Source organism: Diplotaxodon limnothrissa, linkage group LG15 (genome assembly GCF_057381915.1).
Source record: "Diplotaxodon limnothrissa isolate DT_005_m linkage group LG15, D_limnothrissa_male_GT1.1, whole genome shotgun sequence".
NCBI classification, from domain to species: domain Eukaryota; kingdom Metazoa; phylum Chordata; class Actinopteri; order Cichliformes; family Cichlidae; genus Diplotaxodon; species Diplotaxodon limnothrissa.
This window is the reverse complement of record NC_140610.1, coordinates 3891345-4011201: the sequence shown is the minus strand read 5'-3', so window position 1 is coordinate 4011201 and position 119857 is coordinate 3891345. Positions and strand designations below refer to the sequence as shown.

General features: G+C 41.9%; 6 protein-coding genes across 7 annotated transcripts; 3 read left to right on the top strand and 3 right to left on the bottom strand.

Annotated features, from left to right (window-relative positions):
* Positions 1-8867: 8867 nt before the first annotated feature.
* Positions 8868-22760, bottom strand: clic5b (CLIC family member 5b). Of its 2 annotated transcripts, none has more exons than XM_085371812.1 (6): positions 22091-22760; positions 14886-14995; positions 14663-14788; positions 13923-14029; positions 13523-13704; positions 8868-10406 (listed from the first exon to the last, which is right to left on the bottom strand). In XM_085371812.1, exons 1-6 carry the CDS (start codon positions 22661-22663, stop codon positions 10242-10244), a joined length of 1263 nt encoding a protein of 420 aa, XP_085227938.1. In that variant the 5' UTR covers positions 22664-22760; the 3' UTR covers positions 8868-10241. The 2 variants fall into 2 exon arrangements, with proteins under 2 accessions (XP_085227938.1, XP_085227939.1); XM_085371813.1 differs by lacking the exon at positions 22091-22760 and adding an exon at positions 18986-20085.
* A 1806-nt stretch (positions 22761-24566) lies between these two features.
* Positions 24567-31936, bottom strand: enpp5 (ectonucleotide pyrophosphatase/phosphodiesterase 5). The gene is made up of 4 exons (XM_085372553.1): positions 31880-31936; positions 28936-29838; positions 28211-28387; positions 24567-26672 (listed from the first exon to the last, which is right to left on the bottom strand). The coding sequence occupies exons 2-4, from the start codon at positions 29813-29815 to the stop codon at positions 26254-26256; spliced, it is 1476 nt and encodes a 491-aa protein (XP_085228679.1). The 5' UTR covers positions 29816-29838; positions 31880-31936; the 3' UTR covers positions 24567-26253.
* Positions 31937-38526: 6590 nt separating this feature from the next.
* hmgn3 (high mobility group nucleosomal binding domain 3) lies at positions 38527-49284 on the top strand. Its single transcript, XM_085373364.1, has 6 exons — positions 38527-38599; positions 40149-40196; positions 40444-40473; positions 42378-42428; positions 44492-44590; positions 48520-49284. The coding sequence occupies exons 1-6, from the start codon at positions 38585-38587 to the stop codon at positions 48559-48561; spliced, it is 285 nt and encodes a 94-aa protein (XP_085229490.1). The 5' UTR covers positions 38527-38584; the 3' UTR covers positions 48562-49284.
* Positions 49285-54231: 4947 nt separating this feature from the next.
* Positions 54232-96062, top strand: phip (PHIP subunit of CUL4-Ring ligase complex). The gene is made up of 40 exons (XM_085371862.1): positions 54232-54362; positions 54476-54534; positions 54620-54649; positions 54801-54860; positions 57858-58008; positions 58245-58343; positions 59947-60107; positions 62551-62772; positions 63620-63720; positions 64603-64673; positions 65008-65108; positions 65925-65965; positions 66432-66530; positions 67687-67843; positions 70412-70546; positions 72697-72825; positions 72919-73144; positions 73535-73678; positions 75167-75350; positions 75450-75552; positions 75693-75830; positions 75988-76085; positions 76230-76437; positions 76585-76695; positions 76956-77063; positions 78719-78843; positions 79928-80010; positions 80119-80230; positions 81322-81383; positions 81488-81643; positions 89937-90057; positions 90133-90258; positions 90493-90568; positions 90764-90823; positions 90926-91078; positions 91519-91671; positions 91779-91990; positions 92081-92325; positions 92662-92805; positions 92898-96062. Exons 1-40 carry the CDS (start codon positions 54323-54325, stop codon positions 93599-93601), a joined length of 5508 nt encoding a protein of 1835 aa, XP_085227988.1. The 5' UTR covers positions 54232-54322; the 3' UTR covers positions 93602-96062.
* A 1955-nt stretch (positions 96063-98017) lies between these two features.
* Positions 98018-101768, top strand: LOC146616826 (uncharacterized). The gene is made up of 7 exons (XM_085373144.1): positions 98018-98173; positions 98439-98580; positions 98786-98875; positions 99079-99173; positions 100891-101051; positions 101136-101252; positions 101329-101768. Exons 2-7 carry the CDS (start codon positions 98456-98458, stop codon positions 101449-101451), a joined length of 711 nt encoding a protein of 236 aa, XP_085229270.1. The 5' UTR covers positions 98018-98173; positions 98439-98455; the 3' UTR covers positions 101452-101768.
* Positions 101769-101847: 79 nt separating this feature from the next.
* On the bottom strand, positions 101848-103409 carry irak1bp1 (interleukin-1 receptor-associated kinase 1 binding protein 1). The gene is made up of 4 exons (XM_085373110.1): positions 103138-103409; positions 102441-102522; positions 102227-102357; positions 101848-102140 (listed from the first exon to the last, which is right to left on the bottom strand). Exons 1-4 carry the CDS (start codon positions 103407-103409, stop codon positions 101882-101884), a joined length of 744 nt encoding a protein of 247 aa, XP_085229236.1. The 3' UTR covers positions 101848-101881.
* Between the last annotated feature and the right edge of the window lie 16448 nt (positions 103410-119857).

The window sequence follows — 119857 nt, the reverse complement described above, 5'->3', positions numbered from 1 at the left end:
AAGGGATGCTTCGACGATATTTGTTAAAGACTGCCTCTTTTGTACAGTGTTTGTATTTCTTTAAGGCTTTTTTTGCAGAGCATGTTTTTTTGTGTTGTTTTTTTTTTTTGTACTACGACAATATCAAGATGCAAGTTAAGCACTGAGTAGCAAGTAATAAGAGTAACGCATATGTTACTTTAAGTGGTGTGGACAGTAAATTTTGCTTTAAACCGATTAATTTAACTTGTATATTGTGGGTGAAACGATGTAGATTGAGGCGTTTTCTTCGTTTTAACTTATAAAGCCATAAATTATGTATTGTATTTGAAACTTGAGTCAAAGAAAGGTAATCTGAATATTTTTGATGCATCTATATGACTAAGTTAAAATGATTTTTTTTTTTTTTTTTTTGATAGGTAATTTAAGAAAGTACGTTTTGTTTTTGTTTTTCTGGTAGCACCCAAAGATTTAAAATCGTGTTGAATATGAAATGTAATTTCCAAAGAGTATTGCAACTTTTTTTTTTTCTGGTGTAACTTTCAGTTTAACTGCTCTACACATCCAGAGCCCCACATCCTTGCGAGGCGTTGACACACATTTGGCTCGGAATTAAACCTTTGGTATTTATTGAGCAATAACTCGTATTGTGCCTCTTGGCAACATACCATTAAAGAGAGTTTCAATGGGGGAAAATAATTATCCGTTTGGGGAAATTCTGCTTGATTTCTTTGCTCTGTCTAGTCTGACATGCACACAGATACTTATGCATTTTCTCTTCCAAATAAGAAATGGTGCATTTAGACACGAATTGACGTCCAGCCCAAAGATGATTGCAGTGGGTACTGTGCCTAATGGCCCACTTTAAAAGAGGCAGGTCAGACTTTAAGGATCACTTATTTTGTGATACATGAACTCCTCAGGACTGGAAGAATCCTTGGTTGATCCCACAGATTTGCTATATCTGCATTTCTTTTTTTTCATACCCAGCCTGGCTGAAAGCACGGTCAAGATTATAGCTCTGACATGCCAAGTCTATTATAGCTTTCATATCCTATGTAAAAGATAGCTTTGAAAAAGTCTGTCTTAGTGTGTGACACACACACACACACAGGTTTGTATTTTTTTTTTCTTGCTTTCTGTCTTTTGGGTTAAAAAGGAAATCGCAGAGAAACAAAAGAGACTCTGGTGATCCTTTCGGCTTTTATTTATTTTCCAATTTTTACTCTGGGTTTACCGAATTGATTTTTACCCTCTTTATTGGCTAATGTCAACAATAAGGGTCTAAATCTAAAATCTCTCTGTGGGCTCGATATGAGGGGAGGTCTGGGTTTAAAAATTACCGTGCGAGATTTTAAAATGTGTTAAAGTTTAAGGGGAAAAAGTGCAAAACAACAACCAAAAAACACAAAACAACAAAGTGGTGATTGGATTCAGCTGCTGGCAGCAAACTGGTAACCAAAAAATATGGGAGACTTGTGTATGTTTGTTTCATAAAGCACTTATTTCTTGTTTTATTTCTAGCAGCACTTGCGGCGGGCTGCCAGCAGGGCTCGTGGTTTTGGTCCTCAGTCGAGATGTAACGCCACTGGAGTCTCACACACACACACAGAATGGATAACACTTGGCCAAACAAGCCATTTATATTGGAGTTTAATCTGATTTCACAAGGCAGTTGGCATTTGTTTAAAAAAAAAAAAAGCATTTCTTTTCTTGCTTTCATACAGTATGATACTGAGTGCATGAAGGTAATATAATAACCCAATTTTTAAAAGCTGAGAAAAACATGGCCCTGTCCAAGGATCAGACTTCAAGCTTTTCATTTAAGATTTGCACGCACACTCTGCAGAGGATCTTCTCAACTCACACACACACACACACACACACACACATTTCTCCAGCAGCTTCAGCCCAGCACGAAAAGTACTTTTGCTGTTAGAGCATAACATAAATAAACAAATTCAAAAACCTTTTAGATTGCTGTGATTTTATAGCATTTTCCCAAATACTATGCACATCTGTTGGAATTTATTTAATCTGCTTCACAAATCTTTTAAAAACTGTTTACACCTAAACGCAGCACTGACACCCTAACCTGTCCTCATCTGCTTCTGTTTGGGTTTTTTTGCTGTTCCTCAAAATACAAAGGTTCATTTTTTTTTTAAATTTTTTTTAATGTTGCGTACAAACTGTCATTAAAAAAAAAACTTGTATTATTCATTGATCAACATGTATGATATCCAGGAATTGTACCTGCTCTTATGTAAAGTTTACTCGTTATTTCTATTGTTATGCTCCTTCTCATGAACACTTGTCAGGAAACTCAATCTAATGGAGACTGTTAGACTTTGCTGGTACGTTTCATAAAGATCATAATTTTTTTTCGATTGTTTGTTTTGTTTTGTTTTTTAAGGGAAACACAGACCTGACAACAGTGAGTGAAATTGGCATTGTGATTGTACATTTTTGTTTATTTTAAGAATAAAATAGGAATTTTGTAACTTACTTCCCCCCCCCACCCATCAGAATCTTGTTTCTCCACCAAAATCAGTTTTTCTTTCACCTTAATAGTAATAATAATAATGCAGTTTATGTGCAATGGGGACCCCAGAAGACTTCCCTGTGCTTATCTGATTCTGAGATACACACATTTACTTTAGAAACCACTGCTGTTACAAAATTACAGCCGTGTGATGAGGAAACTTGGAGTGAGAAAACATAGCCAGGTAATTGCATTTCCTTATACAGGATCTTTAAGTTAAGATTCAGTTTCCTCTACCTATTTCAAAATAAAAGCCATCACTCTGTCTACTCTTAATCGCCTGTGCACACTTAGCAGTCATTGCTGGTTCGATCTCTCCCTGAAACACGCTGATCTCTGCAGCGTGTTGGTCGTGTCATCTCTTGTCTGCCGCTCCGTCTGCACCAACATTGTCTTTGGACGCGGGCCTGAGGCGGTGTCGAACCTCCGTCCCTAACTGCACGCTCAGCCGGCGCACAACTGACATGGCTGCATTTCAAAGGTGAAGCGAAAACCCCAAGAGATGGAGACAGGGAGAACCAGGGGAAGCTGTTTTATATTATTCCAAGACATAATAGAGCCAATCCAAGCGTGCACGTACACAAGAAACAGAGACGGAGATCTACAGCATCCCCATGTGTTTTTTTTATGATCCAGATTGGGGAACATTCTCGGGATTTCCCTGAATATAGATTGCGTGGAAAAAGCTCCTGCTGGTTTCAGGTTCACATTCTCAGCATTCTCATCCATGTCTAGCAATTATCATAATGAACTCTGGAGGAGCAGCGGGACCCAGACACCCAGGGAAATTAGCATAATGTCCTCCATGCACGGGAGAGACAGCAGCGCCGAGGCAGACTCGTTTAAAGAGGGGTTGGAATAGAGCTTTTTGTCCCTGTTAAATTTTGGTGGTTGAACATGATGCCAGCGATGATGTGCGCTTGATTTTTATACCAGGTTGTAAGTAGTTTTGCAGTAGCACAGCTCAGACTGTATTTTCTTCCTTATATTATGCAATCAACTGACAGGAATACAAACAAGAGTTTATGAGGAGACAAAACCACTCCACTCAAAGGACTGTGCACACACAGATATACACACACACACACACAACTGACAGCCCAATACAAACTGTTTACGTGACCTCTACAAACGTTTCAGAGGAGCAGCTCAGGCGGGAAGTGATCCTCAAGGGCCTCATACCACTCAGAGCTGTATATATCTTCCTATGTTTCCGTCTCCACTAACAGAGCTGTGGGTTGAGTGTGTTTGTATGTGTGTGCGTGTGTGTGTGTGTGTGTGTGTGTGTGTGTGTGTGTGTGTGTGTGTGTGTGTGTGTGTGTGTGCGTGCATCTTGATTTCTCATTTAGTCCCAAGATAAACTGAGGCTGACGGGCTCTCCAGTGTGGGCTGTAGAACCAGCGTGAAGCCTTTGACCTCCCTGAACCGCTGTTACCTGATGTCATCTGGGCTTCAGTGTTTTGGAGCGACCACCGTCACGTCTCAGAGGATGACCACCTTCTCCGACTTCAGCCCACTCCCACCATAAAATATATAAAAACTGTCAGTAATTTGATGTGATGGTAACTGACACCTCTCCACCGACACCCACCCACTGCTTGATCCTTGAGATTTTCAAACTGTGACAACCATAACTGTGTACTTTGGCGCACTCTAGTGGCTCCTTAATTTAACCATGGGGACCGCAGGGAGGGGGCCCACCTATACAGCGTTCCATATAGCCAAACTAGCACTTATTATGTTAGTGGAACTATTGCACAGCCTCCAAACACCCCACATCTTGCCTCTGTGGAGTCGAGCCTGCACAAGAGCTTTTCCTCCATAAATGAATGCCAGATCTGAAAAGCTGTTCACCCTCACAGAGAGGGGACCGTAAAAGACAACTTGTCTTCTGACCTGTAATAAAAGAAATGATCAGCTGGCAGGCGAGCCGCATCCAGGCAGCAGCCCAGAACCTCACAGACATGGTAGGGTTGTAAGGCAGCCTTGACATCCTGCACCAGAATCCATTCATCACTAGATTAAAGCATGCCTGTGTCTTTAGCTTGCTTTGGAAACATTTGATTCCATGAAACCATTTGCTGCTAAGTGAAGCTCAAAGAGAGTGCACTTATGAAACCTAAAATGCCTACATTTAATGAGCACTGCTAGTTCAGATTATGCAATTTGATACTGGCCACACTGCCTGAAAAAAAAGAAAGAAGAAGAAGCGGGAATTACTGTGAAAATGTGAGTGTCAGTACCATGGAGAGCGACCAAACATGCAAACAAAAGCCCTCTTTGTCCCATGCCTTTGCTTCATGTCAGTGTTTCAAATTATACACCATCTCGACTGTCAGAAAAATGGCAAACTGGTGCAGCACAACCGAATGCACAGAACATAAGACAGGATAAACTCTGTGCCAAATATTCATGTAAAACAGGCGTTTTTCCATAGGTTTCAGCCAGGCAATAAAATTTTAAAAATTTGGGCCCGGGCCCCATCTATTGCCTGAAACGAAGCATGAAGGAGCCCTGTGCGTTCTTTGTGTCAGATGAAGGGTTGTTAAAACTTTATCAGGCAAGTGTTAATTGAGAGCTAATGGACTGGTAATTCGGAGCAGTCACGGTAATCCAGCTCGCTGCTGAATGACATACAGCCCTGGTGACATTTAGATCAGGCGGAGGCCTTTTTTTTTTTTTTTTTAAAGGAAAATCTTCCGTACGACCATGGCCGCGTGAGGCGTGCCAGGGGAAAAGTGGGGGACGAAGGATGCCCGCCATCGTGTCTGGTTCTGCTTTAGACATTCATCCTCTCTGTCTCCAAGGATCATAACTCGTGTTAGAGGCGGGTTTTATGGTTTATGACTGGAAAATAAAATGCCCCGCGCTTCCTGCAGGCGAAGTGATGATTTATAAGTATGAATGATAAAGTGAGCGCCCGTCTGACAGTGTGTGGATGTGTGAGGGCTGCTGAGGATCCAGACATGTCCGACATGTGGATGCGAGTGTGGTCGTATTGCGAGTGTGGTCACCGCAGTGTGGTTATATACGTTGGAACACAGCGCAGAGGGAAAAGTTGTGTCTCAGTAGTAGGTATCACTACCTGACATCATCATCTCACATAATTAGCACAGTGTCCACATCCTTCTCCAGTGACCAAGGATTATTTCATGTGGTTCGCAACTGGAACAGAAACCCTAACCAGAGAATTTAACCAAGATCATAAATACCCCCAGGCTCTGCTGTCTGCAGACATGGTTACTCACTTCGACGGCTCCTCTCCAAAAAGCCAATCAGATATGTTTATTGTTATCTTCTGCCTAAATTTGGGTCTGATTATTTAAATACATAGAAAAATGTCTTGATCACCTGGCTCCAAGCTCAAACAGTCCACAGTGGAAGCCATGGCAGCCTTGTCCCAGCAACTGATGTAAGACAGGGGCCCGTGAACGCCAAAAAATCCCTCTGGTGAGGTCGTCAGTCTTGTGCCGTAACCACAGGCGCGCGCCAGGCAGATCAATAATCCCCATCAACCTTCACCACAAGTCAGTCAAAGCTCTGAGGGCAGGCCAGGAGAGGAGGTTTGGGGGACCTGCTGAGAATTTGATACTCTCTAAGATGCTCCCTGTCTCAGAGTGGATGGAAGAGATGAGTCGTTTTCAGCAGCCATGTTGCTCTTTTTTTTTTTCTTTCTTTTTTAAAACAGGATCTCCTGTTATGACTTGTTCCTGCGCTCTGATTAGAAACTTCCTTCTCAGCCCTCACCTTCTAAACGGGCTGATGCAGACGTCATACTTCAGACCTTTACGATTCGACTTAATGTAAGAAAACAAAGGTGGAAAAAACGAACAAAAAAACATTGATTCTGCTCCTCGCAAAATTAGCTATGAAAAAACAGACTGTCTAATTCATGCCTTTCTGTGTCATCACTCCAATCACAGAGCTCAGCATCTGTATCCCTCAAAAATAAATATCCGAAAGTCATTTAACAAAACTTACTACTCTGGTCTGAAGGCACAACCACAAGTCAAGGGTTCAATTTTAAAACAGTTCATATATATATATATATATATATATATATATATATATATATATATATATATATATATATATGTGTGTGTGTGTGTGTGTGTGTGTGTGTGTGTGTGTGTGTATATATTAAAACTGTTCATATAATTTATATATATATATATATATATATATATATATATATATATATATACACATACATATATATATATATACATACATATATACATGTTGGACAAACTTTGGTTTGTGGCTTTATTTCAAGTTTTACATATTTACTTTTCAGAAACATGGACGCTTAGCCCTGTGGCTTGAAGTTAATAACAAACCATAGTGCCATGAGCCAAATATAAAATAATTTTTTTTAAAAACAGCAGTTCCTCAAACAGTTACTTACAGCAGGCTCCAAATATGAGTCAATCCTCACAGGCTCCCAGGTTAAAATCCCCAACTTAACAAAAATAAAAACGTTTAGGCTTAAAAATAGACTCAGCTGTTACAGGTTTGGTTGCTTTAATCACTGACCTGTCTAAATACCTTCCTTCTTAATTTATGGACTCAGTTACTCGTTTTGGGTTAAACTGAATTTTAAAAACTAAGTCTATTTTGTAAATCTTGGTCATGCCACGTTTCAAAGTCGTATATTGTCTCCGGTAAGAAATTAGCTATCGAGCTGCCTATTACTATTAGCATGTTCATTATCATGTTTTGGTTTTTTGGAGAGGGGGGTAGCCAAGATGACTGCAACACTCATCTTGAGGCTTAAAAACTGAATTTCAGAAACAAATGGGCGACGTCTATCTTTTGTAATGCCTGTGGCGGATACAGCCTGTGGTTGCTAGCTAGCGTTTCCTCTTCACTTGTGCTAATATCCAGTCTCTGAACTGGACCTCTGCTGGAGCATTTTCCCTTTTGTAGCATTTTTAAAACATTTATCTGACAGTGAATATTACTCGGTGCACTGTGATTGTTCTAACAGACCATTCCAGAAGCCTGCGTGCCAGTTTTGGTGAGTGAAATTCTGGTATTTTATTTTCATGTCACTTAGCATTAATTAGCAAACTTGCTAATGAAACCAGCTAATGTTACTTAAGATATTGCGCACTCTTGCCGAAATATGCCACTTTTGTCTCAAAAAACAAACAATAACATGGCAGTTGACCAATTCCACCAAATTTGGAAATATAAAACTTTAAAAAAAATAAGAAGAAGCAAAATTGTTGAAGATAACACAGCAGCAACAAATGTATTATAACAAAAACAGGACAGGAGAAGGAAAAACTAAACTTAACCTCAGCCTGAAACATATATGTCTGTCTCCCAGGTGCAATGTCTTTAGCAGCAGCTAAATTTGACGTGTTCTTGCACAGGGGCCTATATGGCAGTATTTCTTAAACTATGGGTCTGGCCCTTAATTGGATCACAGGTCTGTTTCTGGTAGGTCCTCACACGTCAAGCACACCCGTTTGTTTTAATCAGCTCAGGTCTCAAAGCAAGACTCAATTTACAAAATTTATGCCTGAGCTGAAAAGGTTTACTAAACCTGGCTATAAAAGTGCACTGTGTGAGTCCCCTGTCAGCCTATATGGACTCCCTGCGCTATGGTGGCCAAGCCAAGGCCAGCGACTGGTAGATCCACTGGGAATGTAATAACAGATTAATGTGGCGTGCCAGGCCCCATGACCAGACGTGTTTGACGCTAATGCTCCACTGTATATTATCCAGCTTGCAGAAATGTTGGATGTGAGCGATGGGATCCAAGGACAGGGATGTTTAGGTACTAATTACCAAACAGCAAGGCACAAGTCTCGCTCCATATTTCCTTACTCCTGTGGAAACACTAGGCAGGCTCCATTTATTTTCTTTGACTGTTGTTTCTGGCAAGGCCGCGTCTCAGTAAACACCACTCGCCCACCATTGTAAATCCGACAGGCGCAGATCTTTCAAGTTAGACTCCTTTGAGGAAAAATGGAGACAGATCGGATGGCGGCGCTCGGGTTTTCCGTCTTAATGAGAGAGTGGAGAAGAGGGATGGCGTTTGATCCCTGGCATGGAAGCCTCTATTTAAGCCTGTCAACGGTCATCACTCTCTCTCCCCCCTTCTTTCTTTCTCTGTTATGGATAGAGAAACAGACCTGCACTACTGGATTTGATCAACTCAGTACTGCACACTTTAACCCTTTTTCAGAACCGGGATCCAGTCTCCCCTCCAGCACCTTCACTATCACCCAGAGAGACTTGCTCAGCCTTCCCCTTCCTGACAACCTGCGAGCGTGGATGTTGATTGATTACCTTAGCTGGAAAAGAAAAGAAAAGGCAGAAGCAGATCTGTGAAAATATTATTTTATTTGTAGAGCTTTGCAATGAGAAAGCCTTTCAGTCATCATGCTCCAGTTTCATATCATGTGTTTGTCCAAACCACACAAGAGCCTTATGGTTCTTCAAGGAAGTCGCGCTATAGTTGCAAGCCCGACAGCAAGCCAAAGACGATAAGCCCCGAGACAAATTTCTCTGTTCTCTGCTAGACAATGAAACTTTTGAACTTTAACTTTTAGGCTGCGGATGTTGATGAAGTCCTCAGAGAGGAGGAAATGTCTTTCTGATGAAGGGCTGGAGGGCAGGGCTCCTGACCATCGCGGACCTGGCCTGGAAGACGCTTTTCATCGCAGCACTAATGGCTCTGGCTAATCAGGCCTGATTGGGGCTGCTAAATAAATACTCTCTCCATTTATAATATCATGCGTAACTTAAGACAAAATCAATACTCGAGACTGAACACTAATAGCTTGAGGCAAAACAAACGTCCCAGCTCTGGCTGCAATACATTTTTCAGAATGAATCCATCAGTGACATTGGCATGGATTTCTCATACTTCCAAATAAAGCCACGTATCTGTGGAGTTTTCATATTTCCGAAGGCTCCGAATTGGTTTGAAAGACATTCACGCATGCAAGCAATTCAGAAACAAGCCTCGTTCTAAACTTTTAATGCCCATATTAGGTACATTTGTTCTTTTTGTCGAGCATATATTTGAATAATATATATTTTTTTTGCCTTTACATCAAATTTTCAGAAGCATTAGAAAAGAAAAAGAAACTACAGCAACACCCACAGTAATGAACTGAAAATGAAACTGCAGAGTGGAACAGTCATATTCAGCAAACAATTAGCATCAATCATCAATCATAGATGAATCAAGGTGTCTCCCCAGGAGCCAGAGCCCGATAATAAACACTGGAGTCAGACTAGACTTATGTGGGCTCGGGAATAAATAAAGTGAACGACCTCGACATCAGCAGCTAGTAAAATGTTTGGCCGTGCGGTAGAGTAGGTATGAAAGGGAGCTTTGTGTTATGAGGAATAAATACAGACAGACACAATCACATTTGAGCGAAAAGAGTTATGTCAGAAGTCTCACAGCAGCAACGTTGGAACCTGGCTTTGAAATGCGAATCACGTTAAATGTGTTTGATTTATCTTCTGCTCCACTTCTGCTTTGCCGTGTCTCTGCCGAGGTGATTGAAATACCATACACACTGTGCACCGAGTAGCTAAAGTCCATCCACATCTGGAGCTGAAACAAAGACATCGGACTTGTTTATTATGACAGACGAGGATCTCACAAAGGACAGTCGCGTGTTACGTTCATGGGGGATGTTTTCTTTATGATGTGTGTTGCCGGTTTATTTTTCCTTGCGCTCAGGTCAGGCTACTTGGCCAGTCTCCTCGCCACGTCTTTGTAGGCGGTCTCGATCTCAGTGTCAGCAGCACAGGTGTTGGTGAACTCGTCACGCGTGGAGGCGTTGTTCAGGTAGCGCCACACCCCCGACATTTCCGCTGGGATGTCGTAGTTGCGGTATTTCTTAGCAACAACCTAGGAGAGAATGCAAGGCGATAACTAAACTACCCCGTTCATTCAGACTCGAGCTGATATCTTCAGCACCTTCCAGGAGGTATGTTTTTTGGATGAGGTGTTCCAGTTTGCCATTTTGAAACAAAACTAATAACATTTATGCTTTTTTTTTAGCTCGTGAATGTAAGAATTAATGCCTTTCAGCAATACTCTGTATTAGAGCAGGGCGATATGGCCAAAAATATTTATCACGATATATATTTGAAAATTTGCGATAACGATATAACTGACGATATAATTGATGCGAGACAAAATACAACTCCACAACATTACTAGCGCAAAAAGACAACCTATCATTTATTTTCACTTAAACAAGAAGCTGGTTTTTATGTACATTAAAGCTTTATAAAAATGTAACAGTGCAAATGCAAATTCCTTGCTGAAAGTTTAACCAAAAGGCATTTCCAGTAGAAATGGGCTGACATATCCTGAGCATAACCATGTATAATATCCACTGAAGTTAAAAAGAGGTGCTTTGCAACATTAAACTGCAGTGTGCAGTACGTATTTTTCGGACCATAAGGTGCACGGGATTATAAGGCACATTAAGCGAAACAAAGCAGTCAGATAAATCAAACTTTATTAAACTCATTCTTCTTGCTTCCTCCACTTCTGTACCATTGATTCATTAATGTTGAATTCTCTGGCAGCTGCTCTATTCCCATGTTGTTGCAGTATATTAATGACTAACCTCGTATTGTGGATGGATTATCTCAGTTGTTCTCCTGACTGAAGATTGGTCCTTTTACAGCATCCTGCCATGCGATTGCATTTGTCTCTAACCATGAGGAACCTTAACGTTAACTTTTATAAGTGGAAAAGTGTTAGTGTTCGTCCTCCAGCTTCACTGTTTATGTTATGCTAACATAGCTGTGTCGCTAGCGATCACGTAGCACATAATTATATACCAGCTAGCCCAACTTCAGTAACCCTACAAACGTCACTGCTGTTTAGTTTCCTGTCTTCATTTATGTTGGAAGTGATAGCAGAGCTGTACGTTTGATTTTTTTTTCAGAAATCTCTCAGTCAGAACATGCAATATCATGCTTAGGTAACTAGCGAAACTAGCGAGCTAACTTCCGCTAGCTTCCTGCTAGCTTCTAACTCCGTTAAATGTAATACATTTTGTTTTCATGGATGCCTGGAAGTTAAACTTTATAGTTACACCTGGTAAAGCAGCAATGCTGATCGTTTTATTAAAGATGAAAGAATTTAGACAGTTTTTAACTCTTAGTGATGCTGCAGTGTTCGTTTGACCTGAAGTATAAGGAGTTTAGGACCCAGATTACTCCCAGATTTAAGGGCATCTTAGTCCGACGGCCGCTTGCATGTTCTGCAAAAAAATGTGCTTTGTCGTGTATCTGACGGACAAACACCAAACCAGTTCCACATCACTGAAGTTGCACCATTTTTACAAACCAATTCTGGTTCATCTGTTTCACTCAACAATCGGCCATGTGCGTATGAAAACAAAGGCACTGCGCATGCGCGTTTTACTCATATTCTATCGCGATATTTCATTTTCCTATCGTAGCCTAACATTATACCGGTATTACCGTGAACGGTATAATATGGCCCAGCCCTACTCTGTATATCGTCTGTGCTCTGCATCCAAAAGGTAAGTCAGAACCACTTCCACTGCAAAACCAATGAAGCATTAAGTAAGTCAGCTCTGCAGGAGCAGGACATGCCGGTTAGATTCATTAGATACTTTCCTCCAGTGGTGAATGCTTATCTGCCTGATATATTAACCCACCGTAGAAAGGACCTGCTCTTGTTAAAAATTGTAGTTTTAGTTTAAAACAAAAAACTTTTAAAGGGAATTTGTGTTCTTACATTTTGTTGTGTCCTCCTGGACTAAAAATGGGATTTAGCAGTATAACCTTTAGCTACTAATAATTTGACATATGGATACTAAATGCCCCAAATAACAAATTCAAGATAGGTTTTTTCCCCTTAATTAAGAAAAGAGAAAACTATTTTTTTAAGTCTAAAAATCTAATTTTTAAAAATTGTGGCTGTGGAAGACAAAGTCAAGAGCAAACCTAACTTAAACACACCTTGGGGGCAGAGTTGCTTGACATTTTCAGTCTTTTCCTTTTTTCCTTTTTACTTTCTTTTCAGATCCTGCTGGTTTCCAGAATAGATTTACTTGTTTTAGTTTAGTTTTTATTAGTTCCAGTGTTAGTTTTAGTCTTTTTTTTTAAATCATTCATGTATTCCTGTGGCACAAAATTGAATACAAATGCAACATTTGTGGAGGGAGTTGGCTCGCAGTCATGTAGACACCCCGAGTCTCATTTGGACTGCAGGCTCCTCAGGCAGGCTGTTGACAGATTTGACCATATTGTTGACAATTTTTGACTGCATAGTTTTATTTGACTTCAATTCTTTCTTTCTTTTTAAATACACATTGTTTCAGTTAATTTTCATTTATTTATAGTCTCTAGTTTCTGTTATAACTTAAACTATAATGTACGTTGACATTTCGTTTTAGTTAACTGTAATACTGCTTGGGACCTCCCCGGGTGTTACCAGACACCAATTTAAGGCAAACACATCATCATCATCATCATCATCAAGCACATATTAGGTTTATTACCACAGCCTTTATTACTCAAATGCAGCAAAACACTGAATTCATTATCAAAATGGAGTTCAAAATCCATGTACTAAATCTGGTTTTGATATATCAAAGTGTTTATTTATCACCGGCTTTAATAGAGGAACAGCTTGATATGACAACTTCTGTGAACCTTACTGTAGACTGGAAAACTTGTTTAGCCCGTGAAAATGTATGAAACTTTTTAACAAAGTCCAATATTGCAGAAACCGACCTCATAAGGTGGTTTGAACTTGGATAAACTGGTGTGTGCTTTAAAGGTTACTTGGAAAAACACACGTCTAACTTTAACAGATAATAGGATCTGGATTGCTCAAAGTACCGATATGAAAATCTCATCTGAGAATAATAAGGGGCCGGTAGAGAATGATTGTTGAAGGGCAACGCAGCTGTAGAATCACCACCACTAATTACTGCCCCTCAATAATTTTCCTCTCATGCCATATTTCTTTACCTTCACTATGTAGAGTTTGGGCAGGAGGTTGCAGTCTGCCAGAGTGAACTCGTTCCCATCCAGGAAGCATCGGTTGGAGCCCTTCTCCTCCTCCATGCTGTTTGCATCGATCTCATCTGGCAATGGGTTGTTAAGGTAGTCATCCAGCTTCTTCAGGGCTTTGGTTAAACCTTTCTCTAGAGCTAAAACGCACAGATACAACACCTTTAAAAGGTGACGGAACACGTGTGGCGCTAACCTCACTAGGTGGCAGCAAAGCAAACGGCATGAGCTCATGCCTAAAAAGTGGACTCTGCTACCACCTAGTGGAGGATTTGATGAATCACTCCCGCATGATTTCATCTTGTTCCGTTGCACATGTACATGTGTGAATGTAAATGGCATGAAATAAGCAGCCCACCAGCGTTGGCTTCTGGTTTGGTGTTCTTGATGTAGGCTGAGAACTTGGCAAAGATGTCGTTTCCAGCTGTATTGGACTCTCTGTGCTTGGCAGCCAGTCTGGGATACCTGAGTGGATGGGGGGACAGGGGCAGGAGAGGCAGTCAGAGACCCAGTCAGACCAAACCATCTGGATAGCATTAACACCTGGGCTGAAACTCAGCTCACACTCCAAACATGTTACACACTCTCACCAAGCTGGCTACTCGCCCCTTGAGCTTCTCACACTGAGGTCGGTTTATAATGTAAAAAACTTTACAGGCAATAAAATAAAGATTTAGTTAATCTGACATTTTTCTCTGCAAACGCTCACACGCTGACTCTGGTCATTTTTACTGGAATAACAACAACAAGAACCCTCTTAGGCTCTTTTACTAAAATTACCCCAATCAGATTTTGTCAATAAAGCTTTGGATGTAGAGTGTTAAAGATTTTGCATTTAGGAATTAAAAGTGCAAAAACACATACCTGGGACACTTACATTATACTGTATATCAACTCAAAATAGATTTGCAGCAGCTATAAACAGTAATCTCTGTTAACGTCAGCCTTCATCAGATCCAGCACTCTTTTACTGGACTAAAGAGTTTCCTGTTCTTTCAGCAATGCTGCTGAAGTGAAATAAATCCAGCCAAACCAGGATGTGTGTAGTTGGTGGTATAATCTGATACTCTGTTATGAAAAACCCTCTAGTTGAATTACTTTGGAGGACAGAGTGTCTCCTCAAGAAACTCTTCAATCTTGTTGACGTCTGTCTTGACCTCTCCTTCGAAGGTCAGGAAAGGAGGGTGCGTCCCTGGAGCCAGGTTGTGCAGATCTGCCGGCTTCCTGCAGAAGACACACGCGGAGAAAGCAGAATGTCGTGAGGGGCGACGTTAGCACGTTTTGTTTTCATGTTTGCAAACTTGGCTTTTTGTAACCTCACCTCTTGAGGTCGACGGTCGTGACGTTGAACATGACTCCTTTGAGCCAGAGGATCATGAAGAGGCGCTGAGAGAAGGGACAGTTGCCGATGCTTTCTCCATCGCTGCCCGCCTGGAAGCAGACAAAGGATGAAAAGACTTACATCTTGTTTCTCTAATTCAGCTGTGGGAAGCAAGTACATGACCCTTTGGTAACAATGTAACAACCTTGCTACTAACAGGGATAAGTCTCCTGTTATCTTAAGCGATAAGTGTTAACTCACTCTTTACCTGATATAGTTGTTCCAATAAGTAACATATAACATTACATAAGCACACATAAATAGGTCATTGTGACAGATTCGTGATAAGGACAGAGTCAAACTAAACCTACCGTCTGTGCACGTGTTATTATCTGATGTGAACTGCATACTTGTAGCAATCAGAATTATTGTCTGAAGGCCAAAAAAATGCCCAACATATTTACTTTCCCAAGTGGACGAGCACGGTGAAGGAAACATCCTGTTTCTTTTTTATTATATTAATACATAACAGCTATCAGATATAACCACTTTGAACACTTAGAAGAAAAATAACCAGTGATAATTTCAATAATTATGTAAGACATGACTGGCTAATTATTACCAGTGCACTTAAGTTTAAGTAACAATACTTAAACTTTTACAGTAGGTTCGATAACGTCAGTATTTACACAGTCAGTGCAGTATACACTTACTGGATCTCCTTTCCTCTCTTCCTGTATATGCATTTATTACAGGCCATTAACACCGTGTCTTCTCTGTGCTGTCGTCTATGTTTTTGTCTCCCTGTACCTTTCTGCACACGTCTCTGTTTTCTGAAGCTGCACTTTGCACTTAGTATTTCTCTCTGGATTGTCTGTTGTGTTGTTCCCAACCGTAACCCACCCACTCGTGCCGCGTGGCTCCAGGCACCTCCTTCAGTCTGGTTAAGTCAGAGGTTTCTTCCTCCCCACTGTCAGTGGGTGTTTGCTCACAGGGGATTGCTGTTTCACACCCTAATATTTTTAATGATAGGGTCTTGAGATGGCCACTATTCATGACAAATTAATTGAATGAACTGGATGAATTTAAAGTAGCTGTTATTTTGCAGATGCTGACCATACGAGTGCCTGTGAGCAGTGTATCAACAGTGCCCAAGGTTGTTGATTTTTGACAGTACGCTTGTGCTTTGATCAAAAAGCTCTGAGAGAAGGTCCTTAAAAGTTAAAAACCTGGCCTGATTTACTCTTGGCCATTCTCACGTTCAAGGTCATGTTCTCAGCCACGTGTGCTATTTTTAGTTTGCTCCCTGGAAGTCCCCTTCTGACCACTTAAACTGTGTGCTCTGCAGTTTCACCACAGACCTCAAATCAACTTCTGTCTCAAACTGGCGCAAAACATGTTTGGAGGATGAACTGCGGTGCTTGTCAGCAAGTTGTCTCATGCCTGCTCAGAGTGCACAGACAGCACAGGAAATTTTCTGTCTGCTCCAACACAATTTTCTTCACTACCTGGACGACACACTAGACTGAGATACCTACCGCTTTGCTCACTTCCTGTAAATAAAGATCAAGCTGAATAATCACTGTTTCGACACACTAGAGGAGATTCAATGTGCACTGCTGAGGCACAAGTGCAAGTGGAGCCTGACGAAAACTTCTGCATAGTAATCTAGAAATAGCAGCCATGCAGATTGCAGCAGCACAGATGTGTATGAGAAGATGATACTGAATGAACGAGTTAAAATGGGCATAATGTGCCAGGGTTCCATCATCTACCCGTACAGAGAAATGCAGGAGGTTTATGTGGTCCTAACGCACCACCACAACGTGCATAGTAGAGACACGAATGCAAGAGGACATCCACCGAAAGATCTAAAAAGTAGCAGGGCACATTGTCCTGATATGGGAGAGAATGTGCTGTCGAACATGAGCTAGGCCACATTTAAATCAGGTAACGGGTTTGATTTGATTCACCTGTTCACTGCTTTTCTCTTTAAACGTTGTATTTTTATTTATTTATTTTCTGATGAAGACAAAGCTACACAGAATCACTTCCTTCCTATCATATGCTTGTGTACATGCACTGATATTATGTGTCGGCATGCACGGATACTCAGAGGAGCACAAACGGTGACATCTGATCCAGTGAACCTTCTGAATTATACATGGTGATTCTGATAAGCAGGTTCATTGGCCCCTGGGGCACAGAGAGCAGCGTTCGACCTGCAGACCTGCAGACGCACACAAGCCCACAACACATAACAAATATGTGAGTGCAATGACGTCCCGGTCATTACATGACAAGTGTGACCATTGACCACATTAAAGTTATTAGAACGGCAGATGAACTTCATTGCATGTTATTTCACTATTTATGTCACTAAAACCTTTGAATGGCCAGTATAACAAATAATTGGACACACAAACAATCCCTTCAAAAAAAGAAGTTACTGCAACGACGTTAAAAAATATTTTGACATTCACCACAGACGTCCATCATCAGTAAACAGCTCCTAGCAAAGACCAGAAATAAAAGGGCCGTCAGGCTCAAAGTAGCTGAGCCAACTGTATGGACGCCAGCCATTGATGCTCTCAGTGCTGTCTGTGTATTGTTATGGCCAGGCTCAGTCGCATGGTGGTAACACAATACACTGGCCTCAAATAATCGCCAATCAACATCTAGAACACAGAGCACAAAAGCTGCCACACACAGCTAGACCACTAGGCCCGAGGAACGTGAGAGCATGGAGCTGCTGAGTGATCAGATGATGACTGTTGGGGGCTCTCACGTCATACGATCCATCACATGCTGTGTTATGCTATAACTATAACTGGGTTTTGGCGTCCTTAGTTTGCCTAAGCCTGCTTTTTAACAAAGAATTCATAAATGGGGTTCTGACATATTAACTGAAAACATTGATACTACAGTCATTCACAGAATAATACTGTAATTTCTAAAAGGCATACGAAGATTAAAACTGCTAAGATTGATCCCTCTGGTGCACGTAAGACTCCTATAACCCCCGATAGTCACCGTTTATAGGCTAATTCCTGTATGTGGGGTGGAGCATGATAGTTCTCCAGCCATCAGATCCATGTAGATCGTAGCACGATGAATAAATTATTATATTAGGATTGTAGTCACTCTCTATATATATTAATACAGTTTGTGTTTAATTAGGATTTATTGAAAGAAAATGACAGTTTAGAAACTAAATCAAAGATAAAGGCCTAAAAGTTAATTAGTTGACCTCCGAAGTGCCTGCAGAAAGTCAGACTTCTCACCAGCTAATTAGAACTGTGCATCCAGGCAGCACGTTAGCTTTTCCACCTGCCTCAGGTGTATCCATCTGCCTGTGTGATTCCTCAGCGGACCTGAAGTAAAGCTTTTTATAGAGAACAAAACACCACTGCTGTGTCCACTGATGGTACCACCTTCAAACTGTTGTCATTTTTTTTCCACTTTATTATTACCTGTTTCAAAGTTTCCACCCTACATGCTATCTTATATAAAACATCTTTTTGAAAGGTCCTTGAACAAGCAAGCCTCACCACTTGAAATTCTTCCAGAGATGTATTTGGGTAGTTGTCTGCGTTAACGTTCATTTTCATTTGTTACTGGAACATAGAAACTTCAGGTATAGCATTATAAGGTACTTTAAAAGTTTGCCCCCAAAAAACAAAGATCATAAAAGTTGTTCATCCCCTGGAAGTCATGTTTCTACCAACATCTTTGCTGCTGCTGAATACTGCAGATTTCAACTCAGGAATGCAATGTCTGTTTTACATCTGAGACATTAGACAGATTCTCGAGACTGATTGCATAGCACAGTCCTCCCTGAAAAAGTGTGGACTGAAGTAACAGTACCACTGCATGGCCTGATGTGAGCTTCTCACCATCAACAAGCAGCTTCGGTATCACTGTCACAACCATCCTGGGTCGGGGTGCTTGCTGGTGCTGCTGTAACTCTACCTCCGCTATTGGGTTACGCAACTGCTCCATAACACGCAGCGATGCTCATTTGAGAAATTCAGGCAATACTTGGTCCCTCAAATGTTATCAAAACCTTCACTGCAGCCATAGTTTTGTGTCTATCTTACCTTTACAAAAAGTTCAATATCAGGGTCTCTGTCTTCATCAGACATGATTCCTTTTTCTTTTACTTTTTTTAAACTGTCCTTTTTTATCCTTGGAGCTCTACATCTTCTGGAAAGACAAAAAAAAAAGGAGGAGAAACTTTTATCTTCTCTGAGGTTATCCTCTCTCACACCTAAGGAAGTTCTGTTCCCTTCACCTTCACCACCGTTTGCAGCTGTAAAGGCAGTTTTCTGCTCCGTTTGTGTCTCCTGGGTGAGGCTGAAAGTCGGTCCAGGTGATAGTCACAGCCCTGTGCTCTGATTTAGACACAGATGGAGGGCAGCATTAGATGTCACTGACACAAAGTGGAAAACAGGTGTCAGTCTATAGCAGAGGGGGTGGAGCCCCGTGTCTCTCTTCCCACCACTGCAACCAAACCTGACATCAAAATCGCATCACAGGCAGCACTTACTCCCTTATCTCTCTGCCCCACAGCTGACACATTCTTATTTTTCAATATTTTCCACTATTAAATGTTTTATTGTATTATTTTTTGCCAAACTGATGAAACACTTCCTGAACACCCAAACCATCAATAATATATTCTCCCCATCTGACAACATTGCCAAAAATGGGACACTATTTGCGTCACTTTGAGTTTCTGAGGCTGTCAGTCCATCACTTACCGAGTAGTTGTGCAGCAGCATTTATATTTAATTCATGTTCACATGTGTTTGACTCTGGCAGGTTATATTTGATCACCAGCAGCAGACTAGAGAAGATTCCTCTCTAAATTATTGATGCACGGCTGCGGTTTTAAGGCAAAAATTTGCATTTGTTTGCAGAAAGAGGCCACAAAAATAATTTTAAAAAAAGCAGGTACATTTGACACATGGAAACTGAGTAGTGTGTGTGTTTGTGTGGCTTATGAGAGATAGATCCGAGAAAGAAAGTTTGATGAAAACAGCAAAGAGGAGACAGATGGCTCAGCTGGAGAGAAACGTTTTAACTGTTTCTATTTATAGAGCAGCTCCCTCTCCTGGCTGGTGTACCAACTTGCAGCACAAACCAATTAAAAGGGAGCTGCAGAGGAAGAAGGTGCTCATTATCAGAGTTCAGGATGGAAAATCTTGAACAGTGTCTGAATGTGTTATTTTAGGTCTTAGTTTATTTGCAAAGTTACTGAGTGAACAGCACCAAAATGAGGGAGGACTATCCATAATAACGAGCTGAGGATACCAAAAATATGTCCCAACTGGATTTATATTCATTTTAAAAAAGAATAATAATAATAAAGTCTAGATGAGAAGATTTTTTCAAATTTCCACCACCAAGACTCTTATCACCTGTAGCTTGTAATTCTTTCAACAAATGGACTTAAACATGGACAAAGGAGGTTAGTGCTGAATCACACTAACGGTTTCCCCTTTTTTCCAGCCTTACATTTAGTGTGCAGTCACAGAAACTGTACAGTTTTTAATCTAACTCGAGTAAAAGTATCGACCAGAATGTCTTCTTTTCTTGTCATGGATTTCTAAATCAGTAATTTAAATCAATAATAATGGGACCATTAGTGGTTTCTAAGATATGGCCTTGGCGTTTCGATCCCTTTGAAACAAAGGGAAGTTCAAATCAGTGACTCGCTGGGCTAATCATTCACCATAAACATCAAACGGCTACAGAGAATTGTCTCTTTCTGGAACTGAGGTGACAGGGAGTGTGTGAACAGCGTATACGCACGAGCCAGAACTGCTGAAGAGTCTTGGACAGTTGCAGTTATGTGAAAAGGTCTTATCGCACAAAAACAGTGACAGAGCCAGTAAAAGTGCATGTTAGCGATACTGTTGATAGCCTAGGGCAGCCCACTTTATCTGACTGTGGAGGTTTCATTTTAAATTTTCCCCTCAGAGACGTGACCTCATAACTCACCTTCCTACTTTTATGATGGAGCTCGTGTTAAGTTTATGGCCATTGTTGATGATTAAACTGTTGGGAAACGCACCCACGGAAAGACACATAAAGGATAGAGGGTGGGGTGTTTTTCTTGAAGGGGCTGAGGATGTTATCACGTCTGTCGTCTCCTACGGTCTTCGGGGGTGAACTATCCTGCATATTTATCATAATTGTGATATAATGTAGTTTTGTACACTGAGTGTGTTAAGTGTGTAGACTGCGATGAGCTTTCAGATCCTGCCAATGTCGTTCCAGCTCACCGAGGAAGAAGGAGCAGCTCAGACAAAAACTGTGCACTCTGAACTAGATGCAATTTTTTTTGTAGGGTTCTTGAAATGTGTTTTTTTTTTTAAAGACAAAACATTATTATTCTTGAAAAGCTGTCTGGTGTTTTCTATTCTCCTTGTCATAATCACCTTTTTGGTTTTATGGTGGAGTAAACAGGGAAACAGGAAACGTGTGGGCGAGGAAGATTATGACATGTAACACAGCTGGAATCAAACTCATTCACCGTCTCACCCAACAATGCTTCACGCTACAGGGAGACAAGGCAATTTTAAAATAAAATAAAAAAACAAAACAGCCTGTTGCCATTACCCATTTCATGACTTTCACTGACTTGATGCCAGCAGCCTAATCAGCAAAGTGACCCCTGCATTAACTGATAGTACACTCACCAGAGCAGGTATCACCAAAAAGCAACAAAACACACAGACGGATTTGCTCAAGCGTAGAGTTCACCCCTGGTTCCTGTGACCTTAACGCGAACAAGTTAATTATTACAGCAGAGTGATTAAAGTCACACACAAAGATTTGGATACAAAGAAATCACTGCTTATGCACTATTCTTTTAAACATGCATTGTTCTAAATATACACAGCTTAGTAACACTTATATTTAAATATAACTATTTAGACTTAACTAGTAACCACATGGACGTCTAATGAGGTGAATTATCATTTCTATAATTTAATATAATATAATATAATATGCACAGGAGCAAATGATGAGAGTCTCTTCAAAAGGATGCTCTACTTGGCCTCAGAGCCTTCTTTTGTGCAAGGAAGTGAAATTCCACGCGCCTGAAGGCTCATGCTGAACCCTGAGGCTGTGTATTGTTGATGCCTGGATCAACCCTGCAGAGCTCTTTTTATATAGTATAACATATGTCTCACCTTAATGTACAGGGCGATGTTAGGCTGGTTGGGATCAGCTGGCGCAGAGCTGCTTTCATCCAAAGAGACACTTTCCAGAGTTTTAAGCGTGTAGTCGACAGACTCCTGCGGCTCGGGGTCAGTTTTAGGGCGGCTGTAGGCCATCATCATCCCATCCTCGGCGTTATCCTCTTCCTGGATCTTCCTCTGAAACGGCGGGTCGTCGCAAGGATCTCCGGGTGAGGCGGATGAATCTGAGGAGGAGGATGAGCGCCTGGATCCGTTGTGCGCCTCACCGCTCACCTCCTGCACCTGTGCCTCCACTTCCACCGCAGGCTGGGGCTCCACTTTTTCCTTTCTCGCTTTAGCGTCCTCGTCGTCGCTGGATGAAGAAGAGGAGTCGCTGTGTTTGCCCCCTTCCCTGATCTCCATGTAATCCGGGGAGCTGCGGTCTTCTTCCTGAGACGGCCTGTGGACCAGCACCTCGCTGTACAGCTGCTCCCTCGCCTCACCCGAGTTCTCATATTTGGGCTCGACGCGATCGCGTCCTGCGGGCACATCTTCGTGATCTAGTGTTTCGTAGATGTTGTCCATGTCTGGCAGCAGACCTTGAAGTTGAAAGTGGAGGAGTAGTGCTGGAGTGGTCAGTGTTTTCACACCGTGTGCCTGCCTCTGACTCACTGACTGAGCGCACTGAGCAAATTCCAGTGATAACTTATAAAAGACCTTTGATCCTGCAAGTTAACGAGTGGATAGCGTAAAAGCTGAGCACTGTGCCCCTTCACGGATATTCCGGTTTTAAATGTGATGGCTTGCAAGGACAGAGAGCAGCACATAAACACCGAAAACCTTTCAGAACTTTAAATCAGAACACGATGACTTAATCTTCTGGGACCTTTGCAAGGTTGATAAGCTGTAGAGCCCTTGTGCATTTTCTAGACTTGCTTACGTAAAATCTGTGTAAATGCACCTTGCCAGGTTTCCTCCACCCTGCGGCTGACAGTAAGATAGAAAAGAGGGGGATAGTGGGTACTGTAATGATTATAAGATGACAGAGGTGCAAGCTTTGTTTGTGGCCAGTAACTTAGAAACACACATCCACTGGATGGGTGCAGAAAAGAGGGCTTAAAATTTCAGACAGTCAAATGTATTTTAATGAGTTTTCCAGTTTTTCTGTATTTATTTCTTGCAGTTTCAGCTCAAACGGTGATGCTGACACGTGTCTTTCATTTACTGCACCAGCATTTCTTTGTCATGTGGAATGACTGAGACATACTGTCGTCTTTTTATTACATTCAGGGATTAAATGTGTAATTAAACCTCTTTATACTGACAGAAAGGGGAGTTCCACCGGTTACCCACTTAGGATTAAAGTGTGCTGTATGTGCCCCTTGATATAAAATGAGTTTGACATCTATTAGATGTTATCTTCACCCATTGGAAAATACAGGAAGGAAGTTTTGTTAAGGCAAAGAGTCTGTGTTACTTACTGAGGTGAATCTGTGTTATTGATGAACAATAAAACCCAACTTTAAAAGGTTAAAAGATGGTATCACGATACTGCTGAGCTTCCTTTGGTGGATGTTCTTTGCAGGGTGAGAATATTTTTTTAATTCCAAATTATTAAAATTACAAAACCGTCCTCATCACTATTTTTTTCAAAGAAATGGAAAAGGTAGGCATGATTGCATGCACAGTTATACTCCAGTCTGAAAAAGGGGAATCTTATGGTTCAACTAAGTGACTGATTTTTTTTTTTTTCCATTTATTTTCCAATCCATTCGCTTCCTCTTATCCTTTTCAGGGTTGCAGGGGGCGCTGGAGCCGATCCCAGCTGTCATAGGGTGAGAGGCGGGGTACACCCTGGACAGGTCGCCAGTCTGTCGCAGGGACAGACAACCATTCACGCTCACATTCACACCTATGGGCAATTTGGATTAATCAATTAACCTGTCCCCACAAGCTGCATGTCTTTGGACGGTGGGAGGAAGCCAGAATACCCGGAAGGAACCCACGCAAACACGGGGAGAACATGCAAACTCCACACAGAAAGACCCCGGCCTGATGGTGGAATTGAACTCTTGCTGTGCGGCAACAGTGCTAACCACCGTGCTGCTCTTATTTATTTTTTTGTTCCTTAAATGCATCACACTTTACAATATTTAGCTGCATTTCTGAAGAATGACAGATTACTACAAAATTTTAATTTTTGTGGACTAAGAGAAAAAAATGTAAAGATCTGGGCCTCGAACACAAGGGTTAAAAATAATAATAATAATAATAATAATAATAAACAAACACAGTTATTTTCACATTAGTCCCTTTATTTCCAGAAGACTCATTATTTGCTTCAATATGGCAAAGATAGTTAATTTGTAAATGATATTAAATATCCACGATTTTAATCCAAGGTAGTAACAAACTGAGATCAGCTTCATCTAATATTCTTTCTTTTCTTAAAAACTTCAAATAAATCGTTTTTGGAATATAGCAAGGATACATTTCACTTCTCTGTCAACAAGTTAGGGGAAAATTATCAGACAACACTTTTCCGTCATAAAACAACACAATTCTCAGAAAATTAACAATTTCATATAAATGCTCTCAATTTATGAATTTAAATTTTGTAAAAAGTATATATCACAGTGATGTCTGTCATTTTCGGGCACGGGTAAAGTCAGTGCGTCGAAAAGCAAAAAGGAGAAAATTGAAATTGAACCAATTCTTTCTTAAAAGACGCTGGAAAAAAATGATAGTATTTAATCTGCAGATTATAATTCTAGTCTTCTACCTCTCTCTCCGATTATGCTACTTAAAAAGCTTTTAAGCAAGAGGCACCTATCTTTTTTCGTCATTTCAAACAGCAACTACAAACTAGAAGTGCAAATTATACATGACCTAGAAGCTTCCAGCTACTGCCCCTTCATTCAGTTTCATTTCAATCCTGTAGTGCAAATTATGGGAACAGCTCTCGCAAGTCATGCTCGAAATAGTCTTCTCAACCAAACAGAACCCTTAAAACTCCTAACACAAATACTGACCAATAGCAATTGCACTTCACATTTCACCAACAAATGACCATGGTAATGACAGCAGACATATGAATGGAAGGGCACTACACAATCATCTTACACTGGAAGAAAAAAAAAGCCCTCCTGACACACACAAAAAAAGGACAGACGCACAAACAACTGCACACGTTCGAGAGATGTTCTCGGTTAAGTTCAAAGGCAAATGGTAACTGACTACTGAAGTGATTAGCTCATGGAATGACCTACACGTATGAGCAGTAGCTTGGCACGAAGAGTGAGACTTTAGTGGTTCCAGTTAACATTCAGAAGTAACACTGACCACAGTCAAGTGCTTAAAACGAACAGTTTGGAATACTTTAGATTAATCACAGCATTTGTAGTTCAAAGTAACATCTTATTCAGTGCTCAGACCACAAGAAGAACAGGTGGTGACGGAAAAAAAACAAAAATCTCACCAGATCCCTTTTTCACTTTATGACATACAAATCTGTTTTGCATAGATTTGAAAATGTCAAAGCAAACGGACTGAAGACGACTCTCACTGTCAGGATGAGAAAGGTGTCAGTAGGCTTTCCAAAAAGTTACTCGTTTGACCTTCTGTGCTCATGGCACAGCTTCCCAACAAGCTAATGAGTGTTACATTATAAATTCCAACAAGGTAAGATTGTCTGAAGGTACGCACCATTACAAGATTTTTACACCCCACCTTGGAAAAGAACAGCTTTAGTGGGATTTGAGCATACTGATACCTCGATATCATCCGTGTCACAGGCTTGGCCACCAAAAGCTCACCCTTTTACAATCACAGGCTCAAACTTCACGTATACTTTTGTATCTTTACTCATAAAGTGACAATGAAAATGTTAGACGCTATTAGGTAGAATTCACAATCAAAGCAAAGCCACTAAGAAACCAATTATTCTGAATAAACCCAAACCAGAAGCACGCCCGGGACGTTTCCCTTACACCAGACGTACCCCTACGCACGAGTGGGAGGGTACATTTCCTTGATCTTCAGTGAATAACAAGAGCAGCACAACGGCATTTAGTGATGTAAGGGAGGCATTCAGGGGATGCTTCTGGATGTGGGAGTACCTTGGGAGGAGGAATACCTCCTCTTCTTTTACGTCTGCCTCTCTTTCCACTCTCAAGCTACAGGTGCAAATCCTCTTGCAGTAAAGGCTGCGACATCTCCCAGCTCCTGTGTTTTCTCGAGGGCCGCTGTTTGAGTGTCACTAGTATGACGTAGACCACTAGGAAGCCCAGCACCAAAACCACACCGAGGAACGAGCCCACGATGGGGGCGCAGGAGTACCCGTTGCCCGGAGGGGGAACGGGAGGGTGAGGCGGGACCGGCGTGGTCACAGTGGGCTCTATGGACAGGAGGTCCTGAACATTCGAGAGGGAGCCGTTGTTCGGCATAGGGCGGATGGACAGGATGTGGCACATGAGAGGGTAAAGGTCAACGGAGCGCATGGAGGATTTGACGTAATTCTCACGAAAGGCCGGCCCACGAGCCACGAACACAGGCTGCATGCTACGTAAGCTGTTGTTATAGCCATGGTTTCCCACTGGAGATGAAAAAAAAGACAAAAACATTTGCATAAGAAGGTGGAAATCTTTGATGTAAATTATTATTCTGTTGCTAATAGACCTTTTATACATCTATATCTGGTTTTCACATCCCATAAATCACAGACCGCTCGTTTTGTTTCCAGATTTATGGGACCTGGCGCCGCAGCTCTACCTGATGATTTACTGCCAAAACGACTTGCCTCAGCAGACGGGATAAGGCTAAATCAATCACAGCGCAGCCCAAACAAAAACTGAAAATGAAATCACAAAACACAAAGACCTTACATGAAAGCTTAGACAGGCTAACAGCCGCTCCTCAAATTTATCAGTGCTATTACATCCAGAAGATCTGACGTGATTCTCTCAGCGCGCTGTGAGTAAAAATCAATACACTCTATCAGCGCTGCTGCGACGGCAGCTTCAGAGGGTTTAACGGCCATTCGAGCAGGTCCAGGGTCTGCCATAAATCTTACCTTAAAGATACCCCGCGGAGATTTCCGATCCCCAACGTTGCCTGGTCGACATTTCTTTCCTCTATATTTTTGTTTTGTAAACATGCACAACTACACACACGTGCGCGCGCATGCAAGAACATTAGCAATTCTACCAGTGCTGTAATCCCATTCCACTGATCGATGTCGCAAGGAATGAGCACAGAAGTGCAGCAATCAGCCGGCGGAATGCTGCTAGCAACTAAATATGGATGTATAAAATGTCTCCCGCTGCAGTATCTAATAAAGGCAAATGCCAAATAAATAGAGACAGACATATAATGGAATACCAAGAAACGCAGAGCACATTTTCTTTCAATTGATGTAAACAAAGAAGAATGACTGGGTTTGTGGAGCTGCAGTGTTATTTGTATTGCATTACTCCGCAGCGCTCTGTGATGCACTGAGAAACAGAAGGGGCCACTGCTGCACGGGAAGAGACATGTTTTAGTCATGAATGCATATCGCTCCCTCTCAAAAACTTTGTTATAGCAGGAAAGCATCATAATACACACATGTGTATCTAAGCAGTCTCACATCGCTTTGTCCCTGAAGACTGAAAGTCTGCTAGTTTTCTTTCCAGCCGCAGGCTCCACCTGGTCATTTCACTCATTAACAAGCCTTCAAGCAGCGAGGAGGAATTAAGCAGTGACATTAGCTGGTGAAAAGACACTCTGCCTCCATGACACATGGGTCTGAACGCTCTAATCTGAGAAGGTGATGCTCAGTAGGTTTTGTATTAGGAAAAAATGATTGCACTTAGAGTTAATGCAATAAAAGCCTCCAAACCCATCCATACACACACACACACACACACAATTTTTAACTCAAACACACTCTTGCTGGTCCTAAGGGAAAGCATATCCAGCTTTCTTTGTTAATTACAGCTGCTCTAAACCAAGCGCTGGTTCAGTGACTGAAATAAACCTTCTGTGAAGCTATTATTAGAGCAGAAAAAAGGCTGCTGCTAAAACAAACTGACAAAACCTGTTTAATGTGCACAGTAACGACTCAGCAGAGCTTTGTGATGTGCGAAAACGTACGCATGAAGGGTCCGGTCCTGTTCTGCATGATGGTCCAGCCTTCTTTGGCCTCTATGACGATGGGCATGATCCTTGTGTTGTGCTGATAATGGTAGTGCTGGGGAATCTCCTCCTTCTTGTACACCACCATGTTCGGGTTTGCATCCACCAGCAGATTATACACCTCGTCGAGTTTCCCTGAAGGACACATAACGAGCGGTAGCAGAAAATCTTTATAGAGGCTGCAAATTCTGATTTATGAACGGCGGCTCATGAGGAACAAAAGTTCAATACTTTAGAGATTAACTGAAAAGCAGCAACTGTATATAAAAGATGGACATACCCTACAGTTACAGACAGGATGAATATAAGATGACTATAGTTTCTAGGTCAGAAAAATTGAGCAAGTGCAGAAATGCCTTAAGCCTCCATTCTATATGAAGGCCACCAGATGGCGATCACTTCCAGTCCTGTAGAAGTCTATGGGGGAAAATGGCTCAGTCACTGGTTTTGGATCAAATTTAATAAAAATTAAGTTTGTGATGTAAACCTTGGTCATCATGGAGGATTGTCTGTGGTATGAACTGTTAACTAAACTGATAATGTTTAGGTCAGTCCTGCACATCCACTTTCCCTTTTTTGGCCAGATAAAGTTCATTTACAGCTGCAGCTTCATATTTAATATACAAGCATGATGGTGGTGAAGAGGAAAGTGAATGAATTTCCAAAAACATTACGGTTTATACCTTCGTTGGGCAGGATTCCCACCACTGGACTCTTATCCACCCAGGTGTACAGGTCTCTGCTCACGTACTCATCCAGTTCTATGATCTTCTCAGGAGAAAGCTGAGCCATCCCATGGTCACTGGTCACTATGAGGTTCACTCTGTCATACAACCCTGCCTCCTTTAGCTTGTTTATAAGGAAGCCGAGCTTCTCATCAATCCACGCGATGACTACGTCCATTAAGGAACTCTGAGGTCCAAGGTTGTGCCCGCTCTCGTCAGGCTCCTCCCAGTACAGAACTCCAAAGTCCACCGCCTCAGCTTCTGGTGCAGAGAACCACTCAATAATCCGTTCCACTCTGGTTTCAAAGGAGACTGAGGCATTGTAGGGGAGGTACTGAGTAGGGTACATGTTGTGGATTTTGACATCAGACCCGGGCCACATCGCTGCCCCGCTCCGTCCTCCAGCTTTCTGGATGGTCACCCAGATGGGCACAGCCTCCTCCCACCACCGTGAATCATAAACACTGTCCGTCTCCATGGAGAAGGACCGGTTCAGAACAGGGTCGTACATCTCATTAGCCACAATGCCATGCGTCTCGGCATAAAGCCCCGTCACTAAGCTGTAATGATTAGTGAAGGTTTTGGTGATGTAAGCATTCTCCACAAACTCCACTTTCACCCCTGTGTCCATGATGCTGCGGAAGTTAGGCGTTGGAACACGGTCAATGTAGTCCCAACGGAAGCCGTCAAAGGACACGAGCAGCAGCTTGGGCCGCTCCGTTACAAGGTAGTCCCTACTTCCACGGTGGCTTGGGCGATCGAGGGATGCCAGAGGCAGAAGCAGGGCCCAGAGGCAGAGCAGAGGACTGTGGCCTCTTCGCAACAAGTAGCAGAGCATAGTGTGCAGTCTGACGAAACAGCCTACGAAAAAACAACACATTAATGACTACAGCCAGCATTTAACCCCTCTAAGTCTATAACCTGTTATTAATCTATGATTATCTATGGTTTTTACTGAAATCATAGATAAATTATTTAATCCATACAAAGTTAGAAAATCGTATGATAATGCAGACCCAACTTCCAACATTATCTGATCAGCTGCACTTACTGTTTTATTCATCTAGTGCACTTCCTCATCAATATAAAAGTACCGTCTGCTAATCTAGTTTTGGAGGAACTACGTGTGGTTTCAACTAAAGCCTGACAGATTAGATTGGATACTAACCAATCACAGACACATCCATATTCCATTATAGGTTTTCTGATACAAGCCTACACAGACATTTGTTTTTTTACAAGAAGCTGTGAGCTAGTTTGTGAAAATGTTCAAAAACATTGAGGGCATCATTTTACCTTCCTTAATGACTGTATGCATTTTATTTTTTCCTCTCAACTTGTCTATTGGAGACAGTACAGGTGACCATTAAAAACAGTTTAAATGCCCAGTGTTCGCACACAGAGGTGCTGCAGCGTCGCTTTTTGTTAACAATTAAGATTTTGCGTTGCTGCAGCTGAAAGAAGGCAAAGATGTAATTTCATATGCAAATGAAACATTAACAAGGGAAAGTTCAAATTGTTCCAGTAATGAAGGGTCACTGCTGTGATGTGAAAATTGTTTGCCTATGCATATTTCTTCTCTAAACAGCATCAAAAACATTAGCTACTGGAGGCTAGACCACCTGATTTATTAACTAATTTCAGCTTTCTAAGCAATAAGCCGCTATTTGCCAACCACGTAGCTGATCTGCTTTATTAGTTTCCTGTTCTGGTTGAATTGAGTCTCATTGTTTGTTTACAGTACAGCAGAGCTCCAGAGAGCTCGTCAGAAGAGTGTTGACTGTCAACAGCCAGTGGCAGCAAGTATTTAATTAGAATATTGTTGTAACGTGACGTAAATCAGCTTTTTATTGGATGATAAATTCAGCTTCACTGTTCCATTTACTTTTTGGTGACAACACAAAGACTGAGAGGTGGATGGGGAAGGTGAGAAGGAGAAAGCGTTGGATGAAGACAGCAGAGAGCAAAATAAAACAGGTTAGAGTGGACATGAAGGCAAGTCAAGAAAAGTTACAAAGCTGAGGTAACTTCTGCTTTGTCCACAATTTCACATTCTAAATAGAACATATTAATTGATATAAATATCAGCATTTAACAGGATTCATGTCAATGAACATGGGTTGAACGGTGACATTAATATTAACTGCAACGCACTCTATGCATGACATTATGATAATTACCCTAACCCTTAAGGGGCTGAGCCCCGTAAAGTTTACGAATGCAAAGGCAACATTTACTGATTACCCAGATTTATATATTAAAATATTAGTAGAGTAAAGTTAGGAAATCAATCACGCAAAAGAAACACACATTTGCACATGTGAGGGCTGTTCTACATAATAACAGATCTCTGGGTTTTGAACTTTTGGCCGAATCAAACAAACAGCTGAAAATGCCTCCTTGGAACTTGCATCACTAATTAATAATAATAAAACTAATGGCTTAATTAAACAAATTATAAAAAATATATGTATACATTACACTAAGCTGGTTATGAAAACAATGCAGAAATTAATTGAGAAAATTGATTTAAATAACAACGTAAATGATAAAATAATAATAAAAACGACATTTAGATATTTCAGTTCATGACAGCAAAGATGTCATTGGAAATGTGGCGAGCTGAGGATATCACAACGGCGACACATCAGAGAGACACTCACATCCAGACGAATTAAAGTGAACCTCCCGACAGTCCGCTACATTATAACAGATCCCGTGTTTTAGCCTTTGTGCTGCATTGCTAACAGCTAAAAAAAAAACGCGCAGTTCTGATTGCAACAATAACCACGCACAGCAACGAGTGCAATTTACACGAGTGCAGCGGATGGAGCGACAACGAGGCAGACTACATGCACAAACTGAGAAACACGCCAAACCCCGCTGCTGTCAACGGGCTTACCTTGTTATCAGATCCTGCACTGGCTCGATCCCTGCGCTGCACGACGAGATAAACAGCCCGACTAGCTGAGTTATGCCAGGAGGAAGTCCCGCCTATCAGCCTGCTGTGTGTTTTTGCCCCTCTGCTGCTTTTATGTGTTTAGAGGCTATAAACCAAAAGCGGATCATATGCAGACAAAAGGCAGTCTGACCGGTGTTTCCTGCAGACGCATGATTCGCCTCAAATTTCCCAGTGTGCACACAAACTGTGTGTCCCAATGACGTAATGCCGGACCGGTAAGAGTGATGGGTGGGAGGGTGATCCAGCTTTATAAATAGACATCTGGGTGTCAGAGGGGTTAAGTTTGTCTCGTTTTAAGAGCAAAAAAGAGAACGTTTAAATGTGTCACATAAATAATAAAACGCTGCGTTGGAAATAGTTATATTAAAATGTATTGCTGCTTTAAACCCCTCAGCAGTTTCCTTGAATAATATACTAATGCTGAAACGTGAAATAGGGCAGAGATGTTAAACATAAGGCCAGGGAGCCAGACCTGGCTGAACAAAGGATCCAATTCGACCCACTGGAGGGCTTTGCAAAATGTGAAACATGAACAGAGATGAAGCATCTGTGAGCAGTGAGGAGCAGTGAGTTTTACTTTCATCTGAGAGTCTGAGATCTGAATCTTCATCGATCTTAGAGCCTCTCTACCTGACAGGCACCCTGGCATGCCATACTGCCATATAACACCTTTTTATTTTATTTTGTTTTATTTTTTATTTACTGCAAATTTTGTATGAATTAATGAAAGTGCTTCATGTTCAGCTTTCATTGCGTTTTCTGTTTTCTTTATGGCTTCATGTGTTACAGTTTAAGCGTAAGGAGTCTGTGTTGCTGTCCTTGGACTTACACTAGAGTCCGTGACACATATCAGATATGAGATCTTAGGTTCCTGATCATCATTTTAAAAAGCAGATAGCTTATTAATTGTGAATTTTTTCAGAATGTGCTTATTAAATTTCCTTGCAGAAGAAGAAAGTGGGAAAAAGAAATATGAAGAGTTTTATTTGCTATTATTACAGAGATTATTAGAAAAAGGTTTCAGTGGATGGAATTGGGCTTGTATGCGGTGCACATATTAAAATGACTTTCAATCCTCTGTAATTCAGTATTCATCTATAATAATCATGCAAAAGATTGTCCACAAGGTGTCAGTCACGTCCTGCCTACATGCGGGTGTATTTGGGCCTGGGTCTGGCTTTCTTCACATTCTCTACAACGAAATATGGCATCTCAATAATGTCACTGCGTGGTGAGAGCGAGACTATTTCTGACTTGCTGACGAGCACTTCCGTGTCTGCAGAGGCAGCCTCGGCTCTTTTACTGATGTGTACTGCTTCAGCGAGTCATTCGATTTCCCTTCTCATTTGGAGTAGTACAATGAATATGGAAACCCAAATTTTAATCAGACACAGACACGGTGTGTTTAATCTGTCAGAGGAGTGTGGGGGATAACGTTAACCCATATTGTATTAATTTGATAAACTGTGCTTTATTTGTATAAAAGGAACACACTGACCTTCTTAACTGACCAAGCATAATTTGATATTTAGCCCTGAGCACAGCCCAAAGAAACTGGAATTTAAGAAAAAGTGGAAGACTTCCTTTTTTTCTTTTATCATCATGTGGGATGATTAAAAGCTTCATGGGTACATAAAGTTCAGCTTTTGTTGTCTAATGTTCCCAGGGGTGGTATAGTGGGGAAGTTGTTTACACGGCTGCTCACAGCAAGACAGCTCTTGGAAAAGCCGAGGCCTTTCTGTGGGGAGTTTGCATGTTTTCCCTGTGCAGGCGTGGATTCTCCTTCTTTTCTAGTTCTCATTCAAAGTGGGCTGAAGCAGGAGGAAACGAAGGGGACAAATTGCAGGAAAAGAAAGGACAATGGTTCCATATGAGGTTAAATATTTGTGCTGATTTATACTTTAACTTGTCATCCAGCTGTAGATCTTAGATATTTTATCAGCGAGCGCAGACAAAGATGTTACGGTCACAATGACAAACAGTCTTAATATCTAGACCCCTGGAGCCATCACAGGGCTAATGGAGAAACATACAATCTTTTCTGCCCACATTCACACCTATGGCCAGTTTGGACTGTGTGAGGAAGCTACAGTACCTGGAGGGAGCCCACGCAGGCACAGGAAGAACACGCAAACTTCACACAGAAAGGCCCCAGCAGGGAACTAAGCCTTTCAAGCCATTCAAGCCTTCTTGCTATGAGAAAACAATGTTAACCACTGTTCCACCCCCATCAAACAAACTAAAGATCAGGCTGAACATGTCCTCTATTATGACTTAATATAGCTTAAAAGGAATGAGCTTGGTTCTGCTTGATTTAAATTTATCAGAGCAATACTAATATCACTTGTGTTTAATGTCTATACCAACTTTTGAGTGTTCATTATGTCACCCAGAGGCGCTGTACTTATGGCAAATGACCCTGTGCTGCCATAAACCATGACCTCGGTTAAACATTTTGCAATAAGTTTATGTTCCCAGTTTCAAGCTTAAAGTCTTATGAAATAAAACAATCATGTTGGTTTTGTACATTATCTCTCCATCATTACAAGAAGGGCTGACAAACTGGGGCTGTTAGGCTTTTATTGCATGTCGCTAACTTATAAACGTGAGCTGTCCTCAGTTTGTCAGTTAGATCAACGCCTCACTCACAATGTCTGTTTTCAAAAAAGGTGGGATGGCGATATCAAAATGCTCAGCTTCAGATTTACAAAGCAAGACTTTCAGACCAACGGGTGACGCCATGTTTTCAATTTCCATCTTTTAGATACAGACTATGAATAAACATTATATTTGTTAAACATGTGAGCATTATTTTATCAGACTATAGGCACTTAGCCTGATTCATTAATAAGTTGTTCATCTCTTTGAACAGCCTTATAGAGATGTTAGCATGCTCTAAAGGCCTAATCTTTCCTTTTAATACAGCCTATCTATCCATTTTGTTCCATTTACCCAATTCAGGGGCACAGGGGTCTGGAGCCTATCACAGCTGTCATAGTGTCAAAGGGAGGATACAACATGGACAGGTCTCTAGGCTGTCTTTGCGAGGAAGCTGGAGTACCTGGAGAAAACATCCATGATATGCATGATTTAGTGTATATAGGGCATTTTCAAAAGTTCGGTGTGGAACATAGATTCATTTTGACCAGCAGAGGTGAAAGAATTCACCAGGAAGTAAGGCGATAAGAAATCAGTGATTCAATGAATAAAAAAGAGAAACAAAGTAACCATGTTTGCCCCACTGACTGGATATTTAAGCAGAAGTGAAACTCATTAAACACGGTAAACTTTAAAACCTAAACTATTTTGTATTGGCTGAAGTCAACCAAACACAAAATTTGCAAAATCTCACTGGCCTGCTGTGAACACAACTCTCTCTCTTTACGTTAACTTACACAAATATGGTTCCATTCTATTAATTTAACCTTTTAGGCAATGTATTTGCTTTGCATCTTTTGTGTTCACATCAGTGGCAGATTATTGGAAACAGTTCAAATGGTGCCCGTACAAGCTTGTGCAGCATATTGATGATTCAGACAGTTTTCACACTTGTGTCATCTTTCACCCCGTGGCCTTGTGGGTTCAGGTTTTTCCTTGATTTTTTTTAAAACTCTCTGTCTGTATATATAAGCTTGTAGATGCGCCCCATTGTGATTTTCTTTTCTTCCATTGAGCTGACTGTGTCAATCTATGTGGGAACACTGCAGCTCCCATCAAGCTGGTTCTGGGTTAGTTGGCTTCTACAGCGGTTGTGCGTTCATACCTGTGTGGAAATCAGGGGTTTTGTTTGTTGGCTTGTTTAGGGCAGGAAAGCTCTGCCTATTGTAAAACTGGTTTCTCTGTGCGTTTCTCTGTCTGTTGTTATGTTGAACAAGAATGTGCCTTTTGTTGATTTCTGTGCAGTTTTTTTTATGGCTATTGTGTGTCAAAACAGTGCAATATGTGCATTTGTATATTGTAGAATATGCTGAAAACAGTTGCTTTGTAAGTTCTGGATGTTTATTGTTAGTTCAAGTTAAGTTCAAAATTGACTATACCTACTCATGGGAGCACTAAACAGTTAAACACCTGTTTTAAAGCTTTAATAGAAAATTAAACTCCTTGTAGCGGTGTAATTTAGAACATCACGAGATTTAGCTCAGATTTGGAGTAGAAACAGAAAGTTAGCGAAAAGAAATGAATTGACACCTTCTATCCTGAGTATTTGGTTGACTTCTTTGACTGGATGGCTGAACGAAATGTTTTTTCTTCTTTATTTGAGCTGCTTGAAGGTAGCACCTTGGCCTCTTAGAAAATGTGAATGGCATTTTTTTCCAGTACTTGCTGATGTACTAAGAGGATGTGATGCATGCAATCAAAAAGACGTTCATTCCAGGCGATAGGTGTTTGTCATTCTGGTTTATTTTGTCCATAAGAAGAAAGCAGGCAAAAGAACAAAGTGTCATGGCTCCTAGAATAAATAAATATATTATAAGCCACCGCTAGTAAAAAAGTCTAATGACAATTAATAAATAATTTCTACAGAATTTTTAAAATGTTTTTCTCTCTGTTCAAATCATCTGCATGTAGTTGCACAAAATGTGTAGTTTTTATAAAGGCCATTCATCCATCAAGCAAAGGAGATTCTTCCTGTTAAAAAGGGGTTTTTCCTTCCCACTGTCACCAAGGCGCTTGGTCGTCTTATTATGGGGATTTATCTGTATTATTGTAGAGTCTTTATCTTACAATATAAAGCATTTTAAGGAAACTGTCATTGTGATTTGGTGCTATAGAAATGTATAAATATATAAATGAAATTGAAATTCTGAACACAGTTGTATTCTTGATGGTGCCTCCACTGTCAGTAACACTGTTATACCTAAGCACAGATATCTACCTTGGGTTCATTTTGTCCTTCGGGTCATGATGAGTGCGCAATTTGGCTTATCAGGAGGGCAGTTTTGGGTCATCTGAGTTCACTTGGGGCAACTAAGGCTGACCAGATTGAAAGCTGGGATTACAAGTGAATCCTTGCCTGACTACAGGGGTCCTAAAACTTCCCAAGAGGTAATTAAATTCAAAGGTGTGTTATGTTAAAAATTGTACTGTGCACATGAATGACAGATTTGGTTTCGTTTGGTTTCCCATCACCTCTGTGGACTCATTCCGCTTCCTGGGTACCACCATCACCCAGGACCTGAAGTGGGAGCCCACCATCACCTCCGTCATCAAGAAAGCCCAGCAGAGGATGTACTTCCTGAGGCAGCTGAAGAAATTCAACCTGCCAACACGGACGATGATGCAATTCTACACTGCAATCATCGAGTCCATCCTCACCTCCTCCATCACCGTGTGGTACGCTGGAGCCACTATCAGGGACAAACAGAGACTGCAGCGTGTTGTGCGCTCTGCTGAGAAGGTGATTGGCTGCAGACTCCCATCTCTGCAGGACCTGTACACCTCCAGGACACTGCGGCGTGCAGCCCGGATCTCAGCTGACCCTTCTCACCCTGGACACAGTCTGTTTGACCTGCTCCCCTCAGGCAGGAGGCTCCGGTCCATTCGCACCAGAACCTCTCGCCACAAGAACAGTTTCTTCCCCTCTGCTGTTGGACACATGAACAATAACCACATAACTGTCCCCGCCACTAACACATGACCCTACGCTGTGTCACTGCATCATTTCATGTCTGGCACTGATCACCACCTGCACTCATGTATATATCTTTCTACGTAGCACTCATAATTCTTATTCTCATGTATATATGTTTGGCACTGATCACCACCTGCACTCATGTATATATCTTTCTACGTAGCACTCATAATTCTTATTCTCATGTATATATCTCATGTATATCTCATGCACATATCTTTCTTTCTACATAGCACTTTAATTCTTATTGTCTGCACTGAAGCACCGCAGCAATTTCCTAATGTTGTAAACCTCAACATCTGGCAATAAACCCATTCTGATTCTGATTCTGATCTACAACTTGATTTAATTCTGACTTTATTTCTAGGATGCAAATACAAATGCAAAAAAAGCACTTGTGCACAATATTCGTAACCCTGTCTGACACGCTGAAATCTAACACAGTACACCCCCCCCCCCCCCCATTGCATCGTTTTACAGACCATCACGTTCCTGAAGGGAATGTGACAACCTTTTTGCAGAAACGTTGTGTATGATTTCTCTAGTTCTCTGTAGCAGGGAAACCCCTACAAGACACAGTACCTTCCAGCTTTTCTGGATCTCGCCTGTGGCTGACATTGTGCCATTGTGCCCATTTTTTCTGGTCCTTTGTATTTTATTTACAACATTCTCTCTATCCCATCCTACATTACCCAGATTCACCGGGAGGGATCTGCGCACAAAGAGCGCGTAGCCAATCGTTGGGAGACTCTGGTAAATTTCGGCCAATGCCCGCGACCCTCTTATTTACATAGAGACGAGACGATCCAATCGGGAGTCAGCACAGGAGTGGATTTTGACTTCTCTGCCCAATGGCTGCGGACGGTGTAAGTTTTGGGGGAGTGCATATAATCAACATATTATCGAAGGTGCTTAGATATTGATCCCGTATTTCGAGGTAGTTCAAATTCACCTATCTTGGCCCTTTGGCTTTGACCTTTATTTTGCTCGGTGGAGAATTATTGACGCATAAAATGCCGAAGAGAAAGGTGAGTGTCGTCCCTGCGTGCAGCACACTTCACTGTAGTTTTTTCGAGCTCATGCAATCGAGGAAAAATGGGAATAATATTTTGTGGCGACGTCGAGGCAGGTGAGGTGATGCCAAAGTTTGAGGAAACGTCTTTTCGACTGCAGCCTTTCACGCGTAGGCGTTAAACACCCACTTATTAATAACGGATATTTTATATGCGACATTTTGGGGCTTTTTTCATTATAAATCCCCGTGTTCATCCCAATGGCCGTTCTTGTGGTCGTTTTTCCCCCCCCCTGCCACTTCCCTGTCCACAGTGCGCACCGGTGAATGTTAGAGCCGCTGGATGGATGGACGCGTAAATCCTGTTGGAGACGTGCGCTGTGATCATTCTTCTGGGCGCATTTCACTCATATAGATTCTCTCATCTACTCATGTAGATTCCTAATAATGCGTGATATATGTAATATTTAATAAACAAATAAAATAAAAGCCCTCCACCTCCCTGTCTAATTTTGGTTCTCCGGGTGGTGATGAATATGGCAGGCGCCACGCAGAATGAACGAGCCCTTAGCCCCATGAAGAGAAAGGAATAAAGGGGGGGAAGGATCAGGGACAATCGCCGCTGTGTGAAAAGAGGCCGTGGCTCTTATCTGAACAGGACTGCACGACAAGCTCCTGTGCATTGTATCAGCGCATACATGGAAATTGGCTTTTCTGTCACCTAAAAAAACGGCTATTGTCCTCGCAGATTCGCCTTTGAGGACAGAGAATGGGGGGCCTCTAGGGGCGGAGGTCGGCCACATGCAAATGATGCAAATAATGTGAATGTCAACCTGCGAGCTAAACCAATATTTTTTTTCGGGTTTTTTTTCATGGTGGGAGTGGGCGCACTTCTCTCGTGCGCCGTCTCTGCCTACCTGGAGCCGGGAAATACGGTGTCCATTAGGAGCAACAAATGACGCCCGTGTTGTTAGTTAATAAGCGCCCTCCCCCGAGTGAATCGATGTCATGGTCCATTATTCTTTTTTTTTCTTTTTTTTTTGCACGTAAGCAAGATGCCTCCATTAAAAAAATGGAATTAACCAGAGAGATTGTGGCATCATCATATATCATCATCACATAATGTGATTTGCATCTGTGGAGAATTTTGGTCACGTGTGATGGAAATTGTGCTTTGATTATGTGAAACATTAAACAGTGGTTTTATTATTTTTTTAAGACCATTGATTTCTGGGGGAAATTATTTTAATCCTTTTTTTAAGAAGGATTAAATTTAATTGTGATTACATTCTTTTTGTGATTCGGCCAGAATGAGAAAAACCTTCCTCCATCATAAAATCCTCAAATATTATGATGTAAATAATATCTGAGGATTATTTTTTTGTAAGTAATCAAAAACATGCTAATTGTTTCAGCTATTGTTACAGATGTGTTATACCATGAGTAGTAAGTGATATTTCCATTAAGACATCCTGGAATCTGTTTTGGTTCACAGAGATAATTCACTTGTGCATGAGAAAAATTAAATTTGAACTTTTTTTATATGTTCATTTTATTTCCTGTAGTCCCCAGAGGCTCCTGAGGGCAAGGAGGCCCCCAAAGTCACAAAACAGGTAGACGCTTTGTGAGTGTGTGTGCTGTGTGTGTGTGCGTGGCAGTGTTTCCGCGTGCTGTGTGGAGTGTGTATGAGTGAAAGAATACTCACATGAGGAGTTAATGATTAGGACACGTGTAACAGTCACCAAGTAGATCGTCTCGAGAGCAGTTGGCAAAGGTACAACTGATATCTCTTTCTCTCTCTCTCTGTCACTGTCTCTCCCTCGCTATCTCTCTCTTGTTGATCATTTGTTGCTCCGGTAGCCCACCAGAAGGTCAGAGAGATTGTCAGCGGTAAGTTTCACTCTCCCCTCTCTCTGTCTTCACCTCTGTCACTGTCCACTCTTTCCTCTCAGTGTCAACCCCTCATCCCGCCGGGCTAAAACATGTCACATTACCAAGGCTCTGAGTAAAGTCCTCTCGACCTTTATGGATTTCATCAAGGCAATCGCCAATTAAAAGAGCTCCATAAATGTGCTCCCAGAGGACTGGCTCCTGGCTTGGTATGCATGTCTACTCTCTGTTGTCTTTGCCCATTCTCAGTGTTGTATGTTGCACAACATGTTGATGTTCAGGGCTGCATGACTGCCACCAGTGGTGTTATAAATTCTGTAATCATGTGGATGAAAATAAGTATTTTCCTTGATGACGTTATGCCTAATTTGTATTAAGCTATTGATTGTGAATGGCATTTTAAAACAATGTTATCTGAAATATAGTGTTATTTTTATGTGGTCTAGCAGCCCTGCTGTGCAGTCATTGTGTTTGTGTGTGCGTACTTTGCATGTTAAATCCACCGGTGCTGGGTCTTTTTACCCCGTCTATTTGCATGTGCTATTGAAATCATGGGTATCAAACTGGCGAAGAACAGCCTGAATTCTCTTTAATTCTTTCATTTGAACAAAATCTCTTTTTGGCATATGTAGTCAGTCTCCTCTAATTACATGTGCAACACAATTTGTAGATAGCAGTTGATCGTTAAAGGCCACAATTTAATTCTTTCTGATTCAAGCAACCTGTCAACATCTAGACATACTTTTTGGCTTTGAAAAGTTTCTCAGCACCAAGAAAAAAGAGAAAAAAACCTGAGTTATTAATGCATTCTCTGCCTCTTTCACACTTTACGCAGTCATTTAATAGCTTTTGAGGGGCTGGTTCTTCTCTGTAAGTTTGACACCCTTGATTTAAACATTAGTTTGACATTTTGAGCCTATGTAATTCTTGCTAAGGGTTTCATGGGAAATCTTTATCACTTTCATCTCTCATTTCTGTATGCTAGATATGCTAGCAGTTAGCTTGGCTTAGCTTAGCATAAAGACTGGTAGCCAGTCTTTATGCTACCTAGGCTTGTCCAAAGGTACAAATTAACTACTTGCACCAAAAAAATGTATGGTGTAAGTTCTTTTTTTTTTCTTTTTTTTTTTTTAAAGGGCATGCGATACCATGTCTGTGTAGCCACAAGGTTGGTTTGTCTACACTACAAGCTGTGCGTGCCTCATTCAAGCTAACGCCAAGTAGACTGAGGTTTAGCTACAGTTAAAGTGCCTCTTATCCTTTTATTTTCAACTCTAAGTCACCCTAGCAAGCAATTTCTTAGCTGTAGGTTTACTTTTTAAATTGTATCTTTAGGCAATTTGTTACTAGCAGGATTGACCCTCTTCAGCACAGTTTGTCTTAATTCAAGCCTTTTTATTTTAGATCACATGTGCTGTGTCAGACATTTCTTGAGCAAAACAGAGATATTGTGAGAATAAATCACATGATTTCATTTCATCACAGCAGCGTTACTGTAGCTTGTGGCTTCAGGGTAACATGGTCCACACGCAGCAGCCTAAAAAAATGGCCAGAATCTTTGCTCCCATCTGATAAAATCATTGCACAGTGGTCTTAGGTCAGCCCACATCTGATATTTAAAACCCATGGGAATATGATGAAAGCCCATGGGTTATGAAATATGGTGCAAGTACTTAATCATTATCAATATTTGGGCTACAGGAAGATCAAGTGCAGACATTTCAGTCAGCAGGCTTTGGGTTAATCTCAGTGAATAACTCTGTACAGCAAAGTAGCTGAAACTGCTTTCAAAGAGTAAAGAGAAAAGATAACTCTAGATAATATAGATAAGAGCAACATGTCTTCATAAACTCTGAACCATGAATTAGTTCTGACAGGATTTATTTATTTATTGTAATTTTCAGAGACCTGCTCCACCCAAGCCTGAGGCCAAGCCCAAGAAAACTGTCGTCAAGGTGAAACAGATTGCACACACACAAACACACACTAAATTATTTGTAATAATTTGCAAAAATCTGAGGAAATTGGCTGCCTTTTAGTATTAGTTTATATTAGAGATGGACCGATCCGATATTACGTATCGGTATCGGTCCGATACTGACCTAAATTACTGGATCGGATATCGGAGAAAAATAAAAAATGTAATCCGATCCATTAAATATCACGAAAGCACCTCACAAAACTTGCAACACACCGTAACTCACCTCAGAACGTTAGCATGTCGGAGCAGTATGCATCACGTGATAGAGCGGCTGTGGCATGCGGGACCTGTGGTCTGGATAGCATTTGGAGCTTCGCTAGCAACCTGGCATTTCATCTCCGACAAAGTTATCCCCGAGAGAAGTAAAGCAAGTGTGTAAGTCCATCTCTGAATGTTTGTAAAGCATTCCTGCGTTAAGCTTAACGAGCGACTGCCTCTCGCTCTCCGGCTGCTACTTCAATCGTGAAACTGCTTAAATGATCAGCTGATCGGCTTTTCTGTCGCGAGTCCATGTCTCTCCTTTGTTTTTGGCCCACTTTGCACCAGAAAGAGGAAACCAGCGGCTGAACAACAGCAGCACGTTTAAGCTTGATAAGCTGTTGTTAGAATTTATTTAATATTACTTTCTACACCAGGATCGTTTTCTACGTAGCTGACCTGGTAACTGTGCAGGGGCGGATCTAGCAAAGTTTAGCCAGGGGGGCCGATAGGGCATTAACTGGGAAAAGGGGGCACAAAGACATACTTTTCTTTCTTATTCTCATTTAAAATGTCTAGCTTTTAATAAATAATTATCTGACACACAAAGTTTTAATTTGATGTAAAATGAATAGAAGTCAATTACTGTATATAGTGACTATTAAGTCTAATATATATACCCTAGTAAGCTATAGTACTTTTTCCTTTGGGAAGGTACCATCTGTGCAGTCTGCAATTTTGTTGAAGAAAGATGTTGAATCTATTTAATATTTCTTGAAAAATAATTGATTTCTGTGCATTTTTTTTCACACTGCATCAAATTAAGGTTGATTACGTCGATTAAGCATCATGAGGTGGAGCGTGAGGGGTGGTTCCCTATTTTTTATTTATTTATTTTTGTTGTTGCTGGGAGTTGGAACCCTATTAGTTAGGTTGCTTAATATTTACGCTAAGTACTCTTTAAAATACCAGAATAGGGAGGATGGTGTAGGTTTAAGTTTATTAGATTGATCAGTATTGCTGAACTATGAAATATTTTTTTTGTATATAGGTATAACAGAATAGCTTTAGTGTAGTTGTTGTTTTAAACTTGAGTATGAACTTGCAGACTTGCAAAATGCAGCAAGATATTTTAAAAAACAGTTTTGTTGATTAAAAAACACTATATCGGATTCATATCGGTATCGGCAGATATCCAAATTTATGATATCGGTATCGGTATCGGACATAAAAAAGTGGTATCGTGCCATCTCTAGTTTATATGACTGTCCAAAGCTGCTGGATTGGAAAAACAAAACACAAATTGAAAGCAGGCTTAACTGTGATGAGTATGTATGCAATAACTCAGGCTATTTTTACTTGAAAACAAAGAAATGGGGGGTAGCTCAAGACTTGTGTACATTACTGTACTGTTACTGAGTTTTTACAGAATCACATCACTCTAGCTTTAGCCTTATTTATATTAACTCCCAGTATATTCTGGAAGATTATATTGGTTACTTCACGGCCTTGCTCTGAGCTGACATCTTAGTACTTGCCTTGAGATCCTTGGGCAGATCCTTTGTGTCCTCCAGGGGCCTGGCTGTAGCCGGAAGGGGATAGAGCATTAACACCCCAAAGCTCTGGAAAGGTCATTTTCTGAACCACTTATTTCCTTTAAGATACAATATAAAATAGAGAAGTCCTTTCCTGGTTTTAGTCAAGTTTGATTTTTTTAACTGTAACCACTGTGTATTGACTCTTTGCTGCCCTTGTGAAGCTTTTGCAATGCTGATTTAGAAAATGTTACTATAATTATCATTATATGCACATTATGTTATTCTCACTTGTTCTGTGCAGAAGGTGGTAGATGATAAGGGGGCAAAGGCAAAGAAAGGTGGCGCTAAGGGGAAGAAGGAAGACGGTCCTGCCCAGAATGGAGACACCAAGGCCAATGAGGTATGAGGAGGGGAAAATAAAAACATGATGTAATTTTTAAATAAAATGTAGGAAAATTATATTCAGTTCTAAAAATAATAATCTTTATTTCCTTATCCTGTCAATTTGTGTACAAACGAACATTAATTACAACAAATACGCCACACGTCTGTTTTTGCTCACATGGATATACCCTCACACATAAACACACACACACAGATCTATGTGTCTCGTCCGTCTGTCAGTGTGTCTTCCATCAGAAGCACGGCTCCCTCCATGATGTCAGTGAGAGGACAGAGTGAGACAGTCAGAGTTAAGGGTATGGTTGAGTGTCTCTAACTGGTCTTTGGTATGTGTGCTTGGACACTAACGTGCTGCTAATAGTCACGTCTGCGTTAACAGGGAAAACATTTACTCGCTGTGCTTTGCAGTGCTGTGTTTATTAGAGTGTTTGGGTAACACAATGAAGAAGTAAGGCTGTCCCACTTGCTCTCTGTGTACAGTGAAGTGGGTCTGACACAACTTTTTCCATTAGCAGGAAGGTTAGCTGCTGCTCACAGAGCTGCAATGTGAAATGTGCTCTGGTTCATGAACAGCTGACTCCACTATTGACCAGAGGGGTGTAGTGGGAGGTGAGATTAACGGGTTACCGAGCTATGTTTAGCTTTTAGGCAGAGTTTTCTGTGTCACTAGTGACTTTCTTTTTACTCGGCAACATTACCGTGTTTGCTTTTTCTAAACTCATAAGCTTTACGTTCAGATTTTCGGTACACTTCTAAGTACAAATATCTGCTTGACGAATATATTTTGTATGCAACCTGTTGAGCAATATCTTACTAACACCACCATGAAGCTCAGCTTCAGCAGCCCAAACTGGGCGTCACGGTGTCACTGGAGTTTGCATGCATTCAGCTGGTGATGCATAAAATGTATGAATGTTTTTATGCTTGGCTCTAACCTGCTGCTAATTCTTCTTTGTGCTGCAACTAGAACCCAGGTGAGAAAACCGATCAACTGCATTTCCAAAATGATTATAACTAATTAAAACTAATGTAGACGTTAAAAAACATTTTAGTTGACCAAAAAAATTCAAAAATTAAAACTAATGAAAACTAAATTTTGTAAAGTTGGAAAACTAACAAAAAAATATAGAGAAAATATTCTTAAATGTAGTATTTGTTTCTTTAGCAAAAATATTATTACAACTCACCTGACGAGGCTTTGATGAACATGTTTACTGGATGTCCACAAGACTGTGAGTCAAAACATAAAATAATAATAATAGAAATTTAAGACACTCCAACTTAATTAACAAAAATTAAACTAAAACAAAGCATTAAAAACTCAACTGAAACAAAAAAAAAAAGAATGCACTCTGGAAACTTCAGCTAAATTACAAATCATAATGAAATAAAAATAAAAAGTAATATACAAAATACAAAACTATAACAAATCAGTACATTTGCAGGTTGTTTATTGACAGTTTTAGATGAATACAGTAAATTTGATTTTGATATAAAGTGATTTTCATATCTTCTTCATTAGGTTATGGCACAGACTGAACAGACTGTACCCTGACCTTTGTTTAAAAGTATTCATTTAAAAACATCAGAGCTGTGATGCGCAGTTGTTACGTTTCTAACCAACAACAGCACAGCGAGAGTGCCAGGTATGATTATGTTTCTGCTCTGTGCGCTTGTGATGATCACAGATTCCCAAAATTATCCTTTTTCTCAGCACCACTGTCGTCTTGTTTGGTACAGTGTTGCATTGCACTGTTTTATAATTGGTGCTCAGTCAACTGACTTGTCTGATGTGCCTGGGTTAACAACAAAAGTTCTTAACCACTATTGTGGTACCTGTTGCCTCTGAGGGTGTTAGGTTTGGTCAAACCAACTAACACAAAGAAAACCTGGCTGTGCTGAACTTAGCTCTCAGAGGAGATCGCAACAAAATTATTGCTAAGTCAGGAGAGAATGTAAAAAGTAAGTAAGATAAAATAATTGTGCCGCTGCAAAATTTTAGCTTGAAAAAAACGAGTGATGAGTTGAGCTAACAGCTTGAAGCTCCTCATTGGCAAATGAGGTCATATGTTACCTTGAAACTCATGAACACCGACCTGCCTGACTTTGTAAATTTCTTATTGAAGGTTGACTTCGGTCGAATCGCAGTACTGATAGTTCTGCTTTTATTTACTGGAGGTTTGAGAGGTCCATAAATAGAAATCAGCCACTGCTGGCAGTAAGTGAGTAAATGTGGTGTTTTGTTGGGGAAATGAATTGAGCCATTAAAGAAAGAGCCTGACATTTGGATAAATAGGTTGCTTTTACCTTATGAAAAAAAAAAATATAGCACTTTCTCTGTGTGTCTGTACAGTACAAATGAAGCCAGGCTTAGCTTAGCATAAGCCATTTTTACACATGAACAATGGGAAGAATCAGGCTGGGATATTTCTGACAGTTCTTCTTTCTGACATGTAAACCACAGCAGGAAACAGTCAGCTTCAGATGCATCTACCCTACCAGAAATACTCCATGTGGTTTAAGGTGATGTTCTGCCTGGATAGAGCAGTTTGTGAGTTTGTGTACTCATATGCACCTTTGTTGGGAGATGTCATGAAAAGTTCAAAGCTGCAAAGTGGATGTGTTTAAACCCCTTTAAAGTCTGAATGCCCATAGAAATATCTTGTTGGTGTGTTCAGGTGAATCTTGACAACTTTGGATGGAGCTAGGCAATAGAGAAAATATTTTACATTTTTATTATGTAATTTATTTTTAGTTATTGTTAAAGTAAAGCGTTACGCAATTATTTTATACTTAAAATGTCCGGTGAGGAAACTACTTAGGCACCTTGTTTAAATACTTCAAACTAGGAAGTGTGCCATCAGTGCCAACTTCTCATTGGATACAAAGGATGGAAAATGTAGAAACGCAGCTGTCTGCAAGCATCAATAAAATGTAGTTCAGTATTGTTTTTTCTCTATCGTCAGAAGTATCATAATTATAGATTTTCTTGAAATTTTGAGGAAATATCACCCACCCCTTATCTGTAGTTATTTATTTACTCATTTACACTCTGCTCAACTCTGCCGTTTGTTGTGTTTGTGGGGTTCCAAACATTTGTTGCCAACTTGGCAGTTGCAGAGTGCTAATAGCTGGGCAAACCGTGTTCCTGCCGTCTGTTCTTTACTTTTTAAATTTTCATTTATTGGTTGTCATAAATGTCTATGCTGATAGACTGGTAAAGACCTAAAAAAGACATGCGCTAGACTGAATGTAAAGAATCAAACAAGACTTCTAGGTAAGAGTTTAAAAATATGACATTAATATAGCTTTTATTTTACAGACTTAGCGCAGTCTCACACCCAAGATGTGACCTGATGTTTATCCTTTGTTACACTCAATGTTTACAGACAGTATGACAAAATGCAAGAAGACTAAAATAGAAACTAGTTATTGGCATCCCCAGCAGAAAACGAGGAAACAATACGACAAAAGTGAAATAAATCAGGTGCTAATTTAGCTCAGTGGTTGGGGTGGCTGCCAGGCCAAAGCGGCATCGAAATAGGTTTGCTTTTGACCCGAGCCGCTTTGGTGCATGTCCTACCTGCTTCAGTGAAAACTATCTAATAAAGATGTGAAAAAACACATTAGCTCAACTTTTAAAATATTTATAAGCCTAGAATTTCTACACAGACAAGCATCCCTATAACTCCCTGTAGTTGTTAGCAAAACCATCCAGATAACTCATTTGGAAAGCCTTTTACTCTACAGACAATAAACCAAAACATTAAGTGATCTTTATGCAAAATAAGTTTGGATCTACACTGTTTGAAGGGTTGGTTACCACAACTTACTGGTTGGGTTTTCCCCTCCGTGTACCTCATTGGCCCTCTTACGTCTCCTGGGGTAAATAATGGCTACACCTGCATGTGTGTTTTTCACCTCCAGGTAACTGAAGCAGCAGAAGAGGCGACCGAGGAGAAGGCGTAAAGGCACGGGCGCGTCCATCGACTCGCCCCCTCTGACTCCATGGCAGCAAAGCATCTTTTTTTACTGACGATTTTGTACCATGCTGAATTTTTTTTAGACTTGTGATAGTAGAGATGGACAACCAGCAGCCCCACCTCCCGTATCTTCACACTCCTTCCCCCACCTCCTGTTTTTGCTCCATTCTCCTCCTCCCCCCAGCATTCTGTATTGCTATACTGTATGCCTCTTAGAAGCAGAAAGGCAGAATGAAGTGGTTTTATCAGACAGCTGCAGATGTTCTTTGTTTTGCCCAAGAGGAGCTGTAAACAAGACTTTTTTTAAATCTATAAACCGGCTCTACCTTCATTCGTAGTTATGCTTCTCTATAATACATCACTTACTGGCACTTTGCCTGCAATCGGATGATGGTCACACCATGATGTAACCCCCTTACGGCTAAGGTGAGCATATCAACAGTTTGGTTGCAGAGCCACAAGAAACCAGTTCCAGTCACCATGGAGAACATCTGCAGCTTTTTAAAAATCTTACTTTTTAGTCACCACCACTGTGTTTCACATAGCTCCTTTTGTATGTGTATACTGGAGTGAATGTGTTTGTGAGTCTCTGTGCTTGACTTTGTTTCCTCCCCCTTTCCTTTCCTTTCTTTCTTTCTTTCTCTCTCTCCCCTGAACACCTTGTCCTGCAGCAGAGTGACATAGCAATAATGAGTGGTGCTTCTGTTCTAGACGGCTCTATTGGCTTTGGACCCTCTGGGCTTCTCTGAGTTTCATCCTGTTGGGAGAATATTTTGAAATAAAAGAAAAAGTTGATGTCTCGTGGGACTCTTTTTTTAGTGTCTCTTCACTCGTTGGTAAATAAAAACGTTGTGAAATAGGTTCTGCATTTGGACAGCAATGCCATGTTTTGTTCTTCCCCAGACACTAGTAGGCTGTATTTTAACTGTATGCCTGCACACAGGCTGCTTTCCCTCTCTGTGTTCAGGTTTTACAAGTACTTTTTAACCAACACAAAGCTGCCACTCTGTGTCTGTGTACACTTTTGTGTGCATGTGTGTGAGGTTGCCAGGGGCACGTGGCTGTGTTAAATACAACTGCTGCGTCAGGAAGTGAAAGGTCAGCATTTGCCAGAGTGGTGGGACCAGTGAAAGTGTTGGGTCTCTCCATTGCAGGACAACCTGTCACTCACACTTGTGGGCCTATAGCCTGTTCCTCCCTCTAGCATGTAGAGGTGAAATGATGGCTGTGCAGGTACTGCCACATACTGAGACAAAACTGTACTGAGATGAGCCTCGGTCAACAACATGATGCCTTTTTATCACCATTCAGCTGTTGGATGCTGTAAAACACAAATATTGCTATAATGTGTTTAAGTGGGAAACACCTTTTAACCCAGTGTTACCCCTATAGGTACTTTGGTGTGCTGCAGTGGGACCTCCAGGTTTTTCAAAAGGTTCATTTAACCCTGGAGAACCCATGGGGTCAGATCCGACCCCATTGGTTTACTAGGGAAACCATGGGGTCATATTTGACCCCACGGGTTTTCCAGGGTTAAAAATATACATAAAATTACTTAAGACACAGAAAGGAGTTTGATCAGCGCACTTGCCCACAAAGAATCAATGGGTGCAATGTATCAGAAAGTTCCAACTCTGTGCAAATATGTCCTTCTAGTGTCCTTTTTTGGTCACATTTAATTTACAAGTTCATTTAATACATTGTTAAACAACAATGTATCTATTTTCTTAACCACTTAACCAGTTTAGGGTTGCGCTGCCAACTCCCAAAAAATGATTTTTCACCTTCAGTAAACATGAAACAATCATTTTGAATAAAATGAAACTGAAATATATACAATAAAAGGTTTGATTTATTCAAATGCTTACCTAACCATACCACTTTATTTATAAAGTGCTTTAAAAAACAGCAGGGCTGACCAAAGTGCTCTAAAATAATCGCAAACATAAAAGACAAACACAGGACAGAGAACCCGAAACACTAAAGAGCTGTAGAAGCTGAATGTATACCAATCAAGTAAATCTCTTTTGAGCAGATTTGATTAATTTATCATTTTACATTATATAAAATTATGTGGATAATTTACATGTGATTAAATTAGTTAAAGCATTTTGACCAGAATTTTATTTTCAATGTATCCCAGCTGTCATGGGGCCAAAAGCAGGGCACATCAGCCCAGGAGCTCCTAGATGCAAGGTTATGGTGCAAACCACTCAACCACCCTTAGTGATCTAGTTTTATATTTTGTTATTACTTTTAAATTTTTTATTTACCTTTTTTTTTACTCATGTTTCAGGTGGTTTTATTCGTTTCATTGTCAGCTGTAGCATCTTTATTTACTCAAATATGCAGGGAATTTGAAAGTGAGACAATTTCAGAAATTCAGAAAAAGTGTAGCAATGCAAACACAACCCTCTGTGAACGTAGCAGAGTCACAGTATTGTAAACATGACAAGTCTCAACAAAAGTAGTGAAAGATTTGACCACTATAATATTTATTTTCACGTTTTTTTTTAAATTATTTTTTATTATTTTCATTGGGGTTAACTAAAATGTTTTATCACACCTACTTTTACTTAACCTTGATCATGACACTTAAAAAAGAGCCATTGTATTAACCCACAGAGCAGACCATTGAATCCAGACTAAAGATATGAGAAAGGTTACGTGGCTGCAAAAGTACTTAGCTGAAACTTCTATTTTCTAACTAGTGAAGACATCAGAGTCCTGATTGTCTGATGATTGTCTCTAGCAGGGAAAGAGTGTTGAAGCCAAGTAATTTTCCACACCTCACAGGATTTTTAAGCTATCTGGCAAAGTTTAGTAAAGGGTGTGGATTTGCAAGGGTGTGGATAAACAAGTATCTCTGTGTGGACTGTTGTCAAGATAACCTCAAACCATTTCAGATCTCTTTTTTAATGTGATTAGTATTTATCAGTGAGCTATTTATAGTAAAAGAAAACCTGTAACTGATTGCATCTTTTCATAACCTTTGACTCCTCTTAGGCCCGTAAAGTGACACATGGTGAGGTTGCCTCCTTGTGGTGGTGTCAGCCCACACAATAAACTTAGTCATAAGAGTTCAGGTCAACCGGTAAAATACAAGTTAATGATTAGGCTGAAAAACCCATAACTGATCATCTAAATATTTTAAGTATTATTTTAACTTTTTTTCTGTGCTTTAAAAAATATATACAGAATTTGTTGGTCAAATTACACCCAATCAGTGAAGTCCACGGATGGACAGTTTAATCTGGCCTGATACGATGCGCACATTTGGAAGAGAAGATCGAAAACTCTGTCAGGGGAGGGTCAGAATACTAAAGTGGATTTTTGAAAAGCTCAAATATTGCTTGTTCCTCTCAGAGTAATCGTCCACCCACCTATCTGCCAGAACGCTTTTGACATGGAATAATGGTAGGTGGTGTAGCCACTGGTGATGAGAACACTCTCTGTTGAGTTCCTGTCCATCTGGCAGCCTATAAATGTTGTATTATTTGTGTTTAACGTTGACAAAATGAACCCATAATTGCCTAACGATGCAACATAAATGACAAAGTTGTGGAAAGTGTCGATACAGACCTAATTTGTGTGCGTTACACTTGATTTTATTTGAGTTACACCTTGTTAGTTTTACAAATAGAATGGCATTACTCTGTTTAAAATAGACAAAAAAATTAAGTTGACTCTTAGAAGCACGAAGCCTTATAGCATCTTCCCAGATGCACTGTTGATGTGTTAGATTTGAAATAGTTTATAAAGAAGAAATTAAAATGTAGAGGTGATATGTTTCTGTACTAGTGTTAATCATTTGTGCAGGTAGACTGAATTATATGCAACTGTAAGTGGGTGTGAATATTTCAATTTAGCTCAATTGTACCACATAGGCAACTTCACACATGTAAGCTATAGATATGAGTGATTTAAATTTCTCTACAAACAGTTGGTCTGGTCACAGTATACTCAATGATGGATTTTAGTGTGCTCTGTAATGTCTGTCCTCTTACCATTGCTGGTATGGATTCCAAAATAAAAAATAAAAAATAAAGTGTGCGTATGTATGTACATATATGTACTTGTGTGTGTAGATATATATGTATGTATATGTATGTGTGTCTGTTACTTGTAGTTATTACTGCCTGTTACCTGTGGTAATGCAATTTATAATTTATATATTCTGTATTCAGTTATGAAGGCTCTAATTGTTGGTTGCGAGCTGCCACTTAGATGCTTGTATCTGCCCGGGGCTGTTGATGGGTCTGTATGCAATGATGGGCGTAGCTGCGGGAAGTTTATTGTTTTTTTTTGTTGATGAGTGAGTATAGGGGTGGGATTTAATAAGTTTTCTTCGTCCCACTCCTTTTTCAGGCAAGTTTTGTTTTTTGTTTTGTGTATTTTATGTTCAATATAGGTATTTGTTGTGCCTGAAAATGAATAAATAAATGAAATGAATGAAATGAAAAGAGAAAAAAACCAGAAGATATGTGGCAAAATATTTCGAAAAAGAAAACTCCAAACTGTTGTAAAATGATCTGAAACACGTGTGGTGTGTATTTACCTTCACTTTCATTTGTGTCTTACTTGCAGCAGTAAACATTAAATGTGGGAAATAAGATTAGACCAGGAGGGGTTGTTTGTCATTGGTGACGTGGCTTTTAATAAAACTATAATGTACGTCCCTTGCACACATATTATTGTGAGTTTACTTTAAAAAGTAAAAATTAACACCAAAGAGTTGCTGTTCCTTTTTTTTTCATTCACAGCTGTCACCGAGGCATCCTGTCATGCATTTCCTTGATAACCCCCCTTGATGTGTGTGCCTTGTCTCAGTGTCTCAGTTGCCACTAAATTGCTGTAACTCACGGGGTTTCATTCATTAAGCTGCATTCCCCTTCTCCAACCCTTCCCCCATTTTATTGCCTGGTAGTATTTGGAAGAGAAATGGACGACTTCCCCACCAAACGGCTCCCTGAGAGAGTGGGTGTGTTAGCTAGGACATCTTATTACACAATAGCGACAAAGTTACGACAAGCGAGACCAGCAGCAAGAACACGGAGAGCTGATAAGAGAACAGGCTAGCTGTGGTGTTTGATAATAAAAAAATAATAATGATAAACTAAGCTGAAACGTTTGCTCGCCTGTAAATCCCTCTCAAACACGGGAGCCATGTTCTGAACCCGCCAGCTACGAATATACAGAAAATAAATATGGCAAGAATTAGGCTGTGGTAATCCGCAATAGACACTAAATGACAGAGGAATGGACTCTAATGAATAAAAATGTGATAAATGCCGTCTAGTTACAAAATAACAGCCATTCTGCAGCAATGTGTCCTCTCCTTTAGCAGGCTGCCATTTCTACCTCCCCTCGACGGCGGCGCACGTGAGCCACAGCGCCTGTATTCTTCCGCAGAGGGCTTGCGCTTTTTCCTTTGAGGGGGAGGGGGATTAAAACAAACATGCCTCCACGGCAAACCGGTCGTAAGTGAAATTCGCCCCAGCCGGCGCTCAGTACAGCCACAATTTAGCCATTCGGTCTTTGTTAAAGGAAGGCGGTGTTTGGCGGGGTGAAGCCTTCAGCGCGCACTAATTATCGCTCCGCGGAGGTATACTCCCGCAGCCGGGACTTCGTGCGAGCGAAGCTGAATGGAGGCAGCCTCTTCCTGGTGGATAAACAGTGACAGCTACAGGGCAGCCACCTAGACCCACCACACAGGCTCTGGCGCTGCCCTGGCAAACAACACCAAAATGGCTTCAGACAGTACACACATCGCGCAGTTGACTTCTGGTGAGTAAAGGAGATCGGAAACTATGTCACGGTCGTTGTAATATCCCCCCAATTTCCTCGGTGCCCTCTTCTAACGCAGCTCCCGTCCTCTTCTCCCCCTCCAACCATACCAGAACTGTACTTCCTAATAGCCCGATTTCTAGAAGCTGGACCGTGTCAAAAAGCAGCCGAGGTTGGTGTTTTCGCATTTTAGGAGAATTTATAATATGTCGGCAATTGTCACGAGGTGTAATTCTGTATTTTTATGCTATTTTCAGACCCTGATAAGGGAGGTGGAGGAGAAGGAGGTAAGCAGTCAGCAGCACGAGAGAGATGCTTCTCTCTGCACTGTACTTTGTGATGTTGCTTTGACTCTGATTTACCATTTACTGTTTTAAAACATCACCTGTAACGTCTATAAACTGGGTGATCACGGTCCACACTGTTTTTCCACCTCAGCTGCTGCCCAAAAGGCTGGACTGGACGGGGCAGGAACACCCCGGGACGTACGAAAATTTGGTAAGGGTGCTGTATAACTGAGGAAAAAGTTTTTAGAGAGCAAAATAAAAATTGAATTTCCCGCAATTTTTAAATCAGGTGGTGGAGCACAAACTGAAGAAGGACTTTGCAGGGCGAGTCGGCTGCAGGCTTTAGGGGGAGGGAAGCTGCTCTTTTTGGAGCACTTACAAGGGGCTCGGGTCCCAACCTTGTGTGCGCCACGGTGTGCGAGTTTGGTGTCCATGCATGTCCAAAAGGTTGCGAGAGTTGTTGGTGAAAAATGTGTGTGAAATGTTGATACGTCATGAGTGTTGTGGTGTAGGAGCGCCAGGATCCGGAGGAGGGACTCCCTGCGCCACGAGCCTCTAGGAGAGAGAGAGAGAGAGATGGAGGCGCTCTTGTCCTACAAGAACCATAATTTGTGTGCATGGGTTGAAAACACACAGGGGGGCACAAGAGTTAGAAAACAGGACTTTTTTTTTTATTCGTGGGGAATATAAAGAGTATAGTCAGTATAGCCGGAGACACGGCTCGCCCCCTGTTCTTTGAGGTTGTTGTGGAGTGGTTATTTTTTATTTTTTGGGGAGAGGGTTGTTTTGGTGCGAGCTCGGACGGAAAAGCAGAGGAAGGATCAGTCGGTGTGAAGATGCGAGGTAACGTTCAGCTTGATGTATTATAATCGCGCTATTAATTGGAGCGCTTAATTGTCATGTAAACAAACGGGGCTTTCGCCTGAAAGCGGCGTTTTTACGCATGGGGGCGTGGAGTGAATTCACCATCCTCTTACATATTTGTTTCCGAGTCAGACCTGCTAAAAGCGCGCACTCCCCGTTATCTTTTTTTTCTTTTCCCTTTTTGTGTTATTTTAAAAGTTTTATTTTAATACTGATTTTAAAAAACAGCGACCTGGTTAATCTACGAGATAATGTTTGTGGGGGACGATTTCCGTCTTCACGTCCCAAAGCACACACGGAACTAGATGGCGTAAAGTGCAGCTTGATCGCCATGTAAATGTATAGGTTTAAGAAATTATTAACAGCGTCGTTCTGCCCGCTCGTATGAGTGTGTGTGTGTTTTTTTCTTCTCTCTTCCTGCTTGGCTCGCTGGGCTCTCCGTTCCTCCTCCTCCCGTCCCCAGTCTTTCAGCCTGCCTCCAGTCTATTGTGCATAATTTCCCGTATTAAAAAAATACTGCGGAGGGGTTTTAATTATTAGACCAAGCGGAAGCAGGGAGGTTAGAGGCAGGAGGGCAGGATATCGGCTGGATTTATTTATTTATTTATGATTATTTATTATTTTTTTGTGGGCGTTTGTAGTTAGATGTCTAGGGGGGGGGACGCTGTTAAAGAAGGGGGTTGGGCATCACTGAGGACTCAACAATGATATTGTAATAATTAACGATATTAATTGCGGCTAATTAACGAAGGCGGATTCATTAGATGTTCGATTGCTTTCGTGTCGCATTTCAAACTGATCAGGAAGACGAAGCGCAATGAAATACGGCCGTGTTTTTGAGTGGAAGTGGAAGCCTGCATCGTTATCAGCACAAATGTGTTTAGACTCATTTATTAACGGATTAATTGTCAGTAATAATACACTTTAATGAATGCAAATCTATGTCAGAGGCAGTGATGCTTGAGGTGAAAGATGTTTGTAGGGCTATGAATGGAAAGCAGGATGTTTATAATAATAATAAGAATAATAGCAATACTAATAATGATTACATAGAGGGTAACTTGTAGTGGTGTGGGGCCATGTGCTTTGTGATGGTGCAGCCGTGGCTGGGGGAGTGTTATCCATTACCCTTCAGAAGGAAGGAAAATGGAGCAAATTGTTATTGCACATCACTTAGTTTAGTGTGTGTGTGTCAGTTGTGGGTCTGCGTGTACCTAAGAGGGGCTGATATGTACTTAGAAACACTGATCACGTCTGTGAACCAGCAAGGATGTTGAAAGCAATTAAGGGGTCATTAATTGTGTGTGTGTGTGTCACAGAGACAGATAAAGGAATGGAAAAAGTGTGTGTGTGTGTGTGTGTGTGACTGAGTGGAATAATTGTTTAATTTCAGGCTTACGTGTCTGAAACAAAGCCGATGACTGCACGTCTGATTTGAGTGAATACATTTAAACCGATCTGGCTTGCTCCAAGTAAACACACTGCTGCATGCTGCATTATTTTATTCCCCTCCGTGTCTCGCATCGTGCGTGCCATTCCACTCATTCAGGCGTGCATGTTTCTTTAGAAGTAGGCCACGCAGGAGGGTCCCCATGTGTCAGTGGAATCAGAGAGGCTGTGTGTTTATAACAGCGTAGGTTTCTGTGTGCTTCATCCTTATGTTGCATGCCACACCCCCTCCATCCCACCACACTGTTGTAGTGCGTATGCTGCTGGGAGCCGCACCATTTAGAAGCCTTCATCTTTTTCATTTTAGTGTATAAATACGTGTCCGGTTATATTTTTATTTCTGCAGTTTATTAAAAAAAGGAGGATCTTATCTGTTATTTTATCTGTTATCGGTTTAGTGTGATTTCCTCTGACACACTCAGAGAGCAGAGGGGCCTTTACTTGCATCCGCATTTGTGGAAGTGGCCTGGATTTTTCAGTGTTTCTGTTTGCTGGAAATACTTGAATTTGAAATTAAAGTTTCAATTTCCCTTTACTTTGCAGCCACCGTTTGCCTTCTGACATGTTTTCACCCCCTGATGTGTTCGATAGATTTGTAGATTTTTGTGTGTGAAAATTGGCGTAGTAATGTGGAACCCATTTGTACCTCCACTGAGACGTTTTCTTTTTCACACCACTGTCGTCGGGTTCGAGCAGCAGAAATCATCCAGCTGGTGGGGGTTTGATGTCTTGACACAGCAGCTTTTGGCAGGAAAGCTCTTTGAGCACATTTCTCTCAGCTTCCTTTTTATCTTTTTTTAAACTCTACCACCCTCCCCCCACTAGCAGTAGTTGTTTTTTGTGGTCATTTACCAGCCTGAAGACAGATTTAATCTGAGTGTATGCTTGCGTTCAGGTAAAGCTCTACAGGCACATCACGCCAGACCACCTGCTGCAGGTCTGCACCAGAGTTTGTCCGCTGCTGGAGAGGGAGGTCCCTGCCAGTGTGCCTGGACTCACCAGCCTTCTAGGAGCTGGCAGACAGAATCTTCTCCGCACCGCTAAGAGTGAGTTCACGTGCAGTGCATTTGCATACTTAAATATACACACGTGCAAAAACACCCACTCGCTCAATGCCTGTGTCTTCCTGCGTGTAAGTGCTGACTTACCAAGACATGGAGTGAATGTATACATTTGCGTGGTTATGCAAATATGACTGCATACATCCAGATCAACATGCACAACACACACTTAACTATAGCTGTGCATGTGCTTATGCATCTGTGCTGTGTGTAAATTCCAGGTTGCAAACATGTTGTGTGGAAAGGCTCAGCGCTGGCTGCGCTGCACTGTGGACGTCCACCGGAGCCACCTGTTATCTACGGGAGTCCGCCGAATATTGGTAAGGAAAACAGTCATTTTGGTAAAGTGGGCCAAAATGACTGGGCCAACTATTGATTTGCCTAAAGAAGTCTGTATGTTTGCACACAGACTTGTGGACTTGTTGTGCTCCACCTCGCGCTTAATAAACATGGCCATAGTTTCCAAAAATCAGGGGGATGCATCTACAAATAATCCAAAAGCTCCGGCTCCAGACGTGTATAAGAGCGCTGTTTGGACAGTTTTTTTAAACTCCTGGATCTGATGTCAGTGTCAGTGAGAGTGGATGTGCTCAGTACGACCATCTCAGTCCAGGATTATACTTGCTTGTGGAGATGCACATGGACAGCTGTGGACACCATGGATGAGTAGTCCTTCCTGTTCTATTTTTTTCCCCAAGTCCTCTTGGAATCCATCTGAAGCATTCATGCGAATTTTGGCACACTGGTTGCAAAAAACTGCAGGTCACATGGACACTTCTCTACAGAGCATCTCATGAAACGTGAAGGACGAAAGACCCTCTATAAACTAGCAGATGCAGCAACTATACCACCGGCATCAGATACAGCGCAGAGGAGCCTTACTCATCTACATTCAAACCTACTGTGTGTCAGGGACAGCCAATCAGAAGAGGGTTGTGCTGCGGAGGATAAATAAGATAAATGAGGATTATTTTGAATGGTGAATCATACAAAGCCAATCTTAATAAGTCCAAGAGTGAAAAGATGGAGGTCTTTTTTTTTAAATAATTCACTTTAAAATATTTCAGCATTCTTATGCTCTATTGTAAAAACTTGTGTCCTTCAGATTAGCAGAAGAACAGTGTGTAGAGAGCTTGATGGAAACGGTTATGCATCATGAAAGTAGCCGCATCCAAGTCTTACACCGCCAAGCGCAATGCAAAGTGTCGGATGCAGTTGTGTAAAGCACGGCGCCACTGCACTCTAGAGGAACAGAGTCGTGTTCTGTGGACGAGTCCAATGGACGAGTCTGGGTTTGGCGTTTGGGTTTACTTTGTGCCAAGTATAAAGTATAAAGTTTGGCGGAGGCAGGATTATTGTTTTTGAGGGGTTTGAGGGAGCCCCTTAGTTCCAGTGAAAGGAACTCTTAATGCTTCAGGATATCAAAACATTTTGGACAATTTTATGCTCGTAACTTTGGGGGAAAACTTTTGGGATGGCCTCTTTTTGTTCCAACATGATTGCGCACCATTGCACAAAGCAAGGTCCATAAAGACATGGAAGATCGAGTGTGGTGTGGAAGAGAACTTGACTGGCCTGCACAGAGTCCTGACCTCAACCTAATAAAACACCTTTGGGATGAATCAGAGCAGAGAATCCGAGCCCGGCCTTCTCATCCAACATCAGCGCCTAACCTCACAAAGGTGCTTCTGGAAGAACGCTCAAAAATTCCCATAAACAAACTCCTAAACCTTGTGGAAAGAAGAGCTGAAGCTGTTATGGTACCAAACTGACAGGATATTAAACTCTTTGCATTAAGATTGGAGTGTGCATGGGAAAGCAGACGAGTGGAGACTTTTGTCAATTTAATGTATATTTAGTGACGTTTACATCTGTACAGTCGTGTCTTTCCGTACTAACGTGCATGTTTTTCTTGACATCCAGTGGAGACGAGCTTCTGCCGTCGACTGAATGGCGCCTACCGTCTCCGTCAGCTGGTGCCCACGGCCGTGTACACACACATGAAGATGCACAAGAGGATCCTGGGACACTTGTCGTCCGTGTACTGCGTGACCTTCGACAGGACGGGGCGACGCATCTTCACCGTAAGTTTTCCCACGCGCGTTTTTGTTCGACGTTGCGTTGACACATTAGCTTGTGAACGAGAGCCTGTTCGAGTCGAATCTCTTGTGGCTGCTGCGCGATTGCGGCGGCTCTGTGTTTGTTTAGAGTCACGTCTCGCATTCTGTGTTAGATTGTTACAAGGTGCCGCTCGCTCACCAAGATGCACAAGCATCTGCGTTTCATGCTGTAACGGTTCTGCTAGGCGGTAATTACTGTTTACCTAACTGTGGTAGGACGCTTTTACTCAGTGACTCACAGCTATAACCTGTTGGGTTATACGTCGGGAAAAACTCAGACAGCTGTGCGATGATAATAATCACGGGTAATGAAGTGAAAGCATTTATCTCAAAAGAAGTAAGCTGACCTTTGCCCCCTGGGTGCCCGTTGTATACATTTGCCGCATGCCTTTTCCACCTAGTTTGAGAGAGGTACAGCTTCTGGTAACGTGTTAAATGGTGAAGGAACAATGAGACAATGTTGATTTAATGTCGCCGTCCTTCTGTTTGGAATCTTGAGTCAAACACTGCCTGCTGTTCTACACCATTTTCAGCTTTCACTTCTTAAATCTCTAAAAATGGCTGGCTGCTGAGAGGAGGAGGAGGAGGAGGAGGAGGGGGTTAGATTGAGTGTCTCTGTGTCTTTTTTCCTGTTATCTCTCTTTCTCTCTCTTTCTCTCCCCCCGTCCTCATGCTATGCTGCCCCTCCTTTGTTCCTTTCTCTTCCTCCCTCCCCCCCACTCTTCATCTTGCTATTTCTCATCATAACTGGAGAAAATGTTTCCTCTGAGGCGCTGGCTAAGTGCCAGAATTAAAATTCATTCTTGCTCTCCCTCACTTTCTCTCCCTTTCCCCCCCCCTCTCTCTCTGCTACTTTTCCCCCTCCTTTTATCACGAGATCATTTGTATTTATATATGTTCTTATTTTTAGATCTCTTCAGTCCTTTTGCTCAGGCTCTTATGCTGTTTCAGGCATATTAATTGATTATTTTGTGCGCCCTAAAGATTCGCGGAGATCGTTGTGTTCGGTGAACAAGTGCACGCAAGTTTGGTCCAACAACAGCTTTGCTGTCAGTTATATCGATTTGCATAACATAATTCTAAAAACAGCCAATTCTTGTGGTCACTTGAAAAGACAAATCGAGAGCAGTTGGTTTGTGCTTGTTGTCCTTGTGACTGTGGTTAAAATCTTATCTGTAGTTGTGAGGAAACAGGGAGGATTGCACTTTGCTCTTAAATCTATGGTGGTGCAGACGGCGTGGCAGGTCTCCCAAAATGCTTTGTAGTTATAAAAGGTCAAGGCTTTCGGGGCAACCAACACGTCAGCTGATACTTAACATACAGCACTGTGTTAGTTATTTTATAAAGCGTTATGATTTTTCAAAAGGTTTCAGGTGCATGTTGGAGCACATAAAATGAAACACCGTCATTAACAGTGTTTGACCCTCAGCGTGTCAAAAATTCTTATTTTAAAGCGAAGAAGTTTAATTTTATGAAGCGTTACATCCTGAAATCGCTGGCTTTTTAAAACAAGTGGATTTGTGTTTGTGTGTCTTTCGCGTCTTCATCACGGTTACCTGTTACTTAAATAATTTTGAGCTCTTAACTAAAAAACAGATGGATCTGGCAACGTGTTGAATCACGAGCATTTTAACCGTCAGCGAGTTGGATCGCAGTCAGGCACTCGCCCCAAAGGCGGTTTCACGATTGAAGACTCGATCGTGCACTTTGATTGCAGACTTATGAGTGTTTAAGGAGAATCTGAGCTAACAATTCTTGTAAATGCTTCACTAACAAAGCTTTTTTTTTGGTAACTATTTATAAATATTAATAGAATTATTATTTGCTTCTACTTTGCTACAAAACTGTTACAAAGTAAGAGGAGATGAGTTGGTTCCTGCCTGATCTATTTTCTGTCCCTCCGTTCTAACAGTCGAGTTCTCATGTGTGTAAAACCAACTCTGTGTCATCACATCCAGTCTCAGTCTACTGAGTCAAATGTAATCAGCCTAAGATATTCTCAGACCACAGTAACAGTGTGCGTGTTCATTTGGCAGTGCTCACTGTTGTTTTGCATTGATAACATTAGCCAGGGAATGTGTTTACATGCCAGCTGCGGTCTTTTTCTCTTTAGCTGATTACAGTGCATGCAAATGCACCGTCAGTGCCTTGAGATGTTCATTGTAGCTTTTTTGTCAAAAAGCAAATTAATCATTGATCTATTTTTACATTTCAAGAGTCTCTTTCCCTCCTCTGTTTGTATTCCACATTTGCCAATTTGCTGAGAGTCCTGCTCTGCAGCGTGCCCAGATAGATTTTGGAAATCTTCTTCAACTTCACATTTTTAATTTGTCTTCCCAGAAGCAGATGCGCTGATCTCAAATGTGAATCTTCACTCATGTGCGGTGGTGTTTTCTTTCTGTCCCAGGGCTCAGATGACTGTCTCGTAAAGATCTGGGGAACAGATGACGGGCGTCTGCTGGCAACCCTGCGCGGCCACGCTGCCGAGATTTCCGACATGGCCGTCAGCTATGAGAACACCATGATTGCCGCCGGCTCCTGTGACAAGACCATTAGAGTGTGGTGCTTACAAACCTGCGCTCCTCTGGCTGTCCTGGAGGGACACGCAGCATCCATCACCTCACTGCAGGTATTGTTTTAAAGCTGTTTTTATTTCATATTCTTTACAGACTGGGAGAAGCCACCACAAACTGCAACTGCATTTTACTGTAGAAAGCTAGGTTTTTACTTAACAGGCAATATATATCTATATAAATGTTTTTGTGTTTACAGCACACAGTTTAACTTGTGTCAAGTTTTATCTGTGCAACTGCTTTCAGTTTACTGGACGCTTTGTTAGTCACCCTTATCTGCTCCTGGCTGGACGCTCTTTTGCCTTTATAACTGCTTTTAATCTTCATGGCAGAGATTCAACAATATGCTGGAAGCATCCCTCACAGATTTTGGTCCATATTGATGTGATACCATCACACAGCTGCTGCAGATTTGTTGCACATGCATTGTATTAAAAATCACATCCTAAAGGTGCTCTGCTGGATTGAGATCTGGTAACTGTGGAGGCTGACTTGAGGGCAGTGAACTCACCGAGATGTTAAAGAAACCACTTTGAGATGATTGGAGCTTTGTGTCATCGTCCTGCTGAAAGCAGCCATCAGAATATGTGTTGACTTCAAATTCTGACCCAGCATCTGGTTGTTACAGCAGAAATTGATGCTCATCAGACCCGGCAATATTCTTCCAGTTTTGGTGAACCCATGAGAATTGTAGCTTCAGTTTGCTGTTCGTAGCTGACAGGAGTGGCACTCATGTAGTCTTTCTGCTGCTGTAGCCTGTCAATGCGATTGGCTGATTCCATATTTGCTTTAAAAAGCAGACAAACAGGTATACTTAATGAAGTGCCCAGTGAGAGCGACTGTGTTTGTGTGTGTCTTTGTCCTCTGTTCATTCCGCTAACCTCTGATTGGTTGTGTTTGCAGTTTTCTCCTCTCTGTAGCGGCTCCAAGCGCTACCTGTCCTCCACTGGAGCTGATGGCACCATCTGCTTCTGGCAGTGGGATGCACGGACACTCAAGTTTGGGTGAGAAAAACACACGGTCTCACCTGCACAAACATTTCTCACACTTTGTGCATCAAGCATTTTGTCAGCACGTCATCGCAGCTCCTTTTCAGACACGGCATACATAACACAGTTGTCCTCATCAATCTGTAAGTGACAGCGTTCTGTCATTCAGATAAAGGTCACTTTTTGAGCTCATGCTCCTCACGGCCTCATTCAGTGAATTGCGCAGCCGCGATGTAGAAAGCCACGGTTTGGATGCGATATTTGGCACGAGATGACACGTAGTTTTCAGTGGAGTAAAAAGACTTATTTTTATTTTTAGAAGTTGATCTGAGCTTCCTGCATCTTCTTCCTTATTGTTACCTGCACTGGCTTGTTCCTGACGCTCATATTACCTCTCTGTGAACCTTGTCCCCATATTGTCTCTGCTACTCGATGCAGAGAGCCTGTGCTTCATTAATGGGTCTCTATATACTGGCTAGAAACCTGTGCACGCCCTTGGAAGTCAGTGCGGTGTAATCTTATTACGTAAATTCGACTGCTTGCAGTTTAGGCATGTGTTGCACTGAAATAATTACTCGGTCGCACACGGTCTTTTTGTTTTTTAAAAAGAGACATGAAGTTGATAAATTTTGACGAATGGAAAGGAATGCATGTCTGAAAGAGGCTTATTTGTGTAAAAGTTTGATTGTATTGATCTTAAGTACACATGAATTTATAATTGTCTCTGTATTTAATGGCCAACTGGCCAGTTTTAGAAATGTTTAGGTGCAGTATGTAAAGCACGCCAAACTCAAAATGTAAAACATTTTCTATTAAAAACACAAGGTGGTGGTTCTTTGTGTTAAATTGTGTTATAAATGTTTTTGTTCTCGTGTGTGTGTTTGTGTGTGCGTCCAGTCAGAGGCCCAGTAAATTCACAGAGCGCTCTCGACCCGGCGTCCAGATGATCTGCTCCTCCTTCAGCGCAGGTGAACGCAGCTCGCTGTGGTTTTTTTATGCATGCTTCCAGAGCACTGACAGAGAAACAGAACAAGATGCTCACTCAGACTAACTGGAGAACAGCACACATTGTGCGTCACCACTTGTGTGGCTGCTGCTCCTTATCAGTAAATGTGGAATGACTGTGGTCTGTTTTTTGTGGGTATTTCTATTTTAAGGGTTAGAAATATTACTGGTTTGCAAAAGCACGCACATTTGCAAATAGTTAATGTATACCAATGTCCCCGAGGTAAACCAGTGAATGTGAAACAAATGTTACCCTAATCTTTTTTCTTTCTTTCTATTAAAAATATATGCATCCAGGTGGTATGTTCCTCGCCACAGGAAGCACAGACCACATCATCAGGGTATACTACTTTGGCTCAGGCCAACCAGAAAAGATCTCTGAGCTTGAGTCCCATACGGTGAGTCAGCGTACTTATTTATTTATTATTTAGTTACTACAAAAACAGCTTTAATCCAAGCGCACTGTGTTGGCTTATTGAACAAGTTTAAGATTTGAGCTAGTTCTCTGAGAATATTACTAAAAATGATCAAATCTGTAGCTGTAGATCTATAGCTATAGTTTTCTTACTGTTTGTGATATAGTTTTATTTTTTTCAGTGAAAGCTCCTCTTGATTTTTCAATTTGATTTATTTTAACAATAAAAGCAAAAAAAACATGCTGGCTTCTGAAGTTTTCAGCCATATATCAACCTCCTCAGGAACATCTGAAGCAGACCTATAATAGTCTTCCTTATTTTCTGTCCTGTATATACTCTTCTAACCACAGATGCTTCAAATAACAAATACGACATGTGCACAAACAGTGCTCATTTTCAGACAGTTTTTTCCACTCTTGCCTGTGTATGATCTCAGCAAGAGTGGATATAGTTATTCCAGACATACTGCTCTGATCATGAGCACCAGCTGCTGTTCAGACCTTCAGTTTGTGAAGAGAGCCAAAGAGGAGAAATTGAGAGGATAAATAAAAAATTGGAATATCTATTTGGAAATGTGAAAAATACAAAGCTGCTCTTATAGTAGTCAACCTTAAAGGTGGATTTGAAATGATTTGTCACAAATATTGTTCTTGTCAATGAAACGTGGAATTGTAATTGAAAATGTCTGAGATGAACGAGTTATTTGACATTTTTTAATTTGCTGAAAATACAGTTTAACCCTAACTAAATAAGAAATAGGCTTGCGCTGACGTTTCTCTCTCATATTTTCCCACTTAGGACAAAGTTGACAGCATCCAGTTTTCACATTGCAGTGACAGGTGAGTTTACGCAGATTGCATTTCTATACGTGTGTGCGTGAGGTACATAGTTATTGCAGTTAATTTTTCTGCACCACTGTTGCGTTGTGAACCTCGCGGTGCTGTGATATAACTTGATGATGTCAGCAGCTTTGCTTAATGTCTAACACACACTCTTTGTGTGTGTCTCTCTCTCACAAACACACATTCAGACACACACTTGTGCTTGTGCGCGACATATTAAACTAGACGGAGTGCAGAAAAACAAGCTCAGCTGTAATTCCCCTGGGTTGCTGTAATCTAAGCAGGGAGGAAGGTGTAGACGGTGTATGCAAAGAGCCAGGGTGGTAGAGGTGGAGATCCGGGGGTACATGTATTTACTGTTGATGTGTGGAGACGGAGGGAACCATTTTACTGCAGGAAGCTGATCTCAAAGTAAGTGTTATATTTTCATTCACATAAATGTGTGCGCGCGCTTGTGTTGCAGGTTTGTGAGCGGCAGCAGGGACGGTACAGCTCGGATCTGGCAGCTTCACCCTCAGGGCTGGAAGAGCATTCTGCTGGACATGCAGACCAAATTACCCGGGTATGTGTCTCTGCACTGCCGTCAAGGCCTGGCCTTCCCATTAGTGCTTTTGTGCTTGGAATAAAGACCTTGTGAGCTGGGATCATCCTGGAGGTGATGATGTCAGTTTACATTTTAAAATAATCAATCACCTGCATTGAACGCTACAGTGTGTGATGAATTCTTCTCATGAAAAATGCAGAGTTTTGAAGTGTTTTACACGTGCTTTTATGTATTTAAAGTACAATGACCTACTGCATAATATAGAGAAGCTGCATTGTTAAGTTAAAGAAAAATCTCTTTCACACCTGTGGGATAAAGTGTGACATGGTGATTGATTACCTGACTGCTCCTAGACAGAGTATAGATTTATTCCCAGACGGTGCATGAGTAGAGTACACTGACAGACTGTTTATGTCTTTGTTGCCTGAACAAACGCAACAAACCTAATGCAGCAACGAGGTCAACTAAAACAAAACCTAAAAAAAGTCCTAAATGCCCACAACTTGGATAATACAAGAAGTTACTTGAAGTATTTAATAGAGTTAAATCTATAACCATTGCTCCTACAATCGGTCTGTAAACTAAAGAAAGTCTGGGTCAGGGAATTGCAGCAAAAAGTATTGGGATGTTTTGGATGTGTTGATTTTCACATCTTTCTTATGTAAACAGGAACAGCTGGGGTTGTGAATAATTATCTGAAGCTGCAGAAAGATAAGGTCTAACTGTCAGATTGGTCTGGCTCCTCATTAACGGTGTAAAAAGGGACTGAGGAAAATAGAATACATTCCTCAAAAGGAAAGGACAGTTGAGTTTTTTAAACTTATAACTAATGTAGTTAGAAAAAGATGCGTTTCATTTTTTGTTGCGTCTACTTTTTTTGTTTTGTTTTTACAGTATTTTCATATTTGATACACAGTCATGGCCAAAACATTTGGCAGTAGCACAGAGTTTGTTTTTCATGCAGTATGCTGCTCAGTTTTTATTTAGATGATTTCTTCCATGTTTCTGTGATATGGTGAAGATGAACCTTTATTGGAAATGAATAAAAATTTGAATTTTGGAGTGATGCTGCTGCTAATACCTTTGGCAACGACTCTGTGTCTGATTTTTATGTGTAAACTAAACTAGAAAGACCTCAGTTAGTCCTGAACGGCATCACTGCTCTCCCCCTCAGGAAGTACAACCCTCCGCCGCTGGAAGACAAGGTGACCAAGCTGAAGGTTACCATGGTGGCATGGGATCGCCATGACAGCACAGTGATAACGGCGGCCAACAATCTGACGTTGAAAGTGTGGAACTCCATCACTGGAAATCTGGTCCATGTCCTGATGGTATGTGGTGACTTGACACTCGGACACAAACAAAGATGTGTATCATAATATCGTAGTTCAGTGTTGTGTGTTATTCTGTAACAGCTCAGATCACTGTTGACTGGACCACAACACACTGCCAGTTCACACTGTATACACATGCATGGCCCTCAGAGGTTAAACCCTCTTATTCACTTATCCACATGTTGATGTTATTACAAATTTTCACTTTTTCGGATGCTGTGAGTTAAAAAGCCCTGCAGACATACAGCCTATTAGCATATGAGTAGGGATGGGTATCGTTTAGGTTTTATCCGATACCGGTGCCAAACCGGTACTTTTGAAACGGTGCCGGTGCTTAAACGGTGCTCAAAGAATGTAGAACACACACATTGTCCAAAAACCTCTCATGTTCAGCTGTTTTTTTGTAAAAAGATAACAATGTTAGCCTTTTCTGCAGCTATAGGGGATTTATGGCATCACTCTTAGCTGGAAGCAGTGCTTAAACAATGGAAAAAACACAAACTTTATCCAAAAACCTCTCATGTTTAGCTGTTTTCCACTTTTTCTTTGGTCATTTTAGCCTTTTTGGCCAGGGTGAAGGGAACATCTGCCATCAAACAAGAAGACAGTCGCATGTAGCTATGATGATGTTTGCTAGTTCACCTTACATGCATTAATGTAATAACGTGGTTAGCCTACTCAACGTAAATTACACACGAACAACATTAAGCTCCTCACGCAGAGAAGAACGGCTGCTGCTGCATCATCATCCTCATCATTTCTGCTACACTGGCAGGGCTAGGGGCCAGGACTCTCCTCTTCTGGTTCTTGGGGGATGTTGCTAACTCCGGGTCCGATAATAGGCACCACACGCGCAGTAGATGTGCTCGGTGTGAGCTCTTGCAGCAAGCTATCAAATACGGTGCATTTCTCGGCTTTTAAAGAAACGCTATGCGTCGCCAGGTGTTTCATCAGATTCGAGGTGTTACCTCCTTTGCACAGTACCACCTTAAAGCACTTGTTGCAGGCTGCTGAGTTTGCATCTTTTGCTGTGAAGTACAGCCAGACTTTTGACCGCTTCGCCTTGGGCATTTTTAATCTGTAGCTCTGCTCTAAAAGAACGTACGTACCTGGGCCCGCTTGCAAAGGTAAAATGATTGGCTAGAATCCAAAGTGTATGACATCTCAGGAAAAAAAAGCACCGAAATGTGCGCTGCTTTTCGGTCTGGTTACTACCGTTTATGTCACTGGATACCGGTACCCATCCCTACACATGAGTGATATGGCTCAGCAGCTGCTGTGTAGGCTGTTTCCGGAATAAGTCATCCATGTTGTGTTGTGAATTTTTGATTTGCTGATGGAAAATGCTGTACGTTAGAACTAAATAATAAAATTACATACGATATAAATAAAAGCCAAATAAAAGAAAAAAGTAAAAGAAGTAATTAGTTAGTTAATAACTAATTTAATTCCAAGAGAAACTAAGTCTCACTACGGTCAAAAGCCAAAGAATAAAAATGGGTTTTAAGACGTGTTTTAAAAGTGGACAGTGAAGGGGCCTCTCTAACGTGCAAGGGCAAGTTATTCCATAATTTAGGAGCAATGATAGAAAAAGCCCCGCCCCCTCTGAGCTTCCTCTTGGATCTCGGTACTTTCAGGAGCAGCTGATCAGCTGACCTAAGAGACGGACAGGGTGTGTAGGGACGTAGAAACTCAGAGAGGTAAGGCGGGGCTAGATTGTGATTGTTTAAAAACAAACATAAGAATATTAAGATGAACTCTAAAGGACATAGTGAGAGCAGCGACTGACTGACCCACGTAAAGTGAGTTAGAGTAGTCCAGACGGGAAGGAATAAAAGCATGGATCACTGTTTCCAAATGCTGCCTAGAAAGAAAAGATTTCACTCTTGCCAGTCGCCTTAAATGATAACAGCTGGACAAAGGTCAGTAATAACAGATGTAAAATAAACTTCCAGGCATCCCAAATCAACAGACGAGGACTCACAGGGACCACTAGCACCAAACACCAACACCTCTGTTTTCTTTTCATTAAAATTTAAAATGTTTAAAGCCAACCAAGCTTTAATGTCACCCAGACATGTCAAGAGCGGTTTTATGGAGATGCCATCCTTCTGCTTTAAGTTATTGTCTTCCTGTCAGTTAACAAACTAAACATTGTACTCAAGTAACTCTTCTGTATTACGGTGTTGCTGTTAGGGTCATCTTAGGCTGCTGCTGTTTCACTACTTAGCTCTTGGCCTTGTTTTCATCATTTTTACTTTATCTTTTGATCAGAAATCTAGTTGCTAACACGCTGTCAGAGTCTCCTTGGTGACGCAGTGATAAAACTGGAACATTTGATAGCTGCCTGAAAACAGTGTATATAAAAAGCAAACAAAAAACAGATGAATATGAATTTTTTACTTGTTAACTTAAAAAGCATGTGGGTTTGCACACTGACAGTGAGAGGCTTGCAAAATATGCTCAGCTGTGTGTGGGCTTAAGCATAAAAAGTCAGGTTTGGCTGTTGCTTCTCTTTTCTTATTTCTTAATCTAATCCTAGATGTTCGTGTTGTTGGTCGACAGGGTCACGAGGATGAAGTGTTTGTTCTGGAGCCACATCCCTTTGATCCGAGAATCCTTTTCTCAGCGGGGCATGATGGGAATTGTATTGTGTGGGATCTAGCCAGAGGAGTGAAGATCCGCTCCTATTTCAACATGGTGAGCGTCTCGTCCACAGAACGTCTCCTCGCCCGCGTGTCATCGCCTTTCACTCGCTTCTGTTTCATTCACAAGTGTCCAGATCTCAATCCTCTCCCTGCACTTTTTTTAACTGTATTTTCTCTGTTTATCTGCATAGATATGTGGTTTTATCAGGTATATTTCTGCTTCTCTTACACACATTCTTTTCCCATTCCCCTCCTCGTCTCACCCTTTATTTCACTTTCACCCGCTGTTGACCTTCTCCCAACTCTATACTTTCACTTTCTCGCTCTGCTTTCTTTACTGTTCTCACTTCCCTTCGTGCCTTCGTGGCTCTCTCATCAAAATGAATCACATATGCCACTCCACAAATTTATCCAGTGCTTTAATTATTGTAGTATTTCCTGCTTCCTGCTTCTATGGTAACCAAGGACGGCATTAACCACATTCCCAGAACATGTGACTCACATAGTGAGCTGGTCCTTTGGCCAAATCTTGGTGTTGGTCATAGACAGTGAATAGTGTTGCTTAACAACACAAAGTCTTTGTGCATGTGAAAAGGCCCAAGTTTCAGGCTGAAACCTGCTGTGAGACTTCTCCTGAAAAGCGTCCTCTTGTCAGGGGTTTTCCTAGCTTTGAATGGGTCTTTTGGTTGGAGGAACAACAATAGGGACGATAGATACATGGAAAGTAAAGTAGTAAGTCAAAAATGCCCAGCAGTAACATAAAAAACAATGCCTTGAAAAATAATTTTACTACAGCAGTGTAAGGAGGAAGCAGTTTTTTCATTGGGTCCGATCAAACTTTGAAAACCTCCCTGTGGACAGAAAAAAACACAAAAGAGGGTTGAAGAGTAAAGGTGAATGTAGAGTAAGATTAGCACAAGCAGAAAGGACACACAGGCAGGGAACTGCATAATCCTTAATTATCTTACACCGGGCCTTAGTGCACCCCCTCACTTCATCCTCTGCCTGCAACAAGCCCTGTTAACTCCCTCCTCCCTCTGCTTTTAAGATGCCTTGCTCTTAATTGGCTGCCCCTCTTAAGCAGAAAATGTGAACAGCAGGTGGGTGTGGCTTACTGTCAGAGCCGAGTGCCTGAGATGACCCTATTAGAGAGATCAGCTCTCATTGACTTTACACAGTGATGTAAATAACGTAGCTTTTAAAGCTGTCTGAACCCTGAAGATCGGTCCAGCCTCTGGAGAGTATGTTCATTTTTAAACTCGCTGCCTGCATATCACTGCATCACTGCGGGCTGGGATGGAGGTGATCAGATCGGGCACTGCTGAGGTGTTGTTGAATCCCAGGTTGCTGTTATAGGGGCCTTCACACAGTAATAACATTGTGATAACATGGTCAGCGAATCATCTGGTAGTCGTTTGGGCGCTGTGGGGTAGGGAGAGCTCCCTCTACATAAAGCTTGTGAGTGGGTGGAAGCATGAAATGGTCTAAAATCTCCTGGTACACACCTGTGGTGACTTTGGACTCGATAAAACAAATTTCACTGACCACTACCAGCACCAACAGAGGACACAGCCCACTCATAGCCCACAGAAACAAGGTCCCCTCTAAACCGCACGGCTTCAAAGTTGCTGTTGAGGCCCATACCTGCTGCACAGACTCTCTGAACGATGTCACTAGTGCAGGACGGCAGAGGCTGTTTACAGGATGCCCTGGTTTCACTTTTAAGCTTGAATTCTTTTGAATCGGTATTTCTATTGTAGCAAAATTATGGTGCTAATTTCCAACAACTCTGTCATCCAGCTGGGCAAAAACACATGCAAGGTGTATAAAACTGAGTAGTCTATGTGCTGTTTGAGTTTGGCATATTTCCATCTTGTAGTTGAATGGAGCCTTTGTGAGAATGAAGGAAAACCCGCAGATCAAACCAAAAGCAGCAGCTGGCTGACGGTCAGAGCAGTCAGGGGTTTCTTGCTGATTTCCTGTTGAAGAAGTTTTGCTTTCTGCAGGTGTCCTGTCGGTTTGCATAAACAGGCTACTGTTGTGCTACAAACTGTTTGATGTTTGTTCTTTGTGTGCATATTTCTTTCTGGACAATTCTGCTGGCTTGCTGACAAGACATTAATAGTGGGTTGTGCCCATGCAGTTCAAATAGCTACAGTGCAGTTTTAAGATTTCCCCTCCACTCTGTCTCACCCTTGATAGATTGAGGGCCAAGGGCACGGAGCGCTGTTCGACTGCAAATGCAGTCCAGATGGGCAGCACTTTGCAGCCACTGATTCCCACGGTCACCTGCTCATCTTTGGCTTCGGCTCCAGCAGCAAGTACGACAAGGTAAACTGACCTGCAATATTTATGCACATACTCATCGCATGTTATTAGTAATAACAACAGAGCCGCACCCTCTCAACCTCAAAACTGTTTCAGATAGCAGATCAGATGTTCTTCCATACCGACTACCGGCCACTGATCCGGGATGCCAATAACTACGTGCTGGACGAACAAACTCAGCAAGCTCCACACCTAATGCCCCCTCCCTTCCTGGTGGATGTGGATGGGAATCCACATCCACCAAGATACCAGCGGCTGGTGCCCGGAAGGGAGGACTGCAGGGATGAGCAGCTGATTCCTCAGATGGGGGTCACTTCCTCAGGTATTCAGGCTGAAATAAGACCTCTTTCTTTGGAGTTCTGCTTATGCGCTTTAGATATTTGCCTGGAGGTGATGCTGTCTTCTGTCTTATCAGAGACCATCTGTCTGTGCTGTCATAGCCTGACAATAATCTTATCTGTCTTTAAATGAGCTCAATGTGAGGCTTTTATTGAAACTACAGTAGCAATGGCAATTAAGATTAGAGTTCATAAGGCTGTTGGCTGGGATATAAACAGAAGCAATCAGCAGTTAATGAAATGTGTTAGTAAGGCACAGCAGAGATAGTTAAGTTATTAGGCAGCAGTTGTATTCGTCATGGCTGTAACAATGGTTGGATTTAAGCTCATTTTTTAAAATTCTCTCTCTCTCACTTTTGCGCTATTCCTGGCAGGCCTGAATCAAGTGGTGAGTGAACAGGCGGTGGATGGTCCCAGTCCTCTGGACACCATGATTCAGAGGCTGCAGCAGGAACAGGACCAAAGACTGGGAACCAATGACATCTCTGCTGCTGCCTCAAACACCAGGTCCAGCAGAGGTAGGAGTCATGACATTAAAGCGATGCTGACTGTTTATTCTGATTCATTCCCCACCCAAATTTCTTTTGTTCTCATTTTCCTGGATTCCAGTCATTATTCACATCTATCCATAGCAGCACTAATATGTTGGAGCATCATCTTACACTTGAAGCAGACGTGTTTGCTGTGATTGATTAATTCGTAGAATTAACAGCACATGTATTACAGCCACTATTTATGTTTTCTCAGACCTTTAGGTTGACAACATGATTCGTGGATCGTGAAGAGAGTTTTTTTTATTACTATTCAATGAAATAATGCATAATTTGCAACAACTGCAATTATGTAAATAAGTGTCTCAGTGGAATTTTAAACAGGAAATGTAATAAACCCCCCCCTGATTCAAAGAGTTAGTGAATGCAGGGAACCTGTTTTCACAGAGCACACTGAGAGTAGGTAATGTGTGTTTGTGGGATATGATTTTTTATTTGGTCAATTAATTCTCAGAGTGATGAGTACAGAAGATCAGAACTATTTGTGTCCTCAGCTCTGGTGCTCCGTGGTAGCACATGAAAATAGAGTGTGAGCCAACTGCATTATGAAAGAACACTTTTTTTCCCTTTATAGATTCCATCAGTCGGTGGCTTAATAACTGATATCTGCATGTAAAGATGAAGACATCTGTAGACAAAGCTTGTCCCAGCTTCCATTTGTGGTGTTGGTTTTATTGACCAGTGACATCAGACATCATGGGTACATGCTGGTAAACGGCCAGTGTGGAGACAAAAAAAATGTTCAGTCTCAAAACCATCAGCTGAAGACAATTAAGCTTTTTACTAGCTGCATTAAATTTATTTGCATTCTTAAGCAGTGACTGGTCGTCTCCGCCTGTATATCTACTGGCTGCACCTGAGCCCCTGTGTTATGTCCCCAGAGTCAGCAGATTAGCTGATGGGCTCCTAAAATACTTAATAATCGACTCTCTACTATTTGAAGTCACGTTTTAAAAAAGTATTTTTTAAACTCCTATTTCTTACCTATGCAAACCAATTGTGTTTGAGTCCTTGGTGATTAGTCGATTAATCACGGGAGATAAAATAAATGGAAAATTGTTCTTTTTTTAAAAAATAATTTAAATAAGAAAAACATGAACTTGAGCTTTAAACTTCTGGTTTTGGAAGAAAACTGCAGATAATTCTGTGGGTTTTATGTAATCAATGAGTTTCATTTATTTTTTAAAATTCAGAATCTCAGATTTAATTATTATTATTGATAATTCAAATAATTTCTAGTTACAGATTTTTCCAATTTATTTCTCATTACTTTCTCATTTTATATCAAAGTTTTCTACTGTGATGCACTGAAGTGTCCCATATGTCACACCTTAACAGAAGGTCTACTGGAAATAATTCTGAGATTTTGCTAGTGGGCTCATCATTTATTTAGTGCTGTGCAACAGTTCCCCAACAGTTTAAGTGAAACCCTATCTCTCCTCCCCCACCCCTCAGGATCTGTGGGATCTCCCACTGAGGTGCACTCCCCGCCCAACGTGGGTCTACGGCGCAGCGGGCAGATCGAGGGGGTCCGCCAGATGCACAGCAACGCCCCTCGCAGCCAAATGGCCACAGAGGGAGATCTGGTAGCCTGGAGCCGCAGGGTGCTGGTCCCTGAGCTCGAAGAAGCCTCTGTCAGGTAACTCCTGAAACAGATATGTACACAAACACGTTCTCACATTCTCTGGGGCACAGGATCTCCTAAATATGACGAACCTCGTGATCTGTGTGTGTGCAGGAGACAAGTGAACTGGCGTGAAGCTAAAGGAGAGGAAGAGATCAATATTTATCAGTCAGAAAGGAGAAGACGTACTCTCCACTCTCTCCCCAAGGAGAGCAGGGTGAGTTCATGAGCATAGCTGTTCGACTAGATTATGGCTGTTTTATTATGATTTTTTCTTTTAATTTTTTAATTTCTTAACCAGAAATGTCTCAAACGCAGGACTTTGGTTACACTCAGCTCCGTTCTTTGCTTTTCCAGGTTCATCCGACATCAGAGTGTGTGGTAGACGAAGCGAGGAGGAGCCAAGGTAACCATGGCTATCAAACCCGCGCTGCTATGGAGGAGACAAGTCGGCAGAGTGCTGAGGCTGCAGATGAGGATGATAGCACCTCAGAGGTACATATTCATACTGCATTGTTACGAATTTAGTGAATAGTTTTAAGTTTTGATGTTCTGAGGATTTTACATTTTATTATAATGATTTTTGTCTTTCTTTGTCTTTTTTTTGTCCATTTGCTTTTGTGTCCTAATTTAATTTTGTATGTGTTTTCAGGGAGAGGTGGAGGTACGGCAAATAAACGGGCACTCCTCAGAGGAGGAGAAGGATGAAGAGGAGAAGGAGCCCTGGCCAGATGAGCATAGTAGTTCGAGGTAAGAAACACCGAGCGCATCTCCAATTTATCACGTCACTCATCTCCCGACGATGCGTTCGCACACTAAATGCAAATCAGAACGCGGCACGAGCAGACGCCGCACATCTGTGTGTTTAATCTCGGCCCCGTGATGTATTTGCAGCGATTACTCCAGCGATTATTCGGACTGGACAGCCGATGCCGGGATCAACCTTGAACCGCCCAAGAAGAGCGTTAAAGTGAAGAAGAAAAGCAGCGGCTCAGAGGAGGACGGGGAGAAGAAGAGGGAGGGGAAGAAGGAAAGGAAGAAAGACAAAGCAGATAAAGATGGCGCATTACCAAAGAAGAAGAAGCCAAAGGAGAAGAGGAAGGTTTGTTATCAGTAATGAACTGCATTTTCCTTCTCCGAAGTTATTTGAAGCTGACGAATGAACTAACTTAATTCAGTCAGGTCTTTTGCTTCACGCCGGATTATAAGCAGTGTACGTGTCATATTTATTCTGCTGTGCGTCTTGCAGAGGACGCAGTTTCAGGAGCAAGGGCTAACTCTGGAGGAATGGCTTCCCTCTGCCTGGATCACAGACACGGTCCCCCGGAGATGTCCTTACATACCCCAGATGGGCGACGAGGTACACGCCGACCGCATCTTCACCACATGTCTGCTCACACCAAAACACAGGGTCATGTTTTACATGGCAACAAGGACTAAAGTCTGCATCACAAGTCGGAGACCTCATGTGGCATTAACGGTCATTACACCCATGAAAACAAAAGGGCACATCTCGAGCAGTTATGCCATGTCGTTGTAATTACATTGCAAACGCGCACCAAAGGAATTTACAAGTGCAGTTAAAGCCGTTAATTCTTTTGCATATGTGTGTGTGTGCAGGTGTACTACTTCAGACAGGGCCATGAAGCTTACGTGGAGATGGCCAAACAGAAAAAAATTTACAGCATCAATCCTAAGAAGCAGCCGTGGCACAAGATGGAGCTCCGGGTAAGAAACAGTTTGACAGTAAAATCCGAACCAAAGCAGCGTTTCTCTGAAAAGCGCTGCCTCTCTCCTAAATATGCAGTGAACCGCAGTTATATCCTGGCTTCACTGACATTTTGAAGGTGTCATATTTTCAGTGACATTTCTCTTTTAAGAATGTAGACATCCAAAGGTAAAAAGGCGAGCCCATGAGAAATTTTTAAAAAAGACGCTGTGGGCTTGCTGAGCTTTGGTCCGTGTGGGACATGGTCGTGTATGGAGGGGTTCACCCTGCTACCCCCTCCCACTGGGATGTGGATATTTGTTGGTGCGCGTGGCTGGATGTTCTGGCGTGGTCGTTGACCCACTTCCTTGGTGGTCCGCGATCTGCCGGGTGGTTCTTTGGCGCATGGAGCCCTGATCTCGGCTCACGCTAGTATGACTGGCCTCTAGTGGAGTCGGCTGCCTGCTGCCTCTGGTCATCTGGGACTCGCGCCCCTTGGCTTTGGGCGCCCCATCTAGGCCCTCCCTTCTTGTCCTGCAGGGATGGGGATTACCCAGTTTTCCCGGATCCATCTCTGTCTGCCTGAGCTCTTGAGGGCCATCATTGCAGCTTTCCAACTCTCTCTCTTTCTCTCTCACACTCTCACACACACACCACTAGAAGAGTGTTGATTTGTTACCCGTGTCATACTGTATACCCCATTGAATGTAATAACTGGAATAACATGAATAGAAATGAAGAAATAAACAGTTAAACCCTGAACAAGAAGATCCTATAGAGACTTTATAGAGCTGATCTTGGAAAAGCAAAATGTGTTTGGCACGACAGTCGCTCAGCTCCTATTTGTGATTGCAAAAGCTGCCAGACGGGACACGATTAAAACAAAATAAGGCAAAAAAAAAAAAAAAAAATGACACTGTCCTCCTAGGAATACATAGCAGGACCCAGGGATTCACGCACATGTTAGTGTAATCATTAACTGCTGTTTTGTTGCAATGCAAAATTCGACAGGATTTTTGCTGCAAACCTTTCACCGGTGTGGCTTCTTTATCTCCGCCACACGTCTGGTTTCACACTCCTAGTTTAATCTTATTTTTTCTTTCCTAAAAACGTCTCTCTACCGAAAGACAAATGTCTACCGAGCATAAAAAAAAGGTTATGAAACTGCATATGGAGCTGTCTACGGAAGAATGAAAAAAAGCCACCAACTTCAGACACTTTAACACTTGAGAGCAACAGTTTATAGGATTGCATTTTATATTTGGTATACATTTCATTTTTTTTCTGTCCTTCTGCGTGAGGAAGCTGAAATAGCAATTCCTGTGCAGACAGCAGAACATAATGCATTGCGGGCACAGTGTGCTTCCTTGTGAATGTGCTGCTTGTAGTGTATGAAATGCAGCGTTTTCTTCTACGACGTCTTTTTATTTTCTCTTAGTATTTTGTACAGCCAGACTTCTATCTTTAAGTTTCACTTTTTCTCAGCTGGAAACAAACCTGCACCCTACACACAAACAAAAAAAAACACCAAACCCTTGACTTGGGGCTTTCCTGTAGGAAAGAACAAGAAATAACTGAAAGAGGAATCATTAATCGAGACTTTCAGGATGGTTTGCTTAATTTTTTTGTCTTGAGAACTCAAACATGCTCGTTATGTCTTTTTTGTGGCATTTAGGAGCAGGAGTTGATGAAGATAGTTGGCATCAAGTATGAGGTGGGTTTGCCCACGCTGTGCTGCCTGAAGTTGGCGTTTCTGGACCCAGACACTGGAAAATTAACCGGGGGATCTTTCTCTATGAAGTAAGTGTCTCTCTCTGCCTCCACATAAGAGTACAGGGTTTTTCCTGACTCATATCTGGCCTCTGACTACAAGTCAGAATGCAACTCTGTTATCTTACTTAGTTACCCTAACAATAGGGTTTGGTACCTTTCACGTTTGAAACAATGCTGGTACCAGAGCCGGTGTTTGGGGAATTTGGGACTGTTTCCCAGTTATACCTTTTTCCAGTACAGCTTTTTGTAAAATAATACATAAAACATTTTTATCCAGCTACCTAATTATCTGAAGAAGATGTAGGGTCCCGACCATCATCCGTGGGTTCAGTGGCTCATATGTTGGCAACAGACCTCTGGTGTATTTGGCTTTCAAGATGTCAAACACTCCACAGCTTTTAGATGTATTCTTGAGTCTGACAAGGTGCTTCCCCAGATTAGATGTGTTGTCACGGCCAGCTTTGTGTCGCCTGCTTTGCGTTTTGAAAAGCGTAGCCCCACCCAAGGCTGCTTTTTGCACACCGCTGCTGCCATTGGCCTGTGTGATTGTTGACACATAACTGAATTAACGGCACATGGTCTCACTCGCTCTTCATCTTCCTTTCGTCCAGATGTGTTCTAATACCCAAATTTGGCACCAGCTGATTGCATGCAAATCAGTACTCGGCAGTACTAATTTGGTTGATACTTTTAAGAAGTAGAAAAGTTCATTTCTGAGTTGAGAAACAAAAATGTGTGTGCTGTTTTATAAATACTGATAGTTTATCTTTGGCTCTGGCTAAAATCATCTGTGGAATAACTGCTGTTGTAAAAGAGTTTAAACAGACTGCAATACATGCCAAACATTTATCAGCTTTTAAGATGAGCCGACGTCATTACTCTTTCTAAAACACTACGGGACTCTTGTCTTATATCATGTTATATGGTCTCTCTTCAACTTTGCAACATGGCAGTTATAAAACTCACATTTCAGCAAGGTTTCATATCTTTACACAAGACAAGAGGTTATTGATAAAAACACTGACTGCAGTAATATTTCCTGACAGCAGATAGCATATACTTTATGCATACAGAAGTGAACCGCTACTACAAATCTCTTGACTACTTGCAGGTACCACGACATGCCTGATGTAATCGACTTCTTGGTGTTGCGGCAGCAGTTTGACAACGCCAGAAAAAGGCAGTGGCGCATAGGTCAGTTTTACCTTTGCAGTGCGACTTCACTCAAATATAAATGATATCGTATATGACATTCATTTTCTTTTTTGCAGAGTTCTCTGTAGTAATGTGATGTCTCCATAGGTGACAGGTTTCGGTCAGTGATCGATGATGCCTGGTGGTTTGGAACCATTGAGAGCCAGGAGCCCTACCAGTCCCAGTATCCTGACAGCTTGTTCCAGTGCTACAATGTCTGGTATGACCACAGCTTGGATTTGCTCTATTCTCAGCAGGGTTGCACTTCTTTTTGGCATGACAGCAAATCCGTTGCATTCGCATTAGGTAGGACCGTCTTGCATCGGCAAGACTGCAAGACGGTCTATATAAGAACAAAAATGTGCACAGGCAGAGATGCATACAGAAACAAAGAAATTAGATCAAAGGGATGACGCAAACAAGACCAACATGAATCACATTCAGAAGAACTCGCTGGTGATGGTGAGGAAAAGGAAGTAAAGAGGAGCAAAGTGTCACATTGACTGTCATCAGATTCAAAGGTGATGATGACAGTCACTACATACTTGACGTGTTTTTCCTCTGAATGCCAGAAATATCTCTGAGACGCTGAAACAGTAGGTTAGAAAGCCAAAGTATAGATGATGTAATCACCACCAGACACTACAGTCATGTACAACAATGGCATACGATAACGTAGACGAGGCATACTTGATAGAGCTAGTGCCACCTCTTAGTGACACCATGAAACTTCCCCCAAAAATGGCACGCTATGAGTCAGAGAAATTTCAACCAGGATTTTTTTTTTTTGGTCTTCTTTGTTTTCTTTGATGTTGGCTGTTGCAAAAGTGTGAAACCCTCCAATCAGTTCCCACTTTGTCTACTGTCCAGTTGATCTCCTGGTACAAAAAGATAATAGTGAATACTATTATTTAACGATTTCAGGTTCTTACATCCTGAAACACCAACAGAATATTTGTCATTAAAATATTCCCATTAACACTTAACAGGAATTTACTTGCTTGGACAAACTCGGACAGATAGCTGCTTGTGATTATGCTGCATCTCCCTCACTATTGCACGAAACACCTCGTGGCTTGGAAAAAATACCTTTTGCATTGCTGTGACTTTACAGTTTGAACCACTGATACATATATTGTATGTTTACTGAGCGCTTCATTATTTGAAACCTTGTTAAAGAATGAAGCGGTATGCTCAATACTACATGCCGACTTTGTAAAATACAAAAGAACTAACAAAATACTAAGATTACAATGTGATGATGATGATGATGATGATGATGATTATAATCCAACCCTGTTTCCCATCCAGCTGGGATAATGGAGACACAGAGAAGATGAGTCCTTGGGATATGGAACCCATCCCCGATGATGGTAGGAATCTGAAATGCGGTGCTCATCTGAAAAACAACAAAGAACTCATTCCTTCAGTTTTAACAGCTTACAGTTGTGACAGTTTTGTCCTTATGTCTTTGCAGCCACGTTTCCGGATGAGCTGGGCCAGAGTGTTCCGCTCATCGAGGAGGAGCAGAAGGAGCTGCTGTACGTTCCCCTGGACGGTGAATGGGGCTGCCGCACACGCGCCGAGGAGTGCGAACGCATCATCAAAGCCATCGACCAGCTCTGCACGCTCGGTATGATGTCACGAAGCGCCCGTTAACATTAGCCACGTAAGCGGTGATATGAAGTTCCGCCGTGAGGGCGCATTTCTTGTAAGGTAGCAGCTGGATGACTCTTCCCAGTGTGAGTCACCACTCTTAGCCCATGAGTCAGATGAACCAGCCAGGGGCCAGGATCATATGGTCGAAGGAGTAAGCTGCTAACACAGTGAACTAAATGTTAAGGTGCTTTCATGAATTCCCGTTAAGTGATGTAATGACACATTAGGAACAGACTGAAGGCCTGCTAGTGGAAGAAAGATGGTGTGATGGCTCCCTCTAGTGACAGTTTGGGGATTAGACACAGATTCACACACAAGCTCTCACTGCACAGCACGCTTGGCCTCAGATTTACTTAGCAGGGCAAATTGGTGTGATGCTGAAGCTGCAAGTATGTGGGAGTGGCAGGTTATATGGCTAATTTATGAACACACAGTCAGCCAGCTATATTGATTATAACATATCTATATAAGTCTGTATTCATGTCTTCCTTAACCCTTTAAGACCGACCATAGAACCAAGTGCGCCAGAGCTTATATTATATTTTTACATGCTGTGGAGCCATTTTTGGGAGCATTTCAAGTTGATATACATCAATACAACCATTATAGCCCAAATTTTAATAATATGTCTGCATTAAGTGCATAGTAATTACATAAATTGCAAAAACGTGCAATAAACTACAAAAAAATTGAAAATTGTTTTTGTTTTTTTAACATATATTTCTAGTTAGAGAAATTTAAGAAGCTTATCCCTCAAAACTGTAAATACAAAAAAGTTGCACAAAATAGTTTACCACCACAGGAAATTTATTTTAAGTGTCTTCATAGTTTTATTTTTGAAATACACCAATTTTTATATACTGCAGGAAAAAACGAAAATAAATCTTACAATGCAAATTTGCAAAAAAAACAGCATGTGCATCAAAATAAACTATTTCCAGCAGTGCAATATGAGTCCTAAGCATCCCAGAAACGACACAGAAAGTCATAAAGTCAAACATAACTTTTAAAAACACCAGTATAGGCTCATAAAGCCCTGATGGTAAGCCCGCTCCGACCGGCTTTAAAGAGTTAATCGGTGTGCAAATTTAAATGAAACTTTGCACGACCATCGTTTCACAAACAACGATTATTAACATCTATATGTTTAAAAAAAATCTAAGTCTGTCCCAATTCTTTTGATTTTCATTCATATTACATTTATTGAAATGCAATGTTACATTCTCCATTTGTGTTTGTGTCACGTGTCACATTCAATATACGTATGTACGTATGTAAGACTTGGTACTTTTAAATAATGACCAATGCAATCTACCAAAAGCAGCGCAAATTTGCATGTCAACTGGTTTTGATATGAGGGCAATGGACTGTGTTAGAAACGAGCGGGCTCCGAGGGGTCTTGGAAGTCGAGGGAGTCGTTCTCAGAGTAAATCAAAGAGCTTGGGTTGTGTTCAGGATTCATCCAGAGCAGGGCTGCTTTATAAAGAATGATTCCACCATATAAACCTGTGCAGTCAAATCATTAACATGGGGATCAGCAGGGATCAGGTTCCAATCATGTTAATGAACTTGATGCAGCTGCACCACATCTATAAATGGTCACGTTGCTCTTTTTTGCTGTAAGAATACACACATTACTACTCACTACTACACACATACTAACACTAAACATCGTTGTACTACTAGACATTTCAAAGTTTTCTATAACTGATCCTATTGTAGAGCGATAAAAAAAGTAAAATGCATAAAAATAACGTATCGTGTTGCAGAGCTCCATGTGCGCGCTGAGTAAAATGAGCAAAGATGCAGGTGCTCTCGTGCTCTCTGCAGTTTTCCTTATGAACCGATCTCTGTGTAGAAATGTACCTAAAAACTAGGGGTGCAACGATACACAAAATTCACGGTTCGGTTCGATACTTTGGTGTCACGGTTCGATATTTTTTCGATACAAAAAAATGTTCATGCCTTTTTAATTTGTCATTTATTAAAATTATAAATATATATTTTAACTCAAAAGTACAGTTTTTAAATTTAATGTTGCTGAAACAAAAGTAATTAAAAAAATAAATATATCTCAGGGCTCTCAAAATTTCAAAATCCCTGGTAGCCCTTCGGGCAGGGACTCTTCAGTTTTTGGTAGCCCAAAATAAATGTAAGCAGCCCGAATAAAAAAGAGCAATTTTTTGATTGATGTTTTGTTTCCTGTTTTGTTTCCTTTACAATATTATACATTAAAGTATAATATTGTAAAGGAAACAAAACATTAATCAAAAAATTGTTGAAAAACAAATTACAACATTGTATAAAAATTACAATCATCAACTCAAATACTTGATTCTAATTGAACAGAAATTTCTATGAACTTGTAAGAACTGTGTAGGACATGAATCAGTCTGTGTCAGATCCTGAATTTGAAATTTCCACTGAAGTCACGGGTAAGAGACAAGTGGAACCAAGATCGAGGCCATTTGCTTTTTGAAGTTTGCAAAGACTGCTAAATTTTGCCAGTGGTAGTTCACTCTTTGCAACATAGTACGCTGTTCTAAACAGATTTTTCAGGTTTATTTTTAGTATGTTATTTGCAATTGGTGTTTGTTCTGGGAAAGATATTGCAGACTGAGCAATAATGCATTTCTTGCATTTCTCATGGGTTCTAATGGGGGCCTTTCTTAAAATGACTGGTCCCAGTAACAAAGACGCTTGTCGACTCAGAAATCGAGAGAAAACCAACAATACACCCGGCAGAACATTATGTTATTTACACGGGTGCACATAAGTGGTCCGCATGTGCGCATTCGCTGTCAAAATAAAAGACGCGCACCAGATAAGAAGTTGCAACGCGCGTTTGCGTCCATATAAAAGGCTGTTTTTGTCCACTAGAGTGGGATTTTCACGGCACATTCCGCACCACATCTCTGTGCGTTCATCATTTGTCTGAAGCCAGCTCACCTCCTGCAACCACTTTTCCGAGAATACGCGCTTCTTTTGTGGTTCGGACTCCTTCTGACATTTCTTTGGAGGTGGAGGAACACCAAAGTAATTGCTTAAAGGAGCTTCTTCGACATCTTTAAGAGTTTTAAACAAATGTCTGTCCTCCTCCAGAAAATCTTGCAACTTCATATCTTGTGCGCGTTTTTTTTTTTTTTCACAGCGAATGCCCACCTGCGGACCACTTATGTGCAGCCCTGGTTATTTAGCTCGTCATATTGCAGCCACAGAAATTCTTTTGTCCATGAAACCATAAAGCTGCACTTTCTTTTTGCCTTATAGTCTGATTTGTCATAACTTCTTCACCCTGACTTGTCTTATTTGGCTCAGCAGAACTAAAATATATATCCTGCTGCTTTTACACACACACACACACACACACACACACACACACACACACACACACACACACACACACACACACACACACACACACACACCCATAACGGTCAGCGATTCTCTGCGCGATCAACCTCTCATATGTTTAAGCTTGCTGCGGGAGATTTCACTCGTCATGTTTGCGTAGTAAGCTAACGATTGATAAGACGATGTCAGAGGAATTGGTGCGCAAATTATCATCACTCACCAATCAGTACTGTCGCTCTCTATACACAGTTCGCACGATTGCAAAGTGAAAGCAAAAAACAAGCGCAAATTCAAACGCGATTTCAATATGTCACATATTGACAGTGGCTCACCGATGCCAATGACCTAATTACCCAGCTACATTTCTGAAAGAATGCAAAAGCATTGACATATATTTTTCCTTCCTACAATAGCCCGACAATAGCTCGCGAGCCCCGGGACGTCGGGCTAGCGATTTTGCAAGCCCTGTGTTACAGGCATGGCCCTTTAAGGATGAAGCCTGATGGGAAATGTATTCGGGATGTGTGTAGCGGGACTGCCTGGTGTGTGTGAAGAGAGAGAGCGGAGAAGGGGAAAAAGTAACGGTTAGCTACAGAAGAGACGAAAAGAAAATAAATAAAAGGAATATAATAACTCCCTCGACAGCCAGAGTTGTGTCGGCGATGCTCGGTGTGAGTAAACTGTTTCAGCCCACTGTACGCGGTGTTCGTGCCTTAGAGAAGAAATAAAGTTCGGTGAAGCAGTTTCCTACGCCTCCTTCGATCTTTTTGCTAGCGGAGTTGACCTGTATAGTAAGCTGTTTCCGGCTACGAGTCAGTTACGGAACCTTCAAGTAACTGCCAGAGGTTTCCTTACTACGGTTCGGGGCCGCGGATCTGGCGCGGTAACACCTGTATCTGATTGAGGAATCACTCATCTTTGGAAAAGAGAGTTTATTACAGAGAAATGGCTCTTTCCAAAATAAAAGCTATACTATACGCTTCTTCTGGGCTATATTCTCGGCAGCATATTGTAGCGGGTCAGGGCTGTTCGGGGTTCTGTTTGTACAGTTATGTTTTGTTTATGTTGCCATAGTGACGGGTGACGCCTTCTCGCTGCGACGGTGTGTCCTTCCGGGGTCAGAGGGCGCTCTGTGTGTTGTTGTTGCTGTGCGGTTGCCGCGCTGAGCAGTTAGCTAGCGGCAGTGTTCTTCTGCAGATGTCAATAAACGGCTGTGCTCCCTGGCTAGCTCACGGGAAGCAAGACCAAACGATACCTCCGTCTCCTCCTTGTCTGAGCTCGCCACATTGGTGTCAGAAGTGGGATGATGGTGGCACCCCATGTTCTGACCCGAGTGACCGTGACCGGCCGGTGCGCCAAAAGAAGGCACCTGGACATTTGCATGACTTTGTGTGGGGTAATGGGGTCGTCGGGGACGACTGACCCCTTAGGTGGGGGCTATGTAGCGGGTCAGGGCTGTTCGGGGTTCTGTTTGTACAGTTATGTTTTGTTTATGTTGCCATAGTGACGGGTGACGCCCTCTCGCTGCGACGGTGTGTCCTTCCGGGGTCAGAGGGCGCCCTGTGTGGTGTTGTTGTTGTTGTTGCTGTGCTGTTGCCGCGCTGAGCAGTTAGCTAGCGGCAGTGTTCTTCTGCAGATGTCAATAAACGGCTGTGCTCCCTGGCTAGCTCACGGGAAGCAAGACCAAACGACACCTCCGTCTCCTCGTTGTCTGAGCTCGCCACATTGGTGTCAGAAGTGGGATGATGGTGGCACCCCATGTTCTGACCCTAGTAACTTTTCCCCCGCTGGTCGTGATCGGCCGGCGCGCCAAAAGAAGGCACCTGGACATTTGCAGGACTTTGTGTGGGGTAATGGGGTCGTCGGGGACGACTGACCCCTTAGGTGGGGGCTATGTAGCGGGTCAGGGCTGTTCGGGGTTCTGTTTGTACAGTTATGTTTTGTTTATGTTGCCATAGTGACGGGTGACGCCTTCTCGCTGCGACGGTGTGTCCTTCCGGGGTCAGAGGGCGCTCTGTGTGTTGTTGTTGCTGTGCGGTTGCCGCGCTGAGCAGTTAGCTAGCGGCAGTGTTCTTCTGCAGATGTCAATAAACGGCTGTGCTCCCTGGCTAGCTCACGGGAAGCAAGACCAAACGATACCTCCGTCTCCTCCTTGTCTGAGCTCGCCACATTGGTGTCAGAAGTGGGATGATGGTGGCACCCCATGTTCTGACCCGAGTGACCGTGACCGGCCGGTGCGCCAAAAGAAGGCACCTGGACATTTGCATGACTTTGTGTGGGGTAATGGGGTCGTCGGGGACGACTGACCCCTTAGGTGGGGGCTATGTAGCGGGTCAGGGCTGTTCGGGGTTCTGTTTGTACAGTTATGTTTTGTTTATGTTGCCATAGTGACGGGTGACGCCCTCTCGCTGCGACGGTGTGTCCTTCCGGGGTCAGAGGGCGCCCTGTGTGGTGTTGTTGTTGTTGTTGCTGTGCTGTTGCCGCGCTGAGCAGTTAGCTAGCGGCAGTGTTCTTCTGCAGATGTCAATAAACGGCTGTGCTCCCTGGCTAGCTCACGGGAAGCAAGACCAAACGACACCTCCGTCTCCTCGTTGTTTGAGCTCGCCACATTGGTGTCAGAAGTGGGATGATGGTGGCACCCCATGTTCTGACCCTAGTAACTTTTCCCCCGCTGGTCGTGATCGGCCGGCGCGCCAAAAGAAGGCACCTGGACATTTGCAGGACTTTGTGTGGGGTAATGGGGTCGTCGGGGACGACTGACCCCTTAGGTGGGGGCTATGTAGCGGGTCAGGGCTGTTCGGGGTTCTGTTTGTACAGTTATGTTTTGTTTATGTTGCCATAGTGACGGGTGACGCCTTCTCGCTGCGACGGTGTGTCCTTCCGGGGTCAGAGGGCGCTCTGTGTGTTGTTGCTGTGCGGTTGCCGCGCTGAGCAGTTAGCTAGCGGCAGTGTTCTTCTGCAGATGTCAATAAACGGCTGTGCTCCCTGGCTAGCTCACGGGAACATATCAGGTCCCCATAAGGAGAATCATGTGCTAACGGCTGTCTAAATGACTCGGGTAAAGTTTGTAGCATGCATGCTTGTTGTTTTTGTCTGCTTCCACTTGTCTTTGCACCAGGATGATGTCGGGGTAAATGTGCAGTCATATTCGTTGTGTTCCCACTAGTGCTGTCAGCGTTAATCTCGTTGAAATGACGTTAACGCCACAACACGGCAAATCTCCGTTAACGAGCTACCCCTGCGTGGGGCTAGACGGCCAACACGTTGACGAGCTAACTGCGCTAACACACTAGTTCCCACCCATGTAATTGAGCATTGCGTGGCACATCCAACATACTGTTTTACTTTAGTCCATGACGCGCTTACCGTCAGGGTCATACGTCACATGAAAACCAAAATAATTCCAAATGCCAGATCTGAATGAGGGTGGGGGAGGTTCAATTTGCCATGTTGCAAGGAGAGTTTAACTTCTGTCTCGCTAGCTTGCCCTGCGCTCTTCCTTCTGATGATGCTGTCTGTGTTGAACGCTCAGTGGATCTGCGCTCGACAGTGCAGCCTAGGCGGAGTAGTCGAACGCAGATTCACTGAGCGCTCAACACAGACAGCATCGTCAGAAGGAAAGTTGATAAAATAAATTACAAATGTTGTATTGTTCGATACATATGCGTACCGAACCGAAAGCACTGTATCGAACGGTTCAATATCGATACGAGTATCGTTGCACCCCTACTAAAAACCTGAAACACTGCACATCACTCTAGTCACTGTAAAAACTAACTGTGCTGACTGTGATATGTCCAAGGTTTGTCTGTTGTATTTTGCCTTTGCTCCTAGCTACAATGCTCCACACTAAGTTATCCTAAGTTCTGCTCTGTTTCATCAAAAATACCAGTATCAGCATTCAGTGTTAGGATTCAGTGAAGAGCTTTGGCACTGCCCTCGGAGCTTTGAGCCGTCACACCCAAACCTATTATGTGTTTGTGCTGATAACCTCTTCCCCAGGCATTCCAAGTAAATCAGCACTCCTACTGCAAACTATCATAGACACATAAAAAATTAAAATTCCAACTCTGATTTTGTGTTCTGAGTGAAAACAATTTTTCAAATATATGAACAATAAAGTTAGAAGCAAAAAGAACCAAGTCCACACCTTTCAGTCACAAAACTGACACTCTGCCTATTTAGCAAATCCTTAAAGTTTCCTATTTTTAAGGTAAAGGAAGGGTTTTGTCCTAAATCTAGCCCATGGTTCACTATCAGGAATGTTTTCCAGTTATGCTAAAGCTCCATTCAGTGACAAAGTTAAACAGAGATATGAGGATGAGATGAAAGGGTGCAGGAAGCAAAGATGCCAAAAGAGAGAGATTTTGTTCCCTAACAGTGTTAAATGGAGCTATCACGTGGTATTTATATGTAATAAATGATAAAAGGTTCCGGGTATGATATGTGGGTCTGGAGCCAGCCATCTTCAAAGTGCATTTGAGGGACAGAAACATCCTCCATGATGGTCCGATAGGTGAAAGGAAATGAAGAGAAATAAGTAATCATAATGAAGAGCAGACTGTTTTTTGCAGAACAAGATTTTTATCAAATATTTTTCTCCATTGGAAACATCTAAATTAAGACAGGGATGTTCAGAATAGCTGCAGAAAGAAAAACAGGATAAAAGTGTTTGCATTGCTGTTGCAGGGCTTCTTTTGTTGGAAAGGAATCAAAATCAATTTCAGCAAATGGATTAAAGAAACACATGCACACCATCCTGCCATAGAAAATAAATCAGTTTGTGTTTTTCTGTTATGTTTAAACTGATTTAATTCCTCATAATACCAAATGTGGATCCCATTGGCTCATGTGCACCACTAATATAACTCATGTGTATTTCTCTTATCACGTACTTGCTTCAACAAACACAGATGTTGCAGCACCGTTTGCCTTCCCAGTGGACCTGCAGGCGTACCCCACGTACTGCACAGTAGTGGCCTACGTCACTGACCTCAGCACTATACGCCAAAGGCTGGTGAACCGCTTCTACAGGTGCGTCCTCTCGGGTTATCACATACAGAGCGCGTGTGAAAGAGACCGACCGTAACAGCTGCGTTTTCCTTTCAGGCGGCTCTCCTCTCTGATGTGGGAGGTTCGCTACATAGAACACAACGCCCAGACGTTCAACGAGCCGGGGTCATTCATCGTCACCACCGCCAAGTTTGTCTCTGACCTCATGCTGCAGTTCATTAAGTGAGCACATTTAATGTCGAGCGTTACTAAATCACAGTTACGTGATGTGAAAATAATCATCTGAAATGTCCTCCTTACTCATCAATGAATGTTTCATTCCCCACATGTAGCTTTCCCAACAGCTGCAACAGTCGACTTTTTGGGTTTAATAATTTGACATGAATAATTTTTAGATCATTGACCCTGTCCTATCACAGAGGAATAACTCCTGATTCCTCCTCATTTCTTCCACAGGGACCAAAGTCTGACAGACATCATGCCCCTCTATAAAACTATGAAGAAGGCGACCTTCTCTGACTCTGAAGACGAGGTGTGTGTGACTGTCCGTATGCATGCTTACACTGCATTCATTCACACGATGATCCGGGCACGTTAAGCGTAAAGCTTTGAAAATAGACACTAATCTCGCTTTTTTTCCTTCTTTTTTGAATTATTGAGCTAAAAAATATAATTAATTAAGCTGACAGAGAAACATGTTAGATTATTTTTCTTTTATCCTATTTAGGATGACGAGGAAGAGGACGAAGATACTAATACTCCTGGAACATCCACACGGAACCACAAGGTAACATATGTAACAGATTCACACGAGCGGATACAGTGTCAGTGTCGATGCAGGTTCGGTATCAGAAATGGCCGTTTACTGTTTTTTTACTAATTCCCACAGGCCCGTCGACCCATGCAGCGCCAGCTGCGAGCTCGACCTCATTCGTACGACCCTCACGCGTGGAAGGGACGCTGCAAAGAGCTGCTGGATCTCATCTTTCAATGTGAAGACTCTGAGCCCTTCAGAGAACCCGTAGACCTACAAGAGTACCCGGTAACTATGCAACAAACCTCTCGCTTTTTGTGTTATGTGCGGTGCAGACCTGCGAGCTCAGAATCAAACTCAACTCTCTGGAGCTGATCTGAATTTTTAGCTCCTTGTAAATTTCCATCACAATCACATTGATTTGTGTTTTCAGGGGGCACAAGTGGCTCCAGTTCAATTATGATGAGTGCTGTTTGAGGCAAAGGCCTCTTCATTCATGATGTGAACAGACTCACAGCTTCAGTGGCCTTGAGTTCTCTTCAAAAGAAGAAGGGTGCAGTTCTTTCACTTCTGGTTTTTTTTCCTTTTCAGCTCATTGACAGTAAAAACTTCAAACCTCTCTATTCTCTCACTTCTTTCCCATTTCTCTCTCTCTCTCCTTTCTGTCATCTTTTGAAAACAATTCAATGAAAGATGAAAAATCCCAACTGTCCCTCTGCTTCTTCAAGGACTACCTGCAAATAGTCGAATCACCGATGGACTTTGGCACTGTTCTCAACACGCTGACGGAAGGAAAGTACCAGTCTCCCATCGAGCTCTGCAAGGATGTCAGGCTCATTTTTAGTAATTCCAAAGCTTACACGCCCAGTAAGAAGTCTCGGGTGAGGGTCACAAACACACACATTTACAGCTCATTATGCCTATAATATAGATTTTATGGGTCCATAAAATTAAATCCTCAAATTATTATTTTTTTTAACTTCTTCAGATTTATAGTATGAGCCTAAGGCTTTCTGCCCTGTTTGAGGAGCATATCAGCCCCATCCTGGCTGACTACAAAGCCATCCACGGCCTGACTGATAAACTGACCAAACAAGGCACCGACAGACAGACACGACACACTACAGACAGACAGACACGACACGTAATGAAGAGGAGGAGGAGGAGAAGCGAATCTCCTGCAAGCAGCACCGCGTCCAGGTAGATGAAATTTAACTTTCTCTGCAGCTTTAAATATATATATTTTTTAACCTGATGTCACACTCGGTTACTTTTTGATTTCATTTCTAGCCCAGAGAGGAAGAGACGCGTATCGTCCAGAGTGAACGCAAAGAAGGAGCCTTCGCCTGTCCCTTCACGACCCTCCTCTCTGAGGCAGAGCATCCCTGTCAAGCAGCAGCCGCCTCAGATGGTCAACGGCAAAGCAGAAATGCCAGCTCCAGGACGCACGCGTAGCGCTGCGCGCCATACTACACACTCACTACCCTCCTCATCCTCATCACATAACGTCACGAACAGCACGCCGAGCACAACAGGTATCATCACAGACGTGTTCAATAAATACGATAACGCTCCAGGAAGTCACTGCAGCAGGCAAAGGAGTAGTCGGCCACAGCATGTTGCTGTTACATTTTGGTTTTTATACACACACAACACAAGTTTGTGAGTCGCTGACAGTCACCTTTTGTTACCTTTGGACAAAGCTAGGCTAACTATACGCTGCCTGTTTTTCAGCCTTTATGCTAAGCTATGCTAACCAAAGTGATGTTGATTTTCTTATCTGATGCTGGACAAGAAAGCACACTACATCTCCTCGCCTGCTGCCTAGCCTGGCTGTTTATTTCCTTCTTCTATCTCCTTCTCATTAACAGAGTCGACTCGCTCGTTGCGGGCTCATAACTCTGTGCCAGCTTCGTCATCACCAGCTCCTGAGAAGGTGACACCTTCCCAACCCACAGAGAGTAGCAGCGGAAGCACTCGACGGAAACTCAGGACACCTGTTCGACACACACCAGGTAAGAGATCACGTCACAATCATGTGACCGTGTAAAGCAAAGGTTTACGATCAGGACGTAAACATTTACGTTTCTGTTCTTTTCCATCTCAGGCTCTCCTGGCAGCACTTCATCTCATAGCACAGTCCACCTGAATGGCCACGGTAGTCATGTGACCCTAGGTGTGGGAAGAAGGGGGAGGAAGTCGAGAACAGAGCCGCCAGTGAGTCCACCAGAGGTCTCAACCCCGGCCAGCCCTTCAAGACCGCGAGGTCGCCCACCTGGCAAGAAGAGAGGCAGGAAGAGCAAGCAGGAGGCGGAGGACACAAGACAGAGCGGCAGCCGCAGGAGCTTCACCCCTGACGACGAGGTCGACCCGTCTACAGGCGACGAAGGCGGCATGTCTTCTGCACAGGAAGTGTTGTCGGACTCTGGCATGGCGTCGACGCCGAGACGGCGTGGCCGGCCCCGAGTGGTGAGAATCGAGGAACCTGCTCCTCCTCCTGAGTCACCGGAGCCCTCGCCACTGAGGAGGAGCAGCAGAAGGGCCAACGAAGAGGGCACGCCTCCGCTCCAGACCCAACGACCCAGCCGAAAAGAACCTCCTAAGGAGGAGGAGGAGGCAGGCGAGGAGGCAGGAGGGTCCATGCGCACACGTAACCAAGGTCGACGGTCAGCCTGGTACATGGAGGAGGACTCCGAGGAGGAGCAAAGGCAGCTGCTGTTTGAGGACTCATCAATAACCTTTGGCACCTCCTCAAAAGGGCGTGTCCGCAAACTGACAGAGAAAGCCAAAGCCAACCTGATTGGCTGGTAACGGAGGAGCCACGCAGGCTGGGACATGTTCGCTCGTGCGTTGGAGGACTGGGAGGGCGGAGTGGAGGAAGTCACGCTTAGCGGTGTATGCATTTGTGTGCGTATGTGTGCGTACATCCATGGAGTCGCTGGTTCAGCTGCTGCTATTTGAAGCTGAGGAGAGCAAAGAGTTACCAGCCCACTCCTTGTCGCTGCCCCTCCCCTTCCACCTTCCTCTCTTGCCCAGTAAGCACATCTGTACGACATCCGATGGCATGTTCGCGTGTTCCAGCTCCTCCTACATTATTGATCCATGTTGGATCCCGCAGGAGCGCGAATCACAGAGCCTCATGTCGACGGTGTTGTGACTCCTCTCTTGTGAACCACTCTGTCTCCTTCTGACCTTGTACACAGTTTGGTGTCAGATTGGGTAAAGTTGTTGGTAGTTGGAGACTTTTAGTACTTGAAAAAAAAATCACGAGGAGGCCAGATGTATCTTATCTAACTTTTACTATTTTTGAGGACTTTTCAAGCGTCTCCGCCGGACAGATGGAAGATGCCCACGGAGCTGAACGCGGTAATGGACGACGGGACCGCTGGCCTAACAACGTCCTTTTCCCGCTTCCCCCTCTCTCCCTCCCTTCCTCATTGTTCCCAGTCTTTTTTTATACAACCTGCTCTCTGCTTTTTCTAAGATTTGTACGTGATCACTGCTCTCTGTTTTGGAAGTCTTACACGTTGGCTGACCTATCTGTCTGCGCTAAAATACCAAATGGTGTACCTTTTCGGAGGTACTGTAGATCTGTAGGTTTTGTTTACTATTGATGTGTGTGGGTGTTTTTTCTTTTCCTTTCTTTTCTCTTTGCATGTTATTAGAAAGAGGAAGCAACTTTTTTTTCCTTTTCCTGATGCTGTTTTTACTGTGGCGAGGAGGAGAAAAAGGATGCATGGGTGAAAAGGGTCATTTATGTCTCTCTAGTTCATGTTTCAAAGCGTCCTCAACATTAGCAATACCTTGTGCCTTTATGTCTTTTGTATGGGTGCGTGCGTGCATGTAGGTGTATGCGTGCTTGGCTTCTGCCCTGCAAAGTACATGTGCCTGTTTGTGTACGAACTTAGTTGTGACTATGCGGGTAATTGAAGGAATGTGTGTATGTTTTTTCGTTTGTTTGTTTTTTTAATAACACAACTGAGCGTGTCATTTCAGCGTGCAAACAGTGGCATACAGTTTGATCGTTGTGAAAACCTCTCAAAGAAATGTATTTATAGCAGCTGAAAAGAAATTTACTGTTGTTGTAAGCATACCATTACTCATGTCGATATATTATCCTATAACCAACCTATTGTCAGTTTATACCTAAGGTACAGAGGGGTGGAGCTTCGGGTGACTAGCTTTGAGATGCACTTACCAGAGACCGGTTATCAATGCAGTCTTAGGGAGTAACCATGTGTATTTTAAAATCTTTAAACATATAAAGTTTTAAAGTGTCGATATGTTTCCACGGTGACTCCAAACTTGTACGCACACACATAGACACACGCAAATCTGTCTCGCATGTTCTAGCACTTTCTCACGCCTGCTGCAAACAGGAAGGAGACGGATCAAACTGGGATCGGACTGAATTTGAACTGAAAGCAAACCGGAGAAAGAGACAAGTCTTACCTTCATCTTTCTGATTGTGTGCCTTTGCTACTCTGGCATATTGAATCCTTGGTTTCTCCTCTTTGGGGCCTTTATTTTTTTAGTGTTTGTTATCGTTTCGGATCTCCCGGTCCCGCTCGTCACTGGGTTCAGAGAAACTGGACTTCGGGGAGCGGACTAGACCTGACAGGCTCGTGAGGAAAATAATGAAAAGACCGAAACATTAACATTTTGACAGGGGACAAACATATTATGTCACTCTTTGTACACACAGGTGAGAGTTTATAAAGATGGGTTTTGTTTTTTTTGTGGGGTTTTTCTGTTTTGTTTGGGGTTTTTTCCCCACAGCACGGAGTGAGTGAATGCCAGAATCCATGAGTTTCCACTCGTGTTGCAGGACTGACTGGACGGAACTGGATGGTAGCATCAATATACACCTGGTTCTTTTCATAGGTCTCGTCACATATTACTAAACGTATATCTCATCTGTTCATCTTTATTGTCAATGTCTTTTTGTTGTTGTTATGGATTTGTCAATGCCAAATTCTGTCTTTGGGCACTGAAGTTGTAGAACATGGCTTTTGAATGTGTTTTATTTTCTAAAGAGATTTTATTGTCTCCATGGTGAGTGTGTTGAGCTGTTTTACATATGACGCGTTGGCTGTTTTCTGTTTGTGTCCCTGCCATAAAGGACGATATACCAGTGGCCGCATATGTGAAGATGGGTTTTTTATCCTCTGCCACACCTATTTCAGATGTTCTGGTGGTTCATAATTGCTTTGTTTATGCTGTGTTTGTGAAGAGTTTCATTCAAAAATTGCCTAAAAACACTGACACTATCCTCCACAAATGACATGAAAATGAATTTTATTCTTGAGGTTTCAAGGTTATATTTGCCTATGATAATATTTATGTTGTGGAGAAACTTTATTGTAATAATTCATGGCTTTAATAAAAAAAAAAAACACTCTAAAAACTCTTCAGAAACACAAAGATTTAAAGATTTTTTTATCATGTGATGAAAGCAGAGATGGGCTTGCTTTGACCCAGGATTTTCAAATTTGAGGTATGACTTTATTTTTAAAGGGGACCTTTTACTCCGACGTCCATGTCCATGTATTCTGTTGTAATGGACTCCATTACAATAGTTCTGCCTAATCCACAGTTCAGAATTATCCTTTTTACCCTCTACTGGACCTTGGTGTAGTTCTAGTTGATCCAGTGTCTTAAACAAGCTCTCCCTCTGCTGTTATGCCAGCTTTCCTTTTATTGTGTGGCTCCCGCAAACAAACAATCTGTGGGCGGAGCTTCTGTGCTCAAATGACCGTATAAGGAGGTGTCGGCTTTCGCTGACATCATACAGAGCCAAGAAATGAAAAAAACGTTTGGAAACAAAGTGTTTAGACGAACCCTGAGCTTCTGGCTCAGATGGGCCACCATAACATATCCTGATGTCATTAATTGAATCGGCACCATTATAACAATATATAAATATATCAGAAAATAAGAAGTTTAATAGATCCCCTTTAATGTGTTTACATGAGCCAGCTGAAAAATAAACAGTCCTCCAGAACTACATGGGACTGTGAGATATCGGTTACACGGCCATATTAAATTAGGAACTACTGGTGTGCTACATAGCCATTTAATCCCCATGCAATAAGGTGATGGGTAAGGATACTGTATATTTTTTCCATCTATTTTTTTTTCTTCACTGAAATACAGTCAAAGTGGGAATGCAGTGGGTATCAGATGTGGTTATTTCTGCTGTGACACCCTATTCATCAGATCATCACACTACCTGTACTCATCACGGGTCAAAGTAGATGCGCTGATATAGCGTAGCTGGTCATATTACCTTAACCGTGGCAGATCAATGTGTGCAACCTAATCATTTTAAAGGGGCCTTAAAAAGAACTCACTGGTGTATAAGCAAGACTTTGGGTGTTAAGCCATTCAAACAGACATCACACACATCTGTATCCAGCTCTTTATACGGTGGAGGTATATATGCCGTTAGGTTTTCAGATTCTAATGTAAGGTGGTGGTGTTACTGGTTCAGAGCAGCACCTCTGCCTTGACGCTACATTTCAGAGCTCATGTAAACATTCACACTGGCCTGTGTTAATGTGTGGCAGAGCTGTGCTGTTTTGGCATCACAGTCTTTGGTTAATGGTCACTGTGTGTGTGTGTGTGTGTGTGTGTGTGTGTGTGTGTGTGTGTGTGTGAGAGAGAGAGAGAGAGAGAGAGAGAGAGAGAGAGAGAAGGGACTTCATGTTAGCCACCAGGAAGAATTTTGGGTATGTTTTCAGAAGAGGAGGAGAAGGGGTCTTTTTCATGTGAATTGATGAGGTCGTCTTTGTTAGTTTGGATACTTTTTTTTTTTTTAAATATAAATATATATATATAAAGGAATTAATGCAAAAAAAAATAAGCATAAGGCTAGAATGTATGTGTAGGGGAGTACTGCTGTCCTGTTAGTTCATACCAATATTTTAAGTGAATAAAAAGTTGTGTTTCCATATTCACTTTTAATGCTTGTTGCTTCTTTGTTGTATAAAGATAAAATAATAATAATGAAAAAACACTGACGCTCGAGCTGCAGGTGGGAAATGAGGTGCAGAAGAATGAACAACACTCCCACCTAGCGTTGGAAACGGTAAGTGCACAAAAATCACTTCCCACACCTCCGGCTCTTCCTGACGTGGCGAGCCGCTAAAGGTCCTTGGGTACTCCGTGGGCTGCGGCTATTGGTTAGAATACCTGTTTGGCAATTTTTCCAAAAATGTAAATACACAGGTGGCTGGAGGCGACATGGGCCGGAGTGTGGTTTATGTAAATAAAACAGAAGTGAAACCGCGCCGCTGTGTTCTGGTTTCCACGCGCAGCAGACTCACTCAAACGCAATGTTCGACACGCAATCAGAGGGAAGACTTTAGAGCTTAACAAGAGGTAAGTGTCACAATTAGAATTAGTAAAGAGCTTTCGCGGTTACCTGGTTTGACCTACCTGCGGGGTCACGTGTCCTTTAAAGTTTTACCTGCCACAACTTTATATAAATCTAACAGCCGCCATAAACATATGTTTGAGCTGATAGTTGCCTACGCTCAACAAACTTAAACCTCATATATATATGTTAACTAAAATAAATATAGAACTATCGCCTAGGTTAATTTTGGCGCTCACTTTCGTGCATGTACTTTTGGTTTCCGGGCAGGTGCCAGCTGTGCGGTCATGCCTGTGCTCAGGGCCTCTGCGGTGCTGCAGATCGCGCTGCTGCTCTCCGCCGTGCCCGCGCAGTACTTCATCTCCAGGTGGAGCGGCTCCTCGGCGGCGCAGCGCTACCATGCGACCACGCGGTGAGATCAGTGCGCCAAAAACCAGCTTTTATTTACCGCATCGAAGTTTGCAAAAAGGGGAAAAACGCCTTAAGTTGGCTGGATGTGAATGACCCAGGATAACCTTTTATGTGAACTATTAGATAAAGTGGGCCTTACCAGACTAAGGACTGTTGTGGCCGTTTTCTTTCTGTTTTACTAATAAAAAGAACATTTTTGGTTTCAGATTGCTTCGAATATGGAGAGAATGGAGAAAATCATACATGAATGTCACTGCATGGTCAGACTGGACAAGCCAGCAGATGTCCAAAGCCATGTGAGTGTTTGAGATGAATGGCATTCAAATGAGGACTGAATTTAACCTGAATCATCGCTCGCTCACTCGGGATCTGAGGCTACAGTTATTTGCATAATCTTGTTTCATATTCAAATCCCACACACCTCAAAAGTGATTTCTGGTGTTTTTATGGAAACACATGAGTTGTATTTAGAGACTGGTGATGTGTTTGTTTCCTGAAGGTCTCTGGTTGGATTGGGACAGGAAGATCAAGTGGGACAAGGGCCACCTCCCGTAGAGACCATGCTTTTTGACAATGACCTGGGATTCTTTGGAGGTTTGTGTCTATAGCTCTGCTATACTGAAGCATTTTTAACCAGCCACATGTGATACAGTCTGTCCATATCCTCATTCTCATAGGTTAATGTGAAATTTCACCTTCCCCATCGAGTGCAATTAATTACCAAAAACTAATGGATGTTTAATTCTAATTTTACATGTCCTCCTGAACTATTGCACTTTGAAAAGCACTACATTTATAGTAATGTGCAAAAGTCTTGAACCATCCCTGATATCTTTATATTTTGCAAGGAAAATAGGAAATAGATGCAGTGAAACACACATGGAAATACAGTATATGAGGACAAGAGTTTGTATGATCCTAAAAAGCTTGAAAATCAATATTTTATTCTTCAACACACAGCCTGAACTCTTTTAGCCAAGCTTTCTTGTTATTTCTTTAAGTAGTCTTCAGGAATAGTTCTCCAGGCTTCTTGAAGGACATTCAAAGCTCTTCTTTGGATGTTGGCTGCCCTTTTGTTCTATTCTCTGTCAAGATGATCCCACAGTAATGTTGAGGTTCAGGCTCTGGGGAGGCCGATCCATGACTGATGGTGTTCCACGGTTTTTCTATCCCGGTGTGCTTTTACTGCATTGGCTGTGTGTTTGGGGTCATTCTGATGAATTAAAGCTGTTGCCAGTCACACATTTTCCAGATGCTACTCTATGGTGGATCAAAATATAATGATGATGATGGTACATTGCTCTGTTTGTAAGTCCATTAGTAAGACAAGATCCCCAACATCACTGTATGAAATGCAGCCCCAAACCATGGCATTCGATGGATCAGCTGAAGATGCAGCTCTCAGGCCCAGTGTCAGGTTTTTGCAGCATTTTCCTCCGTTTCTTGACTTTGGATTGCTGTAGGTATTTTTTTAAGGCCTGTCGTTTCTTTTGCCCTAAGAATCACTCCACACCATGTTGGGATATAACAGGTTTTTAGCTAAGCACTTTGGCAATCACCTTATTAGTATTTGTTTTTCTGACAACTTTTACTTCCAAAAATCCGTACTTTTTATTCCTTACATTTGGTTCAACAGTATCGTTTATAGCATTTATGCTCAGGATTTAAAGTCGGAGTGTGCTTGTATCCGTATGTTGTGTTTGCGGTACTTCAGCATCTAGACAGCTCTACAGATGGGAGGAAGCATGAATGGGAGTGATGTTTTTTTTAAGTGGCAGGCAATTTCAAATTCAACGTTTCTATCAGCTCGACAAACATCAGCAAACACACAAAGTGTTTGTGTGCAGTTTGTCTCACGATGTGTTGCTATCTATGGGTCCAGCTTCTGTATTTGCAAGGAGAGAAAAAAAGAATGAAGTGTAGCAGAGAATTTGCATTTAAGACTATGATGCTTAGATTCATTCACTGAATTCCAACTTTATACCAACTGTCTAATGCAAAGATACTATAAATAGTGTAGGGAATGTATATCGGCCAGGATAGCTGTGAAACATCTGCTGACATCTTGATGAATTCACTTGTGTAAATCCACAAAGAGCAGCAGTTTAGCTGATCACAGCCTGTGCACTCAGAAAACCTACCGAGGTCATATTAGAAATTATCATGGGATTTTAGTTTTATTGCCTGGCAAGAGCAGAGCTTTCTAGAAAGACACAGAAGGAAATCTGATCGTGGTTTTTCATTAAAAACAGATCTTATTCATGCATGTCATGTCAGTTCTGTAATCTCTTCTCTGTCTTTGTCACATCAGCATCCAAGACGGCGCGCAGCCCTCGTCCCCCGTATGTGTTTCTGCGGGTCGGAGAGGTGGTGTTGGAGACAAAAGGCCACATGGTTGGAGTAGTGGTGAGCTGGGACCCAGAACTGCGAGCTCCTCCAGAATGGGTTGACAGAATGTACTCCGGCTCTGATGTCAGTAGCCTCCTTCACTTCCTCTGATCATTTATTGGTAATATATCATTTAAGTGTTAGTAACGGAAGCGTGTGTTCATATAGGACACAAGAGCAGAAAAGACACCTCATTACAAGGTGATCTTTGGAGGACCTGGACCCTCCTCTGTCATAGTTGCATACTTGCCCCAGACACAGCTGGAGCGCATCACAGGGATGAGGGTAAGTCCTGAAAATCACAGCGCATACAATCATATATATTAAAATAGGTCTTGGGCTTACTGTTGGATGTTTCCAGCCGGACATTCCCACCCTGGAGAACTACTTCACGCACTTTAATGGGAAACGCTTTGTTATGCAGCCCTGGCTCAGAGAGCTCTTCCCCGAAGACGAGGAGGATGATGAGGGCGAGGACTTTTGACTCTGGAGTATGAAAGCCTTAGCCAACAGACAGTTTCATCCTTTGGCTTCTGTGGTTTTCTTCAGCCTGGTTCTTCTTTTTGTTTGTCTACTGGAGTCCAACGAGTGGACACAAAATGCCGTCTTTAAGAGTCATCGACCCGCTCAAGTAAAAATAGGAGTTAAGAGTGACCATCGAACCCTTTCTTTAACGGAGCTGAAGATAAATGATCAAAGATGAAGAAATGTAATTACACTTCTGAATTACTACATTTATTTCTCTGAAGTTTACAAATACAAAATAATTTAAAGTGTCTACCAAATATGTAAAAAAACAACGTTGACAGACTGAGATTCTTTAAATTGCTTTTAAAGTCAAAATAAAATTATTTTTTTATTTCAAGAAAGTGTTGGCTGAATTAAAACTACTTTTTTTTTAAGCATTATATCTCTCATCTCATTTTCCTGCTCGTGTCTCTGAGGCTGAAGGAGACGGACACCTGCGAGGAAGCAGTGACTGCAGGTAAGCTGGGAAAGTGAGAAGGGGCTGCAGACCCCTGCCCCCCACCACCGTTGTCCTCGTTGTTCCTCCACTCTTTGGTTTCGTCCTCTCTAACCAGCAAAGGGGGTCCCAGACTTTGTCCCAGGAGCTGACTGACTTTGCTGGCCTTCAGCTGAGCATTCTCGACTGCAGACACACACGCACGCAGCCTGCAGCACACACGGGCTAGTTACGGTCACACCATTTAATGAAAATAATAAAGAGGTACGATTGTGTTGTTTTGTTTTTTTCATACCTCATTTGACTCAGGCATTCAGCACTGTGGTAGAACTCTGGTGTCCCCACAAAAACGCTCTTGTCTAGCTTTTCCAGCAGGATGCTACATATTCGCTCCATCTTCTCAAAGTCTGAGAAAGTCACTATGACCTATAAGATATATTACAGCACGGTCACATGCTGCTCAACACGTCTGTGCTGCACGTTCATCGGTGTTTGTCCAAATACTCGACCTCTGCATCCATCCGATACATGTCTGCGTCTCGGTGGAGAAACCTCCTTACTGAAGTGTCTTCTTCTCTGATGTCATGTTGTCTAAGCAGAATGGATTAAAAATAAACACATGGTCACAAAAATTACTGTGTACTTTGAAAAATTAGCTACTGTCCCTTAAAAGAAATATAAACAAAACAAAACTGTATCAACTTAAAACACTGCTTTACTGGACACCAATTGCTTTGCAAGCATATTTAATGTGCCACTTCTGCAAATTTGAAGTAATTGTGCAGTTTACGTTTTTACAAGCACTGAAATCCAAGTTAGTTTGCCAAAATCACTGACTTCAAATATACAAGGATGGAGGGTAGCAGGGGTTTAGTCTGTGATGGCCACCCTCAGGTTCCGCCCCTGCATGCAGCTGTAACAGCAGTAGGACCAATAAATACACAAATAAGTACGGTTATTTCTCATCCTCTTAAGGGGTTATTTTAAAATTCGAAATGAAACTCTTCTAGTTGTATTCTCGTTTTTAAATATACCAGTAATAAACTTTTCATCGCTTCTTCCATTGCTGGTAATCCTAAACGAGTTGGCTGTATCTGCGGACGCACTTCTCTCGCTGCTGCCTCTTTAACCGGTAATAGCATAATGCTAACAGTAGCTAGCTAACTTTACAGTTTGCTCCTGCTTCGCTCCAACTTCTTTTCTCACCTGAGAGCCTGTAAAATGTATCCAAGTCGCCGTGAAACGCTGTGGGTTGCTTCGCTGACGGACTCCTTGCTGTTGCCCACGCTGACCCGCACCGATGCTCGGTCCGCCTGGCAGCGAACCTCCGCTGTCCCTGTCACCTGGACCTCCCGTAGACACTTACCGGGACTCTGCCGACTAACCGCTCTTACTTCCAGCCCCTGCTCTTTTTCGTTACCGGAGAGCTCCCGCCCGGCCGGTACTATCGCCGCGAAGACGCGACTCTGACTTTCCATGATGGAGGGTTAAGCACAAACGACAGCCGTTGTGCTTCCCGCAATAGCCGCAATGGTCTTTGGGATTTGTAGGCTACCTGTTCTAGTGCGGCGAGAGCTTAATCCAGCCCATTTGTACATGGAGAGAAGGTAGTTGTCAACGGATTAAAAAGAATGTAAGATGATGTCAAATGCACATGTCAGGGAAATAAAAGGCTTCCCTACCAGGGGCAGATGTAGTTATTAAGCCACCTAATTTAGTTATTAGGTGGCTTAAACTACACAGGTTAAAGGTAAGTATAGTTACCTGCATTGCATTCGATCATTTGCACTTTTATAATAATAATAATAATAATAATAATAATAATAATAATAATAATAATAAATTATTATTATTATTGTTTTTGTTGTTGTTGTTGTTAGCCCTTCAAAGAGCTGTTTGAGGCTGAAGAGTTGGATTTTGTTTTAAACTTAGTATTAGCTTCAGGTGTTTGGCATCTAGGTGGGATTGTTAAACCTATAAATAAAAGGCTTGAGAATGCATTGATGTCGACAATGGATAAAAATCAACAATCAAGCTCCGTATGTATAAGGCAGCAGTAATTTACAGTGGTAACGGAAACTTTTGGCCAAACTCAACACTACAATTACACCTACATTTACACTCCATATGTAGATGGCCAGGCCATGGTAAGAAACACTATCTCCTTTAATAACAATAAAGTGCTAATTTATTTAAACCTGCAATGATATGCTTTCAGTTCTTGTTAACACACTTTTGTTTGTTCTTCTAATTAAGCTAGCGGATAAATCAGGCCTCTTGATATATCTGCAGGAAAAAAAAAACTGCAAACCATAAATAGCTCAATTTTGCTTTGTGGCACAGTCTTATTTTTATTTTTAAATAAAAACATTTGAATTGCACTGCTCTAATATTATTGTGTTTACACCTTGGTTTAGCACTGCTAGCTGATAAGACAAAAAGTTAGCCAATTAGCTTGTTTGAAAAGAGCACTGCTATTAGTGAAACAAATGCTCTCCAATTCTGGATACAACATCTTAAGTAATTTAAGGCTTTTTAAAAAATATTAATTTAATCAATTTCAATGTCTTAATACTTAATTTTTTTTTTACTTTAATTCTAAGCTACTAGCTGCCATTGGTCAAAGCACAAAAAAACTTTACAAAAACTGCAGCGGGTAGGCTGACAGTCATTTTCCTCACAAAATTCATGTTCTTATGTGTGTTTTAGCTATTTGTAACAGTTTTGAAAAGCAAAATTAAATAATTAGTCAATAAAATATTAACCAACTAAGGTAAATGTGCAAATGTTAAATAGATTGGGATAAAATAAAATAGCCTTTTATTGATCTTGTACATATATAACAAAACTGTGCATGCTCCACACCAGATGTGCCAGACAAGAGGAGTATATACAACAAGATGAATTTAAACAAATTAGAGGGCATGCGAAGTTTTCCTTTAGGTGTATCATAGCCTAATAAAGTACAGTTTATTACTTGACAGCCTATTTTACATGATATCTGCTATGCCGCTTCCACATTTTTGTTTTTTTAACTGAAGGTATCAGTAATGGAAATGTTCTGTTCTGTTTGGTCAGCAGGGGCCAGCAGAGTACCGATAATCAGACAGAAAAAAATGCATCAAATGGTCATGCTTTTTTAACGCACTATACACGGTTTTCCGATCTAAAAAAAATAATAATTTTTGTTTTAACCCTTGTGTGGTGTTCGTATTTTTGTTACTCAGCCAGTGTTCATGGGTCTGGTGGACCCGCTAGAGTTTTGGCTTTCCAAATTAACACTATCAAACAATTTTATGTTAAATTACTCAACAGATGTTTACTTCATCCCAATTACAAGACATATGAACAGCAAACATGGTTAATTTTTTCCCTTTACCTTTGTTAGATCACATTTATGAATTAATGTGCTTCTCGTTTTTCTTTTATATAAAATGTTATAAATAAATCAGTTATAATCAAGTGGAGTGAGTGGAAAGACACAGCACATTTACACGTGAAAAAATAATTAATTGTTTAATTTTTCTTTTGAAAAAAACTGAACACGGGTCTCACAGACCCGAACACCATACAAGGGTTAAAGAAATAGCATCCTAGTTTTTTTTTTGTTTTTTTTTTGCTGATGTAAAACTATCATTTCAAACTGAATTGCTTCTATTAGATGAATGAAGAGGCCAATAAAAAGAGTAAAAAAAGTATTAATAATTGTTTTCTGGCAGTATTAAATAAGGAACTGGATATGTACAACACTTATTTTTCTCGTATTTATTTATATTTTTTCAAAGGAGTATTTCATGATATGTGAAAGGACTTTTTAATAAACCAAATAAAAGTATAAATATGAAAAGAAAATTAGTCATTAAAAAATTCACTGTTGATCTAGTTTATCTGTAATTAATTATGTGTCTTCGTTTTCCTCAGAATAGCATGCATTAGGTAAATAACAGGAATCACTCCTCTGCTAAAAGAGAACCTGTTGTACGTCAGTGTGTGGTATTTAAATCTGTCACTGAACTTCATAGGCCCGGTACTAAGTATATATACTGCATGTGCATATCTTTTTGTATGTCCAGGACATTTGGGAGCAGTAGAGATTTGATCCAATACTGGATGCTGGTTTCTTTATACAACCATGTTTGTTTGGCTTCCCCGGAGTATTAAACTGTGAAATGAGCTTTATAATCACAACCTAAAAATACAAGGCCATATTTGTTGATATTGTCTCCAGTTTCACCGGTCCCCCAGTATGCTCTCTGAAACCCTACATCTTTTGCGAAGCTCCAGCCAAGAAAGATGCAACACCATATAATAGCCTATTTTCAGAGAAGAGGGAAAAGGAGAAGATTCTTACTGCTAAATCTCCATGGAAGTCTGGAGCATTTTCTTTCAGTGGCCTGCAGACTATCAGGCTGTTTTCGCCTAGCGCCCCATCTGTTGCTCTAATCGCCTAAAAAATGCACGCTTTCCCGTCTCCCTTTCACCTCTCCGCCTCCCAGATGAGAAAGATGGCTCCCTCAAAGTGAATTTAAATGCTTAGAGCAGCAGAGCTGGGTGCTGTGATGTTGTGGGAAATGAAAATGGTGGTAAATTATTTGTTAAGTTGGCAATCACCATAAGGTTACCAACCACTTACATAAACAGCAGTCCGTTTTACTATTTAAAACATTAATTCTTCTTTCCCCACAATGTTTATACAACTACCATCAGTTTAAGACTTGATGATGCCTGCCATGAAGTTAAGTTGTAAAAGGTTTATGTAAATACAGAGCTGGGTAAACTCAATTGGGAAGGTTTTGTCCTCTACTGTGCCCTTTTTTGCTGGGTGAAAAAGGGGCTGGGGTCCTTGGATGGAGACTGTGGCCACTTTGGGTAAAGGATTTGACTGTAATAGTGTCTGAATCTGTTGATGTGTGCCTCCTTTTCTCTTGCTCTCTCTTAGATGAAGTAATAAAGTTAGCTGTGCTGGAGTCCCTCCATGTCTCTCCATAGACCACAATCAAGGCCCGTGCAGTTTTATTGCAGTTTTATTTTCATATTGTCCAAGAAATCTCCAGACTCCCTTCTGTGCCCGTTGCCATAAATCATATATTTTGACTGTATTTCTTCCACTCTGCGTTTTTTATTTATGGGTGAAGGCGATAAAACATGCAGCTTGCACTCTGTGTGTCCACAGCTGTCATCTGTCTAGAACTTTATTGTGAAAGTGGGGAGAAAAAAAAAGTAAAGTTTCACTTTTTATTTCCCTGCACAAATCTCTCTCCCTGTTAAAAACAGATGCTGATAGAATGAGAAAACACAATAAATGGAGATTTTTCAATGTTTACGTTTCCAGACTCTTCCGATGAACACTTTTATTGGTTATAAAAGCAGCAGTATTCAGCTCTGTTTAACAATAGGTTCAGGTGGTGATCATTGTTTTGTCAGCAGGAGGTACTCTGTACCCGCAGGCCCAACTGTTAAAATGAGATGGACTTGTTTCAATGTTTCACTGTCATTATAACTGGGATTGAAACATTTCTAAATCATCATCTCTACGTTCTTGTGCGACAGGAAGGGCAGAGAGAAAAACAAGCGGCAAAAAGGATGGTGAAGTCTTAGCTACACGTGCTTGTCCAAGAGTGTGAGTAAGTAAACATTTCCATGTGGAACATTTTCATTCTCAGAAAACAAAGTGGTCTCATGTAATATGATATTTTTAGTACGATGCTATAAGACTTACATACGACCACGAAGATCTAGAAGATGAATTTGTTTCTCTAGTACTCATCTAACAATGTAAAATGCAAACGAGTTGCTTTTATGGAACTATTTAGTACTGACAATATTCTATAAATCCTTCAGTCAAACCTGAAAAGCAGTAGGTGGTTCTTTACCTTTCCAAACATCTGCATAAGGCCTCAGTCACACAGGCCGAGAGATCTGGCAACTGTAGAAGTCAACTAAGAGGTTTTTAGTGCAGCACCGTTCAGCTCTTTGTGACTGGTTTTATGCTACTGACTGCCAGGAATCTCCAGCAGCTGCTCACCAAGCGGATGTGGAGTACGCACTTTTCCCTAGCGACCAGTGGTTGCCAGGGGGTCACTGACTTGTCTCTAGGCTTGTGTGAATTGGACTTGAGCAGCTGATTTCACAGACATCCAGCAACTCCTGCAACCACTTGCCCACCAGTTGTGGAATATACATTTTCCCCCAGTGGTTGCCAGATGTTCACTGACCGATCTCTAGGCCTGTGTGTTGCAGTATTTGCAGTATCTAATAATAAAAGCAAATATTAGATAATGTTAGATAGGCCTATTCTCAGCAGATATTTTTGACCCGGCAGAGGTGTTAGAAAACAAACTCATAGCCATTACACTTGCAAAGCCTCGGCTAATATTATTTAAACACCTGGCCTTTTCCTGCTGGGATAAGTCAAGATCGTGGTATTTTAAGAGTTAATAGAATTAGGAACGTGATTAAATTTTTTTTTCCGATTAGCTATGGAGGGATGCCCATAGGTCCTGAGAGCTGAGCAAGGAGTCAGGTTCACTGCCGAGTTCTCTGCATGTCAGTATATTATCAGAGGTATTTTCTCATGCTGTCACTCAGCCCCACAGCGTCCATCTCTGTAAACAGCTCATAGTCAAATAAACAGTTCTGTTCACAAGCCTTCCCCACTCTCATCGCTGAGCGAGCCTTCAGTAGAGATTTGGAGACGCGATAGCAGGGAAAGCACACGTGTAATTTATTGTTTAATGCTGATAACGCAATCTGCATGCTTACCCACTGGGAAGACTGAGGCAGTTAAAATTCATATTTTGTAGTGACATCCAGTTTTTCTCTGACAAATCGACATATAAAACAATTAGCAGAGGTGGCATTGCTGTCGTTATTGTTTGCTAACGTAGACGGTTTTCCCACAATGGTTTAAATTGCTCATGTTTTAATGAGCAGTATTTCTCTTAACATTTACATTTCCTGCTTATTTCCGTTTGTGGTCTGTCTTTTTTTGGCTCACTGATGAGAGGTTTCCATGTTAGGCCCATGTAGGCTTTCTCTCTCACACACACACACACACACACACACACACACACACACACACACACACACACACACACACACACACACACACACACTGAACCTGTTGTAAAGACCTCATAAAGACTCAACATCTGTTTATTGCAATGCATACCAGGAGATTGTGCAGCACAAACACCCACCCTGATAAATACCCACTGACTTACACACACACACACACACACACACACACACACACACACACACACACACACACACACCGGTTGGCGATTTAATTACTGCATGCAGGCACAGGTACAGGTGCCGCACAGAGCAGGGGCCCTAATGATGATAATGATGTGCGTAAATGAGAATTTTAAGATACCTGATATACCAGTATGAAGCTACAATATGTGTCCATCAGCAGGTGAACAGCTGTGCGATTATTTAACATGTTGTGCTTCATTAGTTGGCTAATTAACAGCTGCTTTGTTAACATTGACCAAACCATAGCATTTGTGCCTGGATGTTATTACGGTGTTGTGGATCTAAATCTTACGGCAGGTTTTTAGCTCGCTGTCTTAGTTCATACATTGCTTGCATTTTATGTGAATTTATTTATTGTTACCATTTCTCCCTTTTTCTCTGCATTTTGTCTTCTGCTGCAGATCTGTGTGTTTTTAAGGCCTAGTTGGGTTTCAGGGCTCCATTAAAAGTTCAAAGGCAGCGTTTACTACTGTAACTGGAGCTAGTCTGCACTGAGGCTTTTCGCTAATGAGTACACAGCGTACACACAAATGGACACATAGCAGCAACACATGTTCCCCTCATGCAGGCTGCAGCGATATTGGCTATTGTATAGTCCGTCATTATTAGAGTAATTATGTCTGTTAGGGTTCCAAAAGATCTATCTGACTTAACAGCCCTTTCAGCACTATGATCCCCTGTTCCTCCCCTCTCTTCCACACTATAGATCAGGCTAGTTTTTTTTGGGTTTTTTTACAGATAAAAGTGGAAAGCCTGATCTCAGAATTCTTGCTAAATGATGCACTCAAATAACCAGAGCTCTGCTCCTCGGGAGCTTTTTTCTAATTATCAACTTTTTGTTTCTAAAGCTCAGTGAATGTGTCATTAATGTTTGTGTTCAAACAGGGTATTGACTCATACGCTTCTACTGAGAAAAATGAATCCAAAGAAAAAAGTTACGATCAGTGAAATCATCTTAGGTCATGTGCTCTGAGGAGATGGTTTTTAGCCTTTGTCCGCTCAAACTTTGCACCCTGTGACTTTTCTTGCTAGGTTCTTTTATACCTTTAAATTTTTGCTTCCTCGGTTACGAATTTGTTTTATGTTTTGATGGCACTCAGTTCTTGCGGTGATGTTTCTTTACATGATGCACTGTATGCTCGAGATCTGGCACGATATACAAACCTGCCCGATTTAATCATCAGGCTTGTGTAGTTTGGATTTAAAGGGAACACGCTCCCACAGTGCATAAACCAGTGAAATCGTTAATAGTTTTACTGCGCCACTTTCCACAAACATTTTATAACAAATTAGAATTTAATAATGTTTGTTGAGCCTTTGGAGGTTTGCGGTTTTGACCTTCCTCTCTGCTGTGTCCTCGGATGTCTGACATTCCTGAGTAAACACTAAAACAAACAAGTCAAACAGCAAAGCCTGGGATCAGACGGACAGCACTGACATATTTCTTAAATGCCGATGTGTTTCTACGTGTGTTGGGACAAATCAGTTAGGGTTATTTAATTTCATGCTTCATTTTTAATTTTTATTGAGCTTGGGGTTAACTCTTACAAAAGAAAACAGGTTTCTTATTATTTTTTAGTAGGTTTGGGAGTTTTTAGTAGATATGATTGTCATTTAAAAAAAAAAAATTGCTCTTGTAACTTCAGATTTTTAGTATTTTTGAATTGATCCTTGCAACAACAACAAAAAGCGGCATTAGTAATGTTAGATTTTTCAGAGGACAACGATTACAACATATTTGTCCAGTGACTTAACCAGAACCCTAACTATTGATTTACAGTTTGTAGAACATGCGTTTAAGATTGCGTTCACAGTAAGTTTGTGAATTCGATGGGTCTAGGCGAGTGTGTTTGGTAAAGGAGTCGAAGCCTGCAGACTAACGTGACAGAGTAATGGGGCGGTGGGGTTTGGAAACTCAAAACGACAAACGTTTATTATTACCCCGTTTGTAGCGGACTTGCCTTCAGGGGAGACTCTGCAGCAGTGACCCTTGGCCCCAGCTTCTCCGCTCCCGCCACGCCTCCCCCCCCCCTTCGTTCTCCCGTCTCGCATTTGCGGCCCAAAACGTTGAAAGAGAATAAAAGAATACAGCGGAACAATATCTGAGGTCATTGGCGCTGAGGCTGCCATTCCTGGAACAGTGGAGGTTTCTGAGGCAATATTCTTTTATTCTTTTATTATGGCAGAGAATGAGAGACGAGTGAAAAACATACTTCACAGCTTTTCTCATCCAAGAACAGATCCAGAGCGATAAAAGTGGACGCTCTTCCAGAGTTTTACAGCTTACCACTCTCTCCTTGACTTTCTTCTTTATCCCCCCCCCCCCCCCCCCCCCCCCAACACACACACACTTTTTTCCTTTCCCTCTATCCTCTATCGTTCCTCCTGACTCTTGGGAACGACTGGAATCTGCTACCCGTTGGCACTGCGAATAATAAACACCCCTCCACACTGCCTTCCTGAACCTTGGGACAGGAAACCCCACGCATACGCACCTGCGTGGACTGCCATGACAACAAGCACCATCTGTCCCTGTACCAGTGTCAGAAAGAACCTGTTCTAAGGGGAGAAACACACACACACACACACACACACACACACACACACACACACACACACACACACACACACACACAGACGAAAAGTGGACCTGGGTCAGGGGTTAAAAAACCCCCTTTCCTGTCCAGACAGAAGTGGCCTCCTCTCAAGCCCACTCGGCTTCTTTCTTCCATGTTTTCTCCTTCTACCCTTTCGTTCATTCTTTCTTTCTCTGAATGTCTTGAGTCATTTTCTTTTCATTTTAAATGCGATTGATGATGTGTTTGTGACGGCTGCCTCGCCTTAGCTGCCTCAGCAGCTCATCCCACTGATTATTAAGCAACCGCTTTTTCTTACAGGTGCTCTTTACTGCAGACCAAAGACTGATTTAATAATAAGCAATGTAAGGTAATCTCTCAAGAGTTACCATGCTTTTTTTCCCACACTACTCTCAAGAGCTTTATTAAAAGGGCATGATCTTATGTTACACAGATTCGAAAAGGCTCTGGCGAAAGCTTCTTATTAGCCGCTATTGAAACCAGCTCCTCAAAAATAATTTTGGGCTGTGTATTAAATCAGCATTTACATTAAAAAAACACAACTCTTTAAGTCTTTTTGAGGTCTTTTCACAGCAGACGGAGATGAATATATCTAGATACGGTTTCATGCATTTGAACTGCTTAAGGCATACGTAATTCACCCTCTGCTGTTTAAGCAGCTTCAGAAGTGGACACATCCCTCGGCAAACCGAGACTAACCGAGCACGCCTTAGTGTGTTTTTCAAGTATCCAGAATATATTTGTCTACTATTTTGCCTGTGTCTGCTTCGGAGCGAGCCTCTGTGGTGCAGGGCTGGTCTGGTAATAGCCTGTGTGCTGTGCTGAGATTAATGTGAAGACTTATTGATGTAATGATGGAGCCATGAAAGAGCACTCTGGGCCGTGGTTTGGGCCCAACACATGAGCCTAATGGACTCGGTGTGTATGTTTGTGTGTGTGCGTTTCATGTGTGTGTGTGTGTGTGTGTGTGTGTGTGTGTGTGTGTGTGTGTGTGTGTGGTTTGGACAGAAACAGATGAAATTAATTGGGAGGTTGAGCATTCATAAGAAGCAATCTGAGAAATAGTAAAGTCTATATTTCGGTGTGACTGCGCAGCTCATAGAGAGTACCTGATTTTAGGGTGCCTTAGATGTTTGTGTGTATTTCAAGCTGTTTGACCTTCCTGTTTCTCGTTGCACATACATGCTTCTGTGCGTCTCTGTGTCATTTCTGCATGTATGCGCTTTGCAGCGTGGTTCTCAGCAGAGTAGCCCCTGCTGACACTGTAGGTCAGCATGGTTGGAGGCAACGTAGAGGGAGGCTGAGTAAATACGACCAATATTAAAGAGGTACCTTCACAGAGTTGTGCTCTGTGGTGTGTGTATATGTGTGTGCATCTGTGCACATTTTCCGGTGAGGCGCAGCAGGTGCTGACAGGACCCCCTTCATCTCTCCACTCCCCCCGTAAACCCCGTCTCTTTTTTTTTGTGTATTATATGTGTTTGTATGCCAGCAGGCTCGATCTGCTCAGTGTGGGTCTGATGTGATGAAGTGATTGACAGGCGAACAGTCACAGGGGTGATTGTGAGCAGTTGTGGGAAGAGAAGGACCTTACAGCCTCACAGCTTTCCACCCTGAGGGGAAGCGAGAGAGGCAGCGATACGGAGAGAGAAAGGGAAGAGACAGTCTAAACAGATTAATCCGGCACACAGAGATGGAGACTCCATGACTAAATGAGCATGAAACGGTTGCAAAACAAATGATGTGCTGCATGGTTGGCTCTCACAGGAACCTGTTGGATGGCTGAACAGAAACAGGCAAGATAAAAACTGAACTCACTACTGGTAAAAGGCAGTCTTGGTTCTTCCTAATCACCCTGCCCGTTTCCCTGATCTCATGGGTGGGAAACCCTGGGGACCACAGAGGTTTATGGGAAATGGCTCATGCTCAGCGAGTGATGTAATATATATAGGAGACAGACCAAATTCTCTCTGGCTGATACAGTGAAGGGAGGACAAATACAAGTTGCAGGATCTAAAAAACACTCCTTAATTAAACTGGACTGTCTTTCAGGTCCTTTTCCCCCTTAAGTGTCACTGTTAGGTCACGCTCAAAGAGCAACCGCCATATTTCAAAAACATGTCACAGAAGAGTAAAATAATTTGGCTTGATTCATTCGGCTGAGTAAGTTGGATTTCATGTCATCTGTTTTCTGTTTCTTCCACTTACCCCGGGCTCTGCAGCTTCTCCTTCATTCCCACTGTGAATGAAAATCAGCTAAAATAAATTATTCTGTAATTTAAATCTGTTTTGCATGACTGCCACACGACCTCTTTGTGTGCCGCAGACACTTCCAAGGTGGCAGAAGTAAACCAGGCGTGGGCTCACAGGCCTTGGAGGATGCATTCATGCAGGTAAGTGAGTAAAATAGGTTTTTCCCATTTTGCTGTGTTTATGTATGTGTATAGCAGAGACAACCACAGCGTCCCTGCCAGCACGGCACAGGCGAGAGCAGGCCTGCAGCCATCTGGGTTTAGTGGTGTCTTTAAATGCAGAGGTGTAAATCTACTGCCCATGTGCTGGAGGGGACGTCCGTTACTCTCTGGCCCACAGACCCACTCGCAGATCAATAAAGTTAACTCAAAACATTCACACTCTGCCATCTGAAATCAACCATTTAATGAGTTGCTGTTCCTGTAAAAGTGGAAGAGGCCCCTTCAGATTTATTAGAATAGAGAAAGAGTAGAATTCCAGAGAGGAGGAGGAAGAAAGACGAAGAAGAGGAAAGAGGAGGAAGAAAGCAGGCAGGACTTCAGGGTTTTTGTTTAGAGCCTTTTCTAAACATTTAAGAGCCACAGAGTGTATCTCTATGGAGCATGCAAATAAACAACAAAAATGGCTTCCTAATCGACCTTTTATGAGGGTGCATAGTTAAGTAGAGGTGATTGGATGCTTTTTACAGGATCATGGAAAGTTTCCAGACTATAAAGCAATGTCAGTAATGTAATTTCACTTAAAACAGCAATCCAAATGTGGGTCTGCTTTCAGAAAGAAAAAATTGCCAGCAGCAAAATGGCTCTTCAGCACGTTTCAGCAAATGACCATAAACGTCTCGCAAACAAAACCAAATGCAGAGTAAAAGAGCGAAGCATGACTTCCCTCTGTTTCCGCAGGCCTCCAGAATAACTCATACTACTGATGATGTGTGAAAGAAGTTCTGGCAAACTGTTAATACATTTACAAAGACCTTGAGACATGGTCCTTCCTGCTCGTATCAGTTGAATAAGAGGGAAGAATGGAAGATACTCCTGATGAACTTTCTATTACGTTTGAGGGATTCATTTCAAGTTGGTGTTATTGAGCCGAACTTTATGGACGAGATAAGAGAGTTTGAAACATACCGAGGGAGCTTCAGCTTCTGCTGCTTGAGTTAATCCATAAACAATCTTTACAGAGTTTGAATTTTTGGCTACCTTTTACCAAAAGCTCTGCCCCCGGGTTTTCCAATACCCCCGCTATATCCGTACCCTGGACGTGCCCCATAAATGCATGCAAACACTGGTGTCCACCTGAAAATCATCTGTTGATTGGTTTATGCTGATAGAGTGCATATAAGCGTTCCATTTACTCTCTGCTTTCCCCAATCTCTCACCCTCGACTGCTAGCCAGCCATCCCCTCGGGGCCACACAGGAAGAAGAAGAAGGACAAATGAAATTGTCCTTTTTACGTCGGTGTCTTACTTTGGGGGCTTACATTACCACATCACGAGGTAAATCCCTTTAGCAGCTGGCAGACAGAGCCAAGTTTCATGAGATTGTGTTACCTGCACTCTGCTTTATGGTGGCTGCAAAGAAAATCCTACATGTTAACAAGTGCACATGGAAAGAATTAGACTGCCGACTCCATGCTGGGTGCCGGGTCTCATCAGGTGTGACAATATGGGGCTAAATCTGAAATGCTTGAGGACGCACGGAGCGACAAGTGCTGACAATTAAGACGCAGGTCAAGAAGCCGTGCTGTTTCGGGGCAGCGTGTGACGCACAGAGCCGTTTACCTGTATGTGAAGACAAGTCGAGTTTGCTGTGAAAGATTATTTGGAGAGTCTGCAACACACTCTGAGCAGGAAGGGTAGTTAAACATGTGTGAGGCACAAGCATGTTTGTATTGGTAATGGCTTGTTTGTGCGAGTGTGTGTGAGCCTGTATGTTTATGCTGCTAATGGGGGTTTAATTTGATAAGCGGTTGGCGGATTTGTGAGGGCTCAGCTGGGAAGGAGGGAATTGGGCTTTGTATATTTTGGGTAAACATGAAGAAATTCGCTCCAGGTTTCCTCTTTTTCCCTTACTGCCAGTGTATATTTCCTATTAGTCTGCTAAGACAAAGATGTTACTGTGTATCTAAAAGCTTTTTTTTCCCCTTTAAAAAAATGTTTCAAAATTTTGGGGGAATTCCCGAGTTCACTGTCTTTCTAAGAGAGCACAAAATGAAAAGATCAATGCGACTCCACTCTGTTAATGCTGTTAGCTTAGGATAACGACTGAAACCACAGGAAAACTGTTTCCCTGGCTTCATCTACTCTTCGGTCATGCATCCACAAAGATTTTGGAATTTTACTAATCAGCTGTGCATCTTGTTTTTCGCTTTTATAAACAAAAACATGTGTAAGTTTCTGTTAATTGGTTTGGTGCAACATTTTAACAATGGTTGGAGTGGTTTATTAGTAAGTCTTTAGGTTAATTAGTGATCCCAGATTGGCTGAAGGTGTGGATGTGACCATGAATCGTTTATAAGTCTCTTTCATGGCTCTTCCCCATCTCTTGCTCATTTTCAGCTGGGACGGTGCCTTTGTACAATTCATCCACCTACTTTGGGAAACTGAATGATGGGTTTAAAATAAAATGAAAGGGAAAAACACAGTTTATTTGTAGAAAGAAGCCAGTGTCATGGTAAAGCAGAGGATTTTTCTTTCCATCTAGATGTCTAAGTAGCAGCTAAAACAATCCATTCACATTCCTGGGAATCAAAGCAGCTAGTATCCCAGAGACATGACTAAGATGGCTTTTGGCATATTTTCTGTGATGTGCTGTCTTTCTGTTTGTACATAACACTAGTGAGAAGAGTTTCACCGTCAACTTGTCACATATTTCAATTGTTGAGGAACACTTGATGTCAGGCTAAAGAACCTTGGGTACTCTTTAGCACCATTTTTCAGTGATGCATGGTTAAGTTGCTCTTAAGCCTAGTATCAATCAAAAAAAGGCACAATGGTTCCTCCTCTCCTTTTGTTGCTTTGTTTTAACTGGGTGGTAGGATAGGTGGAACTTATTGAGTAAAATTTGTTGCCTGCATTCACTTCTCCTGCTTCTGTGGACAGAGCTTCTTCTGACTCGCTGCATCCAGAACTTGTTCCTCCAGTGACCTGCTATAAGACATGTGTCCCCATTGGCCATAATTTAGGCTCTAAGCAACATTAGAAACACAACTTTCATAATATAGCAATGCGCTTTTTAGGAAGATTGTACTTCTCATCCAAGCTAGTAAGCGAAAGAAAATAATAGACTCTTTGTTTGTGTTTCGAGTTGCTGTACTGTCAAAAAGAAACACCAGGAATGACCGAAACAGTCTTTAAACTGTGAAGTATAGTTGCATATCACTGCTGTAAACAGGGTATATCACTGTTAACCCCCAAATATTTGCAAAGCTATTTCATACACCATAAGCAGTCTTATGTATCTCTAATTGATTACACGCTGCCAAAGTTTAATGGATTCATATTTAAATCTGGTAACAGGGAAATATCAAAATTACCGAGCAGTGTTTAGCAAATTTGTGGACTTACTATCACACACTATAGTATAATCTGCTTTTAAAATGACAACAAAGAGCAAAGCGTTTCTCATGTGTTCTCTTAAACCTTAACTGTTACCTTAATTGTGTTTAATTAAAAGCTAGAAAGGGTGCTGTTGAAAAGGGTGTAGCCGTGTGTGCATGGGCTGCTGTTGGGTTTTAGTATGGTAGACATATGGAGTTGGGGGAGGCAGTGGAGGAGCTGTAATGTAGTCACAACAGTGGGTTCAGAGCCAAAGGAAGCAGGGGTCTCTCTTTCCTAAACAGGATGAGAGCATGAGACCACACGCATGGCACACTGTACACTGTATATGTATCTCCATATAGATCAAACAGCCCCGTTGCTTTGCTAATATCTTTGATTTTTGTAGCTACCCTATTATTTTTGTAGCTCCTAAAATTTACTTTAATTCCTTCTCTTTCACTCAGTTCCTCCCAGTACAAAGCTACTTCCCTGAAGCTCTATGAATGGCTTCACTGTTTTTTTTTCTCTTATCTTTTTATTCCCCTTCCTCCTCCTCCTCCTCCTCCTGACCAGGATGGGCTTTATCTTCATAGATTGGTGTCTTTACTCACTCTCCTGCCCACATAGCAAAAACACCCAGAGAGTGCACATTTAGTACTTTTCTCCATCATGCCAATGTCCTTCTTCCACATAAGATAAAACACTCTCACTATCTCGCCGTTTCTCGCCGTTTCTCGCCGTTTCTCGCCTTCTCTCTCGTTCTCTCTTTGCTCCATTTGTTCCACTGTGTCCTCCAGCTCAGACTTGCCCAGTGGGGCCTTGCGTCTGCCATTTGGCAGAGGAAGAAGTCATGTTAAGGAGCAAGTGAAACAAAGGTCAAATGAATCATGTAAGCTCATGAAATGTTCCATGACAGTAATGTTGCTGATGTGGTGTATTGGTCAAAGATATGCAGTTTAATCCCGCAGCTGCAGTATGTTGAGAGTTTATGTGGTAATGGCTTAATGAGGAGAACCTCGGTTGAAATGTCATTAACAGAGAAACAAGGAAACAGTTTTTTCCCCCTTTTGTTTGCATAATGATCCCACAGTCATGTCTAATGCAACAGTCCTGTTGTGTGATTTTTGCTTCATGGTTATCTTGGCACAGCAACAGTAGAGCGGCTCTGTCTTTCTGGTATGTGTGCCAGTGTGTGTTGAGGTGTTATTCCAGGTGCTTTGTCAAAGAGGGTGTGTGTAAATCAGCAGGAGACCGGGGAAAGGAGGGTTACCATCCTTCATCACCATGCATGGTGTGTGCATATGTGTAATAGTGAAAGAGAAGGTGAGATAGCGAGAGCCTGAGAGAGAGATAAAGAGAGAACGTCAGCTCAGGAAGTGAGGGCGGATTTTCCGAGATCCACAGACACAGAGAGATGCTTTGATAATATTATATGAAGAAACAGAAACAGGAGCTAGACCAGCTACCCTCACAATACCACGACCACAGTGAGCAAGAGGAAGTCTTTTGTGCGTTTATGTGCATGCATGCGTTTGTGCCTTTCAGCATCTCGTATTTACAAGAAACTACCTGGTACCAGACCCACCTGGCCTTTTTGACGGCCACGTCTGGCCCATGTACCTGAAACATAAGAACATTCAGCCATCCTTCTCCCAGGACAGGCTGGCTGTAGTATGACGATAATGAAATTGTGATTAAAACGTTTTGTTGAACCAATCAAAAAACTGAAAAAAGGATGTAATATGGGGCGTCATCCATTTGCACTGTGATCAGTTTCTTCAGCATTGGGCTGAACATGAGTTGAGACTTTAGCCCTGTGCACAGCAGCCACATCATAGTGGTCCGGTTCGAGCTGAGACTGAGGGCTGGACTCAAACACTGGCCACAGATTAAAAGTTCAACATGTTTATTGTGGAAACTGAAGGAAAACAGGTTGATGAAGCTGTTTTGGAGTGTTTGGGAATGCGGCACAGGGAGACAGCTTTCTCTCTGTCTCAGAGTCTTCTGAGACTGGAAGCACCTGCACATAGAAGGAGGTGAGTCCAATTACTAACACTGATCCAAACGACAAGGCAAAAACACACAGCAACAAGAGCCTAACCACACTACCACAGTTAATATAACAACCTCTTGATTTTCTCAGGGATTTTTTAAGGGTAGCAGACAGGAAATGATCAGTTGCACAGAGGTAAGATAATTGCTGACAGCTTTGAGTAGCATAAGTCAACTCAGGCCATAAGGATTCAGAAAACGTCAGTATTCGACATCCTGGGA

What these genes read in the sequence shown, in the direction of transcription:
- enpp5 (XM_085372553.1), bottom strand. Translation starts at nt 29,815, where the DNA reads ATGCTCTGCTACTTGTTGCGAAGAGGCCACAGTCCTCTGCTCTGCCTC. An exon ending in GGGAATCCTGCCCAACGAAG is followed by an intron (nt 28,388 to 28,935) that starts GTATAAACCGTA and finishes TGTGTCCTTCAG; the next exon opens with GGAAACTCGACGAGGTGTAT. An exon ending in CAGGACCGGACCCTTCATGC is followed by an intron (nt 26,673 to 28,210) that starts GTACGTTTTCGC and finishes TTTCATCTCCAG; the next exon opens with TGGGAAACCATGGCTATAAC.
- hmgn3 (XM_085373364.1), top strand. An exon ending in CCCCCAAAGTCACAAAACAG is followed by an intron (nt 40,197 to 40,443) that starts GTAGACGCTTTG and finishes TTGCTCCGGTAG; the next exon opens with CCCACCAGAAGGTCAGAGAG. An exon ending in GAGACACCAAGGCCAATGAG is followed by an intron (nt 44,591 to 48,519) that starts GTATGAGGAGGG and finishes TTTCACCTCCAG; the next exon opens with GTAACTGAAGCAGCAGAAGA.
- LOC146616826 (XM_085373144.1), top strand. Translation starts at nt 98,456, where the DNA reads ATGCCTGTGCTCAGGGCCTCTGCGGTGCTGCAGATCGCGCTGCTGCTC. An exon ending in CGCTACCATGCGACCACGCG is followed by an intron (nt 98,581 to 98,785) that starts GTGAGATCAGTG and finishes TTTTGGTTTCAG; the next exon opens with ATTGCTTCGAATATGGAGAG. An exon ending in AGCGCATCACAGGGATGAGG is followed by an intron (nt 101,253 to 101,328) that starts GTAAGTCCTGAA and finishes GGATGTTTCCAG; the next exon opens with CCGGACATTCCCACCCTGGA.
- phip (XM_085371862.1), top strand. Translation starts at nt 54,323, where the DNA reads ATGGCTTCAGACAGTACACACATCGCGCAGTTGACTTCTG. An exon ending in GGGGGATCTTTCTCTATGAA is followed by an intron (nt 78,844 to 79,927) that starts GTAAGTGTCTCT and finishes GACTACTTGCAG; the next exon opens with GTACCACGACATGCCTGATG. An exon ending in GGAACCCATCCCCGATGATG is followed by an intron (nt 81,384 to 81,487) that starts GTAGGAATCTGA and finishes ATGTCTTTGCAG; the next exon opens with CCACGTTTCCGGATGAGCTG.
- clic5b (XM_085371812.1), bottom strand. Translation starts at nt 22,663, where the DNA reads ATGGACAACATCTACGAAACACTAGATCACGAAGATGTGCCCGCAGGA. An exon ending in ACATCGCCCTGTACATTAAG is followed by an intron (nt 14,996 to 22,090) that starts GTGAGACATATG and finishes GTCTGCTTCCAG; the next exon opens with GCGGGCAGCGATGGAGAAAG. An exon ending in GAGACACTCTGTCCTCCAAA is followed by an intron (nt 14,030 to 14,662) that starts GTAATTCAACTA and finishes CCATCCACTCAG; the next exon opens with GTATCCCAGACTGGCTGCCA.
- irak1bp1 (XM_085373110.1), bottom strand. Translation starts at nt 103,409, where the DNA reads ATGGAAAGTCAGAGTCGCGTCTTCGCGGCGATAGTACCGGCCGGGCGG. An exon ending in TACATTTTACAGGCTCTCAG is followed by an intron (nt 102,523 to 103,137) that starts GTGAGAAAAGAA and finishes CATTCTGCTTAG; the next exon opens with ACAACATGACATCAGAGAAG. An exon ending in GAATGCCTGAGTCAAATGAG is followed by an intron (nt 102,141 to 102,226) that starts GTATGAAAAAAA and finishes TGTGTGCTGCAG; the next exon opens with GCTGCGTGCGTGTGTGTCTG.